General features: G+C 44.0%; 1 protein-coding gene across 2 annotated transcripts; it reads left to right on the top strand.

Moving 5' to 3' along the window:
- Window positions 1-52,370: 52,370 nt before the first annotated feature.
- On the top strand, window positions 52,371-141,414 carry slc27a6 (solute carrier family 27 member 6). 2 transcript variants are annotated; one of them, XM_041186276.1, is made up of 10 exons: window positions 52,371-53,059; window positions 67,693-67,902; window positions 79,068-79,226; window positions 81,964-82,088; window positions 96,627-96,821; window positions 110,796-110,886; window positions 128,685-128,883; window positions 129,495-129,592; window positions 137,840-137,970; window positions 140,938-141,414. In XM_041186276.1, the coding sequence occupies exons 1-10, from the start codon at window positions 52,576-52,578 to the stop codon at window positions 141,112-141,114; spliced, it is 1,869 nt and encodes a 622-aa protein (XP_041042210.1). In that variant the 5' UTR covers window positions 52,371-52,575; the 3' UTR covers window positions 141,115-141,414. The 2 variants fall into 2 exon arrangements, with proteins under 2 accessions (XP_041042210.1, XP_041042211.1); XM_041186277.1 differs by lacking the exon at window positions 79,068-79,226.
- Window positions 141,415-144,179: the final 2,765 nt, after the last annotated feature.

The raw sequence follows: 144,179 nt of genomic DNA, 5'->3' as shown, positions 1-144,179 counted from the left end.
TGTCAATGAGTATGTTGCACTGTTTTGGGGTGATGTGCCATAGATGATTAGCTGGAGCTATATGGAGGCTTGTGAGAAGCGGTTGTGAGGCTGGCAGCATTGATAGGTGTGTGAGTGTGAGGTGGAGTATCTGGATTTTAGGTTGAGTTTTGTGGGCTAGGGACAGCTGCTGGGTGAGTGATAAGGATGCGGTGCATGAAGCAGCATGAGAGACTGGTAAAGCAATGTTTCACCCACCAGCCGTGATGGTGGATTTTCATTCTGTATCGTCCCAAACCAACTGCAATACTTATATATTCCCGGGACAAACGCCGTTTCCCTAGCAGGTGGGCTCTTGTTCACTCACTATGCCATCACCTCTCTGCTTCATCACGCCAGGCACCATTTTTAAAGTACAGCCATGCTCAGTGCTCCCAGCCCAGGGTGGCAGCAAAGAAGACATGGCCCCAAAAGGCAAGAAGACAGCAGCATCTCGAACACCTTTGGAAGCCATGACGGCCCACTTTGATGTCCTCTACCCTAGCTCTGGCCACAGGAGGGGCAGCTACATTACCACTCTGACTTGTAGGTAGGTGATGGCAGTGGTGATCAGTGCCAATGCTGCACAGAAGAGGTTGGCCATCCAATGCAGATAGAGGATGAATGATCTCATCCATGCAGCCAGGGTATGGCAACCATCTCATCACCCTAAACTCTCACACTCATGCCCATCACACATTCACTGGCATCCCACTCACTGCCAGCTCATGGGACATCACCACCCATTCTCACACACACCCTCACATGTCCATCTGGCCTCATCTCCTCTGGAGACTGCCTCCTTAGCCTTCACCATTTTGAAGCCACTTGCACAGATTAACATGTGATCCCCACACACTCTGGGATACCCTCCTTCACAAGTAAGCTCTCGTCCTGCAGCCTCTACCCTTGCCTGAGGCCACTTTTGCCCCTTCCCCAAGTGAGACCTTTCCCTGCAGCCATTGCAAAGCCACCCACATACCCATCTGGTAGGTAGAGTCCTGCCGTGAGCCCCCTGAAAGTGATTTGGCGCTGTCTGTGAAGCCTGGCATTGATGACTGTGAGTGTTGCCTGAAGCAAAGTAGGCAAACAAACCTTGAAGTCCCGAGTGAAGTGCAGCCCGCCAGGTACATGTCGCTTATGTGCCACTATGAAACACGGTGGCATGTTTTCCCGCTGGGCTACCCTTATAATGATATGCTGATGTATTACATTGAAGCTTCCAACGTCCGATGGCAGGAAACATGGCCCACCATTGGCGGGTAGAACAGATGATCGCAAACTAGTTTCACGTCATTGTGAAATCGATCGCGCCATATTGTCTGCTCACGCCACTGAACATGCCTGATGCCAGCAAGAATGGACAATCCTGACCATGGAGCTAGAACTCTCGCCACTTCCCACCACACCTCCACCCCATTGAAAGTGTCGGCTGACAGCTGTCGCACCGAAAGGAAGGCCACTCTACCAGTGGACTAAACAGGCCAAGGGTGGTTGCCCAGAGAGTGGGCCGGTGGATGGGTGTAGAGGGGTCCATTTTGGAGATGAGGCAGGGAGGAACTGAGGGGTGTCCTGATGCACAAAGGGCACCCCAGAATTATGTGCCACCCTTCCTTCCCGCCATTACAAATTTATTTTTATAAATGGCCTGTCCACTCCTGCCTGTCTGCCCATGCCAATAGTATTAAGGTGTGAGCTGTGTATTAAATCAGTCAACTTGCTTGTTAGCAAGCTCAACTGACCCTTAATTATTTCTTTAAATATGTCAAGCAGGCTTCTGATTTTGGCGTCCTCCCACCTACTTGTTATAGGAGACATCTCAGGGGTGGGCAAGCAGGTGGTGGGCTTGCCAGCCCTTGCATTTTACATGTTCCACGCTCCCTGCTGAAAACAAGTCCGGCGGTGGGGAGGCGGGGTTGCCGTAAAATCCAGCCCATGACCTTTCTCCTCCTGTCCTTCTCCTGAGCTAAGGCCTCCAAAGCAGTATCTGAGAACCTTGGAGCCCTCTCTGATGTATGTTGCTCCATTTGGTGTCCTTTTCCTAACAGCCACTTGCACGACAGGCAATCAGCAGGATTTTCCTTTATAATGAGTGCATCTCCCCTTTAAAGGGACAGACTGCCTTTTGGAGGTGCAGGCTAGGTGAAACAGGCACTTGCTACACAAGCTGCCAGGCCTTCTGTTGAACGTTCAGCCAACCAGCAGCATGAGTTGTGGTCAACTGAATGTTACAATCACTCACACGAGAACTCAGCATGAAGTTTCAATGCTACCTGCCTCAATGGGACTGGACACTGGCTAATCGCAAGTCATAACCCCGATGCCCTCCAAAAAGAAGAAAACCAGTTTGAACTCTTTCAGTTCATTTAGTAATCCCTTGGTGCATTTCAAACATCCCTGAATCTATAGGTCCTTCTTGATACTCATTATTTTTTCACCTGGCAAGCCAGAAATATGTTCCACATACTTAATACCTTTGTGTAACAGTTCTTCCTGAATTTTCTATTTCATTTGTTGATCTTAGTTTGCAAATATGACCACTCATTCTTAAATTCTGCATATTGCAGCAATGCATACTTGGATCCAATTTGTCCAACCTCTCATACTTGTAAATCCTTCTCTCATATTGCCCCTCATTCTTCCCTGTTCAAGACAGTAAACAGCCAGGATAGGCTGTTATAGAGTTGATTTTCCAGGCAACTTTTCTCAGTGGAAACATTGAACTTTATTTACAAGGCAGCAGCAGCAGCTACATGTAAACATCAAGCTCTATAACAAAAAAAGAACTCCCGCCTAGAGGTTCCCCGCACCACTGATTGGTTTACACAGGCCATGTGAACTAACAAGACAGAATTATTTTTAAAGCTACAGTCCTATGATTATCAAAGCTATAATTACTACATTCCTCCCTCTTTAACTTTTCTGTACATTTTGTATTTACAAGGAAGCTTATCTCATGACATTACAATAAATACACAGGTCATGGAATTATAAGTTCAGTCTTTCAAGTGGTTTCCTGAACCTTGTGGAATGTCGTAGCTCTACAACTTTCAAATCCCTTACAGGATCCACATTATGTGGAACCGCAGCAACATCAGGTACCTCTTTAGGCACAGGCAGTTCTATGTTATCTACTCCGACAGAGACATCTGGCACATCTATCCTAGGTTGAACAACTTCAACAGGAACCAACGGCTCTACAATGGTTACAGGTGGAACATCATTTTGTTAGTGTATCTCACTTCTTCTTAAATGATCCACATGTTTGCCGGTGATCCAGCCCTCCACTTCCATGTGGTACGACAAAGGTCCAGTCACAGAGCCTACTTTACTAGGTAACCACTTCAGTCCTCCATCGAAATTCCTTACATATACTGCTTCACCGACAGTAAATTCTTGCTCATGGCTATGCAAATCATAAGTCACTTTTTGGCTCCCTTGACTTTTCTCCACCTTCCCCTTCAAGTTGGGAAATATCAGGCTTAATCTCGTTCGAAGATGATGCCTCATCAGTAACTCTGCAGGTGTTGCACCTCTAGTAGTGTGGGAATGAGCAAGTTTAGTTTCCAAAGATTTACCTGTTAATCTTTTCATTCCAACCTTAAAAGTCTGTACTGCTCTTTCAGCCAATCCATTAAGTGACTGATGGTATGGTGCAGTCTTCACGTATTTGATACCATTTAGGCTGACAAATCTTTGAAATTCAGTGCTAGTAAATGCAATCCTATTACCTGAGATGATTACTTCTGGCAATCCATGGATAGAAAAGCTTTGGCGTAACTTTTCTACGGTAGCACCTGACGTTGGCGACTTAACCTCATAAAATGGAATGAGCATCTATAATCAGTAGAAACATGGTTCCAAGAAAAGGACCAACCTTACCTATGTGCAGTCTCACCCAGGGCCTACCAAGCCACTCCCATGGGTGTAATGGGGCTGCCACCGGCAACTTCTGCAGTTGTTGGAATAGTGTATAGTGTTAAACCACCTTCTCAATATCGCTGTCCATTCTCGGCCACCAAACATAACTGTCTCCAATCATCTTCATTCTTGAGATTCCCGGATGGGCACTGTGTAACCCTACTAAAAGCAGTTCCCTTCCTTGTGAAGGAGCTACTATTCATGCACCCCATAACAAGATATTATCTTGGCTGCTCAATTCATTTCTTAGAGTGAAAAATGACTTCAGATGGTTCCTGTGACCATCCATTTAAAACTTTGTCTCTCACTTTAGACAGGACTGGATCACAATTCATTCAGTTTCTTATCTACATGGCATAGGCTGGTGAGGAATCCAGGAAATTCATTATTAATATGATCGGTTTGGGAATTGGGACATGTTCTTTGCTCCCCTGCAAAGGAAGGTGACTTAGAGCATTGGCATTGGCTATATGCATCCCAGGCCTATGCACAAAAGTGCATTCATATACAGATAAAAGTAGGACCCATCTTTGAATTCATGCAGAAGCTATGGGAGGGATTGCCTTTTCTTCACTAAACAGACCTAAGAGTGGTTTGTGGTCTGATACTATCGTGAAGTGTCACCCATGTATGTATTGATGGAATTTTTTAACTCTAAAAATAAACGACAATCCTTCTTTCCGATTCATGAATATCCTTTTTCGGCTGTGGTAAGTGTCCTGGATACATAGCCTATCAGCCTCTCTGAACCATCATCCATTTTGTGAGATGGTACGGCTCCCACTCCATAGGGGAACGTAATGCAGGTTAGCACCAATTCCTTTGCCAGGTCATAGTGCACTAACAAATTTGAAGAGTGCAAGAGCTGTTTGACTTTTATGAGGGCTTCTTCTTGGGGTGACTTCCAAGCCCAATGCTGGTTTTTCTTTAGCAGCGAGTGTAGAGAGGCTATGATCATTGATAAGTTGGGTAGGAATCGACCATAATTATGCAACATTCCTAAGAATGATTTAAGTTCAGAAACATTCTTAGGTGAAGGTGCCTCCTTGATAGCTTTAACCTTCTCTTCAGCAGGGTGTAACCCTTGGGCATCTTCCCGGTGGCTCAAGTAAATGACTTCGCTTGCCTGAAAAATGCACTTTTCTTTAAGTGCGCCCCCTCTTCTAAAAATTGTCTCAGGACTTCCTCCAGATTAGCCAACTGTTCAGTTTCCATGAATCCCATTATTGGTGCATCGTCCAGGTTCTACTTGAGGTAGCCCTTGTTGCAAGCTCCCCATCGTCCTCTGGAAAATGGCACAGGCCAAAGAAACACTGAAGGGCAGGCATATGTATTGATATAACCCTTTGTGGGCGTTTATGGTGACAAATTCTCAGGAGGCATCATCCTGTTCCAGTTGCTGATATGCATGATTCATATCTAGCTTGGTATATGTAGTCCCTTCTGCTAATTTAGCATAGAAGTCTTCAATCTTGGGGAAAGGGTACCGGTCCAGTTTGGCTACTTTGTTGACTGTTAGCTTATAGTCTCCACAGATAGATAGTTTGATCCGGTTTTAGGACAGGGCTTATAGGTGCTGCCCACTTTGAGAACTGAACCGCTTTTATGATACCCAGCATCTCCAGATGGTTTAACCTAGAATCAACTTCCTCTCTCAGAGCATATGCCACCGGTCTTGCTTTCAAGAAATGAGGAGTTGCTTCTAAGTCCACATAAATCTTGGCCTGTAGGCCTTTGATTCTCCTCAGTTCATCTTGGAAGACCGTGTCATTTTTTTTTAGCAGCTTTCCTTCGCCTTCTACCACCATCACTGGAAGTTGTGCTGTCTGGTGTTTATAATAAACAGGTACAGTGATTATATCCTTCAGTTGGATTGCTTTGCCAGTGTAAGTTTTCAATTTGCAGAAGTTTGTTCAAAATTTAATTGTTGAGCACCTTTATTTAAATATCTGAAGGTGTGCTTTCCTATTACAGTGGTAAAAGTGTCAGTGTCTACTTCCATTTTAAGGGTTTCCCATTCACCTGTAAAGTGACAGTGATTGGTTCTGACTTCTATAATTTCACATTAAATACGGGATAAATGTCAGAATTAGTTATTTCTGGTTCTTCCACATTTTATACTTCATTTGACTTTGTTTGGAAGCCTGCCTTAATCTTGCTTTGCAATGTTTCAATATGTGCCCTCTTTTATGGCAAAAATAATACTTCACCTCTTTAAATTGGCAATCTTTAGGAGTATGATTGCTTCCACGTTGATAACAATTAGTTTTTGAATTTGTTGCTGAGCTTAAATGCTGAGCCTCTAAATTTTCGGGTAGCGTGGACTGTTTCCCACTTTGTGGCTTTTTGCGCCACTCTCAAATGACCGTTCCCACCCCACTTGGAAAATGGCACCATTTTGTGCACCTTGAACAGCTTGTGAATCCCTTACAGCACTTTCCATCACAGGCGCTATTTCCAACGCTTTCTCAAAATCAAGATCCATTTCAGTCAACAATCTTTGCTGAATAGCACCATCTTGCATACCACATACCAACCGATCCCTGAGCATACATTTAGGGTTTCACCGAAATTACAATATTCCGTTTGTTGGTTTAATTTCACCACATATGTAGCAATGGTCTCCCTGGGGCTCTAATCCGTGAATTCACCGTGAACCTCTGCATTGTGACTGGGGGTTTTGGTTAAAAGTGTCCCTTAACAAGGTCTGCCAATTCACTGAAGGTCTTCAAATTGGGAGCATTGGGGGCCGTCAAGCTTTGAATTAAATTGTAGATCTTGCTCCCACAAATACTTAGGAGAATCGCTCTGCCCTTTTACTCCCCCGTGATTTTGTTAGCTTGAAAGTAGACCCCAAGGCATTCTACATATTGACACCAATCCTCTGTGGATGGCTCAAAGGGATCGATTCTGCCAAACGATGGCATCTCGGATGAGTATATTTTGCTGTCTTTTAATTATCTTAGCTACTCACAATCGCTGGGTGAGGGACAGCATCGGATCTTATTTATTCTTATCACCAGTTTGTTATAGAGTTGATTTTCCAGGCAACTTTTCTTGGTGGAAACACTGAACTTTATTTACAAGGCAGCATCAGCAGCTACATGTGTATATCAAGGTCTATAACTAAAGAAGAACTTTTTTTAATTCATTCATAGGATGTAGGTTTTGCTGTCTGGGCCAGCATTTATTGCCCATCCCTAATTGTCCTTGAGGAAGTGGTATTGAGTAGCCTTCTTGAACCGCTGCAGTCCTTGTGGTTTAGATACACCCATAGTTCTGTTAGGAAGGGAGTTTCAGGATTTTGACCCAGAGACAGTGAAGCAATGGAATGACTTCTAGGTCAGGATGGTGAGTAACTTGAAGGGGAGCTTCCAGATGGTGGTGCTCCCCTCTATCTGCTCCCCTTGTCCTTCTAGATAGTAGTGGTCATGATTTGGAATGTGCTGCCAAAGGATCCTTGGTGAATTCCTGCAACACATCTTGTAAATGGTACACACTGCTGCTACTGTGCATCGGTAATGGAGGGAGTGAATGTTTGTGGATATCGTGCCAATCAAGCTGGCTGCCCCCCCTTCCCAACTCTCTCTCTTTATCTCTCCCTTCCCATCTCTCTCTGTCTCTCTCTCCCTTCCCAACTCTCTCTCTCTCTCTCTCCCTTCCCAACTCTCTCTCTCTCTCTTTCTCTCTCCCTTCCCAACTCTCTTTCTCTCTCTCTCCCTCCCTTCCCAAGCTTCTTGAGTGTTGTGGGAGCTGCACTCATCCAAGCAACTGGAGAGTATTCCATCACACTCCTGACTTGTGCCTTGTAAATAGTAGACAGGCCTTGGGGTGTCAGGAGGTGGGTTACTTGTCGCATGATTCCTAGCCTTGGACCTGATCTTCTAGCCACAACATTTAAAAGGCTAGTCCAGTTCAGTTTCTGGTCAATGGTAACCCCCAGGATGTTGATAGTGGGGGATTCAATGATGGTAGTACCACTGAACATCAGGCGGCGATGGTTAGATTCTCCCTTGCTGGAGATGATCATTTGCCTGACACTTGTGTAGCACGAATATTGCTTGCCACTTGTCAGCCCAAGTCCGCATATTGTCCAGGTCTTGCTGCATTTGGACACGGACTGCTTCAGTATCTGAGGAGTCGCGAATGGTGCTGAACATCGTGAAATCATCAGCAGACATTCCCACTTCTGAATTTATGATGGAAGGAAAGTCATTGATGAAGCAGCACCTCATGGATGCCCAGTCGAGTTGCTAGGTCTGTTCGAAAGCTATCCTGTTTAGCATGGTGGTGGTGCCACACAACACAATGGAGGGTATCCTCATAGTGAAGTCTGGACTTTGTCTCCACAACAACTGTGCGTTGGTCACTCCTACTGATACTGTCATGGACAGATGCATCTGCGGCAGGCAGGTTGGTGAGGATGAGGTCAAGTATGGTTTTCCCTCTTGTTGGTTCCCTCACCATTTGCCACAGACTCAGTCTAGCAGCTATGTCATTTAGGACTCGGCCAGCTCGGTCAGTATTGGTGCTACTGAGCATCTCTTGGTGATGGTTATTGAAGTCTTCCACCCAGAGTACATACTGCGCCCTTGCCACTCAGTGCTTCTTCCAAGTAGTGTTCAACATGGAGGAGTACTGATTCATCAGCTGAGGGAGAGCAGTACTTGGTAACCAGCAGGAGGTTTCCTTGCCCATGTGACCTGATACCATGAGACCTCATGTGGTCTAGAAACGATGTTGAGAGCTCCCAGGGCAACTCCCTGCCGACTGTATACCACTGTGCTGCCCAGGATGGTGATGGCGGTGTCTGGGACATTATCTGTAAGGTATGATTCTGTGAGGATGACTATTTCAGGCTGTTGCTTGAGTAGTCTGTGCGACAGTTCTCCCAATTTTGACACTAGCCCCAAGATGTTAGTAAGGAGGACTTTGTAGGGTCAACAGGGCTGAGATTACCGTTCTCGTTTCTGGTGCCTAGGTTGATGTCAGGTGGTCCATCCAGTTGCATTTCTTTTTTTGTGACTTTCTAGCGGTTTGGTTAACTGAATGGCTTGCTAGGCCATTTCAGAGGGCATTTAAGTGCCAACCACATTGTGCTTATTCCTAGCTTTGATTAGATATTTGTGACCCTCAGATGGTACAATTTTGTCACAACTTCTTTGGAAATGGCAGATTTACAAATATAAATCTTAATTTCCTTTTGCCACAAGTGGGGGTAAATATTTCCAGAATTTGAAAACTCTAAATGGAGAATGATTGCAGTATCATAGCAAACTGTGATTTTAACCTAAGAGAGCAACTTGCTTCTGCACATCCAACAGCTGATATGTTGGTTTCTAAATCTATTATTCAGATCCACTTGCATTGTACATTTATGCCTGCCAGAATTTTAAAACTCACTTAAAGCACAAATATAACAGTACAATGCTTTTGCTGCTAAATGAGCTGTAAAATGATAAGATAGCTCCACCTACAGTCAGGAAAATGTACTACGAGCTATATTACCTTTATTCCTTTTGGTGCTTTATTGTAGAGGTTCTTTCTCCATAGTTCTGTTGAAGGGTCACGAGGACTCGAAACGTCAACTCTTTTCTTCTCTGCCGATGCTGCCAGACCTGTTGAGTTTTTCCAAGTAATTCTGTTTTTGTTTCTCTCCATAGGTTCCCTTCCTTACTGCACTGTGCGTGTACCTACACTACATGGGCTGCAGCAATTTAAAGAGGCGGCTCACCACGAGCTTCTCAAAGGAAATTAGAGATAGGCAATAAATACTGGCCTAACTAGGAACACCAATATCCTGTGAAAGAATAAATTTAAAGAAAAACTTTTTTTGTTTGCCCATGTTATAAAACATCCATGGACCCCGTAACACAACATGTGTATTTTTTCTGTATAAAAATTAATTGTACAATTAAATATATTAATTATTCTTATTGTAATTATTGTTTTGCTTACCTAATGAGAAACTTGTTGCTGGATCTGAACAACAATTCTGTCATGACGATTCTGTCATATCCTCCACCTTGAACATAATAAAATGACCCGAGGCACTTTGCAGGAGATTATAAAATAAAATGACATCAAGCCACATAAGGAGATATTAGAGCAGATGACCAAAAGCTTAGTCAGACAGGTAGGTTTTAAGGAATGTTTTCAAGGAGGAAAGGGAGGCAGAGAGGTGGACAGGGGTAGGGAGGGAATTCCAGAACTTGCAGCTGAAGGCATGGCTGCAAATATTGGAGCAATAAAATCCAGAGGGCTTTGCAGGTTTAACTGTGGCTGGTTGGGTTTCTTGGGCCTCTGGAAATCCAGCAGCTGCGACAAAGTGAGGACAGCCTTAGAGAAAGTGCTTTCACAGTGCAGCATAAAGGGTTAATTCTAACTGTGTAATATACTAATGAGACAGTATACTTTATCACAGGAAATGATGCATCATCTCATGATGTTACTTTCTCTTGTAGACCCCATGGAAAGATGTAGACACAGTAAGAGATGTTCCAATAAAGTTAATGTTTTCCTTACCTCAGCAGACTGTGAATGTTCGGCATTAGCGTAACCAGACCAAGAATATTATACACAGCACTCCTTGTGGGCTAGGAGGAGCTGATGTTTTTCTTCCTCCTTCCCCCCAGGGTTGCAAGCTTGCACAACATCAGATTTCCCACCACCCCCCCCCCAACCCCCCCAAACCCTGTACAAAAGACCTCACCTCCACCCCACAATCCCAGGATTGGGGATCATAAGCTTCCCACCTTCCACCCACCATCCTCCCTAACCTCAGGATTGCGGATTGACCCACCCCCCAGGATCAGGATCCTGATGTCTCTCCATCCATTCAAGAATTTCATCACTCCTGGGATCAGATGCTCTCCCTGAGTCAAGGATCGAACCCCAGCCCCCTACTTCTAGATTCAGGAACTCCCTCCACAGCCCCAGGTTCAGGGAACTAAACCATCTGGCCTTGAGGTTTCCTCCAGAGTTCTCCCTGCATGACTGGAAGTCAAGCCTATCAACCAAGCTGATTTGAAGCCAGGGAACCTGTCATAAGTCACACACTGTGTGGTTAGAACTTCACAGCCTGCGAGGAAACCCACACCTCCGGGTTTCTTGTGCATTGTCAGATTCCCACACATATCCCCAACCACCTCTATCCACATGCCCCCACACCAGCTCCCAGCATATCAGCAAGTAAAAACTTCCTCCATAATGATCTTGTGCATCCTGAATATTGCCTGGCTATTTAACTTACTGTGAAACAGTTTATTGCACTCTGCGCCATAAGAAGCCGCAATTCAAGCAATTGTCCGAGAAAAATAAAAAGCTTAAACAGAGGACCAATAAATTTCCAACAGTTCACTAATTTAACTGAAGAGGCACAACTGAACCAAACGGAATAGTAATATTAATACCTATAATGATTAATGGGCCAAGTTAGAAAATTGCATAACAGATTGACAAGAACTAGATGCTCAGGACAGGATTTGGGTGGTTAAGGGGTTCTTAATACTGAGAGTATAAAAATATTCTTATAATTTTCGGTTTTGTAGATAAACACACTAGAAAACTGAACTGGGCAAAAGGCAAGTGCATTCAAAAAATAAGACATACTCTAAAAGTTTTATTACACTAGAGGTGTCAGTATGAGATAAAATTAAAATTTGTTATATTCCAACAAGAAAATCTTAAATCTATATAGTGGTGGGGAAATTGGTAAAAACCTGTTCCCAAGTCTATAACTGATGTTACACACAGATTGCACACCCCAACTCCGAAGGCCCAGGCCTCTAGCTTCAGTTCAATAATTTAGGTGAGCTTGTAGGAGGACATTGAAATAGTTGGAGCTTAAATTCAATTTGGACAGTCAGGTTTTTAAACTAAATTGTGGGGGCAAGGGATCAAATTTGGGAAGATTTGGTAAATCAAAGACAAAAGACAAAATGAAAAGGTATTACTACGGAAATGAAAAACAGACTGTGACAGGAAGAGATAGAGAGTACAAATCTAACAGTAAATCAACAGATGAAACTAAAGGTTATAAAAAGAATAAAAGGATAAAACTACAAGATCTGTATTTGAATGAATGTAGCATTCGAAGCAGAACAGATGAACTGACAACGCACATAGAAATAAATAATTACGATTTGATAGCCATTCCAGAGTCATGGCTGCAGGAGGACATGGATTGGGACCTGAATGTTGAAGGGTACAGGATATTTAGGAAGGACAGGAAGCGAGGAAAAGGTGGAGGGGTGGCTCTGTTAGTTAATGATGGTATTAGCATAATAGAGAAGGATGACCTAAGTTCAGGAAACCAGGATATGGAAACAGTTTGGGTAGAGGTGAGAAATAGTAAAACCAAGAGGTCACTTGTGGGAGTTGTGTACAGGCCTCCAACAGTGACCACATGGTAGGGTTGAGCATAAAGGAAGAAATAATTGGACTTTGTCAGAAAGGCACAGTGATAATCATGGGAGATTTTAATTTATATATAGACTGGAAAAGTCAGATGGGCAAAGATAGCCTAGGTGAAGAGTACATTGAATGTTTTCAGGATAATTTCTTAGAACAGCATGTTCTGGAACCAACCAGATAGCAGGCTATACTAGACTGGTATTGTGCAATGAGATGGAAGTAATTATTTATTTCATAGTGAAGGCACCCCTAGGTAGCAGCGACCATAATATGATTGAATTTTACATTCAGTTTGAAGGAGAGAAGAGTGGGTCTGAGACTAAGTTTTTAAACTTAAATAAGGGCAATTATAAGGGCACAAAAGCTGAGCTGGCTAAAGTGAATTGGCAAATTAGATTAAGGGATAGATTAATAGAGATGCAGTGGGTAATATTTAAGGTGATATTTCAGAATACACAGAATAGATACATTCCAATGAGTAAGAAAAACTCCAAGGGACGGACACAACATCCATGGTGAACAAGTAAAGTTAAAGATAGCATCAGGCTTAAAGAAAAAGCATATCATTGTGCAAAGATAGATGGAAAGCTAGAGGATTGGACAGGATAGAAGGAACAGCAAAGAATTACTAAAAGACTAATAAGGAGGGAAAAAAATAGAATACGTGAGAAAGCTAGCCAGAAATAAAAAAACAGATAGTAAGAACTTTATAAATATTTTAAAAAGAAAAGAATTAACAAGGTAAGCATTGGTCCTATAGAAAGTGAGTCTGGAGAATTGATAATGAAAAATGAGGAGATGGCAGATGAATTGAACAGGTATTTTGCATCAGTTTTCACTACAGAGGATACAAGTACCATCCCAGAAGCAACTGTAAATCAGGAAATGGAAATGGCGAAGGAAGTCAGGAAAATTACGGTCACCAGAGAAGTGATTCTGAGTAAATTGCTGGAGCTGAGGGCTGACAAGTGCCCAGCTCCTGATGTTCTTCATCCTAAGGTGTTAAAAAAAGTGACTAGTGAGATAGTTGATGCATTGATTTTAATTTTTCAGAACTCCCTAGATTTGGGCAAGGTCCTATTAGATTAGAAGATATCAAGTGTAACTCCTTTTTTCAAAAAGGGAGGGAGACAGAAAGCGGGAAACTACAGATCAGTTAGCTTAACATCTGTCACAGGGAAAATATTAGAAGCTATTATTAAAGAAGTTATAGCAAGGCACTTGGATAAGCTCAAGGACATCAGACAGAGTCAACATGGTTTTGTGAAAGGGAAATGGTGTTTAACCAATTTCTTGGAGTTCATTGAGGAAGTAACATGTGCTGTGGATAAAGGGGAACCAGTGGATACACTGTACTTAGATTTCCAGAAGGCATTTGATAAAGCACCACATCAAAGGTTATTGCAGAAAATAAAAGCTCATTATATAGGGGGTAACGTATTGGCATGGGAGATTGGCTGCTAACAGGAATCAGAATGTTGGCATAAATGGGTCCTTTTTTAGATTGGCAAGATGTAACAAGTGGCATGCCACAGGGATAGTGCTGGGACCTCAGCTGTTCACAATTTATATAAATGACTTGGGTGAAGGGATTGAAGAGATGGTTGCCAAATTTGCTGATGACACAAAGATAGGTAAGAAAGTAAGTTGTGAAGAGGACATAAGGAGGCTACAAACAGAAATAGATCGGTTAAGTAAGTGGGTAAAGATGTGGCAGATGGAGTATAATGAGGGAAAATGTGAAATTGTCTATTTTGGCAGGAAGAATAAAAGAGAAACGTTATCTAAATGGTGAGAGGTTGCAGAGCTCTGAGGTGCAGAGGGATCTGGATGTCCTAGTGCATGGATCACAAAAGGCTAGTATGCAGGCACAGCAAGTAATTAGGAAAGCTAATAGAATGTTGTAATTTATTGTGAGGGGAATTGAATACAAAAGTGCAGAGGTTATGCTTCAATTGTACAGGGCACTACTGAGACCACATTTGTGGTGCTTATTTAAGGAAGGACGTAAATGTGTTGGAAGCAGTTCAGAGATTAATACCTGGAATGGGTGGGTTGTCTTTAGAGGAAAGGGTGGGGAGACTAGGCTTGTATCCACTGGAGTTTAGATGACTAAGAGGCGACTTCATTGAAACATATCAGATCCTGGGAATACTTGACAGGGGGGATGTGAAGAGGTTGTTTCCTCTTGGGGGAGAATCGAGAACTAGGAGCCACTGGTTAAAAATAAGGGGTTGCCCATTTAAGAAGAAAGAATATTAGCTATTATTTCAGCAATGGGCAATTTTATCTTTTCACACTCCCCTGCTATTGAGCCCAGATTAATCATGCACTGTTTAGGGTAACGATCTATTCCAAGGATTCTGTATTGATAGCTGTTGGGAGGAGCATGTTGATATTCCTTTTCTCCCTGTGAGGAAACATGTGCTTGTGTTGAATTCCCTCCTCATGAAGGGTAATATTAAAAAGTAAGTTGTTGAATTTGCATTGTTCAGTTGGTCTACTGTGCATCAATGATATACGTATTATCATGAATGCTGAACTTTACAAGACAGTTATGTTTTGAAATGTACCTTTAATTCAAAGTAAAATGGAGAATTCCAGATAAACACCTCAGCTCAAAGATATGCCCATGTGGTCCAGTTGCCATGCGGAGAGAAACTAAAGGAGAAACACACTGAAGTTGGGTGGCAGTTTTCACACCTTTTCAAAGTATCTCACATAAAAAGGACAGCTACTGTTTGACCCACATGGAACAAAGGAGCTAATGCTGTGGAGAAACAGAGGGAACTGTTTAGTGCTAATACCAGTCAGGATGCTTATAAGGGTTTAATTTCTATTCAAAAGAAAGGGAATAGAGATGGGTTTCTTGAAGATTTAAGGAATGGAGAGTCACCAAGGTGCGCCTTGCTGGTGGTAATCGTATTCAGGAAAACTTGAGCTAAGTGGAACAATTGTTGAAATATACTGAAAGTTTTGACTTGGCATGACAGGAATAAGTGAATCTCTGCTGGTGAGCTGGGCATGACTTTGGGGCTGTCTCTGTAATGCGACATATCAGCCAGAAGTGTGACATTGTTTCATAGGACATATTTTAAACTTGTTAGTTAGTGAATGCAAAACTTACCTTTTTCTTTAGTTTGGTGTGTTAGTTGCCTGTTAAGTAAAGTTTAAGCTGTATTAATTTTAGTTAGTTTGTTACAGTAGAAAAAATGAAATCTTTCCCCTTGGTCTGTTTCCATTGGTTGTTTGGGAAATCCATCTCTTTTTGGAAGTTATTGGTCTCTACGGGGATCGTAACACTATATACAACCCCATTTTTAAACAAAAAGTCATCCCCAACATGTGGGCATCACTGATAGGACTGGCATTTATTGCTCATATCTAACTGCTCTTAGAAGCTGGCAATGAGAATTCTCAAACCTCTGTAAGCTGCAATTGAGCAGATGGCTCAGACAATTCAAAGGACCATTAAGGATCAATCACCTGGCTGAGGGCCTGGGGTCAAATACAGCCCAGACCAGAGAGTGTTGGCAGGTTTCCTTCCCTGAAAGATACCAGTGAACCAACTCAGGTTTTACGAGAATGAACAGCTCCATGATCACTTTTACTGATACTGGTTTTTTATTTCCAGTTTTTTTTTCAGCTGAATTCAAATTCTTAAGATCTACATATAGTTTAACTTGGTCTTCTATTTTGATGTACATTTTCTAGATAACAGAAGGTATAATAGCCATGTTAAGAGTTTCCAGTCATATTTAAAAAGGTAATTGCTACTTTGTGATTTATTTTATTTTGAAAAGGTTATTATTTTACAAGCACACTTTTTCAGTGTAGCTGTGACAGAATAGGGGCTGTTGCAGGTTTGTAGATGGAATAGGTGTTCCAGTGAAGGTTTGTGTTTGCATTACTAATTACTACTGCTTGGGACCTTGAATTCAGCTCAGGACAACGTTTGTGAGATTCCTGTCAGCACACTAATTGTAGTGTCATATAGCGGAGGATTATTCCATCTGCAGTGGTGAAGGAAAATTAAACAGAGGAGAGGTCGCTCGCATTCTACAAAACATAAACTGAGAGTTAACTCTCTCCACCCCCCCACCACACACCTTAAACCAGCTTATATTTCAACTCTTTCTTGGACTCGAACTCAAGTTCTGTCGAAGGGTCATGAGGACTCGAAACGTCAACTCTTTTCTTCTCCGCCGATGCTGCCAGACCTGCTGAGTTTTTCCAGGTAATTCTGTTTTTGTTTTGGATTTCCAGCATCCGCAGTTTTTTTGTTTTTATTAACTGAGAGTGGTAGCTCCACTCTTTGTTTATTCATAACAAAAAACATTTTATTTTCTCCTATTCATTCATGGGATGCGGGCTTCGCTGACTGGGTCAGCATTTATCGCCCATTCCTAATTACCCTTGAGAAGGTGATGGTGAGCTGCCTTCTTGAACCATTGCAGTCCATGTGTGGTAGGTACAGCCACAGTGCTGATAGGAAGGGAGTTTCAGGATTTTGACCCAGCAACGATGAAGGAATGGCGATATATTTCCAAGTCAGGATGGTAAGTGACTTGGAGGGGAACTTCCAGATGGTGGTGCTCCCATCTATCTGCTGTCCTTGTCCTTCTAGATGGTAGTGGTTGTGGGTTTGGAATGTGCTGTCGAAGGAGCCTTGGTGAAGTCCTGCAGTGCATCTTGTAGATGGTACACACTGCTGCTACTGTGCATCGGTGGTGGAGGGAGTGAATGTTTGTGGAAGGGGTGCCAATCAAGTGGGCTGCTTTGTTCTGGATGGTGTCAAGCTTCTTGAGTGCTGTTGAGGCTGCACTCATCCAGGCATGTGGGGAGTATTCCCTTACACACCTGACTTGTGCCTTGTGGATGGTGGACAGACTTTGGGGAGTCAGGAGGTGAGTTACGCACTGCAGGATTCCTAACTTCTGACCTGCTCTTGGAGCCACAGTATTTATATAGCTAGTCCAGTTCAGTTTCTGGCTAATGGTAACACTCAGGATGTTGATAGTGGGGGATTCAGTGATGGTAATGCCATTGAACATCAAGGGGCAATCGTTAGATTCTCTCTTGTTGGAGATGGTCATTGGCTGGCACTTGTGTGGTGCAAATGTTACTTGCCACTTGGTTATCCCAAGCCTAGATGTTGTCCAGGTCTTGCTGCATTTGGACATGGACTGCTTCAGTATCTGAGGAGGCGCAAATGGTGCTGAACATTGTGCAATCATCAGTGAACATCCACACTTCTGACCTTATGATGGAAGAAAGATTATTGGTGAAGCAGCTGAAGACGGTTGGGCCGAGGACATAACCCTGAGGAACTCCTGCAGTGATATCCTGGAGCTGAGATGACTGACCTCCAACAACCACAACCATCTTTCTTTGGACTAGGTATGACTCCAATCAATGGAGAGATTCCCCCCCCCCCCCCACCACATCCCCACCCCTGATTCCCATTGACTCCAGTTTTGCTAGGGCTCCTTGATGCCAAACTTGGTCAAATGCTGCCTTAATGTCAAGGGCAGTCACTCTTCCCTCACTTTGGGAGTTCAGCTCTTTTATCCATGTTTGAACAAGGCTGTAATGAGGTCAGGAGCTGAGTGGCCCTGCCAGAAGCCAAGCTGGACATCATGAGCAGGTTATTGCTAAGCAAATGCCGCTTGATAGCACTGTTGATGACCCCTTCCATTACTTTGCTGATGATGGAGAGTAGACTGATGGGGCAGTAATTGGCCGGGTTGGATTTGTCCTGATTTTTGTGTACAGGACATACCTGAGCAATTTTCCACATGGCTGGGTGGATGCCAGTGTTGTAGTTGTACCGGAACAGCTTGGCTAGGGGTGTGGCAAGTTCCAGAGCACAAATCTTCAGTACTGTTGCTGGAATATTGTCAGGACCCATGGCCTTTGAAGTATCCAGTGCCTTCATCCGTTTCTTGATATCACGTAGAGTGAACCGAATTGGCTGAAATCTGATATCTGTGATGTTGGGGACCTCCGGAGGAAGAGATGGATCATCTACTTCTGACTGAAGATTGTAGCAAATGCAGCCTTACCTTTTGCACTGATGTGCTGGACTCCTCCATCATTGAGGATGGGGATACTCGTGGAGCCTCCTCCTCCTCCAGTGAGTTGTTTAATTGTCCATCATCATTCACGACTGGATGTGGCAGGACTGCAGAGCTTAGATCTGATCCGTTGATTGTGGGATCACTTAGCTCTGACTATCACTTTCTGCTTATGCTGTTTGACATGCAAATAGTCTGGTGTTGTAGCTTCACCAGGTTGACACCTCATTTTTAGGTATGCCTGGTGCTGCTCCTGGCATGCCCTCCTGCACTCTTCATTGAACCAGGGTTGATCCCCTGGCTTGATGGTAATGGTAGAGTGGGGGATATGCTGGGCCATGAAGTTACAGGTTATGATCGAGTGTAATTCTGCTGCTGCTGATGGCCCACAATGTCTCATGGATGCCCAGTCTTGAGTTGCTAGATCTGTTCAAAATCTATTCCATTTAGCACGGTGGTAGTGCCACACAACATGATGGAGGATATCCTCAATGTAAAGGCAGGACTTCATCTCCACAATGACTGTGCGGTGGTCACTCCTACCGACACTGTCATGTACAGATGCAACTGGGGCAGGCAGGTTGGTGATAGTGAAGTCACATATGTTTGTCCCTCTTGTTAATTCCCCCATCACCTGCCGTAGAACAGTCTAGCAGCTATGTCATTTAGGACTCGGCCAGCTCAGTCTGTGGTGGTGCTATTGAGCCACTCTTGGTGATCGACGTTGAAGTCCCCCCACCCAGAGCACATTCTGCACCCTTGCCACCCTCAGTGCTTCCTCCAAGTGGTGTTCAACATGGAGGAACACTGATTCATCAGCTGAGGGAGAGTGGTACTTGGTAATCAGCAGGAGGTTTCCTTGTTCGTGTTTGACCTGATGCCATGAGACGTCATGGGGTCCGGAGTCGATGTTGAGGACACCCAGGTCAACTCCCTCCCAACTGTATACCACTGTGTCACCACCTCTGCTGGGTCTGTCCTGCCAGTGGACAGGAATAGTGGTGGTGGTGCCTGGGACATTATCTGTAAGATATGATTCCATGAGGGTGACTATCTCAGGCTATTGCTTGACTGGTCTGTGAGACAGGTCTCCAATTTTGGGACTAGCCCCCAGATGTTAGTAAGGAGGACTTTACAGGGTCAACAGGGCTGAGATTGCCGTTCTCGTTTCCAGTGCCTAGGTCGATGCTGCGTGGTCTGTCTGGTTTCATTCCTTTTTTGTGACTTTGTACCAGTTTGATGCAATTGATTGGCTTGCTAGGCCTTTTCGGAGGGCATTTAAGAGTCAACCACATTGTTGTGGGTCTGGAGTCACTTGTAGGCCAGACCAGGTAAGGATGCTAAATTTCCTTCCTTAAAGGACATTAGTGAACCAGATGGGTTTTTACAACAATCGACAATGGTTTCATCATTAGACTTTTAATTCCAGATTTTTATGGAATCAAACTCCAACACCTGCCATGGTGAGATTCAAACCTGGGACCCCAGAACATTACCCTGGGTCTCTTGATTACTAGTCCAGCGACAATACCACTTTGTATCACCTCCCCTAATCCTTCATTTGTTTTGCCATTTTTAATATTAAACATTTCTTTGCATTAGACCAGTCAAGCAATAGCCTGAGATAGTCACCCTCATGGAATCATATCTTACAGATAATGTCCCAGGCACCACCACCACTATCCCTGGCCTACATTTTGATGCAGAATCCATGATAATTTTGTGTCATTTTCCTTCATGGCCTTAAATGGCTTGTTATTTACTTAATGTTTCTTGGTAGTCCCATTCAACCAGGCAGGAGTCCATTAAGCTTCATACTTTTTCTTTGCTTGGGTATACATTTCATTCACATGTATTTAAAATCACCTCCTGAAGGAACACCACTCTCCTCGTCACATTCAAACCTGTCAGACTCACTCTGACAAGACTGTTTTAGGGCACAATGTTGGTTCTCTTAAAAATTTGGCAATTTTGTTTGGGTTTTAATAATGTGTCCAATTCTTTTACTGTAAAATGTGATCACATTACAATCTGTCTCAACCACCCTTGCATTGGAGGATAGATTGTTCCTATAACTCATAACCAAATCCAACTTGTTGCCTCCTCTTGGTTCTTTTACAAACTAAATCCAAAAACAGTGTCCCAATAAATTCTGAAAATCCCTTCCCTGTCTTACAGGTTATTGGGAAGCATTGTCCCCGTAAACCAAAATAACCAAACTTACTAAATGATTCCCAAATGAAGAAATTACCAACAAAAATTCACATTTTGTAAATTATACTTCATCATCAGTCAAATTAAACATGAATTAACAAGCAAATCATACTTCAACTGAAAAGGTAAATTTTACTTTATACAGCTGAGGCAACAAAGAAACATCTTACATAACCACAAGCATTCCACTTCACCACGTATGGCGTTATGTAGTGACACAGTTCCACAATACGCTGTTCTTTATTCACTCAAGAGAGCTCAGGAGTCTTATCCAACAACAGCTTTCACCTTTGAATTTCATGGATTTGATTACCATCAGCAATGCACACTTCTACTAACCGTCTCTCCCTCAGGGCACAACAGTCCTGATGATGTAGCTTTCCACAGTTCTTTTTCAACTGATAAACCAATAATGCCCTGATTCATAGTTTGGCCACTTCAGGGAAAACACTCAGATCCTTAGCATTTCCAAGCTATTCACACAGCTTTCCAGGTTTGAGAATTTATTTTAGCTAGCTTGCACATTGCCTCCAAGAGCTCCTTGACTCCTTTTCTGCCAAACATAAAAACTGACCTCTACCTGAGAGTGGTTTGCTTCCTTTCCTCACAAGAGTTTAGTGTGTTCCTCTTTCTGTCTCTGTCTGCATCTGGGCCTTCATCCTCCAGCTCCTCTGCTTATAGCTCTCCTTCATTTCTGCAGCTTTTCTATGTGTCTGTCATCCACATATCTTTTTTCTTAACTTCCTTCCTGTTGGTACTGTTTTAAGATCAATGATTGCCAGGTCACATGGACCAGTATGTCATCATCAAAAAAAAACAATTGATGCAAACTTTTCAAACATTCTTTAAAACTATTACAAATTCTACAGAACTTTTAAGAAATTATAAATTTTGCTAACTATACTGCTTCCAAGTGAATCGTCATCCCATATCCAACCACAATATTTGATCTCCAACTAGTCTCCATCATCTCATAGTTCCACATCAAGATTTTCACCCTGGCCTGTGAGTCTATAGGATATTGTCATCTTCTTCTTCAGTTCTCAACCCACAGCACTGCAATCTCCACCATGGGCAGGGCAAAGAGGCAGGTCCTGAATCTACCCCAGCAGGAACAGGGACCAAATCCCATGCTATTGAGAGCAATCTGATCCACACCAGCCACCCAGCTAACTGAGCAACTGTTCCCACATCTCCCCCAAGTGTTCCAAGTTTCTGTGGCACCAAGCACTTTTAAATGCATATTGCAGTTTGGAGCTAGGAATAGTGATAGTAGAAGATCTAATCTTCTCTCAATTATATGGCTGCACAGGAATTTCTCCTGCTTTTACCACCTGCCATTGGCACATGATGGAAGGATTTACAGAATGATACTCAACCTATTTGGCTGTGTTATGAATGCAACTTCCTTGGTCATCAGGCCCTGGGGCGGAATTTTCCTTGCCTGCTGGCATTGGCTGTGTGCAGCAGTGTGAGCAGACGTTATGGTGGGAAGGCCAAAAATTGCTTTCATGACTAGCTGTGAAACCAGTTTGCAATTATCCGCTCTGCCCGTCAATGGCAGGCCACATTTCCCACTGTCAGGCATCTTTGTAATAAATCTGCATTTAATTATAAGGCCAGCCCACCGAAAATATCTTCCCACATTGGATTGTCCAAACACATCACAGCATATATAAGGCATGCACTTTGCTGGCTGCACTTTGAGGGGAACTCAGAGGTAAGTGCACAGTAATGCTGTGCAGCACTCGCTAGGGTCGCCTGTTGGACTTTAAGGTTGAGGCAGTTTGGGAGGGTGGGGGCAAGGGCTGCCCTGAAGTTGAGGTGAGTTGTGGGTGTGGGGCGTGGCAAGGGCTGTTATGAGGTTGATGGTAGCGCATAAGCACGTGCAAGATCAGGGGGAGGGAAGTGGCCACGTATCAGGGAAACCTTGTATAAAGTGGCCATTCCTCCACTACTGAGACAAGTCAGATGCAGCTATGTTAACATGTTTGAAGTCGGGCCTCTAGCTTATCTGCCCACTCAAGCAATGCACAGGCATGAAAGTGCCACCAAGTGCCCCAGAGCTTTTTACCCCTCGGGCTCAGACTGCAAACTAATGAGTGTTCCAGTGGGCTGCAGGACAGTTGGACAACTGGGCACTTTGTACAATCTCCTTGCAAAAGCTGGCCATGGAGCAGTCACTGGTGGAGGCGCTCACAGCCCCTTGCAAAGTCATCATTCCAGTTTGGACCAGTCTCCCCCATGGTTCAAGCTAACAGTGCAGCCTTGCAGTGTGGGCTAGGAGAATGCCTGCGCCTGAGCTGAGAGAACAGCATGTAGTCCAGTGGGCAAAGCTGCTGCCAATTGGTCAGGTGGAGTGGGGTGGAGGAGTGTGGGGTTTCGGGCAGCCATGCAGTGCACTAAACCCTGGCCAGCCAAGTGGTGGCCAGCATTCTCCGGCATGTGTTAAAGAGCTTTTAGACTTAACCAAAAGAGGTTCTTAGTACACCCAAGCTAACCCACGCGCCTCTCTCTTTCATCTTGCAGAAGGAGTACATCAGGAGCACGGAGCCTGGTGAACTAGCTGTATGCCTCGTAGTGTACAAAGAGTGGAGATGATGGGGAGCAATGGAGGCATCTGGCTGCACAGAGGGAGGAGCAGCACTCTTAGGAAGAAGGAGTGGCTGGGGCTCCCACACATGCCACTGAAGATCCACAGTGAGCCGTCACTGGTTGGTGCCTAGTGACACCCAGGGTCTACAGACGCCGCCTTTCATCCTGCAGATGAACAAGAACCAGTGTCACCAAAGACTGCATGTCGAGGGAACTGGTCGGTCACATCTGCCAGCTGCAGGATTTGGTGTCACAGGGACATGGAGGGCATCCACTGCCAGTGGCCATGAAAGTGACCATGGCGCTCAATTTTGACACCAGTGGCTCCTTTCAGGGCTCCACAGGTGACCTCTGTGGGATATCACAAGCTTCCACCCACAATGCATCCATGAGGTCACGGAGGCCATCTTCCCAAAGGCAACTTTGTGCATTTTTCCCAGGACCAGGACAGCCGGGATGCAAGAGCGATTGGATTTGCCCAGATCTCAAGTTTCCCATAGGTGCAGGGTGCCATCAACTGCACTAATGTGGTGCTCAGATCTTCATGGCAACAAGCGGTCAACTATGTCAACTGCAAAGGATTCCAATCGCTGAATGTACAACAGTTGTGCAACCACCACAAACACCTCCTGCAAGTCTGCACTTGGTTTCCATAGAGTGTCCACGACTCCTACATTCTCAGTCAGTCACAGATCCCTGACACCTTCCAGGGTCTACAGAGGCTGCAGGGTTGGCTCCTTGGGGACTAGGGCTACCCACAGAGGACATGGCTGATGACACATGTGGGGTGGCCTCAGACTGCAGCAGAGTGAAGGTGTAACAAGGCTCATGCTGCAACGCGCAACTTGGTGGAGCAGACCATCGGGATGCTGAAAATGAGTGCCTGGACCGGTCTGGTGCAACCCTGGAGTATAGTGCACAGAGGGTATCATGCATTGTCGTCGTCTGCTGCACCCTTTGCAACCTTGCACTGTAATTGGGACAGGAGTTTGCTGAGGAGGAGATGGAGGAGCTAGACGTCTCCTCTGATGAGGAGGATGTCAACGGGGATGAGGGTGAACAGGTCCTCAAAGGCGACAATGTCAACAGTGAGGTCTCTGCACCAGCCTGGTGAGGCAGGCGCACTTGAGAGGCCCTCATCGCTGCTGGGTTTGTGGAAGATAATGACGACCTGCAGCAAGGAGATACCCTAGATCCTCACATTGCATCTATGAACTTTTGACTCCAGTCTGGCTTATGGCAATGCACATGCCCTCTGTGATAAGGCACATGTCATGGAGACGCAGGGGAGGCCCAAATAGTCACTTGATTGCAGGAGGATGATGACGACATGCAGTGAGGACACTCCATAGATCCTCACATAGCCTCTGTGAATATCTGACTCCTGTCAGGCTGAGGACAGCTCACTTGTGTCCGTGATCAGGGTCATATCATGGACTAACAGCCATGAAACTTGAAATGCACTTGATCCTTGGTCAGCCTTCATCCCCTGACACCTTCAGGAGCACAGCATCACTGGTGACAGATGCAGATGAGATGGGGACCAGTCCCACATTAAAGGTGCTGAGAGCACACAGAGAGAATGATGGAACTCTGTGACGCCTGCCCACGACATTCTGGCAGCAATGACAAGCATCAGCAAGGTGTAGGCATTGGTAATGTGTCCAGGGAATGTGAAGCTGGATCACCACTTTAGTCTGAAGGTTGCACAAAGCACAGGGAAGAGGCCCTGGACTGAGACACCTGCCTTTTTCTTGTGCAGGAACCACAAACACAAACAGATTGTTTCACATCTGAGTGACATAAACACTGCTCATCAGAACAAGGAGCCATAATCAGGGAGACATTCCTGGGAGTTTATTTACAAATAGTGAACATTATGTATACGTGATTGACAGGCTTTGGAGATACATCTTCTTAACCTTCCTAGCCCTGCTGCTATGTTTTGGTGCTCCCACGGCATCAACAGCGAAGGGGGAGGCAGCCTGCTGACTGCTAAGCCCTCTCTGTGATGACCTTGGTGGGCGTCCTCTGGAGGGCCAAGATCTGGAGGGGCCCAGCCAGCTTTCAGAGACCTGCTGTGTGGCAATGGCACCTTCCTTGGCCTTTGGAGCTGGAGCTGCTGGGGTCACAGGAAGAGGGGAGCTGGATGACCCAGGCACCCCTGGAGTCACCTAGCTGAATGGCTCTGGGGTGTGCACATGCTGATCCTCCACCTTATGGTGCCTGAGGGTCCCTGGCTGGCTCCTTGGGGAGAAGGGGAAGCTGGAGTGAGATCCAGCTGACACGCACCCCTCTCATGTACACACTGTGAGGCCAAGCATGGCATCAACAATGGAGTTGAGCCCACGCTGCAGTGCAGGAGCGATGTCCTGGACTAAGGTCTCCATGGCGGCTGCCATCCTACCAGTGTTGACGTAGTGCATTGGCATGCTGGCGCTATCACCTCAGCCTGAAGGCGGATGGACTCCTACATCGTGCTTGCAATCTGAGGAGTGCAGCAGACATCCCTTGCTGATGATCCCGAGCTTGCCTATGCAGCTCCAGCAACTATGACATGACCAAGTGCAGAGGCTTGTCATCTGACTCAGACTCAGCAAATTTCTGTCCTTCAGGAGTCCTCTGAGTGCTGGGGACCTGGGCAGTCTCTGCTACCGCCTGGATCAGATAGTGTGATGTGTTCACCAGATTGTGATCCCGAGTCTACTCTAAAAGTAGGTCCCAATGAGGTGTGTGTCTCTGCACTGGTGGAGTGTGTGGGCAAGCGCTGTGATGAGTCTTCAATGAAGGTACCTTCAGATTCCTCTTCAGAAGTTTCTACGTGACTTAATTGGAGGCCTTTTGTCGGCTGTGTCCCAAATGTGCCTGTGAAATATCCCTCCCCCTCTTGTTGTGTGTCAGCTTGTCCTGCATGAATAGAGATGGAGTGAGTATAAGCAGGATGCCTGCCAGGCCAGATGAAAAGTATGTCTGGCATGTGTAGTTGGTGAGTGATCTCAGGGACAGGATAAGGACAATGAAGGTGTGTATGTGAGAGTGAATGGTGATGTCCCTTGAACTGACAGTGAGTGAGATCCCTGTTGATGTGTGATAGATTTCTGAGTGTGTGAGTTGAGGGTGATGAGAAGAGTGACTTACCCTGGCATTAGAGGTCATCCTTTTTCATCCGTTTTCATCCTGGGTGTCTGTCCTCTTTTGTAGGGCGTTTCCACTGGCCACTGTTGCCACTGCATCCCATGCTGGATTGGTGATGTTGCTGCCCTTCCTGCGGCCAAAGCAGGGGTAGAGAGCATCACGGCGGACTGCCAAGGCATCCAAAAGGTGCTCGAGGTGTGTGTGCAGCTGCACTTTAAATATGGTGCCTGGTGTGATAAAGTGGCAACGTGATGGTGTGGCGGGCGAATGAAAGCCTGCCTGCCACCAAAACTGTGTTTTTCCCTGCTCATTAATACGATAGAATGGGACGATACAGTGTGAGAAGCCGCCAGGTAAAACATGATTTCTCCTGCCTGCTGCCGCACCTTGTGAAAATCTGGGACGATTCCACCCCTAGAGTGGAGCTTGAGCCCAGAGCTTCTAGCTCAGAGGTAGGGATGTTTATCACTGTGCAACAAGAGCTCCTCCCTATAGCACATCTCAGTAATAACTTACCTCTCTTAATTCTATCTGAAGTGATTCTGTGGCTGCCCTTTCCTTCTTTATACTCTTTCTCCTCCATAACCTCCCTTTCTTTCAATCTGGTCTCTTCCAAACAATTTAGTTGCAAATTGACAGGATCTGAAATCGGGTGCAAGATTACTCTACACCAATTGTCTCCCATGCAGGCAGCACACAAACTATAACACTTAGTTCAAAGTGCCTGCACGCTTGAACATAGGATATATGGCACAGGAACAGGCCAAACAGTCCAAACTGGCATTTGTGTTTCCCCAAACCACCTTCCATTTTTCCTTATATAATTCTATCATTATAACCCTCTATTCCTTTTCCTGTCATATGCTTGCCTAGCTTCCCCTTAAATGCCTCCATACAGTTTGTTTTAACCACTTCTTGTGGTAGAGAATTCCACATTCTCACCACTGTTTGGGTAAAAAATTTCTTCTGAATTCCCTATTGAATTTCCTGGTGACTATCGTATAGTGATGGCCTCTAGTTATTCCCTTCCCCAGAAGTGGAAACATTCTTTCTGAATCTACTCTTTTCATAACTTTTAAAATATTAAAGACCTCTATTAGGTCACTCCTTGGCCTTTTTCAAGAGAAATGAGACCCAGCTGATTTATCCTCTCATGGTACATATACAAAGACACAAAATCATGAGAAGCTAGCTTGAGTTAAAACTAGCCTGATCTACTTAAAGTCAGCATGCACCTCTGAAAGGGGAGGTTCATTGTGGCTAGAGCAGCTGCTGGAAATCATGAAGTCATGATATTGACCTGGGAAATACTCAATAATGGCACAACATAGCAGACAGCAGACTCCAAGAACTTCCTTTGCCGCACTGGAGGCCTTGGTGCAGGAGATGGACAGGAGGACAGATGCCATCCATCTATGGAATGCCTGGAGGCCATCCAGGCAAACTTTGTAAAGATATTGGGACCAGATAGCCTTTGTTGTTAATGGCAAGAGTTCAGCCCTGAGGACCACTCATTGTGCCAAAAAGGTTTAATGAACTCACAGCACCTTCCAAACCCACAACCTCCACCACCTAGAAGGACAAGGACAAGATGCATGGGAAAACCACCATTTGTAAGTTCCCCTCCAAGTCATACACATCCTGAATTGGAATTATATCATTGTTACTTCACTGTTGCTGGGCCAAAATCCAGGAGCTCCCTTCCTCACAGCACTGCGGGTGTATCTATACTACATGGCCTGCAGCAGTTCAAGAAACAGCTCACCACCACCTTGTCAAGGGCAATAAGGGGTGGGCAATAAATGCTGGCCTAGCCAGCAACACCCACATCCGATGAATGAATACATTTTTTTATAAGTGATCAAGGTCAGTGAATGAAATTTCAAAGGCCATATCCCACCAACTGCACCACTAGCTTCACACACTGCTCAATGTGCCACACTCTATAAACAATCTCTGTCAATCAGGTTATACCTTCACTTCACCCTCATACATTGTTGCAATTCTCACACCCATATCTCACAGCTTGCACATGCTGCCATCAACCATCAAAAAACCAGAAAATCAAAACAGATTGCACCACACTCCAAGATACATTTCCTTATCTCTTGCAGAACAAGGTGGCACATAACTAAAAGCAGCAGGACCTAATCTGAGGGGCATAGGCTTGACTGCATGTTCTTACCTTGATGGTGGGAGGGGCAGGACTGAAATTGCATAAGGTAGTCTTACACCCCTGCATAATCCTCCTCCTCACATCACACTTGCTCCTCATCCTAACGGCTTTTCTGATTGACAAGCTTCAGATGGTATAAGCATGCACCTCTTGCTTTCCCCACTCCCCTCATCAAAATACCAATACCTGGTCAGGTAGTGGGTGAAGACAAAAGGTGGAAGAGCAGGAAGACAGTGTTGAAGAATAAACACGTTACTCTCACACTCACAGCCACCAACTCAGACACTGATAGGACGGTGTATCTTAAACTGCAGTCAATCACTACCAACTCAACAGGCCGTGATGTATTAGTACCATGACTTGTAGTCAGTTTATAAGTAGCAGCAGTAGGGGTCAGGTGTACTATACTTAGCCCCCTAGTTAACTCTCTCTGTATATAGTCTTATCTTCAAATAAGAACATAACACTGACATAGCGTATACTTCACAGGATAGCTTACGGGCAGGATCTACAAGTTGTGAGGGGCCAGGTACAGGTGGCCTGCAGTCAGGCCAGGTGACAAGTGTTATACTGGTGGCTTGAGAGGGTAAACCTGGAATCCATATGGAGGGGATTCCATTTACTCTTGGTACAGGGCTTTGAGAAGAGCTTAGAGTTCATTCTTTTTAGTGTGAAAACAGAGGCCAACTCCATTAACGTGATTGCAGACCCAATCATGGTGCAGTATCTGATGGCTTGTGTCTCAGCTTCCATTTCAGCACAAGCAGAAGCCACACAATGTCATGCAAGGTCAGCTTTCTGCCATAGATGATCAGAATGTCTTTAGGTAAGATTAGCTTTCTGCTCTTCAAGCAAAGTCTACAGTGCAGAATTGGAAAATCTTGGAGCCCTCTCTGTGCCATATTGTGCCATTATTGTGTTCTTCTTGCTCATACTCTCTTCTGCATATAGTTCCAACACTTTCTCCATCCGGATTCATTTAACAGGCTATAGATTCAAGTCCCACTCGACAATTTGAGTACAAAAATCAAGGCTGACACTCCAGTGCAGTATTGAGGGAGTGCTGCACCACTGGAATGTTGTCTTTTGGATGTCCTCTGGATGAAAAAAGTTCCCATGGCAATATTTTAAAGAGTAGGGGAGTTATCCTTGGTCTCTTAACCTTTAGTTATCCATCAGTTAACATCACAAAGACAGATTATGTGGTCATTTTCACATGGGAGCTTGCTTTGTGCAAATAGGCTGCCACTTTTCCTACATTACAACAGTGGCGACACTTCAGAAAAGCTCTTTATTGGTTGTAAGGTGTTTTGGGATGTCCTGAGGTTATGAAAATGCAAGCCGACCTTTCTTTATCCTGGGCACCATGCTGCTCAATTTCCTCTAAACCCTCTAAGGCTTTATCCTTAATTCCCAAGTAATTAATTATCTTCCTTTTAAGCATCTCAGTCAAGATGAAAATGCATTGTCAAAAAATACATAATTGCTCCTTTAATAACCAGGTTAAATGACTTCCCATATTTACAGCCAACCAGAAAACAAACATCCGTAATATGTTCAATATGGCAGTCATTAATTACCATTTTGGGTGGAGGCAGAATATATGTATAAAAGAATACAAAGATACCATTACATATAAACCTGCTCTTGCAGCATGTGCCAGTTCAATTTCTGTTACCAATTTGCTTTTTGTAATTGAAACAACACAGACTAGACCAGATAGATAGTATGAAAAACTGATGCTCCTGTACAAGGCTTTGTATTATTTAAGGTCTGAGTGTGCTTCAATTGTGTGAGATCTCATCCATGATAAATATATGCACACTTATTTTGCATTTTTATCGCACTTGTACAACTGTTAAAATATTGGCTGATAAAAATTTTTGATTCACTACGTTATTTTTGACTCACTATATTACACAACCTACATAGTGCGGGAAGATGTTGTTGAGGTAGAAGATCAGCCATGATCTAGTTAAATGGTAGAAAAGGCTAGAGGGGCCGAATGGTCTACTCCAGCTCCAGTGTTCCTACATTTTCCGTCCTGGCTACTTTGTTGCACTCCCACCCTGCGCATTCCTGGATTCAGTTTGGAAAATATGGCCATCCTAGCATAATGGATGACTTAATTATCTATTTTTCACTTTAATCCAACTTTAAAATTGCCCCTTCCATCTTTTGTAATCAATTCCATATAGTTGTAGAGATGAACAAAACCTATACTATGTTGGATTGTAGACTTATTTTTAGTTGTATTGCATTGATCTATTAAGAATATTTTCTGGATGCTCAGAACTGGGGCAACCCAGTTAACATCAGCTTTGGAATAATAACAAAAGAGTAGTTTTTAAGTAGCCAGAAACAACTAACAAAGAATTCCATCTGGTGACCTGGAGTGTGAGGGAAGCTGGCTAACAGCATGTAAATGATACTTCATGAATATGCGAAGAATGCAGTTTAAATATTAACCAAACTTTTGTAATTTGGCAGCAGTAACCCTGACATTTATAATGCATATTATTTTCAATATTCCGTAGGTGTATAATATGTTAAGTCTTTTGTTGTCCCCTTGTTGCTCTAGATTTTCTTCTATTCATTCATGGGATGTGGGTGTCGCTGGCTAGGCCAGCATTTATTGCCGATCCCTAATTGCCCTTGAGAAGATGGTGGTGAGCTGCCTTCTTGAACTGCTGCAGTCCATGTGGTTAGGTACACCCACAGTGCAGTTAGGGAGGGAGTTCTAGGATTTTTACTCAGCAACTGTGAAGCTGATTATCTGTTTGGCACGCAAGTAGTCCTGTGTTGTAGCGTCACCAGGTTGACACCTCAATTTTAGGTATGCCTGGTACTGCTCCTGGCATGCCCTCCTGCACTCTTCATTGAACCAGGGTTGATCCCCTGGCTTGCTGGTAATGGTACAATGGGGGATATGCTGGGCCATGAGGTTACAGATTACGTTTAAGAACCATTCTGCTGCTGCTGATGGCCCACAGCGCCTCATGGTTGCCCATTCTTGAGTTGCTGGATCTGTTCAAAATCTATCCCATTTAGCAGTGGTGGCACCACACAACACGATGGAGGGTACCTTCAATGTGAAGATGGCTCTATGTCTCCACAAGGACTGTGCAATGGTCACTAATACAGATACTGTCATGGACAGATGCATCTGCAGCAGGCAGGTTGGTGAGGATTACAGAATCTTTACAGTGCAGAGGGAGGCCATTCGGCCCATTGAGCATACACTGGCTCGCTGAAAAAGCAATCTATCTAATCCCACTCCCCTCCCTTATCTCCATAACCTTGCACATTCTTTCTTTTCAGATGGAAATCGAATTCCCTTTTGAATACCTCGATCGAACTTGCCTCCACCACCCTTTCAGGAAGTTCGATCCAGACTCCAACTACCAGTTGGGTGAAAAAAATTTTCCTCGCATCACTTCTACTCCTTTTGCCCATTATTTTGTGTCTATGCCCTCTAGTTCTTGATGTTCTCTTGAGTGGGAACAGTTTCTCAATATTTACCTTGTCCATACCCCTCAGGATCTTTAATACCTCTATCAAGTCTCCTCTCAGCCTTCTTTTCTCTAAGGAAAACAGTCCCAACCTCTCCAATCTATCCTCATAGCTACAATTGTTTGTCCCTAGAATCATTCTTGTGAATCTCCTCCATACGGTCTCCAATGCCTTCAAAGCCTTCCTCAAGTATGGCATCCAGAACTGGACACAGTACTCCAGATGAAGCCTAACTATTGTCTTCTACAAGTTTAACATGACCTCCTTACTCTTGTACTTAATGCCCCTATTAATAAAACCTAGGATACCATATGCTTTATTAACTGCTCTCTCAACATGCCGTGCTGCCTTCAATGATTTATGTACATATACACCGAGGTCCCTTTGTTCCTGCACCTCCTTTAGAAGTTTGCCCATTATTTATACTGTCTTTCCACATTCTTCCTACTAAAGTGAATCACCTTACACTTCTCTGCATCAAACTTCATCTGCCATTTGTCTGCCCAATCCATCAATATGTCTATGTCCTTTTGAAGTTCAAGACTATCCTCATCACAGTTGACAATGTTTCCAATCTCCGTATCATCTACAAATTTTGAAATCATGCCCTGTACACCACAATCTAAGTCATTAATATACATCAGGAAGAGCAAGGGTCCCAACACTGACCCCTGGGGAACTCCTCTACAGACCTTCCTCCAATTTGAAAAACAATAATTTATCACTACTCCCTGTTTCCTGTCACTCAGCCAATTTCTCATCCAAGTGCCTACTTTCCCTTTTATTCCATGAGCTAGAATTTTGATCACAAGTCTGTTGTGTGACACTGTATCAAATGCTTTTTGAAAATCCGTATACACCAATCAACAGCATTGCCCTTATCAACCTTCTCTGTTACCACCTCAAAAATCTTCAGCAAGTTAGTTAAACATTCCCTCAATGAATCCACACTGGCTTTTCTTAATTATCTCACACCTGTCGAAGTGACTATTGATTTTGTCCCGAATTATAGTTTCAATTTTCCAGTCCTCCATCACCACCCCTGTGTCTAAGGAAGACTGTAGGATTATCACCAGTGCTTCAGAAATTTCCACACTCACCTTTCTCAGTATCTTTGGATGCACCTCATCCGGTACTGGTACCTTATCAATTTTAAGCAAAGATAGTCTAACACTTCCTCCTTCTCAACTGTAATGTCTTCAAGTGTACCAGTTACCTCCTCTCTCGACTCAGCCTGGGTAGCATCCTCTTCCTTTGTAAAGACAGATGCAAAGTACTCATTTAATACCTCCGCTACTTCACCTGTCTCCACATGCAATTCTCCTATTTTATCCCTAAAAAGCCCTACTCTTTCTTTTTCTATCCTTTTATTATTTACATGCTTATACAAGACCTTGGGATTTCCTTTTATGTTTGCTGCTAGTCTCTTTTCATGAGCCCGCTTTGCTTTTTTTATTAGTTTTTTTCACTTCCCTTCTTGTCCTTCTTTATTCAGCTGGATCCTCCATTTTATTTCTCCCTGACATCTGTCATACACACACTTCTTCCTTTTCCTCTTCACTTCTATCACTCGTGTCATCCAGGGTGTTCTAGATTTATTTGTCCTACTTTTCCCCTTCAAGGGAATATAGCTTTACATTGCTTGCAGTGCTATCTCTTTGAAGGTAGCCCATTGTTCAGCCACCATCTTTTCCGCCAACATTTGATTCCAACTCACTCAACTCAGATGCATTCTCATCCCATTGAAGTTGGCTTTACGCCAATTAATTATTCCCTGCTCTGGACTACTCCTTGTCCTTCTCCATGGCCAACCTAAACCTTATGATACAATGGTCACTGTCCCCTAAATGGTGTCTCACTCTTATTTGATCCACTTAGGCCAACTTATTCCATAGAACAAAGTCCAACATATGCCTGCCCTCCTGTTGGATCAGAAACATACTGCTGCAGAAAATTATCTAGAACACACTCTAGGAATTCTCGTCCTTCTTGTCCCTTTGCACTATTCCTATCCCAGCCTATATTTGGATAATTGAAGTCCCCTATTATAATTACTCAATAAATCTTGCACCTCTCTGTAATTGCTTTGCAAATTTGTTTCCTATGTCCCTACCACTAGTTGGTGGTCTATATACTACACCGATCAATGTTTTTCATTCCTTATCTCTAGCCAGAGAGATTTTGTCTATGACTCCTCTGGAACATCCTTTCTCTCCATCTTTGATCAATATTGCTACTCTCCTCCTGCCCCCACCCCTTTTCTTCCTTCCCTGTCTCTTCTGAATACCTTGTACCCAAGAATATTTAATGCTCAGCCCTGTCCTTCTTTGAGTCAAGTTTTTGTTGTAGCAAGAATATCATAGGGCAGAATTTTGGGCGGGCTCAGTGGGGGCAGGCGGGACCGGTCGGGAAGCCGACCAGTGCCCGCGATCGGGGCCGGACTGCGATTTAATGTGAATGCTGACTGGAGAACCTCTGAGGAGGGACTGGCGCGGGGCCTGTTGTCCACCAGGTCCAATTGCGACCTGGTGGCTGGTACAAAAACGGCACAAGCAGCCCCAGGGAAGCAGGCTGCGCTGGGGTTGCAACAGCGACATGACTGCAAAGGAGGATGCAGAGAGACCAGGCAGGAGGTGACGTCAGTTGGGCACTTGGCCCCCCATTTTTCTAACAAGTGCCTCTCCGCCCTCCTGGAGGTTGTGGCTGCCAGAAGGGACATCTTTGTCCCCAGAAACGGGAGGAAGAGGCCACTGCACCTCACAAAGAGGCTATAGGAAGAGGTGGCAGCCCAGGTGAGCAGCCACAGCATGTTGCAGCGCACCTGGGTGCAGTGCCAGAAGTGCTTCAATGACCTACTGCGCTCAGGCAGGGTGAGTGGCGTGTTGGAATGTTTAAGGCTGGCCATCCCTCTGTGAAGTTCAGGGTATTAGAGTCTGTGTGTCAATTGTCACTCACGCTGGAGCTGGCCAATGGGCTGAGCCCTGGTTGCTTTGACTTAATGCCTTGCGGCCCAATGTCCATGACTCAGATCTGTCCCGCAAGGTTCTCGTCAGCTGGGGTTGGCCAGGCTGCAATGGTGCTGCTGGTAGAGAGTGGACTAATCAATGCTCCTCTGTTCTTTCAGGAGAAGACATCCCATAACAATGTTGAGAGGTCGTGGATTGGTGGAGGATCCCCACACCTCCTCATCCTCTCTGAGCAGGAGCCTTGGAGCTCAAGAGGCACAATGCATCTCAATCAACTTGCCACGGTGAGGCTGGGGTGTCAGGCGAAGGTAAGAGTGCAGTACATTGAGGTGAGAGTTTCGGATGGTTCAAATATTCTTATGCAGTCTCATCATTGATGGAAGTCTCTGGACTGGATTCCTCACTGATCAATGAAAGGATATGGCACCATGATGCACATCTCCAATGTCTCACCAGGGTGCCTGGCATGCATAGTGATAGTGATATGTTCTTCTTTTCCCCTAGTTCTGCCACTAAGCAGCAAAGTGCACAACCTCCAGGAGCTACCTCTGACCCCAGAGGACCACCTTGCTCCCCAAGCACCTGTGTCACACCCACTCTCTGAACTAGGTGCCAGCGCAGATACCAGCACCTCAGTGGGCATTAGAGTGGCAGCTAGCATCTCGGTGCACATAGGTGAAGGTACTTCACACTCGCTTGAGGTACAGTTGGAGGCCGAGAGTGCCCAAGGTGCCGGCAGTTGGAGGACTGATGATTTTCCAATCTTCACAAGATACAGGGGAGGGACCGGAGGACTGGAGAAATGCAAACATAGTTCCCTTGTTTAAAAAGGGATCAAAGGAAATACCAAACAATTATAGGCCAGTTAGTCTTACATCGGTGGTGACCAAATTAGTAGAATCAATCCTGAGAGATAGGATTAACTGTCATGTGGAAAGGCATGGACTAGTCAGGGATGGTCAGCATGGATTTGTTAAAGGAAGGTCTTGCCTCACAAATTTGATTGAATTCTTTGAGGAAGTGACAAGAAGGATTGATGAAGGTAGTGCAGTGGATGTTGTGTACATGGATTTTAGCAAGGCATTTGACAAGGTCCCACATGGCAGATTGGTCAGGAAGGTAAAAGTCCATGGGATTCAGGGTAATGTGGCAAACTGGATAAAAGCTTGGCTTTGTAACAGGAAACAGGAAAAGGGTAATGGTCGATGGATGCCTTTGGGGGTGGAAAGTTGTCTCAAGTGGTGTTCTACAGGGCTCGGTGTTGGGACCTTTGCTGTTTGTGTTATATATTAATGATTTGGACGTGAACGTGGGGGCCACGATTGGGAAATTTGCAGATGACATAAAGATTGGCTGAGTAGTGGATAGTGTAGAGGATAGCCATAATCTCCAAAATGATATAGATGGGTTGGTGGAGTGGGCGGTAAAGTGGCAGATGGATTTTAGCATAGAGAATTGCGAGGTCATACATTTAGGGAGGTCAAACAGTTACAGGGATTACACAATAAATGGGAATATACTAAGAGGGGTAGATGAAGTGAGAGATCTTGGCGTACAAGTACACAGGTCCCTGAAGGCAGCAGTTCGAGTAGACAAGGTTGTAAAGAAGGCATATGGAATGCTCTCCTTCACTGGCAGAGGTATAGAATATAAAAGTAAGGATATAATGTTGGAATTGTATAAAACACTGGTGAGGCCACAACTGGAGTATTGTGTGCAGTTCTGGTCGCCACATTACAGGAAGGATATAATAGCTCTGGAGAGAGTGCAGAGGAGGTTTACGAGAATGTTACTAGGGTTAGAAAAGTGTGTCTACAAGGAGAGATTGGATAGGTTGTGGTTATTTTCCTTAGAACAAAGAAGGCTGAGAGGTGACTTGATTGAGGTGTACAAAATTATGAGGGGAATAGATAGAGTGGACAGGATAAATTGTTTCACTTGATGGAGAATTCTAGAACCAGGGTACATAGATTCAAGATAAGTGGCAGAAGGTGTAGGGGGGACATGAGGAAGAACTTTTTTATGCAGAGGGTAGTGGGTGTCTGGAAATCATTGCCCAAGTTGGTGGTAGAGGCAGAAACTCTAAACTCTTTTAAAAAGTACCTGGATCTGCACCTTAAGCGCTATAAGCTGCAGGGCAATGGGCCGGGTGCAGAAGGTGTAGAAAGGGCACCTGGAAGGCCTCGGGCTGGCATGGACATGATGGGCTGAATGGCCTCCTTCTGTGCTGTAACTTTTCTATGGTTCTATGGTTAACCAGGACGATGCTCAGTCGAAGGCTGATGATGGGCCTCTGGAGCTGTCCATTAGGCAGAAAATGCTGGATGTCCAGCGGGATGTGAGGGAGGATCTGGTGGAGATCCAAGATGGTATGCGTGCCATGGTCTCAATTGTGGAGAAGTCTCTGTGGAACGCAAGCACTGTGTTGCCCCTCATGGCCGAGTGCAATGCCTCTTCCATGGAGAGAATGGCGATTCTCATGGAGAGGCTGCTCCAGGAACAGAATCAGGGCTTCCTGGGGTTGCACTTGGACCTGCAAGCCCTCACACAGACAATGACCTCAGCTGGTCAGTGTCTGTGCGTGAGATGGATGGGGCACCTAGCCTCCCAGCTAGGTGCCTGTCCATCAATGGCGAGCAAGGAGGTCCACAGTGACCTCACATTGGTGCATGAGCTGCTTGTTGTCACTGTGGGCTCCTCTCAGGGTTCTCTGGATGATGGCAGCAGCAACTCCACACCTCTGCCAGTGACATGGCATCTGATGAGGCTGCAATGACTGGGGAGATGCCAGCCATGGTTCTGGCCGTTCACTACCAGGCAGGGCCAACACAGGCTCCACTGGCCAGAGGATGTCCGCCAAGGTCATCAAGGCCAACAGGACAGCAGAGTCAGTAAGCTGTCTCCAATGCTGGTACCAGCAAGGGGGAGTACCTAGATATAGACCTGTAAACATAAGTTTAAAGCACAAGAGGAATTGGTCACAGGTGATTTTTTTGTGTCCCCATTTTGTGCTTCTTTTTTAAATGGTATGACTACCAATGCCAGATATTGTTCCGTTCAGTACTATGTGAGTTCCAACATTAAATTACATTTGCTTTTGTGTTATTGCCTGAGCATGCTTCATTTGTTTTGTAGGTGCAGGGTAGGCCAGTATGTAATGCTGGACATGGATGGCTTGAACCATTATTGCACAGGCATTGAGTGTATCTTAGGGGCCAAGGAAAGGGTCATTTCTGCAATCCAGGATGGAGACGGCAACACTGGCATGAGGTAGTAATTCTTATCGGTAGCCGAGCTGAAGGAGCATTGGATCAAGGTGTCCCTGCCTCCCTGGAGTTACGAGGTCTGGCTCCACACCCTCAGCATTCTCCTCACTGTGCTCCTCTTCTGACTCACTACTGGACTCATCATCTAGGGCTTGTGCAGCTGCATCAACATCCTCTTCCTCCAGTAGGTCCCCCCTTGCCAGTGCTAGATTGTGGAGAGTGCAGCATGCAGCCAGTATCAGCGACACCCACTCTGGGAGTATTGCAGTGTGCTCCCTGAACAGTCCAGGCATCAGAAGTGCATTTTCAGAAGACCTATGGTTTTCCCTACCACCGCCCTTGTGGAGGTATGGCTCCTGTTCTACCGCTACTCTGTTTCTGTTCTTGGGTGGCAGAGAGGCGTCATGAACCACCGTTTCAAGGGATAGCCCTTGTCACCCAGCAGCCATCATCCACTTGGGCTAGAGCACTAAAGAGCCTCAGCACCTGGGAATGTCTCAGGATATACGCATCATGGGAGCTGCCAGGGTACCTTGCACAGACTTGCAGAATCTGCATCTTGTGATCCACACACTATCTGCATGTTCATGGGGTGTAATCCCTTCCTGTTGACAAAGGCACCCGGCCGACCTGCTGCCGCCTTGATGGCCACATATGTGTAATCGATGGCACCCTGGACGCGGGGGAAGCTAGCAATTGCTGCAAAGCATCTGGCTCACTCAGCCTGGCTGGCCTCATCTATACAGAAATGAATAAAAGTCAATACCTGCCTGAACAGAGCTTCTGTCATTAGTTGGACCCAACTGTGGGCAGCTGATTGGGGGGACTCCTCACGGATTCCCCACTGAGCCCTGGAAAGAGCCAGAGGCATAGAATTTGAGGGCCACTGTGACCTTCAGGGCCCTGGCATGGGGTGTCCACTCACACAGTCGGAGCTGATCTCAGGCCCGATCATCTGACAAATGGAGGTCACAGTCTCCCTGGAGAGATGGAGCCTCCTTCAGCATTGCACCTCAGCCATATTGAGGTAGCTGCAACGCCACCTGTAAACCCTGGCAGCAGGATAGTGGTGTCTTCTGCGGCCCCTTCGACCTTGGGCTCCCTGCTGGCCCTGTGCCTCTTGAGCCTGCGCCTCTCTTCCCACAGGTCCCTCCCCTGGAAGCTGCATTGGAACACGTGGCTTCTTTTCCCTTTTGCCCTTCTCTTCCTTCTCAGAGGAGGTGCCTCCAGCAGAGACCACAATCCCCGATAGCAAGATAAGGGAAGACTGTCTGATACCTGGAAGGGTCCACACAGTCCGAATCCTCAGGGGGGTCTGGATGACTCCAATGAGTCCTGAAATAAAGCCTGGAAATGCTAACAATGAAGCCCCAATCAACGATTAATCTGACAAGTACCAGCGGCATGTTATCTCCAAAACACCTCACTGCTCACATTGACAAGTGCTGCTGACCTGTCTTATCCCACCTATGGATGAGGTTTTGCAAATTGTGGGCTGCCCACCTGTGCAAAAAGTGAAAAATTGCACAGGCAATGTTAAATTGTCATAAATTGGGTTCTCAAGGGCCTTAATTGGCTTTTAATTAATGGTGGGCGCGGCTCCGACTCACATGCGTGCCCGCCGAGCAAAATATCGCACAAGTGCGTGATGACTTTGCGACGCTCGCCCAACGTCATCACGCGTCACTTTACATTTGTTTGGGTCGGGCACGCGCCCACCTGACGAGTGAAAAATTCTGCCTACTGTTTCTGAATTTCTCCTGGCAAGGTGAAACATTTCACACTTTTTTTTCAATTCAAGCTAGTCTGATTTATTTAAAAATGCAAATGTCCCCTTTAAATCTATGACTACCTACTTAACATTTCAAACCTAGCTTATCTTCTAATACATCAAAGCCTTCAGACCAACTGCCTTTAATTCAATTAAGTCACACACACACACACACACACACACACACACACACACACACACACACACACACACACACACACACACACAGACTCTACTATTAATCTACTTTACCCCAATAAATTCCAATAACATTATGAGAGTTATTATATCTTCCTAACACTATCCTTATGCTCACTAGCATGTGGCACTGGGAGTAATCCTGAGATTACTTCTCATGAGGTCCTGCTTTTCAATTTCCTTCCTAATGCTCTAAAATCTGCTTTCAGGACCTCATCCTTTTCCCAGCATATGTCATTGATCCCAAAGTGGACCACGACCTCTGGCTGCTCGCCCTGCCCCAAAAGAATGTCCTGCAGCCGCTCTGTGACATCCTTGACCCTGGCACCATGGAGGCAACATACCATCCTGGAGCCACATCTACAGCAGCAGAAAAGTCTGTTTGCTCCTCTAACTATGGAATCCACTACCACTATATCACTTCCACTCTTCCTCCTCCCCTCCTGTGCAACTGAGCCATTGGTGATGCTATGAATTTGGCTCTTGCTACAGTCCCCTGATGAACCATCACGCTCACCACTATCCAAAATGGAAAAGTGGTTAGAAAGCAAGATAGTGTCAGGGGATTCCTGCATTACTGCCTGTTTCTCTCAGATACTCTGGCGGTCTCTGCCAACGTACTTCTTTGTTGCAGTGTGACCACCTTTCTAAACATGCCATTCACATAATTCTCAGACTTGTGGATGCATCACAGTGACTCCAGCTGCCACTCAAGTTCCACAATCCAGAGTTCAAGTTTCTGAAGTTGATGACACTTCCTGCAGATTTAGTCATCGAGGCCACTTTGTGCCTGCACAGCTTCTCACATCCCGTAGGATGCATATTCCACATAGCCGAGCTGCATTGACATACCTTAAACTTTATATAAAGTGGTTACTCACCTGTCACTTACCAATTGTCTCCTTCTCCCCACTTGCGCCTCTTTAAGTAATCTCGCTGCTCCCTCCTTCTCACGTTCTTTCATGTCCTGGGCTCCCCTCAAGTTCCCTATGATGTCACACTTGAGTTTCTTCAAATCTGATTGGTCCACTGAGATCCATCACCAACACCACAGATAAATCTTTTTGAACTCCAAGCTCTTCTTGAACTCCCGGCAATGGATAAGGTCAAGTATGTTTTTTTCTCCTGTTGGTTCCCTTACCACCTGCTGCAGACACAGTCTAGCAGCTATATCCTTTAGGATTTGGCCAGGTCGGTCTATTGTTGTGTTACCGAGCCACTGTTGGTGATGGGCACTGAAGTCCCCACCCGGAGTATATTCTGCACCATTGCCACCCTCAGTGCTTTCTCCAGTGTTCAACATGGAGGAGCACTGATTCATCAGCTGAGGTGTTGTGGTGGGAGGGGGGCAGGTGGGGTGCAGCAGTACATGGTAATCAGCAGGTTTCCTTGCACACGTTTGACATGATGCCATGTGACCTCATGGGGTCCGGAGTTGATGCTGAGGACTCCCAGGGCAACTCCCTCCTGACTGTATACCACTGTGCTGCCACCTCTGCTGGGTTTGTCCTGCTGGTAGGACAGGACATACTCAGGGATGGTGATGGAGGTGTCTGGGGTATAATCTGTAAGCTTGTTGCTTGACCAATCTGTGAGACAATGCTCCCAATTTTGGCACTAGCCCCCAGATGTTATTAAGGAGGATTTTGCAGGGTTGATAGGGCTGAGTTTTCCATTGTTTCCAATTCCTAAGTAGGCTGTTCCAATCTGGTTTCATTCCTTTTAGACTTTTTAGCAGTTTGATACAACTGAGTGGCTTGCTACGCCATTTCATTGCTGTGGATCTGAAGTCACATGTAGACCAGACCAGGCAAGGATGGCAGATTTCCATTGTTGGGAGGCATTAGTGAACCAGAAGGTTAGACTTTTAATTCCGGCTTTTTATTGAATTCAAACTTGAATTTGAACTCGGGTCCCCAGAGCATTACTCTGGGTCTCTGGACTACTAGACCAGTGACAATACCACTATGCCACTGCCTCCCCTGAGATTATTAAACATTTTTGGGCAAAGATTTCAGTTTGTTTGCAATCAGGAAAGTGTGAACAAAATGTGTTTTAAATTTCACTGGTTATACTAGGCTACATGTTTTCCATTAAGTTTCATTTGAATAATCAAAAACATGAATCTTAAATGAATTAATGCAATTGGGCAAATGTATATTTTTAATTCCTTTTTTTCCATTAAAACACATTCATTGATTAATTTGAGACTGGTCAACCAGTGCAATTTTATTAATACAGCTGAAAATAGGTTTAATGCCAGAAAAAGCATTTGAATAAGAATGTTCACTTTCTCACCAATGAGTAACTTGATTTTAAATAACTGAAAATGACTTTAAAAACATATGCCTAATCATTTAATAGTTTCATTGGTGCACACCAGTCAGTTTCTTAGTAAGTTAAATATTTTTAACATAATGAGTGCAATTTGAAGAGTCTTCATAACCAGAGCAATAAGTGGAATCTTGCAATTTTGATCTGGGTATGTGGCCATTTTTTGCAAGCAGGGCCTGATTCATAAATCTCACTGAAAATTCCTCAATCTTTTGTCAAGCGTTTTTCTTACAAAATCAAAATACAGTCACAGAGTAACATTGGAGCGTATCCCAGCATGGAAAAGGGAACAGGGGAGCCTGACCAAAACTAGGTGGCACTTGTTTTATGCAAGGCTAAGGAGAGGAGCATTGCAGGACTCAGCATAAGGAAGTGGAAGGACAGGGAATTAGTGATGGGGGGACTGAGCTGCGGATGAATGAAGAGCGAAGAGGATGGGGTAAAGAGATGACAAAAACAGCAGGGGAAAAGAGCAAGGGAGGTATGAAGGAAGAGGATGGGCTGAAAGAGAGGAAGGGTTACAAATGTTCAATAGATGTTTCAATGGGGAACAGGTTGAGAATAGGGTAATTTTAATATTCCATCTGTCCCACCCCACCTCTCTTTCCCAATTCTTGCCACCTTGTCTTGACCACTCCTCCTGCTTCTTCCCCCTTCCCCACCTCCCCCATACTCATCCCTCTGGTCTTTCTCTTGCTTGCACCCTGTCTTTCTCCATCATCCTCTTCCTACTGCTTCTTCCTTTCCAACCCTGTCATTTTATCCTGTTTCCCTCCCTGCCCTTTCTCCCCTGCACCTTCCTCCTCCTCCCTCTGCCCCCTCTTCACTTATTGACTGGACAACTGCAATCCTGCCATTTGTATCTCCTTTACAGCACCTTCTTTACCTAAAGAAGATTTGGGAAACCATTAGCCCGATCATTTGGAGGAGCAGGCAGGCTTCCAGACTCAGCGGGGTTAGGTTTGGGTCCTGGGAATAATGCTTATTTGGGGAACAAAAACAGAATTACCTGGAAAAACTCAGCAGGTCTGGCAGCATCGGCGGAGAAGAAAAGAGTTGACGTTTCGAGTCCTCATGACCCTTCGACAGAACTTGAGTTCGAGTCCAGGAAAGAGGCATTTCTTGAAGAGCAGTGGCAGTCAATTAAACACAGAGATAAAAACAAAAAAACTGCGGATGCTGGAAATCCAAAACAAAAACAGAATTACCTGGAAAAACTCAGCAGGTCTGGCAGCATCGGCGGAGAAGAAAAGAGTTGACGTTTCGAGTCCTCATGACCCTTCGACAGAACTTGAGTTCGAGTCCAGGAAAGAGGCATTTCTTGAAGAGCAGTGGCAGTCAATTAAACACAGAGATAAAAACAAAAAAACTGCGGATGCTGGAAATCCAAAACAAATGCCTCTTTCCTGGACTCGAACTCAAGTTCTGTCGAAGGGTCATGAGGACTCGAAACGTCAACTCTTTTCTTCTCCGCCGATGCTGCCAGACCTGCTGAGTTTTTCCAGGTAATTCTGTTTTTGTTCCCCAAATAAGCATTATTCCCAGGACCCAAACCTAACCCCGCTGAGTCTGGAAGCCTGCCTGCTCCTCCAAATGATCGGGCTAATGGTTTCCCAAATCTTCTTTAGGTAAAGAAGGTGCTGTAAAGGAGATACAAATGGCAGGATTGCAGTTGTCCAGTCAATAAGTGAAGAGGGGGCAGAGGGAGGAGGAGGAAGGTGCAGGGGAGAAAGGGCAGGGAGGGAAACAGGATAAAATGACAGGGTTGGAAAGGAAGAAGCAGTAGGAAGAGGATGATGGAGAAAGAGAGGGTGCAAGCAAGAGAAAGACCAGAGGGATGAGTATGGGGGAGGTGGGGAAGGCAGTTTCAGTGAATGATGCTAACTGAGGGAGTGGGTGTAGGCATGATGGATTTTATGCTTGCCAGGGAGGGGTTAATACATTACAAATGATGTTCAATATAGAGGGCACAGGGTTACTAGAAATGATGATTAGTGGAAAGGGATTATGTTCGCTGGGAAAGCTTGGAGAAGCTGGTTGGGGAGGCAATTGTTGGCAATGCAGATTGGTGTGCAAGATCGGATTACTTTCTGTACCCTGCTAAAGGAAATTGAAGATGTTTTCCATGCTATTATGGAGGCTAAAGGAAGCAAAGTGGACAGGTCCTTGTTTTACATTTCATTAAATACGATTGTAGTACTCGACATAATAAGCACCATGTAGCTGAGGCCTACCTTTTGTTTATACTATGTTAGTGAAGCTTATCTCCAATGACTGAGATTACACACTATGACTGAGGATGCAAGATCTGTCCATGAGAATCCCTAGCCTTGGGGTATGTGAAAGCAGGGCTCTGACAGTGAAATTCCTGTCACATAACCAAACTTTTTGTATAATTGTCAACGCATTCTGAGGCAGGCGTGTCCATTTCTTATCAAAATGTTCCCTGACTGCACAGAAAATTAGAAAACAATGAGAAGAGATGGGCAAGCTTGTAAAACAATTCAGGAAAAATCTCAGTATTACATTAAAAGGGCAAGTTACAACTTTTATTAAAAATATTAAAATTACATTGGTAATGTTGACAGGAAAAATCATTAAAATGTAACTGAATCAAAGGTCTGAACCTTAATTCCCAAAAAAAGATTGGTTGGGGTTGGTCAGATGTTAAAACTAAAATTTGAAATGCAACCCCAGCTCACCCACTTCTGAATTTAAAGGAAGCCGGAAAAGGGATGGCCAGCCAACCTGCTCCCAGAAGGCCAGATGCTCAATTAAATATTTTAAGGAGGCTGACATTTTAGCCCCATTTTATCTTAATGAACCACCTTACATCACGTTGAAGCCTGTTGTTGTTCCCTGTACATGAGTTGCTGCAATTGGAATGCTTTGTAATATTCCATATGCCATCATGTTTGACTGAAGCTTGGATTTGTCCCAGTAACCCTTAATCCTGGAATTTGTGATATGACGGTGGTAATTTTGAATTCTGCCACGTGGATGCTAACCTGGCAGAGTGAACCACCCACCTGTTTCAATTTCCATGCTATTGAAAACAATTTGGGGACAATCTGTTTCATCAGATTACTGTCTAGGCACCCAAGAGAAAATAACCTCCAGTATTTACTAATATTACATTTTTCCCTGGCTACATGTGAAATTACAGTGGAAATTTCATATGACATAAATTAAAATGTTGTACTCTGGGAGGTAATCATTACCTCTGCCACTGAAGGTGGGAGGAGCTGATGTTTTCTGCCCACTTTTTTAGTCTGTAAACAATTGGCCCAGATCTTCTGGTCTCCAGATTGTTGGAAGTTGCCTGGAAGATATTCTCCAGGACCCCTTGGAAGTCTCAACGTACTGACTCTGTGCAAATTGCCCAGGAAGTCTGAAGCTCTTAAGGGCAATTCCTCTGAGTTAGAGTTGGAGACTTCAGATGTTTGCGACTTACTGACCTGAATCGTTACCCAGGAAAAGTTCGGCAGAAAAATCCTAGCCTAACTCTTGGGTAACTATACAACTGACTCCCTCCAGCTCCCACCACCGACCCCCAATCCCACCCAACCAATCTGACCTCACCAATTGATTCACTGCCTCCCCCCACCACCCCTCCAACATCCTGCTGACCTTACCCCATTATCTCACTTCCGCCCTCCGCCCCCACCGACCCAACCTGACCTGACCTGACCACCCGAATCCCCCCCCACCCCCCCGCCCCCCACCCAAACAACCTCCTGACTCCCCGGCAACTCGATCCCATCAGCGAACTCCTTCCCGACTTTTCACCCTTACCTGTTCTCCCCCGACTTGACTACCACAACCTGACGTACTCTCCCAACCCACTTACCCACCTTCCACCATTAGTGAATGGTCCTGGGGAACAGGGGAATAGCACATTGGAAGTTCAAACTCTACAGGTAGTTCCCACGGAGGTCAGCATGACTGGACTTCCGTGGGTTCCCGACCTGCATCTTGGTGTTAGGTCCAGTCTCTGACAATCCAGATTCTGGAAGGTCTGGGCCCTTGTATGGTTAATTCAAGAGTATACAGAAATGCTTCAAGAGTTGTCAGGAGTTAGTGATGGGTATACAAAGCAATTCCAGGGAGTTGGGAGTCAGGCAGGGTTGTCTTCTGTGAGGATGGTGCAAGAAGAGAGATGTGGCTGATGAGATCATAGCAAATGGAAATTCAGGTATGCAGAAGGCTTATTGAAAAGAAACAGTGAGTCTGAATAATTACCCAGGAAATGTTACACTGAAAAATCCTAGTCTATCCCCTGGGTAACTATTCAACTGACTCCCCACTGACGCCACCCAACCCCCAAACCAGCCTGACCTCACCACCTGACTCCCCACCTGACCTCCCTTCACAACGTCCCCCTTAACCGACCCCATCATCCGACTCCCCCAACAACTTCCAACTCCTCCGCCACCATAACTAAGGCAAAAACCAACATTATGGCTCTGAATTACAATGGAAAAGTCAAGATTGGAAGCACCATAATACAGGCAGAAGGCAATTTCAAGTACCTTGGCTCGATGATAGACCTTCCAGAATCTGGATTGTCAGAGACTGGACCTAACACCAAGATGTAACCAAAGTTACAGCCAAGAATGAAATCCAGGTTACATTAGCTACAGCAAAGGGCATGATCAGTTGGCTTAAGTAGATCAAGTAGCTACTTGGAAGTTCAAGAGCATCAGCATGAAGCTGAAAAAACATCGAGCACAGTCACTAGTGCGGAGTGTTGTGCTTTACGCATGTGAGAGTTGAACTCTGAAGAAAGAGGATGAGAGGAGGATAACAGCTTTTGAAATGTAGGAATAATGGAGGATGTCCATCACAATCAACTGATGGACAGAAAGACAAATTAGTGGGGTTAGATTAAGAGTAAAAGTTTAGGGCCAGAATATTATGCTCGTCAGGCGGGAGCATGTCTGACCCGAATGAGCGTAACATGAAGCACAATAACATCGGGCGAGCATCCTGACAACTCGCGTATTTGCGCGATATTTTGGTTGGCGGGCAAGTGCGGGATTCAGGAACGTGCCCGCCAACAATTGAAAGGCCTATTAAGGCCATTAACAATGTAACTCAATTAAATTTTTCGCTGCCCGTCCAACCTTACGGTTGGTGGGCAGGTGAAAAGGCCAAGCGGCCTTTGCATTTTTTGCGAAGCCTTATCCACGGGCAGGATGAGGTTTCGATATGTCATTAGAAAAAATAAAAAATTTTCATGCTAATTTCTAACATGTCCCTGCTCATGTGACAGATTCACATGAGGTGACATGCTTTTTAACACCTTAAAACTCTTTATTTTTTCTTTTATCTGCATCTCCCTGAGGCAGCTCTGTGCCTCAGGGAGCTTTTCCTGAGTGCACTTGCGCACATGCACGAACTTGCACACTCACCCTCTTCCCCCACACAGGCAGCGCTGAGTGCTAAAGCATGTGTTTCATGCTGGGTGGTTCTTACTTGGCCTGCTATGATGAAATCACGTTCTGGCCCCGATCATGGGTAAAATACTGGCTTTGGAATCGAAAGGATTGCTAAGTATAAATAGAGGAGAAAGATAGCCAAGTATGGATATTGGAAACAAAGACCTGACAGCCTTATTCTGTCAACAACTGGAGAAATTAAGGGTAAAAACAGAAATGGAAGAAGAAAAATCAGATTGTTGGATAACACTGAGATGTGGACTGAAGGAGGCCTGCCACCAAGAACTGCCGATGCAACAGAGGGCCGGCAACTCAGCAGCCTCACTAGTGGTGGCCATTGCTGAAGCTGCAGCTGAGGGTGAAGGTGCATCCATGGTCGGACACCAGGGTCTGGAGACACTGGGGCCAAGCAGGCAGGTGCCAGCGAACAGGGGCTGGAATTGCTGAGGGTAGGCAGAGTCAATACAACAGGGTTGGCCATTGCTGCCAGTGGGTCCCTCTGTGAGCCATGAAGTACCCAAAAAGGAGGGCCCCCCACTCCCTGGAGCTCACCAGGAAGGCACCAGGATTCACTAGATGGCGGTGCGGTGGCAGGCACCCTTCTACTGACAAAATGTCCACAAAGATGGGAAGAGGCTCTTAATTGGCCATTTAAGTGGCTCAATTGGGCTCCCAGGCTACAACACATTAAGCAGCTTTCCTGCCACTGGCAACTTGGCATGCCTCCCTGTACCATTTTGCCAGCCTTCCTGTTTCTTAGCCCATGACCAAGGAGCTTGTAAAATTTCAGCAACTAACTGTTCCCTACTCCATGTCCCATTTCTGCAGGGTATCTGGAATTTGACCCTTAGGACACTGCCATCACCATCTCTCTCCAGAATATCTGTTCACTTTTGAACAAAGCCTTTGCCATCCATTTTACTATGGATAACTGCATCATCATCACAGCCTTGATAAAACTTGCTTGAGGAGTGATGACAGCTTGCCCCTAAATTAAGCCTTCCCACCTGGCTATACCTTCCATCACTTGCCCTGCTGAGACCGTCACACCTCGGTCTCTCCGCCTACTTTTCTGGCACTTTCTCTTCTTTTGAACATTTCATCTTGTTCCATCCTTCTTGCGTCTCATTTAATATTGGTCTTCCCTATCAATATTCACGGCCAGCCCCTTAATGTGGCCATCTCACATGGCCTTGCTACTCCTATCATACCAATCACAGATAAAGCCATCTCTGGTTACTTTCTTGTATTGCTCTCTATGCACACCCTCCTTTCCCCTCTCAATCTTACTTCCTTCTTTGCCTGTCTTGGAAAAAAAAATATTTCCCAATTTACTAACAACTGTACATTCAAAATGCCAACTGTCCAGCCTTTGGTTTCCACTCACCATAATATTTCTATAGCTACCAATCTGCTTAACCACATCCTCATCTGCACCTTTGATGTCCTAGCTGCCATCAAAATCATTACTGTCTTACATCCTGGCCTTGCCCCTGCTGCGGCCCTCATCTTTGCTCCCTTAAGTTCAAGACTTGAATGGAAATAGTGGACAACAGGTTTATCCATTTACTGCCAGATCTGGCTGGACAACATAAGACACAACCGGGCCCTGCTCTCATCTGCCAAAACTGTTCACTATTCCAGGATCATCCAGGAATGCAAAGATAGCTCCTGGTTGCCTTTTCTCCAAAGCAAATCTAAACCAATCTACCCCTTTCCACCACCAGCCAGTGTGAGGAGCTTACAGACTTCTCTGTTAGTAAAATTGAGACTTAATAATCAGCTACCTCTACCGCTTCTCTTCCTTCCACTAGCCCATTGGCCATTCTTCTTCTAAGGCTTCCCTCCGCACCCCTTGCCGTGAACTTGTATCTTTCTTTAGTTTCTCTCCTAATGCTCTTCCAAATTCACCTTGTTCATGAGACCCACCTTCTGCTTCCTTGAATCTTTTTCCACTAAACTACTAATCGCCAGACAAAGACAAAAGTTTTGCTTTTTTCTAATGTTGCCCTGGAGGATGATGCAACTCACCTAAGACTTGATGTTTGATAGGCAGTCAGACAGCAAGAAGCATCTTAGAGAAGTGGCGGGCATGGAGGGGTAATTTTTGTCTTACTATCACTCAATTTGTGCCTAAATATGGGGTCGTAAAAGGGCCAAAATTTTATTGAAAACAGATCCAAGAAGTTGTTCATCCATTTAGAATTTTGCCAAGATCTCAAACTAGGTGGTCAGAACTCCTGCTTGAAGCTGGCAAGTCTTAGTGAATGCATGCTAATTAGGGTCAATTGACATAGGATGTACAATACCATTTTTGCTTCTGCCCATGTTACTACCAATAGTTCTTTCCCCAGTTACAAAGCATTGCCAGCACGTGTGGATTTTCAGCAATGATTAGAGGGATCCTTATCTGCTCTTAAATAAAACAAGAGAAAGAGCTTGCGGGAGTCCTTTCCTTTCTAACAGAGTTTATAGGCTGAAGATAACATACCTTAACTCTGATAAACTGCATGTCCCTAGGGAACTATAATAGTGTATCATTTGCAATCAACTATCATAGTTAGCATAACATTGGCTGATTGGCTGTTGCAGGTGGGGTTGCTGCCACCATGAACTTCTTTGCTTACAGCTCATCTCAGGCTGTCACAGGGGATATCAGTAACACTGGTTAGTTTGCAGTTCATGCTTGTATTATGCAGGGAAATCTTGCTTACTAGCTTAAAAGCTTTCATTATTTTCATCTGTAATACTTCTCCACAATCTTTGATATTTTAGGATGAATTTACCCACCAATGGGCCATTTCTTGAGGTGTCCCTTCTATTGCAATTGATCCTTCTTCCATGAATCAGTGTTATTACCCAGGTAAGACCACTGTAAATCAGTATCTATACAATCTGGGGTGCTGATATATGTGCTGGTGCTTGAACTGGTCAGAGAAAGTAACACTGCATCTTTGAGAGGTTCTTGCTCAGCAAGGTTCAAATCACCTGAAAAGCCTGATAAAAAAGGGAGACAAAGGTTAGCAAATGAGGGCAAAGGTGGAGTAGCAGATGAGTGGCCATGCATTGCACCACTAGATTGTTATACTTAGGGTGCAAGTAAATGAGCTAGAGAGTTAAGTGGAAAGAGAAATGGAAGCTCAGACATCCCACCACCTTGTGTGGTCTCCAGCTGGGTATCTCCATTCTGGTCTGCCTCTGTCTGTTACTGATGTCAGTGGTACCCTCATCCATCAGCCCTGGCATCTATCTAAAGGCAGGACCTCCTTTTGTCATTGTGTGTTTCCTCCCTTTGTTTGCCAGCTCTTCCTGCAACAAGAGTGGAGCCTGTGCCCCATTGGAGGGTTTTCAAGGTATAAATGGCAGTTTAGCATTGTGTACATAAGAAGCAGAATGTGGTCTAAAAGGAAGTAGTCATGAGGGCAGGAGCAGGTTTTGAGGGTGTGAGTACAAGCAGGAGGAGGTGCAAGGAATTGCCCATTTTGATTGGAGGAGAAGCATGGTGGAGTAGGGACAAATGGCGGTTGAGAGACCCCAATGCCGAGTTGTACAGACAGCAAGAGACATATGATGATGTCTTATATTGACAGTCTTGGTGAGGTTGTATTATTTTCCTGCACTGAAATCCTGGGCACAACGCTTTTGGCATTTACCTATCCAGCCATCTCACAATTGCTGCTGAGAAATTTGTCTGGGCATCAGTCACCTATCAGAGGAGCAGGTGTATCCTGGCAAATATTTATCTCTCAACTAATACCTAAAAACCGTCAAATTATCTGGTCAAAAACACATTGTTGTTTGTGAGAGCTTTCTGCGTGCAAATTGGCTGCCACGTTTCCTACATTAAAACAGTGATTATGCTTGAAATAGTACTTGGTTTGTTGTTAAATGCTTTGAGATGTCATGAGGTTGTGAAATTCATCATATAAATGCAATTCTTTCTTTATTAGCATTGGAAGGTCACTGATTGAATTTCAGTTAGGCTCGGATACAAAAATGGCCAAGGCACTCTGCCAGCTGCACCAGATGTGCAGTGTGCTCCCAACCATTGCACACCACATAAGAAAATCACCAGCAAACATTTCAGCCTATTCCCCGTTTGTACCATTACCACAACCTGAGATCTGACATTTTCAGTGTGGCACCTTTGAAAGATCTAACTTAAATGTAAGGTTGTTGGTATGTGGGATAAGTAAAGGCACTCTAGTATCAAGCTTGACAGTATTGAACAAGAGTTGACCATGTATTACCCAAAGCAGCAGCAGTGCAGGATGTCCCGCCTTATTTGGTGCTCGAAGACATTTCACTTTCACTGTATGGACACTGTACTTGTCGTTTATCGAAACGTTATCTTCAGGAGGAGAGAAAATAAATCATTCCATGTTTAACGTGGTAAAGATGATTTAAGTGAGACCTGGTGGAAGGGACCACCGAAGGCGCTCAAAAAGCGGAGAAAGTAGATTAATCGACTTTGTTCTAAATCTTTCTCGTTCCTTCAACGTTTGTCAATATTTTGGCGAGACAGAACTGGAAGAATGTTGTTATCTGTCGCCGCTGCAGCAGTCGCAGGAGCCATCGCCTTGTTGTTCCTCCTGAATCTCACCTTTTCCTGTCTGTGCGAGGATGTGCGTTTTGTGTTAAGAGCCAGCAAGTTCGGTTTGAAACTTATGAAAATTTACCTCACCAAGAGGGTGCTCACCGTCCTAGACCGCTTTGCGCAGCGGGTGGAGGCAAACCCGCACAAAACCTTCCTGCTGTTCGAAGGCCGGCCTTACACTTACCGAGCCGTGGACAGTCGAAGCAACCGAGTAGCTCAGGTCTTCCTTCAGCAGCAGCCTGGCTTGAGAGCGGGAGACACGGTGGCGCTGCTGATGAACAACGAGCCCGACTTCGTATGCGTCTGGTTCGGCTTGTCCAAGCTCGGCTGTGCCGTGGCTTTCCTCAACACCAACCTCCGCACACGCTCTCTCCTGCACTGCCTGGTCAGCTCGGGAGCTAAGACCCTGGTCGTAGGCGCAGGTAAGAAAGGATTTGCACTTTCTCGCATCTTTCACTTCCTCAGAATGTAAGTTCTGCGCAGTCAGCGAAATAGTATTAACGTAGCAGCCAATCTGTTAGCGGTCAGGTCAATGACCAAATAATGTCTTATGTTGGATGAGGTAGGGATGTTAGTCAGGTCACTGGGAGATTTCCTTTGTTGTTTTTACACCTACCGGAGGTAGGAAACAGGATATTGGTTTAACACAGAGATAAAAACAAAAAAACTGCGGATGCTGCCAGACCTGCTGTGTTTTTCCAGGTAATTCTGTTTTTGTTTTGGTTTAACATCCCATCCAAAATTTGGGGTCTCCCAACAATGTGGTAATGTCTCAGCACTATACTGAATATCAGGCTGGATTATGTGGTCATATCCCTTGAGTTGGGCTTGAACCCATGACCTTTTGACACAGATCGCTACTCCTTCCTTCAACAATTAACGATCTTGAATTTTCAGCTGCAGCTGGGCCTCAAAGTAGGAGGTACTTTCATAGAGTTTTTCACCATGTTTTCTTGAGGAGGCTGAAGTCATTTATGGATGTCTAATTCGCACTGTTTCAGGATCACTTTGAAAAAAAGGTTTTTCTATCTCTTTTGCTGCACGCCATGAGATCCCTTCCCGGTTGTTAATGCATCATAAAATATTTTCTTCACGATTACTTCAGACACTTACACCACATGACCTCACCAGCGTTGCTATGCATTCATAATCAAAGCATATATTCCTGTTTTTTTAGCTTTTGTTTTAAGAACTTCGATGCCAGGGATCTTGTCTTACCGTCTGATTTTCATTAGTTTTCTCAAGCAACTTTGGTGAAAGAAATTCTGTTGCTTAATTTGGCATGTTTATTTTGCATAGAATTTACAGTACTGAAATGTCCAAGTTTCATAGACATAAAGCAGGATTATCAGATCAACAGCCCTGTATACTTTGAGCTTGATCTACAGGCTGATTTTTAAAAAATATATATACTTTATTCATAAAATATCTGAAAGAACATTACAACACCTTTCTAAATAGCCATCACAAAAATTGCAATCATATTCAACTTTGACACAAGAATCATCAGGTGCCTCAGTACAATTAATGAATATTACAGTCGTTTCAATATGGTTATTACAAACAGTCAGACAATGTAATGCTATTGGAGTTATCGGCATACATCATGTTGCTCTCTGCGGTGCTTCAATACAATTATAATACGTTTAGTATTCACTACGTACATTCATTGAGAGTCGTACAGCCCGAGCGGAGTATACAATTCCCAGCCCCTTGGTGCACTATGGCAGAAAGGTCTTAGACAGCGACCTTTCCCCATTGCGCCTTTGCAGCAGTTGCCCCAAGCTTTAGTGGGCCCCTCAGCATGTAGTCCTAGACCTTGGAATGTGCCAGTCTGCAACACTCGATCAGGGACAATTCTTTGCACTGGAAGACCAACAAGTTTTGGGCAGACCAAAGAGCGTCTTTCACCAAGTTGATGATCCTCCAGCTGCAGTTGATGTTTGTCATGGTGTGTGTCCCTGGGAACAGCCCATAGAGCACAGAGTCCTGTGTCACAGCCCTGCTCGGGATGAATCTTGACAAAAATCATTGCATCTCTCTCCAGACCTTCTTTGCAAAGGCACATTCGACAAGGAGGTGAATAATGGTTTCTTCCCCACCACAGCCACTTCGAGGGCAATGTGCAGAGGGGGTGAGACTCCTGGCATGTAGGAAGGATCTCACCACCAGCCAAGCTACATCTTGGTGCTTGTTGGAAAGTTCTGGTGATGAGGCATTCTGCCAAATGACTTTTACAGTCTGCTCAGGGAACCATCCGACAGGATCCACCATCTCCTTTTCCTGCAACATGGTCAAAGGTGTTTCTCTGCATAAATATTTCCACGAGGGACAGGTGGAAAGCACGGTCCAACGACTTGGAGCGTTCCGCAGCACCATGGTCTGACCCATCCTTCCCAACACCGTGCACAGTTAGAACCTCAGCACATAGTGACACTTCTTGTTTAGGTACCGAGGGTCTACGCACAGCTTGATGCAGCAGCACACAAAGGTGGCCATCAGGATGAGGAAGATGTTGGGCATGTTTTTTCCTCCTTTATCTCGAGGCTTGTACATCGCGTTCCTGTGAACACGATCCATTTTCGACCTCCAGATAAAGCAAAAGATGGCTCAGATGATCACCATCGTGCAGGAGTGAGGAATGGGCCAGATCTGCGGCACGTACAGCAACAGCAAGAGTGCTTCACACCTGATGACGAGGTTCTCACCTGCAATGGAGAGGGAGTGTCGCTCCCACATGCCTAGTTTCCTTTCCACCATAGCGACTCTCTCCTTCCAGTTTCTAATGCATGCCCCGGTCCCTTCGAGCCATATCCCCAGCACCTTCAGGCCGTATGACCTGATGGTGAAGGGGACAAAGGATCAGTCATCCCAGTGCCCAAACAACATGGCCTCGCTCTTGCCATGATTTACCTTAGCTCCCGAGGCCAGTTCGAACTGGTTGCAGATGTTGATCAGTCTGCGCACCAACAGCGGATCCGAGCAGAAGACAGCAACATCGTCCATGTACAGGGAGGCTTTGACCTGAGTGCCTCCACTGTCTGGGATCATCACTCCTCTTGTGCCCGGATCCTTCCTGATGGACTCAGCAAATGGTTCTATGTAACACACAAACAGGACAGGGGAGAGAAGGCAGCCCTATCTAACTCCAGATTTAATTGGAAAGCTTTCTGAGTCCCACCCATTGATTGAAACTGCGCTACTGATGTTAATGTAGAGCAGTTGGATCCAGTTGCGGATTCCCTCCCCAAACCCCATTTTGGAGAGCACATCCACCATGTAGGTGTGCGATATTCTGGCTGATGCCTTTTTGTTCCTGAGTTCCCCAAAAGCTTAATTGGTTTTGATGCTTTTGCTGGATGTGTCTGTATCGATGTTCATTTTTCTGGGCAGGGTGAATCTGCCTGAAGTATGCAATGAGCAATAATGATGATAGGTGCAGCGTAATTCTCACTGATGGCTAGTTGGAAGTCTTTTTAAACATGGAATTCATGACAAATTGAAGGCAAGCTGCTGCAAAATAGTTCATGATTGTTTTGCATATTATCCTTGAAGTAGTCCACTAATGTGCTACTGAGCTAAGGCAGACACAGCTGATAATATTACATGCATTGACTATGCAAATATGTCCTTGCGTATTGAAGATGAAAGGGCAACATAACTTGGTGTTTAAGGTGATTAAAGGAGTTGTTAGAGTAGATAGAGAAAAGCTATTTCCTCTGGTGATGGAATCCAGGTCAAGGGGTCATAACCTTAAAACTAGAACAAGGCCATTCAGAGTTAATGTCACACAAAGCGTAGTGGAAATCTGAAGCTCCCCCAAGAAGCTTTTGAGGCTTGATCAATTGAAAATTTCAAAACACAAGCAATAGATTTTGTTAGCCCTCATTATTAAGAGTTGCAGAACTAAGGCAGGTAGAAGGAGTTAAGATTCAGATCAAACTCGATCTAATTAAAAGGCAAAACAGGCTCAAGGGGCTGAATAACTTATTCTAGTTCCTATGTTTCTCACACAACTGGGAAATGTATATTACTTCCCTTCTTTGCCATCTTTGTGGAGAATGTATATTATGACCCCAGCTGATTTTAATAATGGACAAGTCAGATCCCAGTGAAACCTGGCTTGATAGATCCTAACTTTTTTTTAAACCATGGAGGAACGTTACTGAACAAATTCACAGGAGTCTGCTGATGAACTTTTAATACAAAGAATAAAACATTTATTAAAACAAGAAAAATGAACTATATTGCACCAGAGAAAAAGGTTGGAAAGATCTCAGTACAAACACAAGAAGATGATTCAATTTCCCAATATTCTTTTACCCAGCAATATCTTTACAGACACACAAATCAGTGAAGAGTTACCACTAGCTTGACACAAAGGCTCCTTGCTTGGGACTTGCATATGTGCAAATGGTTTTCTTCCAGTGAATTCTTGAGCATTCACTTGATGCTTCTCACCCAATTCGTATGTCTCCCCGAGACTCCCAGAACTGCACGCTAAACTCATTGCTTCAACTGCACAGTAAACGCGAGTTATCTAAACTCAGTCTCCCAGTGGCCTTGTAGTATTTCTTATCAGAGAGCTTAAAAGTCCTGCCTTCTCTCCTTGACACCCACTGAACTCTGCCCTGTATTTTTTCTGTTTCTGTGTCACTTGAGCACTGTCGCTAAGCAACAGCAAGGCTTTTCTACTTTGCTTTGGAATCCTTGAACTTGTGACCCCTTTCAACCCATCTCTTGAACCTCAGGGTTGTAAAACCTCATTAAGAATGTGTGTGTCTATATGTACCAAAAGACTGACCTTTCAGCCACAGGTCCAGCCAGTCTTCTAGGCACCAAGGTTGATACCAAACCTACATGAAACTGAAACCACTCTACCTTCCTTAACGCAAAATACATTTATATATAAATTCGACTTAAATCTATACACCGTTCATCACAATGTGCCTTTTTTCGACAGGAGGTGTAATGTAAAAGGTTTGAATGTAGTGCTCACAATATGCTTTAATATTTAATTTTGTTAGAAGCAAGTATGAAGTGCATCAATTTGTGTAAACCTAGAATCAGAACTTTATAGCAGTTGATGGGACCAACAGCTTTGTTTAGTCAAACAAAATTAGTTGTAAATTCCTCTTTAATTTGAAATAATATTTTATCTAAAAAAAAGTCACGTGCCAGACCCATGGAGAAAATAATTTTATAATGACCTAAAGTGAACAAAGTTGAATTTTCAACAGAAGTTCAAAAAATTGCAGGAATTTATTGCTCAATGTCACTGTCTAGGCAAAGGTTTCCGGCTAGCATTTCTTTCTTGCTGCACCCTTTCCTCCCACCACCACTGTCCTCCACTCCCCCCATCCCCCAAAAGGAACAAATCCATTTATACATATTCAAATCATATATTTGTAGGATATATTGTCTTTGGTAAATAATGCTGACTTGTTTTTCCAAATTAATATGCTAGGCTTTTTTAGTGTATTGTACTATAGGAAAAATTGAACTTGTCAGTTTGGTTTAATGTACCTCAAATTGGTACCAACAATAGCCATATCAGCAACAAACTTATGATTACGGCAGCTCCAAATACTATCTCCAGTCATAGCTCAATCAGTAATCATATTGATGGGTGCTTCTTAGAGATCAAATCAATGTATTATAAAGTTTCACATGCTGGTCATTAATAGTTCACCACCATTAATGGTGTACTTGGATTTCAGAAATAATTTTGATGAATCCATGAGGAAAGCTGATAAATTGATATCAGTTTTGCAATATTACAGTTTTAATCGCCTAACGGGAGATATAGCAGCAAGAAGGAAAATTATGTATTGATTTGTACATAGTATTTACAGCATAAAAACAGGCCATTTAGCCCAACAGGACCATGCCGGTATTTATGCTGCACATGAGCCTTCTCCCGCCTTCTTCATTTAACCCCATCAACATATCTTTTTGTTCCTTTTGCCTTCACGTGTTTATCTGGCTCCCCTTTAATTGCATCTATGCCAGTTAGCTCAACTATTCCTTGCAGTAATGGGTTCCATATTCTAACCATTCTCTGGGCAAAGAAGTTTCTCTTGAACTCTCTGAATTTATTGGTGAGTACCTTATATCTATGACCCAGATCTGGTCTTCCCCACAAATGGAAAAAATCTTCTCTCATGTCTATGCCATCAAACCCTTTCATAGTCTTAAAAACCTCTAATAGGTCACCCCTTAGTCTTTTTTTCTAATGAAAAGAGCCTCAACCTGTTCCATCTTTCTTGATAGGTTTAACTCTCAGTTCTGGTACAGTAAATCGTATTTGCACCTTCCCCAATGCCTCTGTATCATTTTTATAATCTGGAATCTAGAACTGTTCACAGGACTTCTGGTATGGTCTCACCAAATTTCTATACAAGTTTAACTTAACTCCTCTGCTTTACAGTTCTGTCCCTCTCGAAAAGAACCCTAGCAAGTTGTTTGTTTTGTTTTATAGACTTATTAATCTGTAGCTACTTTTAGTGATTTGTGTATCTGTACATTAATTTGTGTAACTGTACGCTCAGATATCCTAATGGGTTCAGAAAGGAATTATGCAGATTTTTCCACCAACTGAGTTTTATCTACTTCAGCCTTTCAGGTAATGCATTCCAGATCATAACGTTGAGTAAAACATGTAAGTTACAGGCCTGAAGGAGGCCATTCAACCCAGTGCTAGTGCTGGTGGCTCTTCAAATGGAATAACTGGGTTTTATCCGTTTTTCCATATCTCCCAGGAGATCATTTGGCTTTCAGATGGGGTAGGTATGTATATGTTGTGATACACAACCCATTGCTCTGCCAGCTTTTAAAAAACTATTCAGTTAATCTCACTTCCTTGCTCCTTCCCCATAACCAGTAAATCTTTTCAAGTATATATTCAATTCCCTTGAAAGTTACCATCTGCTTCGACCAGCCTTTCAGCTAATGCATTCCAGATCATAATGTCAAGTAAAACACATAAATTACAGCCCCGAAGTTGGGCATTCAACCCACTGCTTCAGTGCCAGTGCTGGTGGCTCATCTAATGGAATAATCCACTCTAATCACATTTGTTCAACTTTTCCCAAAATCCTTTTCCAAAAACCAATCCATTTCCTTTCTAAATTATATTACTCTCTGCATTATATTTCCCACTCATAATTGTTGTGATATTTATATCTGTATGTTTATATATATTTGAAACTTGCTTATAGTTTTATTGTTGCCAAATGTTATTTTTACACATTTTGTTTATGTATGTATCATTTGTACATAAACTTCATCCAGCCATTTACCAGTTCAACTTGTCTTTGAACACCTTCACTGCTATTTGAATATAACATTTCTGATTGGTTTTGTTAATAGCTCTCTAATAATCTTCTGCTGTAATTCCCAAAGCATATCTAAAAGTCCTGGAATTCTATGTAACAAAAAGGAAAATTTCACCTACCTGGTAACAAACTAATTACCCCAGAGATTTCTTTGTGGATTAATTGAGGATAGAGTTGTTGTAATCAGAGTTTTGAAAAAAAAACGTGCAAGTTCAGCTTAATCAGTTCACCCCCTTTCTACCTTTATTTGACTTTGACATTAGAAATTTCTAATTAGAATTCACATCTGTTACTTGGCAATTGAAAAGAAAATTAAGTCCAGTATATGGTGCTGCTATAGTCTGTGAAGAATGTTCTGTGCTCTAAGACACCACACAACATTTATTGTTATTTAAAAGACTTTATATAGTAAAATATTTCAAAGTGCTTCACATAATCACTTACTTTGAAATGAAGTGATCATAGGCAAATAGCTTAACCATTTTGTGTTGACAAAGTCCAACAGAAAATAATAAGATTAATGGCCAGTTAATCTGTTTACTTTGTTCCAACTAAGCTTCCACTGGTATAAATATCAGTCTGCATTTGTTGCCTGATAAATATTATGCTCATGTGTAACTTAGAAACACTTAACATTTTAATAGGTTGTCTAAACTGGAATTAAATTATAAATGAATATATCATTCATTAAAGCTGGTATGACTTAACTAACATTTTTTAAGCAAACTATAATCCTGCTATCAGGTCTTGTGCCTCTGCCAGCCCCATTCCCAAATTGTACATGTGCATATTATTCATTCATTATAGTGAATGCTACCTTTTCAAGCATTGAGTACTTTTTTCATAAATTCCGGTAATGTTTTTGACAACTTGGTACAAACCTGATAGAATAACTGTGTCACTAGTCACTGGAAGCGTTTGCTCAGCTTCAGTTCTACTCATTACAGATTGTAAACTAAAAACAATTCAGTGTTGTTCTGCTTCCAAAAGATTTGTTCTTCAGTTAATGCAGCATGGATATGCCTCCAAAGAAAGGACAAAACTTTGCCAGAGTAACTAGCAAATATGCTAACGGTTTTTACAGATTTTTTTTTAATGTGACTCCTGTTATACAAAGTGCTGCAGTAATTTTAAAAAATCCAAAGCAAGGTCTGATGCAGGCCTGTAACATTTTGCACATTCTTACCAATGGAAAGGCAGCAAGTGATTTCTGCCTTATCAGCTGCTATACGTTGGAAAGTTTTGGGAGATTGAGATAATGTGGATTCAATGTTTTTTATTACTCTTTTTGCAAAATTAAACATGTATTAGGTATAACATGGTCCATGGTTACTGATATAAAAACAGAATGTGCTGGAAAAGCTCAATAGGTCTGGCAGCATCTGTGGAGAGAGAAACAGAGTTAATGTTTTGAGTCCAATATGACTCTTCTTTGGAACTGAATTTTGTCGACTATAAGAGCCTGGAATTCAATTTTCAGTCTGTGCTTAGTTAGCTGATGTCAGCAGAGATGTGCAGAGTTACAAGTGACCTCTTGCTCCTAAAAATCAATGAGTTTCTTACTCCTCGTAACTATACAATGATCCCATTGGAAAAGTGAGTTTATATAGACGTTGGCCAAGGGCAGGATCAAGCTTTCAAGCTTGGCATAGTTAAATTACCTGCCAACATCCACATATGAAGAGTAGCCACTTGGGAAAGATATTGTAGGGCAACAATAAGTATTGCCTTCAGAAGAGAAGCAAGAAGAGGGAATGGGGAATAAGTGGCAAAACTTTCCCCAAAAAATAACATGGGTTGAAGGAAATCACAATTGTCTTGTATCTAAATCTAGTTTGGGTACACAGCATACCTTTATGAATCACTTGGTCTTCAGCTTAATATTTGATAATCACCTTCTGTTAGTTTTGTATTGGTTATTGTAGTTATTATTTAGTACACAATTGAAGTTAGTACAAAAAGGCAGGTTAAGTATATATATAAAAAAATCAATTATGATCCAACTAGTTTGTCCAGGAATGGAATAAAACCACAAAATACTTTAAGTAACGTTGTGGGCCAATCAGCAATGGTAAAGAGAAAAGATGAGTTAATATTTTGGATGAGAAACTTTCATTAGTTCTGGTGAAAGATCTGCATTTGGAATATTCATTTTTCCCTTTTCTAGATGCTGAGGGAACAGTTATGCATTTCCACCACCTTCAAATTTTTGAATTTCAAATTTCCAGTGTCTGCAGTTTTTGTCATTTTGTCTTTGGACTGGTTTCATGGAAGTGCACAATTTGTTTTTGTTTAAAGCTGAGAATATTTAAAGCCACAATTAAACTATTGAATCCGAGAAGAAAAAGATTTGCATATCATATAAACAATACAAGCTCAAGGGGCTAAATAGCCACTCATGCTCCTTTTTCTTATGTTCTTAATACAACAGAGCATCACAGATCACTCTAAGTATCTGGTGTCTGATGTGTGAATAGTGTTTGGTTTCATGTGCTGGTTTCTTTCTTCACTGAACCATGAGATTTTATTCTGTATTTCCTTCACCTCCATCTGGGATTGAATGAAGCACTGTTGAAGCGATGAACTATCCATTTCCCAAAGATATACAGATTTTAAAATTCAGTTCATTTGGTATCCTCAGTAAAAAAACTCACCTTAATTGAACTACTTTAATATGAGTTTAAGTGCCTTGCTAGTGTGACCAGCTCCTGCTGGCTGGGGGATAGGCCTTACAAAGCTAGAATCAGCCCTAAAATAAAGCTGCTGGATTCACCAAGTTGCCTACCACAACAAAACAGTGTTATAACAGGGGGGAAGTTTGGCAAGTGGATTTTTTAAAAACCAGTTCTTTGTAAAGTTGGTTTTGTTGAACTAGTCAGCTTTAATTCAGGGTTGTTTGTGGTTGCACAAGACCAACACATTGGGAACCACCAGCGCTATCATGGAATACAAAAGCTGTTTCGGACAAACTCGCTAGTGCAGTCATGTAAATAAGTGATGCTGGAAAGGAGGAATGTAATATTTGTGCAGTAAAATGTGTCCTTCTAAGTTGGAATTGAGGTACATTATTGGATAGCATAGGGAATATCTTTTTTTCATGCAGCTTGTTACTTTGTGTGATTTCTAATGTTATAATTGGGTGAAAAAAGGCAGAATTGCTCCATTTCTTTCACAGTGACATTCTTCACCACAATCACAAAATTCTTCTTTCTTCATCTTATATAAGTGTGTTTGTGGGTGGGTGCTGTCAGGGGTATCAGATGTGTCTTGCCTGAACAAATCCGCACACGTTTTATCCTTTCTATTAGAAAATTGATGGGTTTGCAATAGGGCAGTAAATCAGCTCATGGGAAATTGCTGTGCTCCTCTCTTTGATCTTCTCACTGCAGGTATTGACTGTAACTCAAACCTGATGCAGCTGTTTGGCTGTTGGAGTGGACTCTGTGCCATGGGAATTCTTGGTCTCATGATAAAAAATGAATTGTGCCAAAGGGAGCAGGTGTTGTGCACCAAATGGAAGAATATGTACAATAAGAAGGGGAGGATTGGGAACTTAATGTTCTGGCTATCAGGTATTCGAGAAAGATAGCAAAGGAACAAAGAAGTGTGGAAATCAAAAAAACTATTATAGCAGTGGAAGGGAAGATGCAGTTGAGGAGTCAAAGACAGAATCTGTTGGTTAGACTTAAAATACATTAGAGGAATTATTACACGGCTGTTATGTGCAATAGGCCACCAAGTAGTGGGAAGGAGGCTGAGGAGCAAATTTGTGGGCAAATGACTGAAAGATATAATAATTACAAGGTAGTAATAATGGGGAACATCTACACATAAGCATAAAAATACTGAACTGGAAGAGAGCTAACTTTGTAGGTACTTGTGCAAAAATCTTTGAAGGTGATAGGGTAACAAAGCAGTTAATAAAGCATATGGGATTCTGGGTTTAATAATTCAAGCTGTAGAGTACAAAAGCCAAGACGTTATGCCAAATCTTGATAAGCTGTAGTATTGTAATTAATTGTGGGTACCACTCTTTAGGAAGGATGTGAAGGTTTTGGAGAAGGTACCGAACAGATTTACTAGAATGGTTCCAGGGATTACAGTTATGTAGATGAAGCTGGGGTTGTTAGACCTTGGAGCAGAGGAGGCTAAGAGGAAATTTGATAGAGGTATTAAAAATCATGAAGGGTTTAGATAGAGAAACTGCTTTCAATGGCTGAAGAGTTGAAAACAAGAGGGCACGGATTTAAGTTGTTTATCAATGGAACCAGAGATGACTTGAGGAAATATGTCTTATGTGATGAATGGTTAGGTTTTGAAATGCACTGCTTGATTGGGCGGTGGATGCAAACTCAATGGTAGTTCAATCTGGTTGACTCTTAACTGCCCTCTGAAATGGCTTGAGAAGCCTCTCAGTTGTATCAAACTGCTACAAAAACGTCAAATACAAATAAAATCAGGTGGAACACTTGGCATCAACCTAGGCACTGGAAACAACAAAGACACAACCTGCTCGGCTGACCAAGCAATGTCCTCTTCACTAGCATCTGGGGATTTATGTCAAAATTAGGAGAGCTGTCCCACAGGGTAGTCAAGCCTGACGTTGTCATGCTCACTGAATCATACCTTACAGCCAATGTCCCAGTCTCTCCTATCATGATTTCTGGGTATGCTGTGCCCCATTTGCAGGACAGACCCAGCAGAGGTGGCAGCACAGTGGTATACAGTTGAGCATGAGTGGCCCTGGGAGCTTTAAGTATTGATTCCAGACCTCATGAAGTTTCATGGCATCAAGTCAAACATACGCAAGGAAACCTCCTGGTGATTACCACCTACCGTCCTCAGTTGATGAGTCAATACTCCTCCATTTTGAACACCACCTGGAAGAAGCACTGAGGGCAGCAAAGGCACAGAATGTGCTCTAGGTGGGGGACTTCAATGCCTATCACCAAGAGTGGCTCAGTAGCACCACAACTAAATGGTCTAGCTGAGTCTTGAATAGACATATCTGCCAGACTGAACCTGCGGCAGGTAGTAAGAGAAACAAAAAGAGGGAAAAATCTAGCTGATCTCGTTCTTATCAATCTACCTATCACAGATGCATGTGTCCATGACAGTATTGGAAGGAATGTCCACCCCACAGTCCTTGTGGAGACAAGGTCAAGTCTTCACACTGAGTGCACCCTCCATCATGTTATATGGCAATACCATACTGTGCTAAATGGGATAGACTGAGAAAAGATCTAACAGTTCAAAATTGGGCATCCATAAGGTGCTGTGGGTCATCGGCAGAAGCAGAATTGTATTCAGCCATAATGTGTAACCTCATGCCTGCCATATCCCTCACACTTTATCATTACCATCAAACTGGGGATTAATCCTGGTTGAGTGAAGAGTGCAGGAGGGCATGCCAGGAGCAGCACCAGCCGTATCTGAAAATGAGATGTCAACTTGGTGAAGCTACAACACAAGACTACATGCATGCAGAAACAGCAGAAGCAGTATGCTATAGATAGAACTAAGCAATCAAACAATCAATGGATCAGATCAAAGCTCCTGCCACATCCAGTCGTGAATGTTGGTCAACAATTAAACACTGACTGGAGGAGGTGGCTCCAAAAACATCCCTACCTTCAATGATGGGTGAGCCCAGCTTTCACTCCAAGAGACAAGAGTGAAGCATTTGCAACCACCTTCAGCCAGAAGCGACAAGTGGATAATCCATCTCAGCCTCTTCCTGAGGTCCCCATCATTGTGGATGCTGGTCTTCAGCCAATTCAATTCGTTCTTCGTGATATAAAGAAATGGTTGAAGGCACTGGATATAGCAAAGGGATAGGTCCTGACAACATCCTGCCTGTAGTACTGAAGTCTTGTGCTCCAAATTAGCCACACCTTTAGCTAAGCTGTTCTAGTGCTGCTACAACACTGGCATCTACCCAACAAATTGGAAAATTGCCCAGCAAAAAGCAGTACAAATGCAGTCTGGCCAATTTCTAATCTTAATCATCAGCAAAATGGTGGAAGATGTCATTGACATTTCAATCAAACGACATCTAGTCAGCAACAATCTGTTCTTCAGTGCTCAGTTTGGGTTCTGTCAGGGCTACTCAGTTCCAGAAGTCATTACAGCCATTGTTTAATCGTGGAAAAAAAGAGCCGAATTTCAGAGGTTGAGATTAGAGGGACTGTCCTTGACATCAAAGCTGCATTTGATGGAGTGTGGCACCAAGCAGCCCGAGCAAAATTGAAGTCAATGGGAATTGGGGGTGGCGGCAGGGTCGGGGAGGTGGGAAGCGATGGGCGGGAAGCTCTAAGCTGGTTGGACTTTACCTAGCACAAAGAAAGATAGTTTAGATTGTTGGAAGCCACTCAGCCCATTCCAAGGACATTACTGCAAGAGTTTCTTAGGGCAGTGTCTTTGGTCCAACTATCTTCACTGCTTCACCATAAGGTTAGAAATTGGGACTTTTGCTGATGATTGCACAGAACTCAGCACCATTCACGATTCCCCAGATATTAAAGCAGTCCATGCGCACGTGCAGCAACACCTAGACAACATTCAGACTTAGCCTGTTGTGTGATATAGCCTGTTACTTGCCACTTAATTGCCAATCAATAACCATCTCCAACAAGAGAAAATCTAACCATTTATTAATGTTCATTGTCATTACCATCATTGAATCCCCAGCTATCAACACCCTGGGGGTTACCATTGAAATGAAACTTAACTGGACCAACCATATAAATACTGTGGCTACACAGCAATGTGGTTGACTCTTAAAAAAATTGCCCTCTGAACAAAGGCAATTAGGGATGGGCAACAAATGATGGCCTAGCCTGTGATGCCCACATCCCACAAACAAATAAAAAAACAGATCAGAGGCTGGGAATTCTGCAGCGAGTAACTCACTTCCTGATTCTCCAAAGCCAGTCCACCATCTATAAAGCACAAGTCAGGTGTGTAATTGAAGCACAGCTCCAACAACACTCAGTAATCTCAGCACCATTCAAGACAATGCAGCCCACTTGATCTGCACCCCTTCCACTGCACAAACATTCACTTTTTTCACAACCAGTGCACAATGACAGAAGTGTGGATCCATCTACAATGTACACTGCAGCAACTTGACAACCTTCCAAATGAGCAACCTTGAACACCTAATACGATAAGGGCAACAGACTGTTTTGGGAATACCACCATGTGCAATGTCCCCTCCAAGTCACACACAATCCTGACTTGGAACTATATTGCCATTCCACCACTGTTACTAGGTAAAAATTCTGGAACTCTCTTCGTAACAGCACTTCAGGTATATCTATACCATATGGTCTGCAGCAATTTCGGAAGGCAACTCACCAATACCTTCTCAAGGGAAATTTGAGATGGGTAATAAATGCTGGACTTGCCCGCAGAACTCAAATTCCAAGAATGACTAAGAAAAAGCTTTCAAAAGAGTATTGGATAAACAGTTGAAATAGAAATATTGGAAGGATATGGGAAAAGAACTGGGGAGTGGAACTATTTCCATTGCTCTGTTAAAGAGCTGGCATAGATGCAATGGGCTGAATGGCTTCTTTCTCTGCTGTACTATTCTATGATTGTAATTTTGCTGCCTATGCAGAATGATTATTTTATAAGTAAATAATGTTCTTTAGAGCTTTTGATGTCTGATTTTAATCTTTATAAGGTTGTGTTTTCTTCTTTATAATTTGCAGATCTAGTTGATATTGTGGAGGACATTCTTACTGATATCCAGAATAATAATATATCTGTCTGGGTTATGGGGAAAAGTTGTACTCTCCATGAGGTGAATACCCTAGCAGATAAAGTAGAAGAAGCACCAGACAGTCCTGTGCCAGGATCGTGGAAATCTGCAATCTACTTAAAGTCCACCTTTCTCTATATATTCACTTCAGGCACTACAGGTATTTAGGATTCTGTTTTTTTTATTGTTTAATTTGTTCTGTAGAGACAACTTTAATTGAAGAATGCTAAATTTTGTATCTTCTTCCTGCATTACAGCACAATAACTTGCATCTGTATAGTACCTTTGACTTGAAAATATCTTGGGGCATTTTTTTTAAGAGAAGGGAAAAATCAATGGAAATGGTTAAGGGAATAGACACTAAGCCATGGATTAAGAAATTAGGTAGGGTGACAAAACGTTGATCAAAAAGAAAAGCTTTTTGATTCTTGGTAAGGAAAAGGAAAGGTTGAGAGGTGTAGGGAGGGAATTCCAGAGAGGAATTCCAGAGAGGGCAAAGGTATCTGAAGACTCTGCCACTACTGTGTGGTGAAGGACGTGGGAGGGTTGGCAGGGGAGATGCACAAAACATATCAAGAGGGAATAAGGCTGGAAGAGGTTTCCAAGATTAGTGGGCCAAAGCTGTGGAGGAATTCAAAAGATATTAAGTTTAATTTGTAAGGGACTGGGGGCAACAATGACTGGGTTAATGGCCATTTTAATCATGTAATCTTAAGAAAGAAATGACTGGCTGAAGGTTGCATGCGTCCTTTGAATAAGATTACAACAACAAAATGTTTTGCATTTATATCCGGCCTTTAACATAACAAGGCTTTTTGTAAGAGCATAGTCAAATATTAAAAACAATTGTCAGATTAGGAGATAAGCTTGTATACAACTCAATTATATAAACTGCACCCATTAAAATACATAGAGGGATTGAGTACACAAGCGGGGTAGTTGTGTTGAATCTTTATAAAGCACCAGTTAGCCCACAACTAGAGAATTGTATTACATTCTGGTCACCACACTTAAAGAAAGAACTGAGGATCCTTGAGAGAGTGCAGTGAAGATTTACTAGAATGGTTCCAGGGATGAGGAATTTTAGCTACAAGGCTAGGTTCAGAAGCTGACGTTGTTCTCCGTGTAGCAAAGGAGATTGAGATGAGATTTGACAGAGGTGTTCAAGACTATGACAGGTTTAGGTAAGACAGACAAAGAAAAGCTGTTCCTATTAGCTGATGGTACAAGGACTAGGGGACACTAACTTAAGGTTTTGGGCAAGAGACGTGGATATGATGTGAGGAAGAACTTATTGACGCAGCGAGTGGTAATGACCTGGAACTCATTGCCTATGATGGTAGAAGTGGAGATAATTAATGATTTCTAAAGAAAATTGGATGGACATTTGAGGGAAACAAATTTGCACGGTGATATGGATAGAGCAGGGGAATGGAACTGACTGGATTGCTCCACAGAGAGCCAGCATGAACTTGATGGGTCAATGGTCTTCTTCTATGCCTTAATGACTCTCTATCACTCTCTGTGTATAATGCAGTGTTTAAAAGTACAACAGTCTAAATTGGCTTAACTGTATCATGAACATTTATTATAGTTTCTTTCCATTTCTTTCACACTGATAGTGCCATTCTTTCATTGAAGATATTTCAGTTGAGAATAACATGTAAAATCCAATAAAGCATTTTGGAAATGTATTTTTCATCATCAGTACTGTGTAATTAACATAATCAACATTAGGAAAGTCCCATAGTCCTATGTGCAGTTGAGCTATTAGGCATTCTGCGGCATCAATATTCTAACTGAGCAGTTAAAATTGAAGACTATAGGACAAAGCAGTGCAAGTTCACTGCAACGTATTGCAGCTGCATAAATGGCTTTAAATGAAACGTTTTGTTCTTATCTCGAACTTGAGTCACAGACTCATAGATGTTCTCTGAGGGAGATGGGAGGTGCAAATCCAACCATAAATGAAATGTGCTCTTGTTAGACTCGTTGCGTGTTGCACGCAGGGTACCACTGAAGTCACAAGGAAAATAAAGTTGCTAGATGTGATGGATTTTTTTTTAAAATTGCTTTTGTATTGCTCTTTTACTGTTGAATCCTGTAGTGTAGATATTTTTTGCAGGTCAGCCACATAGATGTTAACCTGCTAGATTTTGTTAAACCAGCAAAGCTGACCTGTTTGATCACTTTCTGTCGACTGCCGTACAATCCTATGTGACAACAGCAAATTTATATGGCATCACTACTATGTTATCATTTGCAAGCTATTATGTTTCTAGAGAGGAAGAATGAGGAAAGCCTTAGGGCTAGATTTTAACTTTTCAACCGACTGGCTGCAGGCAAGCCCTGAAGGCACATGCGGAACCCACAAGTTTTAGAAATGAGCTTGTCAGTGGCTTTTTAACCCAGCAAATGGATTAGCATCTGACTTCCTGGTTTCCTGGGCAACTAGCATGAGTGGGTTTTTAGAACTAACCATAGAATGGTTATTTAATAATATATCAATTAGTATATAATTACATACACATATATATATATATATATATATATAAAAAAATAATATTATATATATATAAAATATACTAATCATTGCACAGATGGAGGCCATTTGACCTGTTGTCCGAGCTGGCCCTCTGCAAGATTATTACCTGAGCCATGTGCAAATTGGCATAGGGCAAATAAGATTAGAGAAATGAATGCGTGGCTCAAAGACTGGTGTGGGAGAAGTGGGTTCCGGTTAGTGGAGCATTGCTGCCAGTACTGGGGAAAGCGCAGGCTGTACTGTTGGGACGGTCTACATCTGAACCGTGCTGGGATGTGTGTTCTTGCGAATTGCATAACTATGGAAGTAGAGAGGGCGTTAAACTAAACAAGGTGGGTGAGGGATCAAGCTTGGGTAGCTGTGACAAATCAAGGGTGGATTCAAAGCAGGAGATGATAATAGTAATGTGGGAAATAAGGGTCATAGAACAGCACAAAGGGACAGAGAGACAAAACCTAAGAATACATCATAGTCAAGACAAAGATAACAAAAAACACAACGAAAGGCTCTGTATCTGAATGTGTGTAGTATTCATAATAAAGTAAATGAATTGATAGCACATATTGAAGTTAATAAATGTGATCTGATAGCTATTACGTAGACATAGCTGCAGGGTGAGAAGGATTGGGTCCTGAGCAATGAGGGGTATATGATATTCAAGAATAATAAGAAGCTAGGTAAAGGTGGAGGGGTCTCGCAGTTGATTAAGGATGGCATTGGTGCGATAGTTGGAGATGACCTTGGTTCAGGAGATCAGGATGTAGAATCAGTTTGGGTGGAGATGAGGAATAGTAGGGAAAGAAGTCACGAATGGTAGTGGTCTACAGGTCCACAATGTAGGACATTTATGTAACCACAATGTAGGACAATATATGCAAGAAGAAATATTGTGTGCTTGTGATCAAAGGACAGCAATAATCATGGGTGATTTTAATCTATATATAAACTGGAAAAGTCAGATTGGCAGTACTAGCCTGAATGAGGAGTTCATAGAGTGCTTTCAAGATTGTTTTTTAGAGCAACATGCTCTGGAACCAACCAGAGAACAGGTTATATTTGACTTGATATCTTGTAATGTGACAGGATTAATTAATGACCTCAGAATGAAGGCACCCGTAGGTAGCAGCAGCCACAATATTGGTAGTTCTCGGCTTTTGTGTTGAGATAATTTTTTTGCGCACCTTTTCTGATTGTTAGCCTGACAGCAAAATCTGGGCCATTAGTAACTGAGCTCAGGGAGCAGGTCCTGACAGAAAGCCCAGAAATCCCCTCCCATGTGCGCGCACACACATTTTAAACATTTAAACATTTGTTGGGCTGTTGTGACCGAGCTGCTCGTGTTTATAAACCAGAGGCCCAGCAAGAAAGAGTAGCAATGCTGGAAACAGTTGATACACCAGGGGGTAAGAGATGTGTGTACACACGGGAGGGGAGAGATGTGTGTGCGCGCAGGAAGGGGAAGTGGTGTCAGTGTGCTCATGTGTAAGGGTGCACGCATTGGAGGGGATGTGTGTGTGCATGCGCGGGGGGTTGTGTGTGCGACGTGCAGGAGGGGGTGCGTGTGCACACTGGCAGGAGAAGATGTGTGGCGTGCGTGGGAGGATGTGTGTGCGCGCGCATGGGAAGGGATGTCTGGACCCTCTTATCAGGACCTGCTCCCTGAGCTTAGTTACTAATGGCCCAGATTTTGCTGCCAGAGTAAGAATCGGGCTAATGGTATCACTTATCACGTGTAATCTTCTTTTCAAAAGTATGATTTATTAATAACATTTGAATATGTACATTAAAATGCTATTCAAATGTGCCAGTTCACTTGGTGTAACATAATAAATTTGGTTAATTGCAGCATATGGCACTCTAGATTTTTAAATCAGTAAGGGAATTAATGGTTATGGGGAAAAGGCAGTAAAGTGGACTTGAGGATTATCAGATCAGCCATGATCTCATTGAATGGCAGAGCAGACGTGATAGGCTGAATGGCCTGCTTCTGCTCCTATGTCTTATGGTTTATCATAACTTCATTGCTTTTGTACTATATGCCCCTATTTATAATTTAATGTGTTTAGAGAGAGTCAGAACTTGGAGCTATGGACTCAACATGGCAAGGCAGCACCACGCTTCACGCCTCCGTCGAGCTGCAATCTGTGAGGGCCTGCAGGGAGATTCTGGTGTCTGCTGAGAGGAGGAAATAGCCTGGCATAGAGTACAAGAAGGTGTGGTTTGAAGTCACTGAGGAGGCCTGTAGCAGAAGCACCATGCTCTTGGATATAGTGCCAGAAGAGGTTTAATGACCTAATCAGTGCAGAAGAGATGTGTGGCATGGCACATGCACATATATCCCGGTGTGTGTTTAACTGACTCCAATCACTCAGCCTTCTCCTGAACAACACTTCATACCAACAGGAATGTAGGTACACCCGCTCATCTCTGTCTAGGCACCTCCTCACATCCCAATCTGACCGTTCACCACTGACACTCCTCACACTGCCTTCCCAAGCTGACTCCTGCATAACACTCCACATAAAAATGCTCCTTGCAGGTGCACCAAACCCTGTCTTCCTAAGTATTTTCTTTCATCCCCATCTGACAATTCCCAATTCACAATCCATTACTTACACCCACCCTCATCTTCATACAATGAAATACCCAAACTTCACAGTGGTCCTCCATAAATGGACCATCAATCTTCTCAACACATTAAATGTCTCACATTCATAGGTCTCTTCTTTCACCCGTTACAGGAGAAAAGAGCACAGAACCAGGGAGAGGCAAGAACAGGATGTGGCCCTCTAGCCATCTCCATACTGCCAGCTTCAAAGGAGGAGGTGCTGAAAATAAACTGAGTCTCTGCATGGAGAGGTGGGAGTCTCCCAGCTACATGGTGGCAGAATTAAATATTACACACCCACATGCCATACAACAATCAATCATGATGACTTGATGCCAGCTGCCACTGAAACATAACAATGTACACAATGATGACTTGGAACCCTCTTGCCTGATCAGTTCTAACTCATGTCTCATTCAGAGCCACACATGCTGTCACCTAGTCTAAAGATTGAGTCTTCCCCTACATATATGCAGATGGGCAGGCTCTAATAGGGCCCTCATGGCCTCAAAAACCCAGAGGACATGGCGCTAAGAGCACCTGAGCAGTTAGAGCAGGGATATAAGCATCCTGCATCTACCTGTGCTGGAATCACAAGGGTAGTGCTATGTAGAAGTCATCAAAAGGAATTGTAGTTGCACAATGTTTTTTTTTCAATTTATTCGTTCACAGATGTTGGTGTCGCCAATGAGGCCAGTCTTTATTGCCCATCCCTGATACTCTTGAGAAGGTGGTGGTGAGCTGCCTTCTTGAACTGCTGCAATCCATGTGCGTAGGTACACTCACAGTGCTGTTAGAGAGGGATTTCCAGGATTTTGACCAAGTAACAATGAAAGAATGGTGATATAGTTTCAAGTCAGGATGGTGTGTGGCTTGGAGGGCAACATGCAGGTGGTGGTGTTTCCATGCACCTGTTGCCCTTGTCCTTCTAGGTGGTAGAGGTTGCGGATTTAGAAGGTGTAAATGAAGGATGAATTGCTGCAGTGTATCTTGTAGATGGTACACACTGCTGCCACTATGCAGTGGTATGCACATTGCTGTTTAATATGGTTAGTTTGTTCATTTTATGTTCATTTTTCCATATGATAAAATGTATTTGTTAGTTTCATTTTCCTTCTTGCCAATTTATGCCTGCTCCCTGGCAGTGGACTTCTGCCTTGTGAGGAATGGCAAGACAAGAGTTAAAGTAAGCAGTGGGTGCCTGTGAAGGGGATGAATTGGTGACTAGGGGTGGAGTTTGAGAGGAGGGTAAATGGGTTCTAGATTTGACATCCTGATGCCTCATTCGAAGTGAGCCATGTCTAAATGAAACCATGCTGGGCATCTCGTGCAGCTATTTTTACAACTGCTGGTGCTCTCACCAAATCACGCTCATTCTCCTCCTCTGAAGTGGTAGAGTGCTCCGCATCTTCATCCCCCTGGAATTCTGGGCTTCCTTACCCTGCTATGTTGTGTAAGGTGCAGCAGACCACTATCATTCTGGACACCCAGGGGACCCCAGATCTGACCAGGCACCTAAAGTACATGCTCAGTCACCGCTCTGATGGTCAGCTGGCTCCTATTTGCACCTCTCCGGGGCATCATTGATTGGGTTCCTCACAGGCGACATTAACCACGGCCTGAATTTTTCGGTCATCAGGTGCGTGCAATCGGTGGGCCTGGAAGTGGGCAGGAAACGGGCCTCAAGCCGCAATTGGCCCCAGATTGCAATTTCATGTTGGCCTGGCTCCCTGAATGTAGACAGCTGCCTCAGGGAACTGCAGGCCTCCTCAGACTAAAAGACACAACAAAAATGCTGCAAATTAAGTCCATGCAGCACAATCAAGCACCTGAAAGCATATCTTATTAAAAAAAACAGATATCTCTTTTTATTTCCCCATGGAAATTTCATCCCGCCCTGGATTGAGGCTTGAGTTAAAATGTAAATGCCACCTGGGAGAATGGCCATCTGTCAACAGTAAATGAGGATGGGCCCTGTAAAATCGTTGTTGACTGCATCATTAATGGGCTTAATTGCCCACTTAATTGTCGGTGGGCGGGTTTCTGACTGCCGCAATTGTCCACTGAACGAAATATTGTGTGAGTGCGAGATGATGTCAGGACGTTCGCCGACCTGATCTCATGCTATTTCACGCCTGTTCGGGTTGGGCGCACACTCGCTCACAGGATGTAAAGTTCTGGCCTAAGGAGCCATCTGCGAACTGTGCTCTGAGGTATGTAGACCTCAGCGAGGCTTGACTGGTGCAGGATGAAAGCTTCATGGCCGCTGGCTGGGAATCTTATACAAACATGCCTGATGATTTTTTTGTGATTAGATACCAACTGAAAATTGACAGAGTGGAATCCCTTTCTACTGACAAATACTTTTGGGTGATTCGGAGCACATTGATCTCCATGTGTGCACTCGATGATTCCCTGGACCAGTGGGAAGTCGACCAGAGTGGCAAAACCAAGTGCCCAGTCATTCTGGCTGGCCTTATCAGTTGAGAAGTGCACATAAGTCCCAGCCAATGTTCCAACTAAACTGATAGTGTGTGTGGCCACACAGCCTGGAAGATACAATGCTGGCCTTGTCCTGTGATAAATACCGCAAAGATATTTAAAGATATTTAAAAATACTATGCATTGAAAAGCTGACCACACAAAAAAACAAAATTTTAAAGAAGGCATTGATCCCGGACCTAACAAATATGACATTGGTCAACGTTTGAGGGCAGCAGATTGTGAGATTCTACAAATATCACTTACAGATCATTGGAAGAAGCCGGAGGCAGAGAAATTAAGGAATGTGGTGACTTTGACCACTTGGTCCACTTGGCAGGCGGTCTTCTCCCAAGAGGCTAAAAATGTCAGCGATATAAGAAACTCTGAGCCTCTTTGTTCACTCATGTCCAGGAAGCTTATCCTTTGCCTGTAAACCCTGTCTTGGGGATAGCACCTTCTGCAAACTGGGCCTCTGAAGATCCCTTCTCTCCTGTGTAGCAACAGACAACAGGGTAAGCAGAAGGCTGCTTCTGCTCCTGCCTCTGTGCTGATGTTGCTGGCATCTTGTTCCTCATCTGAAGTCCATGAGAGTGGTGTAAGCAGCTCCCCTACTAATCTGAATATTGAAAGCGGGAAGGACAGATAAAGGCAAAATACTCCAAGGCAGTAGAAATGACCTCCAACATATTGAAAATCACCTCCAAAGCAGTGAAATCACAAACTCAGAAGAAGCTTCTGTGAGCAAAAGCTTTTTAGTTAGGCAAGGAAACAGGTGGTAGATCTCGGTATTTAAAAGGTTTCTTGCTTGTCAGTTGTTCAGCCTTGTCAAATCCCCCTGTCATCTCACCTTGTTTTCTCTGGTGAGTTCCAGGAAATCCATGCTCTGTTAAATTCAGAATTTAGTGTTAAAAAAGCAGGTAATTAGCACTTTACACATTTAGAGAGCAGATCCACCTGTACCACAGGGATTTCTTGTGCACTGCAGATCACACTCAGGTTAAAAGCAGAAGTTGGCAGGTTTCTGCTGGCTTCCTGACACACTGACAATAACAGCTCTTATAACCTGCCACCCACTCTCACACCTCTCCTGGCTTGTCAGGTTAAAATTGCCCCCATAGAGTAAAAATGTAGATAAGTTATGCCAAACCTTTATAAAGTATTGGTTAGGTGACAGATTGAGTATAATGTCCAATTCTGGGCACCACAATTTAGAAAGAATGTCATGGCCTTGAAGACGGTACAGAGGAAGTTTAGCAGAATAATAATAGAGTACAGGGACTTCCATTATCAAAGAGATGAAATGCTGAGATTGTTCTGCTTAGAGCAGTGAAGGTGAAGAGATTTAACAGAGGTGTACAAAATTATGAGGCGTTTTGATAGAGTAAATAAAGGAGAAGCCGTTCAGTGGCAGGGAAGTCAGTAACCAGCGCACACCGATTTAAGATATTTCAAAAAAGAACAGAGGAAAAATAGAATCATACAGCACAGAATGAGGCCATTTGGTTCATGTCTACTTAGTCCTACTTTACTAGTCTTTTCCCATAGATCTGTGAATCTTTCTTTTATAAGTAGAGATCCAATTCTCTGATGAAAGTTACCATTAAATCTTCTTTCTTCATGCTTCGTGCATTCAGGTTGAGCAGACTTTTCCATGTAGCAAGTTATGATTAGGTGCTACATATATGAAAAGGAAAGTTTTGCAGGGTATGAAAAGAGCAGGGCATTGGGACTAATTGGATAACTTTTTCAAAGAGTTGGCACAGGCTTGAAGGTTTGAATGGCCATCTTCTGTGCTGTATGAGTCTATATTGACATCATGTCTGCTGGCCAACAAGTCATGGTGAAGCAGATTAAAGGAAATTCAGGACAATTATTTTTTTAGACTTCTCTTTAGCGTAAGAACTACATATAATGTAAAAAGTCCTTATGCAAATACACAGATCAACCCAAGTGTTTCTGTTAACGACATGAAAATGCATAGCTCTATAACCATCCAAGAAAGCAGCTTGTTCCTTTTATTTTTTTATAAAAGGCAAAGAGAGATAGAATCTTAAGGTATTATGTTTAGAGGTTTTGATGAAGTTTACTTGAAACGCTATGTGCCACAATGAGGTAAATGAAATGCGATAGGTATCCATATCTGAGCAGGGGACAGGATCAGGAAATTTAGTAGTGTAGAGAAGGTTAAGATAAATGCATCAGCCTTGTCCAAAGTTATGAAAGGGTTTGAAAATAAATAGTTATTCCACCTGTAGAATCAGTATCAAAGGCACAAAGTTCAGGGTTAATATTAGAAGCAAAAACGGAGAAATGTTCATGTATATGGAATGCATAACCACGAGTGACAGTTAAACACCAAGTGAATCAGCTTTAAGGTCAATTTAGATAAATATTGAAAAAAATTCAAACAGGGAGAGAGCATGAAACTGGGAGAAAGTGTAGCTCCAGTATGGAACAGGTGCAGAGAGCTGCTCTGAAATGAAATCTTTCTGTGATTTTACTTCTGTGATTCTATTAATTCATTTTTGAATTTGAGTTAAAGAGGGGAGTGAAATTTTATGCAGATACAACATTCTTTAACATGCTTATTGAGTTCCATTTGTAGCTCCTCCGTAATGAAGCAGTCCATGCCTACATGCAGCACAATGTGGACAACATCCAGGTTTAGGCTGATAAGTGACAAATAACATTCACTCTGCAAAGTGGCAGGTAATGACCATCTCAAACAAAAGAGAGCCTAACCACTTCCCCGTGCCATTCAACATCAAATCCCCCAACATGAGTATTTTAAGTGCGGGTCATAATTAACCACAGACTTAACTGTACAAGCTACTTATATACTGTGGTTACAAGAGCTGATCAGACCCTGTGTATTCTGTGGTGCGTGACTCACCTCCCGATTCCCCACAACCTGGCCACCACCTACAGGGCTTGGGTAAAGAGCTTGATAGAGTACTCCTCATTTCCCTGAAAGGGTGCAGCTCCAAGAAACTTGACACCTTCCAGGACAAAGCATTTTGCTTGACTAGTATCCTATCCACCATCTTAAACATTCACTCTCTTCATCACTGGTACAACGTGGTAGCTGTGTGTACCATCTACATGATACACTGCAGCAGCTCACCAAGGTTCCTTTGATAGTTGCTTCCAAACCCATGAACTCTACCACTAGGATAAGGGCAGCCACCTCCCAACTTCCCTCCAAGTCACACCCTTGGAATTATACTGGCATTCTTTCGCTGATTTGAGTCAAAATCCTGAAACTCCCTTCCTAATAATACTGTAGGAGTACCATCACCACACAGACTTTAGCAGTTCAAGGTGGCTCACCAACACCTTCTTAAGGGCAACTAGGAATTTGCAATACATGCCAGTTTTGCCAGTGATGCCCACATCCAGTGAATGAATAAATAACTATTTTTCACTTTAAAAATTGGTATGACCATTACTAAACCTAACCATATGAAGGATGAAAATTAAGGCCATCTCTATTTAAAAATTGTATGTATTTTAGGTTTAAGAAGAACTGTGTGTTATGTGTGTAAGCCTTGTCTTCATTTTAGAAGTATGAAGAAGAAACTTCACCCTGGGTTAATGTAATATTGTAGTACTTAAATTTGTTAATTCTTTACTTATTCATGTAAAGTTGAATGGTCTTTCAACATAATGTAATTTTGAAAATTTTCAGGATTACCAAAGGCTGCTGTGATCACCCAGCTACAATCCTTAAGGGCTAGTGCTGGCTTTTGGGTGTTTGGAGTGACCAAGGAGGACATCATCTATGTTCCACTTCCTTTATATCATGGTGCAGCCTCTCTTTTAGGCATCTGTGGCTGCATTGAGATAGGTATGTTTGCTTCTGAATTAAATGCTAATTACTGCCTGAGGAAAAAGAAGTACTGACATATCGTGCTGGATTTGGAAGCCCTTTAAAAATGGCAGTCAGGCTCCCATTCCCGGGTTCCTAACCTCATTCCCAGGGTTTCCAATTTTCAGGAGTGCCCTTTAAGGGTGCGAGCCCGCACCCTGCACTCCTGATCTTGCTGGCTCAATTGAGTTGATAGGCATTCTCTAATCCTCTGCAATTTTCATGGATTCGGGCCAGCTTTTCAAAGCGCTATGGCTCACAGCACCTCGGAGGTGTCATGAAACATAGTCTACATGAAGGAACCTTTGGAGGTCCTCCTAATGCCCCCTCATACTAAGGGATGCCCCCCACTCAACCCCTATTGCCCCTCATGCCTACTATGACCCCACCCTTCTCTGGCACCTCATGCCCCCATGCCAACTATCCCCTCGTACCAACCCCCAATGGCCCCTCATGTCACCTATGCCAAGGTTTGCCCTCCAACAGCCCGTATGGTCCGTCATGTCCCCTATGCCAAAGTGTGCCCCCAATCAATCTCAATGGCTCCTCATGACCCCATGCCAAGCTATGGCACTTCCATGCCCATTCACCCACTATATACTGTATAGAACCAATGAACCCTATGGTGACAATAGGATGTATAAAAAATGCTTTTAAAAAGTCATTTATTGGTAAATTCCCAATTCCTTAAAAAATATTTTTTTAACGAGAGCCCAATAAAAGTTTCTATCATCCAGACCCTGTAAAATATTGTGGCTGAAACTGCAAGCACTTAAAACTTATTTTTCTTGTGTAAATAAACACTAGGCAATTGACAGCACAGATCAGAGAGCCAGAGTTGTCATTCAAGCAATGTTTTCTCTGGTGTTCAGTTGTTTCAACAGTCTGATGGATTTATGGGCTCTCAGTCAAGCCTCATTCAGCACTCTTTGCTGAGAGCTTAGACATTCATTAGAGTACGAAAACATGGGTTATGAGGGGCCAGAGAGGATGGGTGGGGGAGTCATACTTTGACATGGGGGCATGAGAGGCCATAGGTGGTGGGTGGGGGTGCAAGAGGTGGCATGGATCGAGTATGGGGAGTGTGCGGGGGATGAGAGGGTGTGAGAAATGAGAGCTGGGGGGTCTTTCTGCTTTTATTATAACTGCAATGAAGTCCCAGAGCACTGAGGTAACTTTCCAATTTAAACAGTCGGCCTCAGCACCAGGCAGCCCCTGCGGCTGCTTCTGAACTTCTTCCTTTATCCTGGCTTGGCTGGTCTGACTGCCACCCACACCTGTCAACCCAACGCCCTCCCCCACCACGTCCCTGTAATAAAAATCCTGTCCTTCCTGGCACTTTTTCCTGAGGCAGGTGGGCCAAACTAGGACTTTTCCTGACTCTCACTATCCACTCCTAGAATGACAATTCATAATAACAAGTTACTCTAAAACTGTTGAACTCTGGGCTGAATCATTTGTACATGCATTTATTTTGTGCAGTTGACAATATTAACCTTTGGCTCATAAGATTTGGGAGTCTAGTCCTAAACTAGGATTTGTGCTCGTAAATTTGACTGACATTCCAATGCAGAACTGAATTCAAGGTGGCACTCTTCTGAGGAGGGGCGTATCTATTCTAATGGTTCAGATGAATGTTAAAGGCCCATAGTACTTTTGGAAGATGGGACACAAACAAGTAAATTGGATGAGAGTAGGTCAAGGATTTTTAAATCTTTTTCATCTGTGGAACCCTTGCAAATATTGACACCTCACAAGAATCTTAAGTCCTAACTTTTAAAAGATAGTTTTTGTGCATCCAAAAGCAGCTTGCTGCCAGCATTCTAATTTTTGGTCCCCTGCCTCACTAACACCTAAGGTAAATCTGGATCGGAAATTGTGTCCTTACCCATCATCTGCATGTGCACTTCTCAAGAGGAATGAGTGGATAACAATCAAGAATGGAAGCATTATTTGATATATTTTCTCTCTAAAGACTACTGGTAGTGAAACCAATGTAGAACCTTCAGCACTACTCTGAGTAGGGTCAATTAATTGAACATAGATCAGAGATCAAATATTAAACCCTACTGGTATTTACATCATACTAGAGGCAAGAACTGTGATCATCCCTGAATAATCATTGAATAATGATAACTTGGGTAAGGTGCTAGAGGGCAACTGGCATCAATTAAACCATATGTCAACAAGGATTGAACATTTTCAGGAGAAGAGGACAGAGGAGAAAATTAGTGAAGGAAAAGAAAGAAGAAGCAAGCTACAATCCGAAATAAAACCAGGAATTAGAAGTAAACCCCTCAACATAAAAAGAGAAGAAATTGGTTAACAGTTTGAATTGAGACACTTCATTAGTGCAGGGGAATAACAATGAATCACAACCGGAAAAATGTTAATCTGTCTTTTCAGATTCTGAAGAACAGCCATGCCTTACAGTATTTTCTGTTTTAAGTTTGGTGTGGCTCAGTTGTAGTATTAGTTGGTGATTTACTTGTTAGGCTGTCCGATGGTCCCAAATATTAACTTGAAAATTACACTGAAATTCTCTGGCTACATATCAACCCACTCTTGTGTAGTTTATGTTCTGCTGCTGACCCATAACCATGGCTTGCAATTGTAATTGTCACAGAAGCTCAAGGTTATTAACAGTACATGATCAGGGGAACAATTTTTTGTCACTGCCCAAATGTCTGAAAGGTACATTTTTGTGTTCATTTAGGTGCAACATTGGTGCTAAAGAAGAAATTCTCAGCTAGCCAGTTCTGGAACGACTGCCGAAAGTATAACGTTACTGTAGTCCAATATATTGGAGAACTCTGCCGCTACCTGTGTAATCAGCCAAAGGTAATACTTACATGATAGAGATCTTTCCCAGCCATAATTTTAGGAAATTTTCGAAGTACTGTTGCAGTTGAGTTGTTAGTTGATGTGGGAGCGCTTAAGGTGTTTTACTGACTTCATCGTTCCCTGTGTTAAAACAAATCAGAACTTGTCTTTGGCTAACTTGGCGACCATGAAAGATTAGCTTTAATTTAAATCTGAATTTTTGTAATTTCCTTATTCCTGGCAACAAACAGAAGCTTATTATGTTTTATTTGCTACTATGCTGATATTAAGAGGGCTTTATATAGTATTAAAATACATGTTGTAAGTACTTAAGAGTGTACAGTTCTGAATGTTGGATGCTATCAGAGTTTTAAATTATAAAAGCAATCTTTGAATTTTGGATTTTCTGATAAACAGTGCAATTTTTAAAATTCTTTCATGGGATGTGGGTGTCAGTGGTAAGGCCAGCATTTGTTGCCCATCCCTCATTGCCCTTGAGAAATTAATGAGTTGCTTTCTTGAACCACTGCAATCCATGTGGTGTAGTTACACCTACAGGGAAGGAAGTTGCAGGATTTTGACCCAGCACCAGTGAATGAATGACAATATAGTTCCAAGTCAGGATGGTGTGTGGCTTGGAGAGAAATCTGCAGGTGTTGGTGTTCCCATGCATCTGCTGCCCTTGTCCTTCTAGGTAGTAAGGGTCATGGGTTTGGAAGGCGCTGTCAAAGGAGCCTTGGTGAGTTGCTGCAGTGCATCTTGTAGATGTTAATGCCACTGTGATGCTGCTGTGCATTGGTGGTGGAGGGAGTGAAAGTTTAAGGTGGTGGATGGGGTGTAGATCAAGTGGGCTGCTTTGTCCTGGATGGTGTCGAGCTTCTTGAGTGTTGTTGAAGCTGTGATCATCCAGGCAAGTGGGAGGTATTCCATCACACACTTGACTTGTGCCTTGTAGGTGGTGGACAGGCTTTGGGGAGTCAGGAGGTCAGTTACTTGCTGCAGAATTTCCAGCCTTTGACCTGCTCTTGTAACCAGCGTATTTATATGGCTAGTCCAGTTCAGTTTCTGGTCAATGGTAACCCTCAGGAAATTGATAATGGGGGTGTCAGCAATGTTAATGCCATTGAATGTCAAGGGGAGATTGTTAGATTCTCTTTTCTTTGAGACAGTTATTGATTGGCACTTGAGTGGTGCAAATGTTACTTGCCACTTATAACCCCAAGCCTGAATATTGTCCAGGTCTTGCTGTTTTTTGGACATGGACTGCTTCAGCATCTGAGGAGTTGCGAGTGATACTTAACATTGTGCAATCATCAGCGAACATCCCCACTTCTGACCTTATGATGGAAGAAAAAATTTGCATTTAGCTTTGTGTATTGACCAAATATTGATGATAACTCGATCTCTGTTCTCCAGTGGAACTTAGATATGAAAGATTCAATTTAAGGTAAATGCTGCTGCTAACAGTAATGACATTGTTGCTTCTTGTAAGTTAAGAGCAGTTGGCAATCATGGTACAGTGGGTTACCTGCTGAGTGACTGTTGACCATTGTAGAGATACTGCCTGAATTTAGATTTTTTTTTGCTGCCCAAGTTTAATATTTCAGGGCCCTCAACCGCGTCCGGCCCATCTCCCACGCATCCGCCCTCACGCCTTCTCCTCCCTCCCAGAAACATGATAGGGTCCCCCTTGTCCTCACTTATCACCCCACCAGCCTCCGCTTCAAAGGATCATCCTCCGCCATTTCTGCCAACTCCAGCATAATGCCACCACCAAACACATCTTCCCTTCACCCCGCCTATCGGCATTCTGTAGGGATCGCTCCCTCCAGGACACCCTGGTCCACTCCTCCATCACCCCCTACTCCACAACCCCCTCCTATGGCACCACCCCATGCCCACGCAAAAGATGCAACACCTGCCCCTTCACTTCCTCTCTCCTCACCGTCCAAGGACCCAAACACTCCTTTCAAGTGAAGCAGCATTTCACTTGCATTTCCCCCAACTTAGTCTACTGCATTCGTTGCTCCCAATGTGGTCTCCTCTACATTGGAGAGACCAAACGTAAACTGGGCGACCGCTTTGCAGAACACCTGCGGTCTGTCCGCAAGAATGACCCAAACCTCCCTGTCGCTTGCCATTTTAACACTCCACCCTGCTCTCTTGCCCACATGTCTGTCCTTGGCTTGCTGCATTGTTCCAGTGAAGCCCAACGCAAACTGGAGGAACAACACCTCATCTTCCGACTAGGCACTTTACAGCCTTCCGGACTGAATATTGAATTCAACAACTTTAGGTCGTGAGCTCCCTCCCCCATCCCCACCCCCTTTCTGTTTCCCCCTTCTTTTTTTTTCCAATAAATTATAAAGATTTTCCTTTTCCCACCTATTTCCATTATTTTTAAAAAAAAACACCCCCACTAGAGCTATACCTTGAGTGCCCTACCATCCATTCTTAATTAGCACATTCGTTTAGATAATATCACCAACTTTAACTTTAACACCTATGTGTTCTTTTGTACCATTGTTGTTGACATCTTTTGATGATCTGCTTCTATCACTGCTTGTTTGTCCCTACAACCACACCCACCCCTCCACCTCTCTCTCTCTCTCTCTCTCCACCCCCCACACACACACACCTTAAACCAGCTTGTATTTCAACTCTTTCTTGGACTCGAACTCAAGTTCTGTCGAAGGGTCATGAGGACTCGAAACGTCAACTCTTTTCTTCTCCGCCGATGCTGCCAGACCTGCTGAGTTTTTCCAGGTAATTCTGTTTTTGTTTTTGTTTAATATTTCAGGTTAGTTGTAATTAATTAAATGTGCAGCTCAAGGCATGTGTGTTTTCAAAATCCCATAGGTAGGCCTTGAGTGTAACTATGGTAGATACTACTCATCTTTTCAATCATTTTAAGAGGGAATTTATGGCTGTTATGGTCATAGACTAAAAGTTGTCAGGATCTCCCACAGTAAACTGTCCCTCCGTAATAGCACAGAATCAGCCAATTCTACACGTGTCTTTTGGTCTTAGATTACATGGAGGCAACTCCAAGCTACATCTCTATAGTTGTATAGGGTTGATTTAGGAGGTGCAGTCAATGGCACCCACCTTGTTTTAAAGGTGTTCACAGAGCACCCAATCAATGATATCAACAGGAGAACTCTCTCTCTCTTTAGATTATATGTGTTAATCATCAAAGGAGCCTGCATATCAACACCCAACATACAGGAAGCTATCATGATGCCTTCAGTATTCACAATGCAGCCCCCCAGGATCTCTTGATGGAGGAGAATCAAATCAATGATTGTGTTCTGGGTGACAAAGCCTTTCCTCTGCTCCCATGTCTAATGATGCCAATAACTGGTCTGAACAACAGCAGAGGACTCCGACAATGAAGCATTTGCCTCTACTAGAGTTGTCATTGAAAGGCCACTGGGGTGTTAAAACCAAACTTCCTGAACTGGTCAGAAGTGGCATTGCAATATGCTTCAGTTGGGGCCTCGAGTACTTTTATCTTGCCGTGTCCTTCACAGCTTTGCACCAGAAAGGGCTGCAATTTGAAATAAAAACAAAAACAGAATTACCTGGAAAAACTCAGCAGGTCTGGCAGCATTGGCGGAGAAGAAAAGAGTTGACGTTTCGAGTCCTCATGACCCTTCGACAGAACTTGAGTTCGAGTCCAGGAAAGAGCTGAAATATAAGCTGGTTTAAGGTGTGTGTGTGGGGGGCGGAGAGATAGAGAGACAGAGAGGTGGAGGGGGTTGGTGTGGTTGTAGGGACAAACAAGCAGTGATAGAAGCAGATCATCAAAAGATGTCAACGACAATAGTACAATAGAACACATAGGTGTTAAAGTTAAAGTTGGTGATATTATCTAAGCGAATGTGCTAATTAAGAATGGATGGTAGGGCACTCAAGGTATAGCTCTAGTGGGTTTTTTTTTTAATAATGGAAATAGGTGGGAAAAGGAAAATCTTTATAATTTATTGGAAAAAAAAAAGAAGGGGGAAACAGAAAGGGGGTGGGGATGGGGGAGGGAGCTCATGACCTAAAGTTGTTGAATTCAATATTCAGTCCGGAAGGCTGTAAAGTCCCTACTCGGAAGATGAGGTGTTGTTCCTCCAGTTTGCATTGGGCTTCACTGGAACAATGCAGCAAGCCAAGGACAGACGTGTGGGCAAGAGAGCAGGGTGGAGTGTTAAAATGGCAAGCGACAGGGAGGTTTGGGTCATTCTTGCGGACAGACCGCAGGTGTTCTGCAAAGCGGTCGCCCAGCTTACGTTTGGTCTCTCCAATGTAGAGGAGACCACATTGGGAGCAACGAATGCAGTAGACTAAGTTGGGGGAAATGTAAGTGAAATGCTGCTTCACTTGAAAGGGGTGTTTGGGTCCTTGGACGGTGAGGAGAGAGGAAGTGAAGGGGCAGGTGTTGCATCTTTTGCGTGGGCATGGGGTTGTGCCATAGGAGGGGGTTGAGGAGTAGGGGGTGATGGAGGAGTGGACCAGGGTGTCCCGGAGGGAGCGATCCCTACAGAATGCCGATAAGGGGGGTGAAGGGAAGATGTGTTTGGTGGTGGCATCATACTGGAGTTGGCGGAAATGGCGGAGGATGATCCTTTGAATGCGGAGGCTGGTGGGGTGATAAGTGAGGACAAGGGGGACCCTATCATGTTTCTGGGAGGGAGGAGAAGGAGTGAGGGCGGATGCGCGGGAGATGGGCTGGACACGGTTGAGGGACCTGTCAACAACCGTGGGTGGAAAACCTCGGTTAAGGAAGAAGGAGGACATGTCAGAGGAACTGTTTTTGAATGTAGCATCATCGGAACAGATGAGACGGAGGCGAAGGAACTGAGAGAATGGGATGGAGTCCTTACAGGAAGTGGGGTGTGAGGAGCTGTAGTCGAGATAGCTGTGGGAGTCGGTGGGTTTGTAATGGATATTGGTGGACAGTCTATCACCAGAGATTGAGACAGAGAGGTCAAGGAAGGGAAGGGAAGTGTCAGAGATGGACCACGTGAAAATGATGGAGGGGTGGAGATTGGAAGCAAAATTAATAAATTTTTCCAAGTCCTGACGAGAGCATGAAGCGGCACCGAAATAATCATCGATGTACCGGAGAAAGAGTTGTGGAAGGGGGCCGGAGTAGGACTGCAACAAGGAATGTTCCACATAACCCATAAAGAGAGCCCCGGTAGACTGATCGTCTCAGCTTGCTCCTGCCCCACAGAACTCATTTCTCGTTATCTTGACTCCCTTCTCTCTCCCCTTGTCCAGTCCCTTCCCACCTACATCCGTGATTCCTCTGACACCTTACGTCACATCAACAATTTCCAGTTCCCTGGCCCCTACCGCTTCCTCTTCACCATGGACGTCCAATCCCTCTACACCTCCATCCCCCACCAGGATGGTCTGAGGGCCCTTAGCTTCTTCCTCGAACAGAGGCCCGAACAATCCCCATCCACCACTACTCTCCTCCGTCTGGCTGAACTTGTTCTCACGCTGAACAATTTCTCCTTCAACTCCTCTCACTTCCTCCAAATAAAAGGTGTGGCTATGGGTACCCGCATGGGCCCCAGCTATGCCTGTCTCTTTATGGGTTATGTGGAACATTCCTTGTTGCAGTCCTACTCCGGCCCCCTTCCACAACTCTTTCTCCGGTACATCGATGATTATTTCGGTGCCGCTTCATGCTCTCGTCAGGACTTGGAAAAATTTATTAATTTTGCTTCCAATCTCCACCCCTTCATCATTTTCACGTGGTCCATCTCTGACACTTCCCTTCCCTTCCTTGACCTCTCTGTCTCAATCTCTGGTGATAGACTGTCCACCAATATCCATTACAAACCCACCGACTCCCACAGCTATCTCGACTACAGCTCCTCACACCCCACTTCCTGTAAGGACTCCATCCCATTCTCTCAGTTCCTTCGCCTCCGTCGCATCTGTTCCGATGATGCTACATTCAAAAACGGTTCCTCTGACATGTCCTCCTTCTTCCTTAACCGAGGTTTTCCACCCACGGTCGTTGACAGGTCCCTCAACCGTGTCCGGCCCATCTCCCGCGCATCCGCCCTCACTCCTTCTCCTCCCTCCCAGAAACATGATAGGGTCCCCCTTGTCCTCACTTATCACCCCACCAGCCTCCGCATTCAAAGGATCATCCTCCGCCATTTCCGCCAACTCCAGCATGATGCCACCACCAAACACATCTTCCCTTCACCCCCCTTATCGGCATTCCGTAGGGATCGCTCCCTCCGGGACACCCTGGTCCACTCCTCCATCACCCCCTACACCTCAACCCCCTCCTATGGCACAACCCCATGCCCACGCAAAAGATGCAACACCTGCCCCTTCACTTCCTCTCTCCTCACCGTCCAAGGACCCAAACACTCCTTTCAAGTGAAGCAGCATTTCACTTGCATTTCCCCCAACTTAGTCTACTGCATTCGTTGCTCCCAATGTGGTCTCCTCTACATTGGAGAGACCAAACGTAAGCTGGGCGACCGCTTTGCAGAACACCTGCGGTCTGTCCGCAAGAATGACCCAAACCTCCCTGTCGCTTGCCATTTTAACACTCCACCCTGCTCTCTTGCCCACATGTCTGTCCTTGGCTTGCTGCATTGTTCCAGTGAAGCCCAACGCAAACTGGAGGAACAACACCTCATCTTCCGACTAGGGACTTTACAGCCTTCCGGACTGAATATTGAATTCAACAACTTTAGGTCATGAGCTCCCTCCCCCATCCCCACCCCCTTTCTGTTTCCCCCTTCTTTTTTTTCCAATAAATTATAAAGATTTTCCTTTTCCCACCTATTTCCATTATTAAAAAAAAACCCACTAGAGCTATACCTTGAGTGCCCTACCATCCATTCTTAATTAGCACATTCGCTTAGATAATATCACCAACTTTAACTTTAACACCTATGTGTTCTATTGTACTATTGTCGTTGACATCTTTTGATGATCTGCTTCTATCACTGCTTGTTTGTCCCTACAACCACACCAACCCCCTCCACCTCTCTGTCTCTCTATCTCTCCGCCCCCCACACACACACCTTAAACCAGCTTATATTTCAGCTCTTTCTTGGACTCGAACTCAAGTTCTGTCGAAGGGTCATGAGGACTCGAAACGTCAACTCTTTTCTTCTCCGCCGATGCTGCCAGACCTGCTGAGTTTTTCCAGGTAATTCTGTTTTTGTTTTGGATTTCCAGCATCCGCAGTTTTTTTGTTTTTATCTCTGCACTTTGAAATGACTGTCAAAGAGGCTCTTGTTCAGGTGGAACCAGAACTAAATGGAGCGGGCAATCATGATGATCAACATTCAGAGGATTTCTACAAGGGACAGAAGAACACAGGCCATTTCTGTATTTTTACCTTTTGTGTGCCTTTGGCAGCCCATTCTGACCCCCTTTTGCTGACTTGCAAGCAAAAAGATATTTCCTCAATCCACAGACATCTTTTCACATGACAGCGCATCAAACCTCTTTGATCTTCCATGACTATGCCAGTAATCATTACTTGAGTGAATAATTCAGCACCAAATGCACCCTTTCCTGTATGAATAACCTCCGTGAATATCAAAGCACTATGATAGTGACAGTCTATTTTAATACAATAATTGCAAAGTGAAAATAATCACCGTATTCTTTCTTAACACCATTTTCCCTTGGATACCTATACACCACTTTCTGTCAATTATTTTCAAGCTCCTCCCAAATGTGACTTAAGGACCAGACTTGTAGAAAGCTGTTGACTCCTTATGCTTTCCTGAAGACTGAGATGGTTCTCAGCTCATGTCAGCTTTCTCCTAGGTAGCTTTTGTGTCACCTCCCACGTTCCACTGGCATAATGCTGACAGGGGAATTGCAGCGGAGGCCTGGCAGATGCAATATTATGCAGCTATGATTCCTGGGTGGTTTGACTTTCATCATTTCCTTCAACTTCATTATCATCTTACTGCTCCTGTAGCACCTGCTGCTTGTGAATCTCCAGGAAAGGAATGTATAGGCTAAGAAAGGGTGAACATTATCTCCTTAGAATTAGGGTGACAGTGCATGTGCTCAGTCAGCAACTTGATGCTGGCCATTTACCATGGCTTCTTTCTCAGTAGGGTTGAGGTATTCAGGTTAGGGTAGCCCCTCTTTTTTCTACCTGTGGCAGGCATTGGGCAGCAATTTATCCTGCAAGAAGATAAAGCAAATGAGGGTAAGGTTACTACTTGAGGAATGAGTGGCATAGGAGAACTAAAGAAAAAAGTGTAGTAGTATGAGGCTAATAGCGTGGATGAAGAGATTTTAGAGTTGTGTATATAAGTAATTGCTGTGAGGAAGAGCTGAGTAGCTGCACTGCAAGATACCTCAACCAGTGAAAGGCTGATTGTGGAACCACTGCTTTAAGAGGGAGAAGAATGTCAATTGATATGCAAGGTGGGCAAGGACAAAAATGGAGTGGTGTCAAGTGTGTTACCTTGCCTGCCCTGCTAAGGACGTGGAAGTTTTTTTTATGGTACTGTTCACTTGTCCTGAGGGTGAGGAAATTGTGGAGGAAATATTCACTTAGGAACTTTTCAGACATTTGAACCACTGCAGTGTTATTTTGATCTGGTCACCTGACTCCACTCTGCCTTGTACTTCAATCTGACTGGTGCCTTTCTCTGTAATCACTGACCGGAAGATTGACTGCCACACAGGTGGTATAGAAAATCCATGTCTGTTCTTTTATGCAGTCTTGTAAAATTTGTGTTTGAAATTGAGTTTATGAAGCTTCTAACTTTGAAAGTTTTTAACCCTGTCTTTTGGGTTGATGCACGCTTTTGTATTTTTCACACATTATTATTTAAAAGAAAAGATGGGGTGAAATTTTCCCTTCCAGGACTAAGTCTCATGGTGGGGCGAGGACAGGGAGTGTTTCCTGCCACAGAAGCCACCGGGAATTCACACTGTATTGCGTGACCCTGGCCTCACTAATTATGCAGTTGGGGGTTTCCCGACATTCTGCATGGTGGGGCAGGATGGATGGCGCACGGCCTGCCATTATATCCAGGAGCCATATTTAAAGGCGCTCGGACAGCAACCTACACAATGCTAAGTGAGGAGATGGCCAGAAGAGGACAGGGAGCTCTAGCACCCAAATTCATCAATGCCTCCCTGGACGCCCTGCCTGACCAAGTAGAAGCTAGGAGAGATGTCCTCTATGCACTGATTGGGAGGATGAGGCCGAGCAGGGAGACGAGCCCTGCATGGGGGCAAGTCTCCAGGGCAATCAGTGCCCAGGGCCTCCAGCAGAGGACTGTCCTGGAATGCCACAAAAGGATGAACGACCTCATCCGCTCCACCAGGATAAGTGGACCCTCAGCTGCTTACACTCACCTCAATGAATGGTACAGGGGACATAGGCCTCAGTGGCAGCGCAATAAGGTGATACTTCATAGCCCCACTGCAGTCTGTCTATTCTGCAAATGGAGAAGCCACTGTGGCTCCCTCACCCTTCCACACAAAGAGTTTACATGCTGTCTGGGGTGCAGGGTTTGTGACGGTTGGTAGGGAGGGGCTCGAGCATTGCGGTCATGAGCAAGCATCGCCAATGACATGCCTCTCTGAACCTTATCCTTATATCTGCATGGGCTCACTGGTCTGGAGGGTGCTGGCTCAGAACCCTTCTGAACAACCTGCAGTGCATCAATCACATGGCACACAATCCAGTAGGTTATTTGTAAGACTGGAAGCATGAGAAAGATACATGAAACCTATCTTCTCTCTTTGTGCAGGAGAAATGAAGCCATAATAGAAGAGAGAGGGAGAAGATGAGAAGGGGCTGGCCACACCTAAAAGAACTGACCAACTTCGAGGAGCGGGCAGCCCTACTGGCAGGGGTGGGACATGGAGAAATTGCGGCCTCCATCCAGTAAGGATCCATGCATGTCATAGTCACCTAAGAGTCAGGTGTGCCTTCTTGTTGGAGGCAGCTTATACAGTCACTCGGCTCCTCTCTCCTCTCTCACTGCAGGTACCACCAGGAAGAGGGCAAGGCCTAAAAGTGAGGAAGACCTGTCCAGCACACACACAAGCCTGGAAAGGAGCGAGGATATTGCTGATGAATAAAGTGCACATGTGGAGGCATCACAGCAGACACCTGCACCCTTCACCAGCCCAGAGACACATACCTTGGTGGGACTAGATCTAGTTTCAGAAGGGTCTCACATTCTGGTGGTCACTGCAAGGACACATGTCCGCAGCAGGAGGAGGCAGGGTCAGCTAAGCTCACCAGCACTTGGAGGACTGCTGGGGAAGAGGCTACTGCAAGGTTTGCGCATGATGACGAGCCTCTGGAATTGGCTTTCCAAGAGATACTGGAAAGGCAGCAAATGATGGGGGAAAATCAGGCAAAGATGTCGGAGGCCCTCAACAGGGTGGCATGCGAGGCGGAGGAGACCATCTGCCAGCTGGCTGATGAAGTGGTGCCAACCTGTAGCGCGCATGGAGGTCTCCATGGGGAGGATGATGGACTCCATGGAGAAGCTGGTCCAGTAGATTCTGCTGGAGATGCGCGTAGACCTGCACTCCATTGCTGTAGCTTTTGCAGTGGTTACGGAAGAGAAAACAGGGCACCTCGGCTTCTCTCCAAGTGCCCCTTCCCCTCAAGGAGTCAGGCAGGGGCCTTCGGGCACCCAAAGGGAGGGGGAGCTGCAGTTGGACACCTCTGGGACCTCCATTCGGGACTCTCTGAGAGTGCCTGGCCCTTCGGAATCCCCTTTGCCTGTGACCCCTTCAGTCTTGTCCCCTGTGGCTGCAGAAGGAGCAGGTGCCTCACAGCAGGACAGCCAAAGTAAGCCGGGGCCCTCCAGGCCTCAGGTCTGCAGAAGACTGTGCCAAGGTCATCCAAGGCAACAGGGCAAACTGGTCAGTAGGCTGCCTCCACCCCTGCTGCGGATGTTGGGGGAGCACTTACAAGAAGTGGTAGGGAAAGAAAAATTAAGAAGTTTCTGATTTCACAAATGGTTGCATGGCTGCACAATGACTGTTAAACTTATCACACTTTTATAAATATATTTCACTTGCCCTTTAATCATGTTTGATGTGGTTTAGTAGCGATAGCCCTTAAGCCTGTGTCCACCAACATCTTGCGAGGAATGCTCCATGTCCCCTGGAATCAGGCATGTGCAGAGAGAGCCCTTGCGAGCCATGTACGAGAAGTCTCCCGTGCACACTGAGACTTTGCCCTTCACACTCTCATCTGTCCCAAGGCCCTATCATTGTACTACATAATGGGGTTCCCCTTCAGTTGTCCAGTTGAACTGACCTGTATCTCCGCCCACCCACGATGATCCAATTCTCATGCAGCATCTCAAGATCTCCATCACAAAGCTCTGCATAGTTGTGAGCAGCTATGGTGTTAGTAACATTTGAACTTGAGTCTAATAATACCCTTTCCCTTCCCCGGTTACCAACACCCTCGCCGCCAGCACCCCCCACCCGCACCCAGTAACCATTAACCCCACAAGAATCACTTTTGACCTCCCCATGGCCACCCTCCCCCATTACCCGACAGGTCAATATTGAAATCCCTTACCTTCCTGAACAGCTCATCCCCACAACGATAGATTTGCCCCCCTCATCTTGCCGCCCTCCCTCCCCACCAAAAAAATCCTGCGTCATCCTACGCATCCCCTCCAACAACCCTTTCGCTTGACGTCGCCTCACCCTCCCACCCTACCAGCTCCCACTGCTCCCTTTAATGTCGCCATCTCATCCTACCATAGGTACACTCAATATGCTCCTCAGGATTCTTCCATTGATTCTACTGACCCCTCCTTCTGAGCCCCCTTCCCCTCTACACCTTTATGCCCCTTCCCACCGGCACAACCCCCATCACCCCACCCACACTCCAATATGGCCCTTCCCATCTTCCTGTTCCATATCAGCTCACCCGTTCAATGACCCCTGCAGAATCTCTCTCTTTCTCTTACCACCCCAACCTCCCCTGTCCCCTCCCTAGGTCTTCACACACCAACCGCCCCCCCCCACATCCTCAATCCTCTTTTACCTGTCCCCTCCCCTCAGTTAAACTATTGCTCTCTCCCATGCATGTGGCTCCAGCCTTCACTCACTCTAATCCCAGGAGGGCAAACATTAAACAGTCAAATCATAAAAAGACAAAAGGGAACTTATTAAATTAAATAAGAGTTATGTCTCCACTGTGTCCTCCGGTCCCTACAGTCACGGAAGATCTCAAGTGTATTGGGAGACACTGCATGTTCCTCCTTCAGGGTCATTGAGGTGTGGAATGGAGGCAGTCAGCCAAAGTGAACACCCTCGCAGCTGGTCACTGTCTCAGATTGAACCAGGTGACTCACAGCCTCAGCAACCTATTGAACCACCCATACTGTCCTCATCAGAAAGACCATTCACTTCCACTGTGGTAAACTGGAGTGCTGTGTACTTTTAAGAGAATGTAGTTAATTGACCATGTGACTGTATTGACCAATTGCTACACAGGGCGGGCTACTTTGGTAACTGAAGTCTAGAGCTGGAGGTGATTGAAGAAGCACATATGGGGTAAAATGTTTATCTTGGCGGGCGGGTGCGCACTCGACCCGCTCAGGAGTAAAATGACGTGCGTTGACATCAGACAAGCGATATTTCCGTCAATGGACACATGCCAGAGTTGGCAGGGCGCCTATTGACAAGGCATTAAATGATCAATTAACTTGAATTTTTCACTCTCCACTGCCACCATGCCCCCCCCCCCGCCCCCACAACCCACCCCAGCACAGACCCTCGTAGCCCATCTGTACCTCCTGCAGCCTTCTACCTGCAGCTTGCAGATCCGAACCCTGGAAGAAGCTGCTGCATTGGGAACAAGCACTTCCTGGATGCTGCTGCACAGAGAGGATTCACGTGGTTGATGTTCCACCCACCCAAGCATGCTGCACATGGTGTACCAGGGTCTGTTCGCTGGAGGTCTCCATCTTCTCCTCATCTCCGCGAGCTGCCCCAGGCTGCCTTCAGGTGAGTGCTGACATGTACATGCCACGTTGGTCCAAACGTGTTCTGGACTGGCATGATTTCCCATTGGCTGCGCAGGTGATCAGATGCGGGGGTGAGGGATGATTCTGGATGGGCATTCATCTATATCCCATTAGCGGAAATTGATTCCATACTGGCCTCTGGCAGGAATTACAACCCGCCATGGCGGACGGGAGCGGAAGATCCAGCTGTCATTTTACACTGATGGGAAACGATCTTTCAGCACCCACCCGCCATTAAACCCGCCGTGGAGGGGTCTGGAAGATCCCATCCATAGACTTGCATTTATATAACACTTTCAAAACCATAGATGTCTCAAGTTGCTTTACAGCCAAATAAGTACTTTAGTAATGCAGTCCCTGTTGTAATATAGGAAATGTGGCAGTCAATTTACAAACAGCAAGCTTCCACAATCAGAAAAGTGATAATGATTAGGTAATCATTTTTTGTGATGATGACTGAGGGACAAATATTGGCCAGGACACCAGAGATAACTCCCCTGCTCTTCTTCGAAATAGTGCATGGGATCTTTTATGTGCACTGAGAAGGCAAACAGCTTTTTTTTCTTTATTCCTTTACGGGATGTGGCATCACTGTCAAGACCAGCATTTGCTGCCCATCCCTAATTGCCCTTGAACTGAGTGGCTTGCTAGACCATTTCAGAAGTTAGTTAAGAGTCAACCACATATTTGTGGGTCTGGAATCACATGTAGGCCAGACCAGGAATATTTCCTCCCCTAAAGGACATTAGTGAAGCAGATGGGTTTTTGTAACACTTAATGATAGTTTCTTGGTCACTATTACTAAGACTAGCTTTCAACACCAGATTTATTAATTGAATTTAAATTCCACCAGCTGCCATGGCAGGATTTGAACCCATGTCCCCAGAGCATTAGCCTGGGCCTTGGGATTATTGAGATAAAAGTAAAATACTGCAGATGCATAACAGCTGAAATAAAATCAGAAAATGCTGGAAAAACTCAGCAGGTCTAGCACCAGCTATGGAGAGAGAAACAGAGTTAATGTTTTGAATCCATATGACTCTTCTTCAGATGGGTACACATGTGATGGAATTTATACTTTGGAAGTGGGTGAGGTTTGTGGAGCAGGTGGAGCAAAATGGAAAGTCAGGTATAGGTGGGAGCTCAGGATAGTTAGTTGTAAATTAGGAAGAGCAGTATTACCTTGGCAACCCTTTTCTATGTTCCTGGCAAACTAACCTACCTCTTTGTAAAATGAATTAATTGCATTTGCTCACAGTTGGATCAGCCTAAAGAATAATACAATGTCCTAATCCCATTAAATAATCTTCTTATTATTTAAGAAATACAAGAAGAGATAAAGGTAAGTTAGTTCAACAAAAAAGGCATGTTACTTCTTTTAAAGTTCTACTGAAGTAACTTATTCACTCTGTGGAACAAATATTACTTTTAAAACAAAAGCCACACTAGTTTTTGGTGGTGGGTGTCTTTTCACTGCCACTCCGTGACTGAGCATATATATTTAACTTTAACTCTTCTCGTTTTACAGATAGAAGGAGAAAAAAATCACCAAGTGCGCATGGCTGTAGGAAATGGTATAAGGACTGAGGTCTGGAAAGAATTCCTAGAGCGATTTGGCAATATTAAGATGTGCGAGTTTTATGGTGCAACAGAAGGAAATATTTTCTTTATGAATTACACAGGCAAGTTGGGAGCTGTGGGACGCACCAGTTACTTATATAAGGTGAGTAAAAATGGAGTTCATATTACTGAAATTTTCTGATGACCTGGTTTAATCTCTGCCTCTAAGAATATTAATTATTTTGGGAGTAAATTTGATTGTGGTGGATGCTTGGCACAGTAAGTGACTTTCACTTTCCAGCAGTCTCGTGTAAAGTCCTGGCTCCTGCTTCCCCATCAATACCTTATTATAAATTCAACAATGGAGAGAACCTGTAATTTGCAAAACTAACTGGAATTTCATTTATCCAGTCATTGATAAGTTATTCCTTAAACCTGTCTGCTTGATGCTGTTAATATTTGTGCATTCCTGTGTTCTTGTGGAAAATGGCTATACTGCAGGTGATGCAGAGCTAAAAAAAATAAACTATTTACAGATGAAGCAAGGAATTAGACTTCAATTATGAAACAGAAAATTGTGTTTAGCTTTGTTGCTGTTCTTTATTTTGTTCCAGGTTTTTTTTGAAGAATTATTAATTAAAATTTGTGTTGTCTACTCTTTCAGACTACTTGCAACCCACTTATATTTGTGCAAAAGAACTAAAGTTACATTTGTATCATACTCGGTCATATCGCAACATTCTTCATGTACTTGCTGAAATGTAATCTCAACCATTATGTAGACAAGAGGCAGCTCTACAGGATGAAAACAGCTGCTGAAATGATACTACAAGCAATTGCCAAGGGGATTTTAGATCCCAACCAAATCCTGCAGGGAAGAAAGTAAATGATTGTGGCTAATTCAAAATTAGAAGCTGGTATTATTTCTTTCCAGCATGAGAATTTCCCTTGGGAGAAAATAGACTAAGTTTTAATTTGAGGCAGTCAAATGACTGATCTGCTTAATTCAGTTTGGCTGATCAGTGTCAGAAAAAAACATTATGACTAGAACTGCCTTAAATTGTATTAAGTAGATAAATTTTATTGAGTTATAAGAACCAGTAGAAGAGGGATGGAACTTCAAGTAAAGAGAAAAATTGCTTACCAGAGTAGAGGGATTGACACTGCTAAGGACAGTTAGGGGATATGGACTTTCTGGAGCATGCAATTGTGACAATGGCATGGATTGACCGTTATGCTCACAAGAACTGCTTAGGCCACCAGAGACCAGTTCCAGAATAGGTAAGAGTATCTGATGAGATTAGGAGGTCTTGTGGCGCAGTGAGTAGTGTCCCTGCCTGTGAGCTAGAACCTCTAGGTTCAAGTCTCACTTTAGGACTATTGTGGGGTGTTGGATACCATTTGGTAGGCCTTAATGAAGTCTTTGTATTCTTAAGTAGGTTAACTGTATGTATTTATTAAGTACAAGAACTATGTACATATATACAGTAAAGGGTTCAAGATAGGAGCTGTGTCCATGCTTGCTTACTTACACAGCTCTGTCCAACACTAGACTGACCCCTAGGTGTGGGTCATGTGTTATCTCACATTACTATGTAGGCAGTACTATAGTCAGTCCCATGTTAACCCTAAATGTGCCAGACCCTTATATTACACCAGCCGCCAAGTCTTTATCCAATGTATTTCAAGTTATTCTAGTTTACCCCGTGTTTTTACATTCTTTTTACTGCCCCACCTCCTCTCCTTGGGTTCAGGCAGTTTGGAGGCCTTATAATGCTTGCATATTTTGCTTGCACTACTGTCAGATGAGTGGTAGGATCGGTCATTGCAGGTAAACTCTGTTGTTTTGAAGGTTGTTCCGGCATCTGGGTATCTTTTCATTCTCTTTTTCCATTCCTTGGGATTGAACTGCTGTTTATTGATTCAGCAGTTGTGGTGATAGGTAGTTGTTGATTTATCCCATTTTATTTCAGGGTAGATAAACGCTGTGCTCATCCCCATAGCACTTTTGCCCTCTTCTTTCGTCGTGCTGCTCGCAACAACACATATGGAAATTCACGTTTCAACCGTGGAACACTCATTCCCACTTGTTTCACAATTTTAGCCAAATTTTTGATTACTGTCTCCTATCCCTGTTGTTTTTTTCAGTTCTGTGTTAACCCTATATGTGCCAGACCCTTATACTGCAAAGATTTGATGGCCAAGGAAGGCCAAACAGATTGAGTATCAACCTGTAAATCTTTCAAAAACACGCCAATAGCAAGCAGTAAGAGCAGGAGAGATCCCTGGTCAGCCGTGGGATGGAAAGAACGTTGGAGCCTCTATCATCACCATCCATAGCTCCAGGCTACAACATGCATGTAAAAAGTGCATGCTTCCACAGCAACTCAGACTCCCTGAGTGATCTGTAACACAATACCATTGATGAGATGCAATAACTAAACCAACTCCAACAATCTAATCATGCATTGTCTGGTGTAGTATTGAAATAATTAAGTGTTGTCTTTAATTCAGGAAGTATTCTCTTCGGCACTTAATTGTAGTGTCAATTATTTAACATCAATGGATAATTTATTTCATTTAAGCAGCAAATTATTTATTGAGGTCTGACAGCAAATTGTGCTTATTTATTACACTCCAGGCACACACTTTTATATGCTGTGTGTAGATTGGGATTGCTGACTGTAGTCACAAGTTGTATTTTAAAAACCAGACATTGGTCCAGAATTTGCTGGCAAATTAATAGCTTGTTTAATGAGAATGTCTTTATTCGTGTGTACATCATTTAGTAATTCAATATGAGGAAGAGATACCCCATGAGCTGCCACAAACTGCTGGATGATTTGCGCTTCTCAGTCTTTAGCCTCGTGAAAATAGCAGCTCATGATCAACCACCCAAGAGGTTCAAGAAATTGCTGCATTTTTGCAACATTCAGAATGAAACTCACTGCAGAAAACTGGGGCTTGTTAACAGTGTAATGATGAGTTTTTTGTTCCTGCAAAACCATTTTCAGCCACTCCAGTCCAGAAAGCACAGTTGTAACTGTGAAGTCTCATTCCTACAAGTGGTTCTTAGAGACTTTAAAATTTTAATTTTCTTTTCTTAATTTTCCTTCTTGTCTCCATTTTTCTCTCTTAATTCAAACTTTCTATCTCATGTCAATTCCTTTTATTTAGACATTTCATACAAATTTTAATACCTGAGGTTTCATGTTTTTTTTGAAGGCCGCCTGGGGTCTTTGCCTGCCCGCCGACCTTAAGGTTGAACGGGCAGGTCCATTAATCAGGCTAATTACTTTTTTAATGGCTTTAATAGGCTTTTGACAGTTCGGCCGAATCGGCTGTGCGTCCGCCGAACTGACAATGTAAATGACGCTGGGTGAGATCGGGACACACGCCTGATGTCACCCCGTGTCATTTCATACATCAGCACCGCACTGCCCCTCTGCTCGCTGACCGGAAGATGCAGCCCATTATTTCTCTGCTTTACACTGGTTCGATTTTATTTCATCCTGTTTCCTTCTGCATCTTTCTCCATTCGAACTGCCTTCATGCCCGGTTTCCGAGAGACGGAGATGATTAAAATTTCCCCAGGGTGTCAGAAGTGAGAGCATCTCTTATCCTGTGGACTAAAGTTTTGAGATGCACAGTTGTTCATCATTAGAAGCCTTATCATATAAAATCTAGTCATGGATGAGTGTACACTCTAACTGGGAAGCAGCATGGATAACCAGAATCTTTATACTGGATATTAACAGGGTGGGTTACATAGATGTAGGGTGCTGTGGAATTTTAACTCCAAACTCTGCGTCTTTTGACATTTACAGATTCTCCCTGTGGTAAAGAGAAATGTTAAAACATTGGATAACCTGAGGATATTTTTAATTTAATTTTTCACCTTTTTTCAATGTTCGCAAAGAGCATTCTTAACACTGCTGGCTTCTCTGTTGGCCTTAAGCAGCTTTAAACAAAAAGATACCCAATTGCAGTATATTTATTTGCTGTGCCACTAGGCCTTTATGTTAATTGCTGAAAGCAATGCTGTAGTGTGAAAATAATGTGAAACCTGGTACAGTCGAGTCAACTGATGGCAAGAGAATAGTGTTGCATATTTTGTTTTTCCACTTGCACCAGGGATGACTTGAGTATTGTGTCTTGTGATAGGGAATTATAAAGAGCTTATTGTTCACAGCTGTTTGCTTCAGTTTGTACTATGCTTCCTGTTTTTGGCTCAAAACTCCAGCTAAGACAAGTATTCTTTTCAGAGAAGATTTTACAACACATTAGGATCAATTTTAGCCAAGGGCAGGCAGGAGTTGGGGTGGGAGAAACTACAGAGAGTTCATTCTGAGGTGCAGGCCATTTTTACTTGAATGCTTCAATTAAATTTTCTACCACTGTCCCCTGTCTAAAGGACATTAGAGCAAAGGTTGTCAACTGCAGGAGGCCTGACCTTTATAAGCTACATACAATAACATTGCCGGCGCCATGTAATCTTAAATCACAAGGGAGAAAGATCATTTAATCAAACCTCCAAGAATACCTCAACCACAGTTGGAAAGGGACCCAAAGGAATATCCCTGTGCAGTTACTGCTCTTGTGCCATGATGTCGCTCCCAATTCCAATTTCAGGAGGAAGATGGATAAGTACCACTCAAATTAAAACACGAGAGTTAAAATGGTCTAGACCTTACACTGAATTCTTTGCAGTGGTTTCCTGCCCGCCCCAGTTAAAATCAGGGTTTACAAGTATGGTCACCAAAATATGGGCATGAGACTTTTTACCCAAAAATCCTTTCAGGATTAACAGAAGACATCAATGCTGGATATGTTGGAGATTTCTACGACCAAAATTTTTACCTCGGCGGGCGTGTGCGTGCCCGACCTGTTCAAGCATAAAATAATGCGTGTTGACACCCGGCGAGCGTCCCAACGTCAATGTGCAGTCGCGCGATATTTCGGTCGGTGGCCGCATGCTGTAGTTGGCTGCACAACCACCGGCAATTAAAAGGCCTATTGGGGCCATTAAAGGATCAATTAAATAGAATCTTTTGCTGCCCATCCAACCTTATGGTTGGTGGGCAGGCGAAAAAGCCAAGCGGCCTTTGCACTTTTTTGGAAACCTCATCCATGGGCGGGATGAGGTTTCCAATCTCAAATAAAAATTAAATAACATTTTTCAGATTTCACTTCTAACCTGCCCCAACTCATGTGACAGATTCTTTCACATGATCAGCATCAGGCCTGTTCCTTCTGGTTTTTCCAGGTATGGATATGACCTAGCAAACAACTGCCATCAAAAATGTAAGTTTGACATGAAGCCAGGTGGAGCAGGAGTGCTCTTCTTGGCTCCATGACACTCTTGGAGCAGTTATTGACCCGTAATAAATCCCAAACCCAACTCACTTCCATTCTTGCTCAGCATTCTTGCACACCCTTTTAGGTTTTGCCACCAATCAATCACATCACAGAATCTTAGAATTGTTACAATGCAGAAGTGCATTCAGTCCATTGTGTCTGCACTAGCTCTCCAAATTAACAATTCACTTAGTACCATTCTCCCACCTTCTCATAACCTTGTACATTCTTCCTTTTCATGTAACAGTTTCATTCCCTTCTGAATGCTTCAGTTGAACACTCGTAAGCAGTGCATTCTAGATCTTAACCCTCGCTGTGTGAAAAAGATTTTTCTCATATTGCTTTTGCTTCTTATGCCAAATACATTCAACTTGTGCTGTCTTGTTCCCGACCCTTTCATGAGTAGGAACAATTTCTGCCTATCTACTCTGTCCAGACTCCTCATGATTCTAAATATGTCAATGAAATCTCCTCTTAGCCTCTCCTCCAACGAAAGCAGTCCCAACTTCTCCAATCTGTCATCATAACTGAAGCACTTTATCCCTGGAACCAATCAGCCTAACTTTCATCACTAAACCTTTCAACTTTTTTGATGAACGGTTGTCGTTCTGAAAGATTAACTTTGTTTCTCTCTCCAAAGTTGCTGCATGGCCTGTTGAGGATTTCCAACATTTTCTGTTATCCATCAGACAGCTTGTCTGTGGAAGCATGACAGACACCAGCAGCTCATCCAAATAGTATTAATGAGGCCCAACTCTTGAAAAGCCTCAGGCCTCCCATGCACATGCACTCAGTGTTGCAATGCCATTTGCAGGCTTGAAAACATTTTATATCCATCATCTTTCTTCCCTTCACCTTTTTCCTGTTGGAAATTCTTGCTGAGATACACGTTGATTTTTCACCCAATCACAGATAATGGGTAGAAATCTGACCTACGGCCCTGGTAGCAATCATCTAATTGGCCGCTCTTCAATTTGTGACCCTAGACAGGCTCTTTTGCTGTGATCACTATGACAATGTGGAGAGGGTATAGAGGTGTGTGAGAGTCGAAAACAACCAAAAAACTTAGCATAGCAGGATGTCATTACCATTTTTAAAATCTGATTCCCCCTTGACTGTGGCGAAATTGACAGTCTGATTGAAACCAAGGATGGCCTGAAAATCAACACACAAAGTGAGCTTGTTGTTCAGCACAGGGAACATCAGAGAATGTATTGGCACAGAGGTACCAACAGATGCTTTCTCCACTGTTCAGATTCTTTGCCCCCAGATGCAGGGTCAGCATACTCTCTATGCAAAACTGGATAATTCCATGTCGTTCTCTGTAAGGCTAGCATATTTTTGATAATTGGCTTTAATCAATGATTGCAATAGCTGCATGAATCCGCCTTATAGGTAGCTATATGGCTAAAGACTAACCAGCAAAACATGATGGTTAAGACTGCTCAAAAATGCTATAAAAAAATGATAGCTTTGCCCATGCTGCAGGCCATGGCTAGCGGCTTGTAAAAGGAGAAGTGAGAAAAGGCTGCTGAGTGTGTAAGTCTTTTAAGTTGAATTGTATGTAAGGCAAAGGTCAAGTGATATATCTCTTAATATTTGATTTAATATTATGATTTTCTGTACTAATAAAAATATTGAAGTAACTGCAAGGCAGAATGAGAAAGCTTAAGCAGAGTGTTTAAGTATACAAATGGGATAAGATATATCTATACCTGTCAATGTATGGACTCAGAAGGGATCTTGACCTTTGTCCGAGTAAAAGTTAGAAACTTTTTTTTTGTTCCATGCTTGAACTTGTGATATTCATCACAGTGGCACAATGTGAGATTATGGAAGATGGTTGATGTCAGCAGACGTGTGAGTCTTAGGTAGTCTACAGGTAGGAGAACAATAGGAAACATCTGTGGGTGGCCTACGTGTTGACCCAGGGCATGACCATGGATGAACAATGAGGTAATTCAGGCCCAATTATGCTGACCAGAGGCAACTTTAGTCTAACAGTGCAACGGAGGGGTCTCTGGGCAGGATAAAAGGGAGGGAATCTTAGACATCATTGGCATACCTCAAGAGAAAACAAGACTGCAGTCAACAGAATACTGAGAAGATGACACTACAGTCAACAGAATATGACCCGGAAGACAATTCCCCAATGACGTTGGAGAGCAAGGACGAGGTCGCTGTCACAACTACTGCTGTTGTTAAGTATCGATTTATGTATTAATTGAGCTTAATAAACTCTTGCTACTAATTAAACATTCGGTGTCTGTACTTGGTGGGCCAAAGAGTGGTTAAGATCCGATTATCTACCTCAATTCCTGACAACACTGAAATGTATGTACCTATAGAAGTGACAAGTGATGATTTGACCAACCAACGCCAAACTCACTGTATACAATGACTCAGAAATTCCATTTCTGGGATCCATTAAACTCAAGTGCCGCTACAACAACTTGCCCTAGTCACCCCAAATATTTTATATTGTGGACACTCTGAGTCCAGTGATCAAAGGCCTACCCGCATACAAAGACCTGTCCTTGGTCACCATCCATGGTATCATTTAGACAGTGGCAAGGACAGCAGACCACAAGGAACAGCATTGGAAACCCTGTGCTTACAGTGGGAGGAGATCACCTAATTTTGCATTGCAGATCATCAGCCAACAGGCTCCATGAACTGAATATGTTCACCCACTCCGACCTGCAAACTTCATACTGCAGAACCAATGCAGAATTGATATTCAGCAGACAAGGGCTTCCAATCATCGCTCGTCAATTTTTCCAGGAGTATGTGATGTACTACGCAAAAAATAGGGGAAGATGAAAGATGCCCACAATTGGCAAGCGGGAATGAATTACCCAACCTGAACATTGGACAGAACGTTTGAGTACAACACCCAACTGATGGCACCTGGTATCCAGCAGAAATCGTCAACACATGCCCAGAACCAAGGATTGGGGGATTTCAGTAGGGGTGATAATGCTGTTGACCATCAAGGGAAAATGGTTAGATTCTCTCTTGTTGGAGATGGACATTGCCTGGCACTTGAATGTTCCTTTTCATTTATTAGCCTAAGCCTGGATGTTTTCCAGGTTTTGCAGCATGCAGGCATAGACTGCTTCATTATCTGAGGAGCTCTGTGCTTCTGCAGTAAGATGGTTGCAAACGTTTTAGCCTTGTGTTTTGTATTGATGTCTGGGTGCCCCCACCATTGAAGTTTATGATTTTTGTGAAGGTTACTCCTCCATTTAGTTTAATTGCCCACCACCATTCACGATTGTATGTGGCAGGGCTGCAGGACTTTGATCTGATTTGTTGCTTAGCTCCATCTATAAGCTTGATTACCCATTATATAGTTGTCAGGTTTATTTTAAGTGCAACTGAAAATGATAGCCTTTTTCACCCCCACACCAATTTGTGGAATTTTACGGAAATTTTCTTTTGAATATTCCTATTGTTTAAAGGACCTAAAGCCAAGTTGACTGGATGACGTTTATCTATTTGTTACTAACTCAGTGGCTAGAAAAAAATCCTGGTGTTTGTCCATCCAGATAGGGCAATCACATTATCTAGAAAGCAAGATGTTGACTTTGTTTTAACTGTGCATTTAGTATTTTTTGAGGTTATATGCAGCATCTTTTGCTACTTGAGCTAAAATGTGAAAGACTACGGGCAGAATTTTCCCTGCCCGCTGGCGTCGGGCATCATGACGGGTGTGAGTGGACAATATGCTGGGTAGGCCAAAAATCTGTTTTACGACATCATAAAACCAGTTGCAATTGTCTGCTCCACCCGTCAATGGCGGGCCTACCCACTGCCGCACGTTGGAATATCATTTAAAAATATCTGCATATCATCATAAGCCCAGCTCGCCGGAATCATCCCCCCACATCAAATTTACTGCCCATGTCAGCGGGAAAACCTGCTGATGCAGAGCACATCTTGACAAGTGTGACATGCAGAAGTCAGGACTTACTGTCAAGGCCTTGCTCACATTGCGGACATCCAAGGAGCAGAAGATGCTGGACCCCTGCAGCAACGGGACTCTGGAGGAATGTGCATCGCATGCTGTGTGGATTCTCATGGACATGGCTCCGCGCGAAGCAGCTTATGGAAGGTGGAAGGTCACCATTGAGGATCTGCTTCAAGACACCAGTGCCTTGGCCATAGTCTGATATGGATGATCAATGAGGGGGTGGAGAGGAAAGTGAGCGGGTGATGTTGGGAGGCGGGGAACAAAGGTGCCAGGCGGTGAGGATGGGAGTGGGGAGCAAAGGTGTCGGGGGGGTGGGGGTGGGGTGGTGAGGTTGGGAGGGGGGAATGAAGGTGCCAGGGTGAGGTTGGGCATGGGGAAATGATCATGTCAGATGGGGGTGAGGTTAGGAGGAGGGGATCAATGGTGTTGGGGTGAGATTGGGAAGGGAAAGGAAGTATGGGGGAGATAGGTGTAACGGAGCGAATACGGCAACTGGGGAGATAGGTGTAAGGGACAGAGGTCGGAGGGGGGAAGGAGTCCAGAGTGGGGAAAGACTTCAGGTGAAGGAAGGAATTCGGATGGGGGGAAATACTTAAGGGGAAGGAAGGAGTTCCGAGGGGGGCAAGACTTTGTGGGGAGGAAGGAGTTCCAAGGGGAGAAGAAGTCCGGGGATGAGGGAAGGAGTCCGGGGGCAGAGAGGAAGTAGTCTGGGGTGGGAAGAGGGAGGAAGTTAGGGGTGGGGAGGAAGGAGTAAGAGTGGAGAAAAGAGTATGGATGGAGGAAAGAGTAAGGGTGGAAGAAGGAGAAGGAAGTGAGAAAGAGTAAGAGGGGAAGTAGGAATAATGAAGGGGGAAGCAGTTTGGAGGGGGGGAGGGAGCCCAGGGAGAGGAAAGAGTAATTGGGGGAGGAAGGAGTCCGGGGCAGTAGGGGAGAGGAAGAAGTCCGGGCTGGGGGGGGCAGGGTGGGCGGGCAGGGAGATGAAGGGGGTTGGGTGGTGGGGTGGGGGGGGAAGGGGGTTGGGAGAGTGGAGTGGAAGGGGTCGGGGGGAAGGAAGGAGTCCATTGGTGGGGTGGTAGGAAAGAGTCCGGAGAGGAAGAGAGGGGAGGAAGGGGTTGGAAGGAGATGGAAGGAGTAAGGATGGAGGAAGTGGGAAAGAGTAAGGAGGGGATGACCAGGTGAATGTGCAAGGGAGGGGTCTGTGGAGTCAATGGCTGCCTCCTGGGGATTGAATTGAGGGTGGGTGTGGTAGGAGGGAATGGTGAGAATGAGAGAGGGCAGAATGAGCCGGTAGGGTGGGAGGGTGAGGGTTCGACAGTAACAGTAGAAAGGCCGGCAAAGGTGGTTGGTGGGGTCTCGGAGGCAGACACAGACCTGGGGGTGGGAAGGAGAAGGTCAGGGCCCTCAAAGTGGATAAGAACAGGATTTTTGGGAAGGCAGGGAACGTGCGATTTCACCTAGACATCTCAAGAAGAAAACGGTTCTGACTGGTAGGTAATGGTGGGGAGGTTGAAGGTGATGCCTGCCGGTGAGGGGGGGTGGGGCTCGACAGTAATAGGGCAAAGGGCATGGGTGCTAAAAATAAATGCTACACGTACCATGCTTCTAAAACCGAAAGTGAAAGGTTGGGAACAGGTGCTTCATGGGAGTGTGATCAGTGGGTGGGCGGAGATGCAGGTCAGCTCAGATGGACAACTGAAAGGGAACCCCAGCAGGCAGCATTGAAAATGCTCAGGACATTGAGATGAGTGTGATGGAGGGAGGGTCCGCATACGTGGGAGAGTGCTTGCATGAGGCTCCGAAAGGCCCTGCCACACACACACATCTCTCTCAGGAATCAGTCATGGGCCGGTTGCATGCAGCTGAACTGCTATTGGAGGGGTAGAAGCAGTGGAAGGAGTCGCAAAGCCTGTCAATGAAGCTGAAAGATACCTTTACGCATTATTTAGTGAAAGAGAATATATTTTTGGGTTATAAAGTGATAAAATGTTTTCACCCGTGCAACCAATTGTGATCAGAATTTCTTAACTTTTCTAGGCCTACTACTTCTTCTAGGTGCTGCCCTGGCTTCGGCATGTGTCCTCTGGGGAGCCATAACCTTGGGGGCTCGGCTTGCTTTGGCTGTCCCTCTGCGGTGACAGAGTTCGAGGTTGAGCGTGTCACGGCAAAGGGGACTCAGAGGGAGAGGACAGACTCTGAGATTCTTGAATGCATGACCTGGGGTGTCCAGCTGCCACTCCTTCTCCCTTTGGGTGCCAAGGGCCCCGGCCTGACTCCTTAATGGGAAGGAGCACCTGGAGGGATGTCGAGATGCCTCATTTCCCTCTAGCGTTGCTACTGCAGGAACTCACCCATGGTTACCGCAATGGGCTGCAGGTCTGCATATATCATGGCGTTCTGCTGGACCAGGGCCTCCATGGCGTCTGCAATGGAGACCTCCATATATGCACATGTGGGCACCACTTCATCAGAGAGCAGGCTTCGCACTCCTTCAACTCACGTGCCACTCTGTTGAGGGCTTCCAACAGCTCTGCATGATGTTCCCCCGCCTTCTGTTGACTCTCCACAATGAGTTGGGAGGCCGAATCCAGATGCTCGTCATCTGACTCTGACCTCACAGATGCCACTTCCACAGCAGTCCTCTGAGTGGCAAGGAGCTTGGCTGAACCTGCCTCCTTTTGATGCGGACAGATGTCTGTGCAGTGACCATCAGATTGTGAACCAAAGCCTGCTCTAGATCTAGGTCCCGCCAAGGCATCTCTCCTTACGCTGGTGGAGGGCGTGGGTAAGCGCTGTGACACATCTTCCAGGCTGCTTATTTCCAGCTCTTCAATGGAGATATAGGATATCCTCTTGGCTGGAGGTGAGGATGTGGATGGAGCTGAGGGTGTTGGTTGCTTGGTAGAGCTTCCTGTGAACCAAAGTAGAAATATTTAGTGCATGACAGCAGAGTCAAAAACAGGAGAGCGAGCATTCACATTTGCGTTGAGAGAAGGCTGATGTGGTGCAGGATTCTCACATGCGTGTTTGCTGCCAACCTCACTGTCGCCGCAGGACGGTCCACACCCTCACCAGTCAGCACAATGGCACACTCCTCAAAGTGAGTGAGGAGCCTAATGTGGGCCACACCACCCCCGTTGTGGGACCTCTCCCTGCAGTTGTGAGCCAGCTTCTCCTGCATGAAAACAGACGGAGAGAGTGCGAGCAGGACACATGGCACTACTGGAATGTTTGTGTGGTGAGTGGAGACATCGACGGGATGAGGACGCGAGCTCGAGAGGATATGAGCCTGGTGGATATGTGACGGTGTGTGTGGGTTAGTGATGTTCACCCTTGAGTTGTGAGACCCCTGTGGATATGTGATGAATTTATGGGTGTGTGAGTTGAGAGTGATGAGAAGAGTAAATTACCCTGGTGGAATGGATGAGACCATTCATCCTCTTTCGGCACAGGGTGGCTGTCCTCTCGTGCAGGACATTGGCCTCCCGTGCTGGATTTGTCACCTTCCTTGCTGGCCTTTGCCCACAGAGAGGGTGGAGGACATCACGGTGGGGCTCCATGGCATCCAAACGGCATTCCAGGGGCATGTCACTGAATCGAGGAGCTGCAGTCTTCTTGCCTTTTGGGGCCATATCTTCTGTGCAGCAGTTCTGGGCTGGAAGCATTGAGAGGTGTGTGCGCAGCTACACTTTAAATCTGGTGCCCGCCATGAGGACACAGTGAGGTGATGGCGTGGCAGGTGAATTGGAGGCAACCCACTAGCGAAACATGCATGATTAATGGTGGGATTGGGATGATACGGTGTGAAAAGCTGCCATTGCGGCCGGCGGGTAAAATGTTATTTTTTCCAGCGGCTACTGCACTTAGTGCAAATCTGGGATTATTCTGCCCTATGTCATACCTGCCATAGCCTCTTGAATATTGTGCTGGTTATTTAGACTTCCATTTATGCAGGTGGGAGAAGGTGGGCTATATCCAATATTAAGCTCTCTATTAATCCTTTTCAGTTTAATGCAGTTATGTTTTCACGGTTTTCTGTTTATTCCTGTTCTTTTTGATGTTTGGTAGGAAAGTATATTCAAAACGCCACCCGACAAACTTGTTTAAAAAAGTTGCTGCAATTTAAATCTGTTTACAAGAAAGTGAAGCCCATTAATAGACCATATTATGGGCCAACATGTGAAGAGCTTTTCTCAACACAGTCTGCAGTGTAGGTGCTTAGAATAGTATACATGCTTTCACAAAGCATTCTCGATAAGAGTTCCAGATGGCAAATGCTTTGACAGACTGTGCAGCAAGCATGGCCACAATGTTGAGATCATGCTTCTGTTTTTTTTTTCACTACTTTAGGATAACCCTTTTATGCTGGGTGAACAGAAGTGAAAGAACTTACCTTAGCTACAGCTTTCAATCTTTAAATGTAATTCATCCAACACGTACAAATATTTCTTTTCTGTTTCTGTGCTGGCTATAGTTGAAGCTAATTTATGTGTTCAGATTCCCTTTTCAAACAAAATTAAAACAAAGTTCGGAAAGAGGCTTAAACATTTCAAAGGGAAAGAAGAGCTGTTTTTCAAAATTACACAAACGTTGCAAACATATGATGCTCATGGTGATTGTTGAAGGAGTTTGGTGTATTCATAGAATGAGGAAGATTATACTAATAATAAGTAATTTAATATTTGCAAGACTGAATTCCCCTTTCTAAGAGCATTTTTATGAACTATACAGAACCAATTATATAATTGTGGAATAGTTCTTTTTACTTTGCATCAGATGTAATTTACAAATCTTTTCATTCTTCAGGCATTTCTATCATATAGACTGGTAAAATATGATGCTCAAAAGGAAACACCCATAAGGAATGAACAAGGACGATGTGAAAAGGTTGGCAAAGGTATGTTTAAAGGGAGTTCTACCTTATTTTTGGAGAAAAAATTATAACAATTAATTTAGTGCCAATAAAGTAGAAAAATATCCTAAAGTGCTCCAAAGAGGTGTAGTCTGTTATGACCAGTCCCCAGCTGAGTTTCCCCCAATTTGTTACGATCCCGGACGAGGTACCCCAAATTGCTATGCTCCCAGGTGAGGAGGGATGAACTGGCTCCCTTTCCTTATTCGACCCCCTCGGTTGGTTGTAACAAGGTTAATTTTAAAAGGATCTCTTCTCTCGTGGATACCTTTTCCCAGTCCAAATGTATTTATGTTTTAAAAGGAGCCAATTTAAACAGGCTTTCTTGAGTTAAAGAAAAAGTGAGTTTATTAGTTACTAAAACCCAAGAAAAAAATAATAAAAACGCAATACACATACAAACAGATTAGAAATGAGAATTGAGCCCAGAAATAAAAGTTAATAAGATATACGAATCAGTCTTTTGCTGGTCCGTAAGGAGTACATGATGAAACGTTGTGGCCATTAAACTGGATGATTCTAGTAGAACTGACTTTGGCAGTTGATCAGTGGGTTTGGAGATTCTTGGTTCTACAGGTTAGCCAAAAGGAATTGTCCTGTTTCCTTTTCGACTGTGGCTTTGCTGATTTGTGGCTTGCTTCCAACAATCAGCAAGAGATATTTTTATCTGCAAGCGCAGGGATGCCTAATTGAAGTTCTTCAGCTGTGACCTTCATAGCACACCCTTGCATATCAGGCCTGGAACACCAAAACTAGCACACAGAACTAGGGTTGCAGTTGGTTTTTTAACCCCTTTTCTTGTGTATTCCTGGAAGGAAAAAAATAAATATGCCTTTCACCCAAATTTGCTTTCTTTTTAACTCCCATCATGTCCACAGTCTGAGATATAACTCACAGGAGATGGTTTCTGCTAAGATGGTAATCAGTCTTTATTATCTCTATGACCACAGGATGCTACAACTCCGTTTTTGCATTGTATCTTTTCCTTTGAAGTGTCTCTGTCTGAAGTAGGCCTTGACACATTTTCAGGTGTGACATTCTGTTCTCTGGACTAGTTGGTCAAGTGTAATCCACATTTTACCAACAAGTGGTTACTTTGCAGTCTTAGCCAGATTTTGCTTGTATGTCCTTTTTTTAAAAAAAAACATGTTTTACTTAAAAGTTCATTATGTCCTTAAGTAATTTGGGGCTGTGATTCTCAGTCATGACAAATCGAACAAAATCTTAAGTGCAAATCCATTTAAAAGCAAAGACAAAGGCTAAGTAATCGTAACCTTGCTTCACCAGCAGTTTATTTTATTTTAACATAGGATGTATGCTGACAAGGTAGTATTTATTGTCTATCCTTAATTGCCCTTGAGAAGGTGATGGCAAGCCACCCTCTTGAACTGCTTTTAGTTTATGTTGTGTAGGTACACCCACAGTGCATTTAAGTGGGGAGTTCAAGGGTGAGAAATTATTTTGTGTAGGGTGTGCTACAAGTGTCCACCTAACCACATCCTGTGTGACCTGTTCAGTGTTCTAGAAGATAAGAGCACATGCAGTTGCATGCCTGCATGTGCCAGAAGGCTCTGATTTGGCGCTATTCAGCTCCACTAGCTGATGTAACATCAGGATCCCAAATTTGGGTAACAAATGTGCAGGCAGAATCTGCATTACTTACTCGAGGAAAGACAAGTGAGAGGCTACAAAATGGACACTGCAGTGACGGTATTTAAAGGGTCAAACACCTTGCTTAGGGTAAGTCAAATTTTTGGAACTTTTTCTATTGCAAAGTGTCTACTTGTAGTCTTTTTAGAGGTCTTTTGGTAATTTCCTGATTTTGCCAGAGTGTATTGCCACATCAACATGCCGGGCCAGAGTAGGTGACCTTTTCACACAAAGACTTCTACAGGTATCATGGAAATATTGAAAGTGCCTATGTGTGTGCAACCCAACAGGGAAATGGAGCAGGGGTGTGGAGAAGGCAGGAGGCTGTCTAGCAGCCCAGGCAATGCACTCGCATCTGGGTGCACATGTCCCTTCAGCACTGTCCCATATGCTGCCCCATCAAGGTCCTCATCTGAGTTCTCTGCAGCAGTATTTATCTGCCACCTCACCTTTCAGCGAGCTAGCAACCAAATCTTCCTATACCCCTCATCTGGCAACAGGTGAGGCATCAAGGAGTATAGGGATAGAGCGGCAGTATGGCGTTGAGATAGAGGGTCAGCCATGTTAGTTATGAATAGCGGAGCAGGCTCGGAGTGTCGAATGACCTACTCCTGTTTCTATTTTCTATGTTTCTAGGTCACTCTTGCCCAGTCGACAAATGCATGCTGATCCCAACTCTGTATCAGCTTAGATGGTACATGTAAGTAGCAGTGTCTGAGTTGGTGGCTGCGAATGTTAGATCAAGTGAAGGGCCCTTGTCGTTAGAGCTGTTGCTCTCTTCCTCCTCCTGGAGCTACTGCAACTGGACAGATGGCAGTTTTTGGGTATCTGAAAGCAGGAACTCAAAACAGGAAAGTTGGTGTGAGCGGAGGGGTGTCGGTGGGAAACAAGACATCCATGGTCATACCATCTGCATTTGTTCATCATTCCAGATAGCAGGATGAGGGTGTGCTGTGAGTTCAGAAGAAGAATAAAGCAGGAAACTGTCATCACCTTCTCAGTGATGTCGGATGCCACAGACCCCGTTGCAACCAGTAACATGATGCAGAGAACCATGTCCTCAGTAGGGCTAAGGAGATGCAGGTATCCTTGTTCCCTGCCTGTTCTAGTCTGCTCTCTTGTGTTGTGTTCCACCTTGTCCTGCAAGAGACAGCGCAGAATGTCAGTGATTATGTTGCACTGAGTTTGCATTATGTGCCTGCCATACCTGAATAACTGGAAGTATATGAAGGCAGTGAGAGGATGGTTTAAGGCTGACAACATTGGTAGGTATGTGAGGCAGAGATGGAGTATCTGGATGTCAGGCATGGGCACTGTCTGCCAGGGAGTGCCGCTGGGTTAGTGATGGGGATGTGATACATTGAGCACAGCGTGAGAGGCTGACAGTGTGGTGGGTAGGGGATGTCATGTGAAGATGCATTCACTAACATTGATCACTCACATGAGATCGTTAGACCACGTGTGGCACTGCTGCCAGGTCATGGGTTCCAGACTCCAGGAGTTAACATTCTTAACAATTTGCTCCCACTCCTTTCGGAGGGTGGCCTTTGAGGGTCTTCTGGCCACTCACAGACCAATGGCACTTCCCCTTCTGTCCCCTGGACCGCTACTGTATCCAGTGTTGAACGTGTCACTATGGATCCCTCTGCCTGGTATTCACTTCACAATTGTTTACATTTCAGCAATATATTTGTGCAATTTCCCTTTAAGATATAGCCTGGTTTTAAAGCTGACTGTACTAGTTGCCCGTAAAAAACTGCTGCATCGTCCTGTTGAGCACAGGGCCGGCAGGCAACATTCAGGAGTGGACAGCAGCTCAGAAGTCACTTGAGTTAATGCTACAATCATTCAGTTGAGGCTGCAACTCGCCCACCTCAGTCTCAAAGGGTATTGTGACTCAAGTGTCCCAAAAATGGGATTAACTGAATTCTAGCTTTCAGAATTCTAACCAGACAACAATGAAGGAACAATGATATAGTTCCAATTCAGAATGGTATGTGGATTGGAAGAAAAACTTGTAGGTGGTGCTGTCCCGTGCATTTGCTGCCCTTGTCCTTCCAGGTGGTAGAGGTTGCGGGTTTGAAAGGTTCTATCAAGGAAGCTTGGTGAGTTGCTGCAGTGCATCTTGTAGATGGCACACACTGCTGCCATGGTGTGCCAGTGGTGAGGTGTTAAATATTCCAGATGGTTCATTGGGGCACCAGTCAAGTAGATGGCTTTGCCCTCGATAGTGCCAAGCTTCTTGAATGTTCTTGGAGCTGCATTTTTCCAGGTAAGTATAGAGTATTCCATCACAATCCCGGCTTGTGCCTTGTAGGTGGTGGACAGGCTTTGGGGAGTTAGGAAGCAAGTTACCCGCCACAAAATATCCAGCCTCTGACATGCTCTCAGAGCCACAGTATTTATGTGACTAACCCAGTGAAGTCCCTGGTCAGTGGTTACCCCACAATGTTGAGTGGAGTATTCAGCACTGGTAATGCCATTGAATGTCAGGGGGAGGTGGTGACTTCCTTTTGTTAGAGATTGCCATTGTCTGACACTTCTGTGGCATGAATGTTACTTGCCAATTAGCGGCTTAAGCCGGAACATTGTCCATGTCACAGATTGCTTCATTATATGAGGAGTTTTGAATGGAACTGAACACTGTGCAATTATCAGTGAACATCCCATTTCTGATATTATAGTGGTGAGGGATAATTAATGGATTAGATGAAGATGTTTGGGCCTGTCCTGAGGAATTCCTGCGGTGATATCCTGGGACTGAAATGTTTGTGTTTCCACAACCACAATAATCTTCCAATGTGCTCAGTATGACTCCAACCAGTATGGAGTTTTCCTCCTGGTTCCCACTGACTTCACTTTTATTAGGATTCCTTGATGTCATACTCTGTCAAATGCTGCTTTGATGTCAAGGGCATTTACCCTCACCTTGCCTCCGGAATTCAGCTCTTTTGTCCATGTTTGGATGAAGACTGCAATATGATCTGGAGCCAAATGGTCCTGGTGGAACCCAACTGAGCTGGTTATTGGTATCAAAGTACTGCTTGATAGATTCTTTATGATATCTTCCATCACTTTGCTGATTATTAAGCATGAACTCTTCGGCCTGTAAATGGAGAAGTTGGATTTTTCCTAGTTTTTGTGAACAGGAGATACTTCTGCAATTTGTCCACATTGTTGCATAGATTAATTGTTATAGCTGTATTTGGCTAGATGAGCAGCTAGCTCTGCAGCACAAGCCTTCAGCACTGTAGCTGATGCTGTCATAGCCCATAGCTTTTTGCTCTATCCAGTGCACTCAGTAATATCAGGTGGAGTGAAACAAATTGGCTAAAGACATGATGGAGGCATCACGAGGAGGCTGAGTGATCATCTACCTGGAATTTCGACTGAAGATGGTTGCAAATGCTTCAGTCTTCTCTTTTATACTTTTTGAGGTCTGCAGTCATTGTGAATAGGGATGTTGATGCAACCTCCTCCTCTTGTTAATTGTTTAATTGTCTACGACGTATGAGCATGGATTGCTTCAGTATCTGAGAAGTTGCGAATAGCGCTGAACACTGCAATCATCAGCAAACATCCCCACTTCTGACCTTATGATGGAGGGGAGGTCATTGAGGAAGGAGTGAAGGTGATTGTATCTAGGACACTACCCTGAGGAACTCCTGCAGCGGTATCATGGGACTGAGATGATTGACCTCCAACAATCACAACCATCTTCTTTTGGACTAGGTATGATTCCAACCAGTGGAAAGTTTCCCCCCTGATTCCTATTGACTACAGTTTTGCTAGGGCTCCAAGATGACACACTCAGTCAAATGCTGCCTTGATGTCAAGAGCAGTCACTTTCACCTCCCCTGTTGAGTTCAGGGATCATCCACTTGCCGGTTGAAGATTGTAGCAAATGCTTCTGCCTTATCGTTTGAACTGATGTGCTGGGTCACCCCTCATGGAGGATGGGGATATTTGTGGAGCCTCCTCCACCAGTGAGTTGTTTCATTCTCCACCACCATTCACGACTGGATGTGGCAGGACTGCAAAGCTTAGATGATCCATTGGTTGTGGGATCAGTTAGCTCTATCTATTGAATGCTGCATCCGCTGTTTGGTGTGCAAGAAGTCCTGTGTTGTAGCTGCACCAGGTTGACACCTCATTTTTAGGTATGTCTGGTGCTGCTCCTGGCATGCCCTCCCACACTCTTCATCGAAACAGGGCTGGTCCTCTGGCTTGATGGGAATGGTAGAGTGAGGATATACTGGGCCGTGAGGTTACTGATTGTGTTTGTGTACAATTCTGCTGCTACTGATGGCCCACAGTACCTCATGGATGCCCAATTTTCAGTTGCTAGATCGTTTTGACATATATCCCACTTAGCACGATGGAAGACATGACTTTGGCTGGGATTTTCTGCACCTAGTTGTGATGGGCGTGTTCGGTGGCAAGATCGGAGAATCTCACGAGAAGGACCTAGGCACGTTTCCTGGCATTGTGAATCCAGGAAGCAATTGTCCGCTCCCCTCATCAGTGGTGGGTTGCGTTTCCCGCCCTCGAACGTCGGGAATTTAATTTGAACACACTTGCATCTCATTATTGTGGTCAAACGCTGGAATAAACCCCCACCCACGTCAAATTTAAAGCCGACATCAGAGTGAGTTTATAATGGCGTGATTTACAGCTGCCTTTAAAGGCATGCACCTGGCGACCTGAACCTCGAGGAACTTGGAGGTGAGTGCACACAAATTTGCATAGCGATCGCAATGATCCTAATGCCAGGAAACAGCTCTGCGGATTTCGAAGGGGTCAAGGGGTTCACAGGCAAATCTCCACAGCAGCTTCTTTGTGGCAAGGGCAAAAGTGCCAGTGGGGAGGAAATCTCAGAGCAAGGGCTAGACTGCAAGTGGAGAAGGGAACGTCAGGGTTGGGGCTACAGTGTGGGGGTGGGGGTGGTCATGGCAGTGCAGACTGAAGTTTGAACACATTCACATGTCAGTGGTGGTGGAGAGGTGGGTAGAAAATGGCCCATCAAATGCCAACAAACATGAGCACTCTTGCACAGCTGGGAATGTTTAGCTTGAGCTCAATTAACATGCTTGCAGTCAGCTAGTCAAGCAATTGTGCCCAGCAAGCAGCACTAATTCCTGACAGTGCCAATGATTGCTCCTCTACTATTAACCCCTTGTGCACACACTTTAAACTCGAATGAGTGCTCTGGTGCTGCAGAACCATTGCGTGACTGGTCAGGCTTGAGGATCCCCTTGGGAAAGGCGGCCATCGAACACTGACAGAGGGGTGTGCTTCTAGTTCCTTGCATTATGTTTAGGTTGACATTGAAGAGTCACTGTCATGGTCCAAGCAAACTGCAAGGCTTTGGAGTCCAAGTTAGGACAATGTCTGCAACTGAGGTGAGAATGCAGGATGCAGTCGAGTGGCTAAAATGGTCATCACTCGGGCATGTGGTGTGGGGCAGTGTTGGGTGGGGGCATGGTGAACCGTCATACATACTAAACACTGGGCATCCATGTGGTCGCCTGGACTCTCCAGAATACTTAAAGGGGTATTGAGAGGCAGCCGCAGGCGATGATTTGACCAAGAGTGGCCCTTAGAAGACAATTGTGGACCCTTGCATCTTTCTCTTTGATATGCAGTGAGGAGGCCATCAGGAACATGGAGGCTGGTGATCTCGCTGTCTGATTGCTTATAGGCAGGAGAGAAGAAGGAGAAGAATGTGACGGAGGCCTCTGGCTCATCAAAGATTGGAGCAGAACCCTGAAGACCAAGGGGCCTCCTCTGCACATAGAGGATAAACCCCACAGAGCCATAATTCATAGGCGCGCCACTTGACCCAGGGCCGACCGAGAGCATATGTGCTACCTGCAGATGTGTGAAAACCAGTGTCATGGATTCCTGTTCTGTGGTGTCCTCGGGGCTGGAGTTGAGGACCTGGCTCGTGGACCCCTTGGCTGCTTCCGAGTTGTGTCTGGGAGAGCAAGGAGAGATAATTAGTGTATGGCAGGGGACTGTAGAACAGGGGAACTGACTCACAGCATGATTGTCTGATGGATGTTGGACCACTGGATCCTCACTTGGTTGAGCACCGCTGAACTCATCATCAGCACAGGAAAGGTCCAGATCATCCCTGGCCAACTGGATGGCTCTATTTTCGAAGTCTGTGAGGACTTTGATATCAGGCATTCCTCCACCAGACTATGACCACTCCTTTTAGTTGTGTACTAGCTTGTTCCTGCATGAATACAGATGGAGGGAGTGTAAGCAGGACACCTGCCAGGCCAGGTGAAAAGGATGCCTGGCATGTATGGGTGCGGTGATGAAAGATGTATATTTTTATATCATGTGATTATATTTTCTGTGTATAAAACTGTGGGGGTGTACGTGTCCAGAGTTAATTAAACAGGGAGAAGGTTACTAGAGACAGATTGCCTATGTGGTCTAAGAGATAAAAGGTTAAAGGAGTTAGGTTTGCGCATTTGTAATGAGAGGTTATGGTGGGTTTGAGTTACACATAAATAGGTTGGATCTGAAACTTGCATTTTGAGATAAGTTGGGAAATTGATTTTTTTTTAGCTGTTGAATTTCAGAAGGGAGTTCAAAAGGGCAATGAGGAACATTTGCATCTTACAGGTGTTCCATGAGTAAATAGGGGAAGGTATATTAAATTTTATTGACTTGAAAGTAGAGGCAAAATAGAAAACATGAAAGATTTTTATATTTGGAGAAGTTGAGTTTCAAAGACTGTGTTTGAGGACAATGGAACCTGTGACAAAAGGGGGAAAAGATATTTAAGAAAAGGGATGTTTAACTATTGAGAGTTGCTGCGGGGGAACCCACTGAAGGCCAGCTTCCTTGTGTGCAAGCTGCTGAGAAGCTGTGACAGTTTTGAATTGTAAGCAGCCACTCAGTGTTAAGCCAGTTGAATCTTTGTTTTAGGAAACAGTTTGTTTCTGAACCTCCTTTTGGAATTCCACATCAGAGTACAAGTGTCTGAGAAGTCATGAGGTGTATCTTTATTAAAGTGACAACAATTCCTTGACCTAGATAATATTTACTGGATATTTATGGTTAAAAATCTGTAAGGGCTTTTTACCAGAAAGATAGGTTAATTGTGTACTTTTGACCAAGTATGATTTTTTGGGTCACGTAAGACTGTTTTAACTGTGTAACTTTTATCTTATGTGCTTAAGTATTTTTTTCTTTTTAATAAATTTTTAATTTTTAAAATTCTAATGGTGTCACTGGAGTTCTATGCTTTTGAGGTCAGTAGTTCTTTCTCCTTGTTTTCATGATAAAAAAGGTTTATGGTCAGCAAGGCAGACTTCACTCTGGGGTCTGGCTTCTCAGCAATAACATCAGCTGTAGTCGTAGCAAATTTGGGGGCTCTTGAATGATCAAAATTCCTTGATTGGATTGGGATTTGTCAGTCTAAAGTATGTTTTAGTCCAAAACATCAAGTATAAGGAGGATACTGAACTCAGGAGTTTTGTGTTGAAAGATATTAATGTATTTGTACTGCAAAATGGCTTGAGCAGTTGCTAAGGCTTTTCTGGGAGTGGTGGATGTAACTGTGGGTTATTTGAAATCTCTGACTGAAACTCAGTTGAAAGAGTTAGCAGATAAAGTAAAGGTTGAAATAAAAGCAAAATTTTGTAAGGCTGATATGATTAAAGTACTTATCCAGCATTTAAAGTTAGAGGAGGAGACACCTGAAACTAGTGTGTCACTGCTAGAGGTGGTAAGACTTCAGTTGCAAATGAAGCCGCTTGATATAGAAAAAGAAGTGGAACTGAAAAGACTTGAATTGGAAGGAAGAAAAAAAGAAAGAAAAATGAGAAAATAAGGAAAGTAAAAGGACAGATTGAAAGAAACAGCAATGAAAAAGCTTGCATGGGAAAAAGAGCCGCAAGAAAAGGAAAAACAATTGCAAGAAATAGAATTGTGTAAGCTTGAACTTGAAGTTCAGAGAGAGAAGTTAGCAAGTGAGGAAAGGGATAAGGAAAGAGATAGAGAGCTCCAGAGAGAGAAGGAAGCCAGACAGTATGAACTATCTAAAGCGAAGCTTAGAATAAAGGAGCAAAGGCGAGATAGTGGTTCGGAGAATGACTTCGATTCCTTTGAGGAATTTCATTTAACTAGAAATCTTCGTTTAGTGCCTAAATTTAAAGGATGGAGTTGAAAGCTATTTCACCTCAATTGAAAAAATAACTATGGAATTGAATTGGTCAAAAGATACTTGGGCCATAATGTTACAGAGTGTTCTGTCAGGTACAGCCATGAATGCATATGCTAGCTAATCAGAAGAACAATCTGCATACTACAAAGTGGTTAAAAGGCAATATTAAATATTTATGAGCTTGTCCCTGAAGCTTGTCAATTAAAGTTTAGGATCGTAAGAAAGAGATCTCATCAGACATTTGCAGTGTTTGCAAGACAGAAAGAAACTCCATGGTATCAGTGTTTTTCATCACTGAAATTAGAGAAGAGTTTTGAAAATGTAAGGGAAATTATGATTTTGGAAGAATTTAAAAATAGTATTCCAGTAACCATCAAAACTTATTTAGACAAAAAACAAAGTAAAAAGATCAGAGAATCTGCTGTCGTAGCTGATACTTATGATATTTAACACAGACAGTTGAGTGTGGGAAAAGGATCATGTGGGAGCCAGCAAGGAAATTGGAGATATAGAAAGCCTAGTGATTGGAAAAGTGCTAGTAATAAGGAGCAAACTTAAGGGTGCCAGTCTACTAAAGATGAAAAGTTAGAAAGCAAAGGTGATGGGAAAAAGCTAATATATTGTAATTGCAATAATGCTGGACATATGAGGTCAAATTGCTAAAAGTTAAATGGGAGGTCAATTGCAATGATAAGAACTCAGAAGAGTTCTGTAAATAAGAGTGCTTTGGACTCTGAATCCCAAGTGAAAGATAAATCAGTAGCATTTGTACAAGTGAGAAAGGAAGAGTCAGAATTAACCAGAGAGGTGGGAGTGTGTTCTGAACCTACCCAAGGGATGATGAAGGTCAGGTTACAGAGATGTTCAAAGATTTTATATGAGAGGGGGAAGTATATCCTTGTTTTTCAGGAAAAGAAGGAAAATCGTCAAAGTTTTGAGGGATATAGGTACCAGTCAATCACTAATATTACGGGATAGTGTCATCTGCTGTCCAGAAGGGCTACTGCAGGAGAAATTGTTAGTTAGTGGAATACATAGGGAATTTAAACCTAGCTCACTATACAGAATAAATTTTAAAAATGATTTGAAAACAGGAGAAGTAATTGTTGGAATGGTAGAGAAATTGCAAATTGCAGGGATTCAATTCATTTTAGAAAACAATATAGTTGATTCTCAAATATGGACTACCCCTAAAGTGGTAGAAAAACCTATTGAAGTACAATCAATGGAGGTTTTGCAAAAAGAGCATCCTGGATTGTTTCCAGACTGTGTGGTGACAAGTTCACAGGCACAAAAATTTAGACAGGAAGAGGAAGAATCTAAAAGACGGGGAGGATGCCAAACCTTGGTTGGATGGGTCTATTTTTGAAAAAGCTTGCGCAGGAGAAGAAGATTGGAGAGAACAAGGCTGAGATGTTTAACCTATCGAATTTAGTAGAGTTACAGCAAAAAGATCCAGAATTTTAAAAGCGATATCAGATGGCTTATTCTGAGACTGAGGCAGAACACATTCCAGACAATGTGCTATTGAGGAATTGGAGACTGCCTCATGTCCCTGCAGATGAGAAGTTGGCCATAGTTCACCAGGTAGTAATTCCATCTGGATATCGGAATGAAATTTTAAGACTGGCTCATGAAATCCCAATGGCTTGACATTGGGAATTGGGAAAACTCAAACTAAGATACAAAAACATTTCTACTGGCCTGGACTACATAAAAATGTAGTTAAATTTTATCAGACATGGCACACATGTCAAGTGGTAGGAAAACCTCAAGCAGTGATTAAACCTGCACCTTTAATTCCAATTCCAGCATTTGTGGAACTTTTTAAAAGGGTCCTGTTTGATTGTGTAGGGCCCCTCCCTGGGACTAAAAATGGGAATCTGTATTTACTGGCAATCAAGGATGTGTCCATGAGATTTCCAGAAGCAATACCTTTCAGGAAAATCACAGCAAAGTTGATAGTAGAAGAATTAACCAAACTCTTTACAAGATGTGGATTGCCAAAAGAAATACAATCTGATCAGGGTTTGAATTTCATATCGCAGCTGTTTAAAGAAATGACGAACAGCCTGGGAATAAAGCAATTCAAGTCATCAGCTTATCACCCCAAATCACAACGTGCTTTGGAAAGGTGGCATGAAACTTTTAAAACCATGATTACAGCATATAGTCAAGACTACCCTCATGATTGGGATTGGAGATTACATTCTTGTTGTTTGCTATTAGGGACAGCCCTAATGAGTCAACAGGGTTCACCCTTTAGAATTGATTTATGGTCATGAAGTAAGGGGGCCACTCAAATTGATTCAGGAGAAATTAGTGAATCGGAGTTCTGAAACTACTCTCCTGGATTATGTAACAAAATTCAGAGAAAGGTTCAGTAGGGCATGCGAGTTAGCTAGGGAACATTTAAAGGTGTCTCAACAAGTAATAAAGGCAAATGCAGATAGAAGGGCAAAGGCTCGTTATTTTGTAGCTGGGGAAAAAGTGCTGGTACTGTTGCCGGTTTCAGGCAAGCCATTAAAGGCAAAGTTTAGTGGATCTTACCAGATCGAAAAGAAACTGAATGAGGTAAACTATGTAGTGCATACTTCAGATAGGAGAAAGAGTCAGCAAGTGTGCCATGTGAACATACTCAAACATACTCATACTTTGACAGGGAGGATGAACAGAAGGAGGTGTTAGTCACTGTAGGTAAAGAGGAGGAAACAGAAATTAAAGAGTCTGAAATTGACCTTCCTCTGATTAAATTGTAAAATGAGGAAGTACTTAAGAATTTAAATGTAATATTATGCTACGTTCCAGAAAACAGTCAAAGTGACTTACAAAAACTGTTGCAGTCACAGAAAGTAATTTGTGGGAATAGGCCAGGAAAGACAAGTTTGGCTATGCATGATGTTGATGTGGGGGATTCAGTTTCAATAAGGCAACACGCATATAGATTAAATCCAGTAAAATTGGCTCAATCATGGAGAAAAATTGAATTTATGCTTCAAAATGACATAATAGAACCCAGTTGCAGTAATTGGAGTTCACCCATCGTAATGGTGTCAAAACTGGATGGATCGCAAAGATTGATTATTGTAGTATTAATTACCGCAAAGTAAATACAGTAACAGAGGAAGATTTGTATCTTATTCCATGGTTGGAAGATTGTATTGCAAGAGTTGGATAGTCAGTATTTATTACAAAAAATTTACTTACCTTGGGTATATTGGCAAGTACCATTATCAGAAAGGGCAAAAGAGATATCAGCTTTTGTGACTCCGGATGGCCTGTATGAATGTAAGGTAATGCCATTTGGTATGAAAAATGCGCCAGCAACATTTCAAAGACTAACAAACAAAGTGACTGAAGGACTGAGCAATTGTGTAGTCTTTATTGATGAATTAGTGGTATTCAGTCAGCAGTCAGACGTGGGAAGAACATCTACAACATTTGAAGGAACTATTTGACTGACTACAAGAAGCCAATTGGTTATAAATTTGGCTAAAAGTGACTTTATGAAGGCAAAAGTCACATATTTAGGCCACACAATTTTACATGGTCAAGTGGCCCCATGGGATGCAAATGTAAGAGCTACTGTGGAGTTCCCAGTGCTACAACAAATTGGGAAGTTCTGCGATTTATTGACATGGGTGGGTCTTATTGAAAATTTATGCCAGGTTTCAGCAGTGTAGTTGCTCTACTCACTGGATTATTAAAGAAGGACAGAACATTTGCATGGACACAGGAGTGTTAGAGTGCATTTGACAGCTTAAAAGCTGTACTGATTACTGCATCTGTTCTAGCAGCACATGATTATATAAAAAAGTTTAAAATGGCTGTTGACCAATGATGTAGGTGTTGGTGCTGTTTTGCTGCAGGGAGATGAAATGGGAATTGAGAAACCAGTAGGATATTTTTCACATAAGTTGAATGTGCATCAGAAGAAATATTCAACTGTGGAAAAAGAGACTTTAAGTTTGGTTCTGGCTTTGCAGCATTTTGAAGTGCATGTTGCAAGAAACTCTTCAGAGATGATTGCATTTGAAGTTTCTGGAGAAAATCTGGGATAAAAATAGCAGACTGTGCCAGTGAAGTTTATTGTTATAAGCATTCAATCTGAAAATTAGGCACGTGGCTGGACAGGAGAATATCATTGCGGATGTGTTGTTAGGAGCTTACATTCAAAAGGACTTAGATGTCAGAAATTGAAAAATGGACTGGAATGAACTTTATTCTTGCCAAAGGCTTTTGTATATTTTCATGGTTTATGCATGTACACTATATTGTGATAGTATTTTGCATAGATAGGTATAGTAAATAACAAGAAGTAGGTTAAGAAAATGAAAATGTCTTTAGAAATATGATGTTTCATATTTTGCTTTGTGTGATGACAGATGTATTTTCATTTTTTGTGATTCTGTTTTCTGTATAGAAAGCTGTGGGTGTGTGTGTCCAGGGTTAATTAAACAGGGGGAAGGTTACCAGAGACAGGTTGCCTTTGAGGTCTAAGAGATAAAAGGTTAAAGGTGTTAGGTTTGTGCATTTGTAATAAGAGATTATGGTGGGTTTGAGTTACAAGAAAATAGGTTGGATCTGAAATTTGCGTTTTGAGATAAGTTGGGAAATTGATTTTTTAGCTGTTGAATTTCAGAAGGGAGTTCAGAAGTGATGAACATTTGCATCTTACAGGGGATCCATGAGTGAATAGGGGAAGGTATATTAAATTTTATTGACTCAAAAGTAGAGATTTTTATATTTGGAGAAGTTGAGTTTCAAAGACTTTGTTTGAGGACAATGGAATGTGAGATGAAAGGGGGAAAAGATATTTAAGGAAAGGGATGTTTATCTGTTGACAGTTGCTGTGGGGGAACCCACTGAAGGCCAGCTTCCTTGTGGGCGAGCTGCTGAGAAGCTGTGAAAGTTTTGAATTGTAAGCAGCCGCTCAGTGTTAAGCCAGTTGAATTTTTGTTTTAGGAAATAGTTTGTTTCTGAACCTCCTTTTGGAATTCCACATCAGAGTGGAAGTGTCTGAGAAGTTGTGAGGTATACCTTTAGTAAAGTGACAACCATTCCTTGACTTGGGTAATATTTCCTGGAATTTTATGGTTAAAAATCTATAAAGGGTTTTTGCCAGAAAGATAGTTTAATTGCGTGCTTTTGACCAAGCATGTATGGTTTTTTGGGTCATTCTGTAAGACTGTTTTAACTGTGTAATTTTTTATCTTATGTGCTTAAGATTTTTTTCTTTTTAATTTTTAAAATTCTAATGGTAATATCAGAGTTCTATGCTTTTGAGGGGAGGTGGTGGCATAGTGGTATTTTTAACACTGGACTAGTATTCCAGAGACCCAGGTTAATGCTCTGGGGACCTGGGTTTGAATCCCACCATGGCAGATGGTGAAATTTGAATTCAATAAAAATCTGGAATTAAAAGTCTGATGATGACCATGAAACCATTGCCGGTTGTTGTAAAAACTCATCTGATTCACCAATGTCCTTTAGAGAACAAAATCTGCCATCCTTACCTGGCCTGGCCTACATGTGGCTCCAGACCCACGGCAATGTGGTTGACTCTTAAAAATGCCCTCTGAATGAGGGCAATTAGGGGTGGGCAATAAATGCTGGCCTAGCCAGTGATGCCCATATCCCATGAACAAATGAAAAAAAGTCAGTAGCTCTTCCTCCTTGTTTTCACAATAAAAATCTCACTGGCGTCTGACTTGCTCAGCAGTAACATCAGCTGTGGTTGTAACAGTGCTGAATGGTGCCATGGACGACAGGATGAGGACATGATCCAAGGGTAGATGAAGGTGTTTGTGAGAGAGTGAATGGTGATGTCCCTTGAGCTGGCAGTGACTGAGATCCCTGTGGGTGTGTGATGGGTTTGTGTTGAGAATGATGAGAAGAGTGACTTATCCTGGTGGAACGGAGGAGATCATTCATCCCTGTTTGGCACTAGGTGGCTGCCCTCTTTTGGAGGTGTTGGTACTGACTGCCGCTGCCACCGCTTCCCATGCTGGATTTGTCACCTTGGATGAGGTTCTTCGCCCAGCGTGGGGACAGAGGACAGGGAGTGGACCTCCACTGCATTCAGTAGGTACTCGAGTGAGGTGTTGCTAAATCTGGGGGCAGCATGTTTCCCTCCTTTGGCAGCCATCAGTTCCCAGCAGTTTCCCATCCCTTGAGTGCTAGCTCTGTGCAGGGATGACCTTTAAATATGGTGCCCAGTTTACTGAAGGCCCAAGGTCAAGGCAGGGTGGGGGAATCAGAGGCCACCCGCTAGTGATCCAGTGGAAAACGCAAGCCTCTCAATTTTTTAAACAAAGTGCAGCTCGATATGGCCGAAAAATCCGCCATTGCCGTCAGTGAGTCACACGCTGATTTCCCTGCCTGATAAGAGACTTTGCCGATTTCTGGGACGATTCCGCCCTTCGTCTCCTCAAGGACTGCGGTGATCACTCCTGCCAATACTGTCATGGACAAATGCATTTGCACAGGTAGATTGATGAGGATGAGGTAAAGGAGATTTTTCCTTCCTCTTGGTTTCCTCTGCACCTGCCACAGGCTCAGTTTAGAAACCACGTCCTTTCGGACTCAGCCAACTTGGTCAATAGTGGGCCTGCTGAGCCACTGTTGGTGATGGACATTGAACTCTCCCACCCAGAGTACATTCTGTGCCCTTGCCACCCTCAGAGCGGGGGAGGGGGTGCAGCAGCTGGTAATCAGAAGGATGTTTCTTGCCCTTGTTTCACCTGATACCATGAGACATCCTAAGGTCAATGTTGAGGACTCCCAAGACTGTTCCCTCCCAACTGTATACCACTGTCATCACCTCTAGGTGGGTCTGTCCTGCCAGTGGGGCAGGTTATGACCCAGGGATGGTGATGGTGGTGTCTGGGACATTGTCTGTAAGGTATCATTCCGTGAGTATGACTGTGTCAGGCTGTTGCTTGACTAGCCTGTGGGATAGCTCTTACAATTTTGGCACAAGCCCCCAGTTGTTAGTAAGCAGGATTTGCAGGGTTGACAAGGCTGGGATTGCCATTATCATTTATGGTTGCCTAGATTGATGCTGGGTGGTCCATCCGGTTTCATTCCTTTTAGAGTTTGTAGCGGTTTGATACAACTGAGTGGCTTGCTAGGCCATGTCAGGGGGCATTTAAGAGTCAACCACATTGCTGTGGATCTGAAGACACATGTAGTCCAGGCCAGGTATGGATGGCAGATTTCCTACCTTAAAGAGCATTAGTGAACTAGGTGGGTTTATACGACAATCCACAATGGGCACCATTAGATTATTTTATAATTCCAGATTTAGTAATTGAATTTAAATTCCACCAGCCACCATGGTAGGATTTGAATCACTGTCCCCAGAGCATTAGCCTGGGCCCCTGGATTACTAGTCCAGTGACATTACCACCAAGCCACAGCCACACTCTGTTTCTATACCATACTAATCCCCTAAGAATGTTTGTTTACAAGAATTATTTATTCTTACCTGTCATTTTATCAAATAAAAAATCATCAGTATTGTTACAGGATCTCATTTGATCCTAAAAGAAGAATTTTAAGTAATCCTTGGTGTTTGTCATTTCAGCTTATTGTCATGCTTTGTGATGTAGAAGAGGCCTGTGAGTCAGTATTTTGTAAATGTGCTATTATTAATGGGCAGTCTTTTCTTTTTCCATTTGTGGGACTTTGCTACATTACAACAGCAACTACGCTGAAAAAGTACTTCTTGGATATGAAGCATTTAGAAGCACCCTGAGGTTGTGAAAGTCTCTATATAAATGCAAGTTCTTTCTTTCTTATTTAGCATGTGACAACCAAACACAGTGGGGTTTGGATTGTACACAGTGCAGGCACAACATTGTCCATTATAGTCCAAATTTTGGCCACATTGTTATTGTGTCCTGTTTGCAAATGCTAATATCAATCTATTCTCCTCCTATGGTAGGTGAGACTGGACTCCTCATATCTCCAGTGACTAAATTGAATCCATTCAGTGGTTATGCTGGAAGCAAGAAGTTTTCACAGCAGAAGTTACTGGAAGATGTTTTTAAAAAGGGGGACCTGTATTTCAACACTGGAGACCTGATGTCTGAGAGCCAGGATGGCTATATTTACTTCCGTGATCGGATTGGGGACACCTTTAGGTAAACAATATTAAATGTGAAATCCCTCAACCTTTATTCCATTGAGGATGAAAAATGTGGTTCATTTGACGTTGCAGTTAGAAGCCAATACGGTGAATGTTTCTGATTTTCTGTTGAAATCCTCAAGATCAAGTTGTTGATTTCAGATGAATTCGAGAGTTTACTTTAGTTTAGCTGTTATCACATCTTGGCAGTATCAATTCTGACTTATACAGGTTTGTTAACTTCACTGCAAATAGAATTGATATTTGATGCTTTGTGAACAACAAAGTACCCATGCAGAAACTTCTGATGGTCAGCAGCATGCTTATCGAGTGCTGCATGTCAAACCAAAAGGCCATGTTGGGAGTCACCTATCCACAGATTAGGAGATGGGTTCTAACCACTTTCATTATACAAGGGAAAAACAAGCTTAAAAGCTTCCTTCAGAAAGCATCTTATTTCTACAGACTCTAATGTCTTTAAAGAATTATAAATATGATTACATTAAGTGCATGCTCAGTGCTTCGACCAGAAAACAAGTATCAGCTATGAAGCTGTTCCCTTTAAAAGTACGTAAACCTTTCCCATGTTAGTGATATAACCATCTGTCTGAATGTCTTTGTTTTTAGATGGAAAGGGGAAAATGTTGCAACCACAGAGGTGGCTGAAATTATCGGAATGATGGACTTTGTAGAAGAAGCCAATGTATATGGAGTAGCTATCAAAGGTGAAAAATGGCTGCATAATAACAGTCTTTAATTAATTTTAGACTTTAAAAAATGAGTTAGTCTTACACTAACTATGGCATTTGGATCCTTTTCATACGTCATCTAACTGTGCTGCATTTCTCAAGTACACACTGGGTGAAAGAAAGATGAGCACCAGTAAAGAGCAAAAGGAAAACGGAAATTGAAAGGTGGGAGCCCATTGCCCAGTTGAAGAGAATTTTTGATGGGTTATGAAAGCACAGAATGAGTAGAGCCCAAGAGGGGTTTCGAGAACACTTAGGAGAACATAGGGTTGAATTTCATTGGGTGTTCTTCAAGTTCCACCTTAAATTTGACATTAGATCCACAGAAGCCCTGGGAAAATAGCAAATGGAATAGGGAGGTTGATGAGAGGTGATTTGGAGTAACCTGGCCCGGAGCCTCATACTACTTTTCTGATTTTTCTCTCATTATTCCCACTATTGTATTGCTCAACGTTTCCCCCCTGTCATTACTTTTTTCCTTTATGTTTAATGTTTGACTTTGTTCTCTGAATTCAATCTTTCTTAATTCTGGTAGATAGAATTGCATCAACATTTACAACATGGAAACTGGACTTTTGGTCCAGTCATGTTAATTGTTTTCAAGTTCTTTCTTCTCTTCCTCTTTTATTTTGTCCATTTTTTCTCTGTTCTTTGATCTAATTATGGCTATTATCCTGAAATCAGCTCATCTTCACCTTTAAGTGTTTGTCCAAAGTGTTTGTCATTGAGATCACTGAGAGACAAAAGCAATCTTAATAATCTTGGGAAATTCTTCATGCACGAAGGGCAAAAATGACACGTTCTTTTGAAAACAGGGTTAAAGCTTTTAAGGGAAGCTCCTAATTCAGTAGGAGAGGCTTCTGAAAATGAATGGGTAGGAGGTGATAGGGCAGGTCAGGGAATCAATACTTTAGGCAAGTACATAAGAAATAGGAACAGGAGGAGGCCATTTGGCCCCTTGAGTCTGCTCCGCCATTCAGTAAGATTATGGCTGGTCTGATTCTGGCTTTAACTCTACTTTTCTATCTGCACCCAATAGCCTTTGACTCCCTTGCAAATCAAAAATCTGCCTAACTCAAACCTGGAATATATTCAATGGCTCAGCCTCCACTGCTACCTGAGGTAGTGAATACCAAAGATTGACAATCCTCTGAGAAAGAAATTCCTCCTCATCCACATTGTAAATGGGAGACCCCTTATTTTTAAAGTTTGTCCCCTAGTTCTAGATTTCCCCCATAAGGGGAAACATCCTTTCAGCATCTAGCCTGTCAAGTCCCCTCAGAATCTTGGATGTTTCAATAAGGTCTCTTCTCATTCTTCTAAAATCCAAGTATAGGTCCAACCTGTTCAACATTTCCAATTAAGTAAACCTTTCATCCCAGGATAATGCAAAGACTATGGGCCCTGACAACATTCCGGTAGACTTGTGCTCCAGACTAGTGTGCCTCTAACCGACCTGTTACAGTACAGCTACAACAGTGGCATCTACATGACAATGTGGAAGATTGCCCAGGTATGGCCTGTCCACATAAAGAAGGACTGGTACAGTCTGGTCAATTAGTGCATCTTAAGTCTACACTCAATCATCAGCAAAGTGATGGAACATGTCATCGACAGTGCTATTAAATCGCACTTAGCAATTACCCACTGACTGACACTGACATGGACATCGAGGCAACATTTGACCAAGTGTAGGATCATGGAGCCCTAGCGAAATTGTAGTCAGTGGGAATTGGGGAAAGCTCTCTGTTTGGAGTTATACATAGCATTAAGGAAGATGACTGTGGTCGTTGGATCCCGTCATCTCAGTCCCAGCACATCATGGCAAGGGTTTCTCAGAGTAGGGTCCGAGGCTCAACCATCTTTAGCTGCGTCATCCATGACCTTCCCTTCATGGGGGATGTTCGCTGATGATTGCACAATGTTCAGTACCATTTGTAACTTCTCAGATACTGAAGCAGTCCTTAACTATATGTAGAAAGAGCTGGACAACATTCTAGCTAGAGCTGAGGGTGGCATGAATGTTACTTGCCACTTAAGTGCCAGACAATGACCATCTCCAACAAGAGAAAATCTAACCATCCACCCTTGATATTCAATGACTACCATCACTGAATCCATCACTAGCAACATCCTTGGCGTTACCATTGACCAGAACCTGAACTGGACCAGCCATATAAATACTGTAGTTACAACAGCTGGTCAGAGGCTGGGAAATCTGTGTTGAGTAACTCACCTCCTGTCTCCCCAAATTCTCTCCACCATCTACAAGTCAGGGGTGTGATGGAAAACTCTCCACTTGCCTGGATGAGAGCAGCTCCAACAAAACTGAAGAAGCTTGACACCATCAGGACAAAGTAGCCTTGCTTGATTGACATCCATCCACACCATAAATATTCACGCTCCCCAGCACCGACGCACAGTGGCAGCAGTGTGCACTGTATATAAGATACACTGCAGGAACTCCTTCAACAATACCTTCCAAACCTGCAACCTCTACCACCTACAAGGTCAAGGGCAGCAGATGCATGGGAACACCGCCACCTGAAAGTTCCCATCCAAGCCATCCTGACTTGCAACTATATCACCATTCCTTTACTGTCAACTTGATGAAAATCCTGGAACTCCCTTCCTGTCAGCACTGTGGGTGTATTTGCACCAGATGGATTGCAGTGGATCAGGAATGGGGCTCACCACTTACTTTTCAAGGGCAATTAGGGGTGGGCAATAAATGCTGGCCTTGCCAGCGATGCCCATATTCCATGAAAGAATAAAAGCAAAGGAATCAACCTAGTGAACCTTCTCTGAATTGCCTCCCATGCAAGTATATCTCTCCTTTAGTAAGGAGACTAAAACCATATGCAGTACTCAACAATAACCTGTACAATTGTAACAAGGGGCAGAAGTTTTAGCTCGGGGAGTGGGTGCATGCCCTATCCATCTGAGTGTTAAATAAAGTGCATTGATGTCGGCTGAGCATGCCATCATCAAAGTGCACTCTCGTGATATTGCGCTAGGCAGGCGCACGATGGAGACAGAGGCGTGCCCACCATTAATTAAGTGGCTTGTTAAGGCCCTTGAGACACCAATTGTCTCTGAATTTATGTAGCCCGTGCGATTTTGAAGCCGTCGCACGTGCAAAACAGGAAGGCGGGCAGGCCACAATTTACAAAACCTCATCCACGTGGGATAAGAGGGGTCAGAGGTCTTGTCAATGCGATTAACGAGGAGTTTAGGATATCACTTGCTACTGGTTGCTTCTATGAACAGAACGGCTTCATCTTGCTTCAGAGCTGCATTTAGAGCATTTAGAGGCTTCAGTTCAGGACTCAGGGTTGCTTTTCAGGTCCCCGGAGGATTCACACCATGTGGGTCCTTCCAGGTATGTAGACAACCTTCCCTTATCCTGGTAATGAAGATTGAGGTCTCCGCTGGAGGCACCTCCTCTGAGGAGCAAGAGAGGGCCAGAAGGGAGAGGAGGCCACGTGTCCCTATTCAGCTTCCAGGGGAGCAACCTGTGGGAGGAGAGGCACAGTCACAAGGGGTGCTGGGACAACAGGAAGTCCAAGGCAGAAGGGGCCGCATAAGATGCCGCTATCCTGGTGCCAGGGTTTACAGGTGGCGCTGCAGCTACCTCAGTATGTCTGAGGTGCAGTGCTGAAGGAGAGTCTGTCTGTCAAGGGAGACAGCGATCTCCATTTGTCAGAGGATCGGCACTGAGATCAGTGGGTGGACACTCCGTGCCAGTGGCTCTAAAGGTCACAGTGACCCTCAACTTCAATGCCTCTGGCTCTTTCCAGGGCTCAGTGGGGGATCTTTTTGGAGTCTCCCAATCAGCTGTCCAGAGTTGCATCAAACTGGTGACAGAAGCTCTGTTCAGGTGTGCATTTATTTTCATTCATTACCATATGGACAAGGCCAGCCAGACACAGTGAGTCAGGGGCTTTGCTATGATTGCTGGGTTCCCCTGCATCCAGAGTGCAATTGACTGCACATATATGGCCATCAAGGTGCCAGCGGGTGAGCCGGGAGCCTTTGTCGACAGGAAGGGCTTCCACTCCATGAACGTGCAGATAGTGTGTGACCATAAGATGCAGATTCTGCAAGTCTGTGCAAGGTACCCTGGCAGCTCCCATGATGCTTACATCCTGAGGCACTCCCAAGTGCCGAGGTTCTTCAGTGCTCCAGCCTGACTGGATGGATGGCTGCTGGGTGAAAAGGTGGATCATGACGCATCTCCGCCGAGTAACAGTACGATAGGAGCCATGCCTCCACAAGGGCAGTGGTAGAGGGAACCATAGGTCTTCTCAAGATTCACTTTCGATGCCTGGACCATTCAGGGCACTCCAATACTCCCCCAGATCGTGTGTCACTGATAGTGGTTGCATGCTGCGCTCTCCACAATCTGGCACTGGCAAGGAGGGATGCAGTAGAAGAAGAAGATCTTGACCCAGCTACACAGGCAACAGATGATAAGTCCAATAACTCGAGGCCGAGTATGATGAGGAGAACGCTGAGGGCACAGACGCTGACCTCACTAATCTCCAGGGGGACACCCGGGACACTTTGATCCAACACTACTTCTGCTAGACCACCAAATAAGAACCACCACCACACACCAGGGCTGCAGGCTCCATACTCAATCCCTGACAGTACCAGTTCCTTGGCCAACCACATACACTATGTGCCCTTGCAATAAAGTTTCCAGAGACACATGTCCATCATAACATCATGGCCTACCCTGCAGCTGCAGAACAAATAAAGCATACAAAGGCCAGTTACACAAAATAATATCTCATTTACTTGATATTGTGAAACACTGCAGAAATTAACATTAACCGGTGTTTTCCATCACACCATTATAAAATGTAAAGAAAAATGGGGGAACAAAATATTACCCGTGATGAGGCTGTGTTGGCATTTATTTCGAGAGGACTAGAATATAAAAGCAGGGATGTGCTGCTGAGGCTTTATAAGGCCCTGGTCAGACCACATTTAGAATATTGTGAGTAATTTTGGGCTCCGTATCTCAGGAAGGATGTGCTGGCCCTGGAAAGGGTCCAGAGGACGTTCACGAGAATGATCCCAGAAATGAAAGACTTAACATATGAGGAACATTTGAGGACTCTGGGTCTATACTTGATGGAGTTTAGAAGGCTGAGGGGAGATCTGATTGAAACTTACAGAATACTGAAAGGGCTGGATAGAGTGGACGTGGGGAAGATGTTTCCATTAGTAAGAGAGACTAGGACCCAAGGGCACAGCCTCAGAGTAAAGTGAAGACCTTTTAGAACAGAGATGAGGAGAAATTTCTTTATCCAGAGAGTGATGAATCTATGGAATTCATTGCCACAGAAGGCTGTGGAGGCCGGGTCATTGAGTGTATTTAAGACCGAGGTAGATAGGTTCTGGATTGGTAAGGGGATCAAAGGGTACGGGGAGAAGGCGGGAGAATGGGATTGAGAAACTTATCAGCCATGATTGAATGGCGGAGCAGATTCTATGGGCTGAATGGCCTAATTTCTGCTCCTCTGTCTTATGATCTCATGGTCTTATGGTGTTGTGCCTAAGGTGCTTTAAGTTTTCGCTTGCGGGTGCTACGTCTTGGTGCTCCCCCCCTTGCTGGCACTGGCATTGGAGACAGCCAGCTCAATCTGCTGTCATGCTGGCCTTGATGACCTTGGTGGGCATCCACTGGCCCATGGAGCCTGTGCTGGTCCTGCCTGGGAGAGAGCGGCCAGTGCCATGGCTGGCATCTCCCCAGTCCCCACTGCCTCATCAAATGCTAGGCTCACTGGCAGAGGGGTGGAGGAGCTACTGTCATCATCCGGAACACCCTAAGAGGAGCCCACAGAGACGACAGTCAGCTTGAGTTTGCATTGGACCTCCCTGCTCACCATTGATGGATAGGCACCTAGCTGGGATGCAGGGTGCCAATCAATTTCCCACACTGACACTGACCAGCTGAAATCATTGCCGGTGTGAGGACTTGTAGGTCCGAGCACCTCCCCAGGAACCCCTGATTGAGTCTGTGTAGGAGCTTTTCCATGACGGATGCCATGGCACGCACTCCCTCATGTAGCTCCGCCAGATCCTCCCGCACACTCAGCTGGACTTCCAGCATCTGCTGCCTCAGAGACGACTCCAGAAGCACATCATCAGCCATTGGCGCAGCATTGTCCTGGTCCGCAGCAGTCCTCCTACTGCCGGCACCCTGGGCACCCTCTGCCTCTGCCTGCATCTCAAGTAAGTGTGAAGTGCCCTCACCAATGTGCATTGATAGACTACACGATGATGTTACGCCCACCAAGGTGCTGGTATCCACTCTGGTGCCTGCTTGACAGAGAGGTTGTGATGCAGGTGCAAGGTGAGCATGGTGGTCATCAGGGGCCAGGGTGGGCCTTTGGGCTCCTCATGATGACCGGCTGATGGTGAGCATAAAATGGAGAAGGACATGTCATTAGTTTAAGCCATGACACTGTCACTGTGCATGCCTGGCACCCTGATGAGACAGAGATCTGCATCATGGTGCCCTCACCTTTCGATTATCAATGGGGATTCCAGGTTTGAGGCTCAGACCAATATAGAGACTACACTGGAATGGTTCAATAACCGACATTCTCATCTCAGTGCACTGCACTCTTACCTTCCTCTGGCATCCCAACCTCACCAAGGCCGCTTGACCGAGGTGCATGGTGCCTCTCCAGCTCCAGGGCCTCCACTTATCATGTGAGGATGAGGAGGTATGGGGTTACCCTGCCAGTCCGTAACCTCTCAACATTGTTATGGGATGTTTTCTCCTGAAAGGGCAGAGGAGCTTTGATTAGTTCATTCTCTACCCGCAGCACCATTGCAGCCTGGCCAACCCCACCTGAGGAACACCTCGTAGGGCTCAGTTGATTCGTGACCCTGGAGCTGCAAGGCACTCAATCCAAGCAGTCAGGGCTCACCCCTTTGGCCAGCTCCTGCCTCACTGACATTTGCCACTCACACTCTAACACCTCTGACATCTACGGGGGGGAAGGGCAGCGCTTAACTGTTCTGCAAAGTGACCCATGCCAACCCGGTACTCACCCTTTCTGACGCAGGAGATAGTTGAAGCGCTTCTGGCACTGCACCCATGTGCAGCTTACCACATCGTGGCTGCTGACCCTGGATGCCATCTCCTCCCAGGCCTTCTTGTGAGGTGGAGGGGCCTCCACCTCCCATCCTGGGGACAAAGGTTTCTATCCTCGCTGCCACCTCCTCCAGGAGGGCTGCGAAGCACTCATCTGAGAAAAGTGGGGTCAATTACCCCTCCGGCCTGCCCTCCCCCCTGCCATGTCCACCTGCAATAGTTTCCATTGACCAGACTTCAGCGTTCTTCCGTGGCAGCCAAGGCTACTTTTGAATCAGTCGCCGGGTCACTGTTGGACCCGGCAGACATAATAACTCTGCCCGCCCCTTCCACGCTCATTCCCAAGTCGTGTATCATGCAGGGTGGGCATTAATTGGCCTGCCAACATAAAATTGTGGAGCACTGCCGATCGCGGGCGGCGGGCAGCCACCAGACCTCCCCCACCACCCCGTCGATCCCGCATGCCAAGGGCAAAATTCTGCCCAAGACCTCCCTACTTTTATACCCCATTTCCCTTCTTTAAAGACCAATATTCCATTTGCCTTCCTAATTTTTGACCATTCACTTAACCTATATATACCCCTTTGCAGGCTCTTTGTGCCCTCGTCACAACTTGCTTTCCTACTTATTTTTGTATCGTCAGCAAATTGGGCTACAGTACACTTGGTCCCATCAACCAAATCATTAATATAGTTTGTAAATAAGAGACTTTGAGGCCCCAGCATTGATCCTTGTGGCACCCCACTAGTTATAGTTGGCCAACCTAAAAATGAACCATTTATCCTGCCTCTCTGCTTCCTGTTAGCTAGGTAATTCCTAACATCTTGATGGGATAATGGTGGATGAGAAAGAATTAAAAGAGGATGATATAAGAAACATGGCATCCAAAAATTTTGAAGAATATGATTGCTTTCCTGTTTATGAATGGGATTTGTTTGGAATGTAATGAAATGCATTGTGTTTATGTTTATAATACATGTGAAATATGAGCAACTCGGCGTGCTTTGTGTCCTAAATCTATATTAAACAATGGTTAATTGCATATGTCTTTTCATTTCTAGCTTGGTTGGACAAATTTTTATTAACCATTTTTATGTACAATGCAGGGTACGAAGGCAGGATAGGAATGGCAGCTATCATCCTGAAGCCAGTTCAAGAGTTTGATGGAAAAAAATTATATGATCATGTTGTGAAATATCTGCCGAGCTATGCCTACCCACGCTTCCTAAGGATCCAGGTCAATACTTACAAATTCTTTAATCAATTTAACACATCCATGAAGTTTGAGTTCTCTTGAAATAGGTAGTTGGATTTAATAAACATGAATATGACATACTTTACCAGAGCTAAATAGCACAGGTAGACTATAATCTTCAGTTCAAAAAGATGGGGCAGAATTTTACACTCGGCATGCGGGCGTGCGCCCAACATGCCCAAGCTTAAAATTACGCGCAGTATTTCATTCAGCAGGCGCGTGCCGGATTTGGCTGTGCACGTGCCAATAATTAAAAGGCCCATTAATGTCATTAACTAGCTAATTAATTTCAAATTTACACTGCCTGTCCAACATTACAGTTGGTGGGCAGGTGAAAAGGCCAAGTGGCCTTTGCATTTTTTAGGAAATTTCATCCACAAGTAGGATGAGGCTTCCTAAAGCAAACTAACATTAAATAAAAACATTATTTTGGAATTAAAAACATGTCCCATCTCATGTGACAGAGTCACATGAGGGGACATGTTTTATTAAAATTTATACTGTCTTTATTAATTTTTTAAAAAAGCGCTTCAATCTCCCTGAGGCAGCTCCATGACTCAGGGTGTTTGAAGCATTCTTTCACGCGCAAACGCAAACTGCACGCTAGGCCTGACTCTCCCTCCTCCTCTGCCTGCACAGGCAGCACCCAGCACTGCCGCTCACGATCCACGCAGGAGGCCTGACCGTGTGAAATCGCGAAGTGGAGCCAATCGTGGGTGGCGGTCAGCTGCCCGCCCACCCCGGCCCATGATTTTCCATTAAAGATGCATAAAAAAGCCAATTAAGCCAGAAACAAAGTATTAAGCCATGTGAAGAACAGCAGCAAAAGCAAGGACCCACAAAATTAGGTTTTTAAACCAGAAAGCTTAAAGGACACTCAGAGCAGATGCAGAAAAGATATTTAGGAGCTAAGCAAGACCTACCACTCATGGTGGCAATTATATATTTTTCGTTATTATGCAAAGTCAATCTATTGAACTATATTGAATTAAGTATATCCGATCACAATTGTGGCTCTGCTAATTCATTAGCTTTGAAGTAAAGCAGTTTAACAATTCACATCTGGGCTCACCTCACCCTGTCCGCCTTCAAAAAGCTTAAAGAGACATTTGTGAAAGACATGACTATCCAGGGTTCCTAATTTTACACCTCTAAATCACGCTATCATTTAGAAAGATATTGCTCAGCACGTTTCTACTGCAACACTTACAGGATTCACTTACAGGAATGATTGATCTAATGGACCAGAGGAGTCTGATGACGAACCCAAATTCATAACAGACATCAACCAGTAATACGGACAAGTAGGGTGACTTGTCTTGCCAGTGTTCAGTTGGAGAAAGCTTTGGCTTATTCATGAGTTGGTGTTGGGCTAGCAATCTAACCCCAAAATGATAATTGTGGAATCAAAGGTGATTGCAGGGACACGGAGCAGTATTTTGTCTCTCTCTCTCTCTCTGATAGCCCCCCAAAGCGAGACAACGCTTGTCACATAACAAGAACCTGTACATGGAGTCTTTTAACATGGGGAGGCTGTCGCGCTGCAGCTACCACACAGCTCTGGCTGACCAGGAGACTTTGCCATAGGCATGTTGGAAGAATTTGCATGTTGATAATCAACCTGTTCGGCCACATTATGAACCATGGCCATCAAATCCCAGAGTGGGTCTCAGACAGATTACCACTGTGCCACCAGACCTCCTACTGAATGTTGTCTACATATATATGAAAGCTGATGCCATGGTTATGGACAATGCTGTGAGAAGTACGACAAACAAGGAGCAGTAAGGGCCAGAGGTGGAACCTTGAATTATTACTCCCCTTAGCAATGGCCCCTCCCATTTGAGAGGAGGAGGAGAAGCCATGTCAGAAGTACAACGTTTTCTTAACGTTTTTGTTCTTGGAATATTGGTGGTGCTGCAAAAGCCACAATTGGTGCCTATCCCTAATTGCCTTGATAATTGATTTGATTGCTAGTGCACTTCAGATGGCATTAAGAATCAACCACATCGTCTGAAATTGGACATGGTTAGGACAGAGCAGGTGGGGATAGAAGATCCCTTCCTTGAAGAACATTAATGAACCATTTGGATTTTCTCAACAAGATTTCCGGGCCAATTTGTAGTACAGGCCAATAAACTAGTAGTTTCATTTAATTCGATTTCACAATAGCCATGGTACGATCTGCTGAAAACATCTAAATTGCTGATTCAACACCGTAACCACAATGCTACTCCACTCAGCAAATTTGCTGGCAGGAATGGAATGAAGTTAAACCCAACTCGTAGAGGGGGAAATGGAGGAGAGATAATGAATGTGTGTGGACTGGTTGACCATGACCATGTTGAATGCTGCAGTGAGATTGAGGTGGCCAGAGACAGATATTGACGTGTGATATGAGGCTAGGTTTAAGGGAAAGGATGCAGAGGCTCAGGGATAGGGGATTGGAGCAGACTAATATAGATGAGTAGGAAGTTCCAACCTTTGAGACAAATGGATCTGTAAGCTCTTTTCACTTTACTTTGGAGATAAGGATCATGAAGATGCGCTGATAGGAAATTCAAAAAGAATTTGTAAAGATTGTAACAGAAGTAATTAATGAAATGTATCAATAATGATGTACATGGTAACCTTTGTAGGTATTTGTTACTCAGTCAGGAAGGAGAAAGTTTAGATGTATTTGTTCAAGATGTTCCGTCATAAATAAGTGATGTTTGCAATTACGTACTTAAATTGAAACTTAAAATGGACTAGTTCCTATTAATGCAGCATGCCTCAGGTACATGTAAAATCACAGGTCACAACGTTGGTGGCATTGATCATGAAGACACTGAGACTAACATAATACTAGTGAAAAAATATTTAATAGTGGAAGATAATTGTTGAAACTTTCCTCCAGAAATGCTGACATCAGCTAAAACCAGTTGTATTTGTTTTATCATAATTTAGGAATCGATGGAAATGACTGGAACCTTCAAGAGAAAAAAAATTAATTTGGTGGAAGAAGCATTCAATCCCATGATAATAACGGAGCCATTGTATTTCCTGGATCCTTCTGTGAAATCTTACATTTTAATGACAGAACAAATCTATAACCAAATTTTGTCACTCAAGATAAAATTATGAGCCATTGTTTATAACTTGGGCATTTTATCATAGACCACTTTTTCAGCAAATAATTATATAGCATTAATTTTAATAGCAACTATGTTTTATTAGTACATTCTATCTGAAGGTCTATTTTTTGCAGAAAATATTTTTAACTTGCCATGTAAATAATTTTAATTTGTCCCTCTGTAACAAAAATATTTTATATATATATATAAAACATATGTTAAAAATAGCTCCACTTTCTAAACTATTAAAAAGCCTGTATTTGACTTTTTAATTGAACAAAGTAGCATTATAAAAATGCTCCCACTCTGATTTCTTGTTTTTTTGTATTCTGTACATTCAGTTCAAAATTGCAATGCTGCCCTTTTTATCAAGCACATTTGATTTTTTAATTTCCTGCAGCAGAACCCACAAAAATCTTTGTTAATTGCATTGTCATAATATTCAGTGTAGCACTTATTTCATTCCTATAACTAATCATTTGTGTCTGATTTACTCACCATATTGATTTTATAGAGCTCCCTAGGCTAGAACTGCTTAGTCTCTGGCAGGGGTCAATATAATTTTTTCTCGAGGGTTCTTTTTGAGAAAAAAAACTGCCTAGCTTAATTTTGTCAAGGGCTACTTTTTTTTTGATTTTCTGGCACTTTTTTCGTTTTCACAGGATGCCATCCTTCCTTAGTTCCTTGGGGTTGCCCAGCAAGGCCATTTGTAGTGTCCGCACTGAAAGCCTCCCACTAGCCATGTTGCAGCCACAGTCACTGGGCATCACTATGTCAAAGCACCGGGCAAGATAAAGCAGCAAGACAGGCAATAAGGAGATGGACAAGGGTGAATAGTTTGGTTTTGTATACAATGTTGAAAGTGCATTGGATAAACATATTACAGAATGGTTTTTGTTGGTGGCTTTTATTTTAGGATTTTGGCCAAGAGGATACCATTGATGGTATGTAGCCATCAGATTGGAAGATGGAGAAATGTGGAGCAATTGGGATGAAATCTTAGGTGAACTGGAATTTTAGGGTGGGATTTTCCAGCGCCGACACTAGCAGCCATCGCCTTGGGTGGGACAGGAAAATTTGGAGAGCTGTTAAAAGTCAACGGCTCTCTAAATTTTTCTCCCCCACCTGCATTGTTGCCCGCCAGTGGCGGGACCGGAAAATCCCAGCCTCAGTATCTGCTCAGAGACAACCCGTCCAGAGCAAAAAGGTCTTGTACGCCTTCTCTCTGCCTCCTTTTCCTCTTCTCCTTCCCGACCCTGAGATGGCCTCTGAATGCCTGATGGAAAGGGATGCAACCTCATGATAGCTAGGTAGTGGAGGGTGTGGCAGACCACAGTGAACTAGGACACACACTCTGGCGAGTATTGGAGGGCTTCTCATTCAGTCTAGACAGCAAGATCATTCCATAAGCATGCCTATGATTTGCGCCTCATCATTCCTTGTTGCTGCTTGGTTCTCATTACAGGCATGTTGTCATCATATGGTCCGTTGATGGAGTGGAGTCACTGAGAAGATGTATAGTGGGTATCCCTAGTCATCCAGAAGTCAGCCTCTGGTTCTGCATGATGACCCAAAGATGGTGGATTCAATTGACCACCGCAAAATGAAGGCATCATGGCTAGTTTCAGAATAAGAAACATTCATCAAGATGATCTTCTGGTCGTGGTCGCATTTCACTAGATATTGATAAAGTAACTCTTGTGTTTACATTTGCCTTTAACACATGGAGCCAGGAGAGCCATATGTGGCAGTCGATTGCCTGCTTCACTGTTAGCACTCCCGCCAGCCTGGTTTCTTCTCTTGATTTTCTCTGGTCAGAGAGCAGATTATTAAATCCATTATGCTTCTATGCAGGATTTCTGTGATCTGCCTGATGCAACAATGCCCCATTACTGACACAGGCCTTCTCTCGACAGGCCGAGTAACTCCTCTGACCTAGCACCAGTCAAAAGCCAAAAAGAAAGCAAAATCCCTCTAATAACACAGTACAGTACTTCCACTAAATTTGCACCAGCAAAAGTAAGTCAAAAGCAAGTTGGATAGCCTTGTAAATAACACTCGTGATCGTGGGGTTGGAAGGGAGTTGTTGGCAGATCCCTTAAGCCACTGAATACATGCTCAGCTGGAAGTGATTAGGAGAGGGTGCTAATTGGATCTGAACCAACAGCACCTCAGCACCCAATTTCATGAACCATGTTTCAAAATGTGAAAAAAAAATTTAACTTCCTTCTTCACTTTTCTAGTGATATTCCACAGCTTATTTCCCATTGTTATTAATCTTCTCACCGTTTCCAAGGCTTTAGCAGTAATGGAATAGCACTGACAATTTTCCAGTGAGGAACTGTTGATATACTTCCCACACCCTGTGCTTTTTAAAGTTAATTTATAGGAAGTGGTTGCTGTTGACAGTATTTATTGGCCTTCTCTAAATGCCTTTGAGAAGTTGGTAGTGAGCTGTCTTCTTGAAATGCTGCAGTCCAAGTAATGAAGGGACTCCTAGGGGAGAACTTTCCCTATGTCGGGTAGGTCGGTCAGAAGCGTGCGCAGGTGGGCATGAAGCCGATTGCAACCTGGGATCGGCTGCACACTGCCATTTTACGTGGGCAGGCCTTAATTGGCCCGCCCAGCGTGACACACAGCTGGTAGCGCTACCTGTGTGGGCAGGGGGAGGAGGGAAAGTCGGGGCCTGTGCTCTTTCACGCATGTGCGCAAAAGAGCGCAGAAATCTCCTTGAGGCACGGAGCTGTCTCAGAGAGGTTAAGTACATAATGAAAGTTTCAAATGTCACATGAGCTGGGACATGTTTATGAATTGTGAAAAAAATATTTATTTATTTAATCATCCTAAAAACCGCGAAGGCCACTTGGGCTCTTTGCCTGCCTGCCAATCTTAAGGTTGGATGGGCAGCCCTGTTAATTATCTAAATTAGTGTCCTAGTGGCCTTAACAGGTCTTTGACAGCTCGGCGGGCGTGCAGCTGCCTCCAGTGCGCGCCTGCCGAGGGAAAGATCTGAATGACGCACGGTGACATCGGGACATACGCCTGATGTCACCACACATTGGCATGCAGGGCCCG

This window comes from Carcharodon carcharias, chromosome 4 (assembly GCF_017639515.1).
Source record: "Carcharodon carcharias isolate sCarCar2 chromosome 4, sCarCar2.pri, whole genome shotgun sequence".
Taxonomy (NCBI): Eukaryota; Metazoa; Chordata; class Chondrichthyes; order Lamniformes; family Lamnidae; genus Carcharodon; species Carcharodon carcharias.
Note: the sequence above shows the minus strand (reverse complement) of the source record. Positions and strands in the feature narration are given on the sequence as shown.

Excerpts from the sequence above, each read along its gene's own strand:
- slc27a6 (XM_041186276.1), top strand. The coding sequence starts at position 52,576 with ATGTTGTTATCTGTCGCCGCTGCAGCAGTCGCAGGAGCCATCGCCTTG. Across the intron at positions 53,060-67,692 it reads GACCCTGGTCGTAGGCGCAG|ATCTAGTTGATATTGTGGAG; the intron begins GTAAGAAAGGAT and ends TATAATTTGCAG. Across the intron at positions 67,903-79,067 it reads ATTCACTTCAGGCACTACAG|GATTACCAAAGGCTGCTGTG; the intron begins GTATTTAGGATT and ends GAAAATTTTCAG.